Genomic DNA, 142,273 nt, shown 5'->3' with positions numbered 1-142,273 from the left:
TGGACAGAATAAGTATACATAAGTTGAATACATAATGCCCCAAAGCGGCCCATGGCGTGTGGCATTCAATGAGCATTCATTAACCTTTACTGCTGCTGCAGCAGTTACCTGCATCAAGTAAGGCAGTTGGGTACAGAGTTCAGACAGGTTATCAGGTAAATATCATTGGATAGAGAAACTCAGCTCAAACAAACCCCGAAACACAAGCAAATTACATACAATAGAGGCAACAGAATTGTATTCTTAGTCTCTGAAATTCATTGGCAGTGAAATTGGCAGTGAATGCGTCAGTGACACCAGAGAGGGAGCGAGGGGAAAAGGTCAGAGACTGGAGAGGGGTACGTCCCTCTTCCCTCGCCTGAATGGCAAATGTCACACCAGCCAGCAGAGGAGCGCAGAGAGTGCAAGAGAAGGGTGAGCGGGAGGGGCGGGTGAGGTTAGCAGGGAGGGGGGGGGGGGGGGGGGGGAGAAGGTGGATAAGTAAGGAAGGCATGAAATCTCTGCTGAGACGCTACCGGGCAGATGCTAAGTTAGTGTTGATAGTCATCTTGCCAGGCAGAATAGCAGAGCAGCAGAGGCAGCTGAGAGCTTTGCCGCGGGGGAGTTTGGAGGCAAGATACATGTGAGGCAATGACATGCTCGTACAGCAGGCTCAGGGCACTGGTGTCATTAATCCAAACTGAATACAAACAGTTTAGAGTTGTTGTTTTAAAAATGGCCAGTGTCAAAATGATTGATTTTCCATAATTGTCTTCGGTACTGAAGTAAGGCGAAGTGATCATTGTCAGAGGTATGGACTGTGAAGATACAAACGTTGTTCTTGTTTATTTGTTTTTTTTTATCAATAGATTTATGATTGGGAAAGAGTCCGCATAGGTTCTTTAAAAACGACGTTCTTCTTTTCCTTCTTCCACCCTCGCACATATTATATCACAAATATGGAATTGTGAGTGTGCATTATCATTTAGCAGAAGACATTTCAAACACTTTGCTTTTTAAAAGTGGTGCGAAAATAACAGTACTTCCACAAATGTCTGGTTGCAATCTTAGATTCAGATCACTTTAAATATTCTGAAGATAAGCCGGACAAAAGGACGAACCATGGGGTCACGATTACAGGCTCTACATGGCAAACTAAAACACTCAGGCAAACGGGGTGATTGGATGGTTTGACACTGTTTGTTTGTGCCATCAGTGGCCTAAAATCACAGAGTGCACAGAAAGTCCTGTCAGGATGATGAGGGGCTGTCAACACGTGTCTCTTCATGCGACACATGGGGGAAAAGGCCTGGGCTGTGAGGGGATGTGGTGATGCTGTGTTAGTTCTCTCCCTCGTCGCTTCTAATCTGCTGATTATCTAACAGGCTGGCTCCGTTGCGTCGTGACTACCACATACGTTAACAATGGTAATGAGACATTTTCGCTGACGGATATGAAGATTGTATCTTCACCTTCTGACACAGGATGTCAACGGCACAGTGTGTGATGAGCTGGTGTGTGTACAGTGTATAGTTGTGGATGCCGGCGTCCTCATGGCTCATCTATTTGAAGAACATGCCCCGTTCTCATGTGACTGTGTAGCTTTGAATTCCAGCTTGTGCACTGACGTCTTGTATTTTCCTCTTTCGTCCACTTTCGTCTAGCTTCTTTACACTCGAATGATAAAATACTTTTGTGAAAATGTATACGCCTTTTAGTATCTGCCGTGAATTACAGCAATGATTTAAAAAAAACAATAAACTTCATACAGCACACTCATTTCTGATCTTTCTGAATAAAGAGACAAATGTCTTTGTGACTCCAGCGTCTTTAGATGCAAGGCTTCCTGTTTGTTTGCTGGATGGCTATTGTTTCAGTTCGTCACCTCTTGTGAGTCAAGAAGAAACTAGAATGTCTTCTTTTCATCAAATGTCTGAGCTTCCTGTTGGATCCAGAAATAAGTTATTCACAAATTCATTGATTTGCTTGTTTATTTACATACAGCATAGTCTACCTGCACAGTCAACACTGAAGAGATCAGTTTGCAGGTTTCTGTCCTGCATTTGTTGGTAGTGCGTTTCTCCTATATTGCATAAATGATGACGAGTCCATGTCAGATCCACTGTGCAGCCCTTGAACATGATGAATTAAAGCCATTATGTTTCTTTTTAATATGAAGATGGATGATTTCAGGGCGTTAAAGTTTGTTTTTTTGTTTTCTAGTTTTTAAAAATTGCATATTTGCTTCTTGTTAAAAGCAAAAATGTTCCTCAGTTCCTCTGCTAGCAAACAGCACCTGAGAGTGTCCAGCAGCTTCAGGAGAGGAACCAGGCCGAGGCATCGGGGAGGCCGAATGACGTGGCTTCATCTCCTTCTAAAGGAATGACGGAGGAGGGCGCTGGCACCATGTCTGGCATCATGACTTAGTGAGACACATGGGACCTCTGGTGACGGGCCACCATCTGGTGTCCGTCATTGAACCAGCTTGATACCATGATAAGAAACGCGGACGCTTTACAATGTATTTCTGCCTCTCTGTCTCTCCTTTTGCGTCAGTGACTTGGACTCACAAAGACAGGCGACCGCCACCGCCCCGCCCTCCTTCCCTAATTCTCACTCCGCATCGCTCGCCATATATCTCAGTCTGGTCCGAGGATAGGCAAGGATCTGTTGTGGGATTATGTACTGTAAACTGCTAATAATGTTGAAGAGCCCCCTGGGCTCCCAGTCTCGAAGCAACGGTGCAATAAAGCCAGGAGCTGGGAAATGCATGGCGATTTAATGGAAAGCTAAGCTTCTGAGCTGCTGTGCTATATATACAGGTAGCCTCTTTGCCTCAGCTTTTTGCATCCTGTGCTTGTCTTGCCTTGCCCGCCCGTCAGCCACCTTGGAGTAGACCTGGCATCTGCTGTTCCCTGTGGCTCCCCTACAGCCTCCCACGCCACTGCCACACACTCCGCTTGCACAGGCAATGAAGCAAGAGCTAGTGCTGGGGCAGTCATTCTGATTACTGTTAAAAGTGACACTTGGTTGTGCAGCACAAAACAGGTGACAAAGGAAGGAAATGATGGTGTTGGAGAAAAGGGGAAGTATGGAATTCTCTCTTCATCACAGTTGGTTGTTTGTTGTGCTCAGTGCTGCTGCCCACTTTCCAAACTATTCAAATCTTGCCATTTAGTTTGCACCATCTGTCTCACACCGAAGTCAGAATGGATCTGACACAACAGGGCCACTGTTTTGTTGTCTTGTTCTATTTATTCCTCGATAATGAGAAATCAGCAGAGGGACTGGCATGGGGCCTCGCTGCCACCCATGAAACCCTTCCGAGGCCATATGGCTTGTTTACAGGGGGCTACTTGACTCTTCTGACTCTGTGGCACCACAAGCACGGATCTTGATCTCTCCCCTTCAGAGGGTTGTCATGAATCCACACTACCATGCATCCGGGTTGAAACAGAATATTTGTGTTTGCAGTGTCTCTACTGGTTACTCTGTCATCTCCCTGCAAAGTGTGGTTTTTTTTGTTGTTGTTTTACGGTAATTGACAGGCGGCTTGGTTGTCAAAAAGCAGCAGCAGCAGCAACAAAATTGGCGAGGAGACATCTTGGACAAGTGACGGTGGCCCTGGGGACATGCTGTGGGATTTAAGTTGTCATAATTGTCCCTCCTCTTTGTGGGACACTTTGTCCATATGCGTTAATCCTGACTTTGGCCTCGTGTCTCCAAAAGAGAAGACAGCACTGTGTGACTAATTACGCACTCTTGGATTGTTTGAAGGGCCGCATATTGAGGATGGCAGGCATGCAATGTTTAATTCAGCATCCCTCCATGAAGACTTTTAAATCTAGTGTCGGGCCGGCTCTGCAGCAGCAGGCTCTGGCACACACAAGACTTCCTCGTAATCCCCCAGTGTCCCAAACAATAATGCACGCTCTCTCCCACAGAGCGGTACAGTAGTTTGAAAGTGTTGAACATGAAGCAAAGCACACTCCAGCATACTGTAGTAAATACACATTTCATTTAATTAGAAACTCAGCAAACCAATGTCGATAGCACAGTTAGCGGTACAGCAGCGGTGAAATCAGCCCAGCTCAAGTGATGCATCTCTCTGATTGGTCTCGCCCACTTGAGTCTTTTTGTTAAGGGTGAAAACTCGTCCATGACACCCAAGGGTGACAAGGGTTAGTAATTGAGAAAGACATCATTACATAAACCTTTTGTCATGCTTGCTGCAATCATTCCCTGCGTTCTCTCTCTCTCTCTGGCCTCCATCTCTCTGTGTATTGTCTCGAACAGAGCCGCCATTTCAATAAATCAGTCAACTCATTTTACAATTTCTCTGTCTTCATCACAGCCATGAGACATTTAACAATCCCACCGGGAATCAATTATCTAACAGTTGAATTGATTCACACATAACTGTAATATTTGTAAAAAGTTTTGCAAGGCTTATAATGCTTCTGCATTGAAATGCATCAGTGGGTGGATACGTTTTTATTGTGTTCTTCACATGTTTGTATTTCTATAAGTTAAGGATGTTTTTTTTATATCTCTGGAAATATTATTATTGTTATATTTCCTTTCTAAATACAAATATAAATAAACTAATTTTAAGGACAACATATTCACGAACAAAAACATCCACAAGTAGTTCTTCAACAGTCTGCTCCAACGGTAGCTGTCATAATAAAACAACTTTGTTTTTTCCAACCTCGAGCCAATAAAGGACAGCCGAGAGGAACAATGAAGACTATTGACCAAAATGAAAGATGCCAAAACGTTAGTTTGCATAGATTTATTTTCATCCATCCATTTTCTTCCAATAGATTTATTTTCAACATACTTCAAATTATAAGAAAACAAAACAAGAATAACCCATAAAATGAACAGTAAACATACATAAATGAACTAAAAGTATTCTTTCTCTGAGAGCAACGAATGACTGCACCAAAATTCACGGCAAGTAGTTTCTAAATAAAATAAATAAATAGTCTACACGTAGTGTAGGCAGAGGTAAACACTCTTTTTTTATAACTTAAATAACTTGAACAATGAGCTTTATGTTTATCACATATACACTTAAATAATATATAAAACAAAAATAAATAAACGAGTATCATCATCATGTCATCCCTGTACCTCTGAAGACATTTATTAGTATTTTGCTTGATTTAATCCATTACATAAAGAAATGAAGCAAAGTATAAATACACTGCACCAGATCAGTGGAACACATGGGGCAAATAGCCATATTGCCAGGAATTAGACATTAATCTTTTTAAACCACAAAGCTTTCTAAATACCCAGGTGGGCCATTTGAATATGTTTTGTAATCTATATTATGCTTTCTAAATGTATTATCAGGCTTTTTAATGGCACCTAGGAGCTTTGTCCACTGGATTGTGATTTACACTAGAAAATATGGCTTGTATCTCTGATCTAGTCCCATTCCCCTCCTGAACACTGGATTCAAAATATAGTCATGTGCCCAACCCATCCGTTCCATATGCATTAATCCTCACAGCTAGATCGGAATATATATTCAACAGCATCACGCGATGCAGCTACTGTAGACATGCAAAGGAACAAAACAGAGCCGAGACGATCTCATCATTCAGTGCTCAACCGTCAGTGGAATATGAAGAGAAAAGGCGATTTGTTTTTAGCATAATGAACATTCATTTCACTCCCTCACATCTGGAAGAGTCCAAACCCCAGCGGGTAGCCACCTCAGGCCTGCGCAGACCCTCTGAGCCGCATGCCCCAAGCAAGACCAATACCATCACAAACAAAGACTGAAGCCCCCGTGGAGCACGTATGTGGAGAGAAGGTCACGAACCGTGCTGAACACACACACACACACACAGCATCATCCGCCCTGTCTGAGGCCACGTCTCGTAGAGCTGCCCCTGGTTCAGATGCTGGTTGCTCCGTGGCTGTCTGCGTATATTACTGTCATCCTAACACAGTGTGTCCTCACGCTCACGCTAATGAAAATGTATGGAGACATTTAAGTCACATGAAATCTATTAGGCTCCAGGGCTTGCGTCCATATCTCCTCCGTACCCATCAGCAGTGTTTTCCCTACATTTGATATGTTAATCCTGATGTACTTCAGGCAGGCTGCTTGTATTACAACCCTACTCAGACACATCACACGGCTAAATGACTTCGAGGAGGGTCAAACAAACACAGGACTTTAGACCAGGAGTCCGCTGTATGTGTCCACGTGCGTCTCGTTAGTCGTTACGTGAAGTTAACGTCAATCACGCTCTTGATTCCTGACTCTAACTAAGTGCTTTGGTTGCCTAAACCTAACCCCCTGTGAAGATGGAAGTTTAGTGTCATAGTTTAAAGCTAAGGGCCACTGACCAAGTGTCAAGCGTCGGTATTTGACGAGTTGGGAGTGAGAATATGTTGCAGCATCTGGTATTTTCATTTATTGTACTGATCATTCAGCTGAGAGGTTCAAGCCCATCCAAGCCTCGGCGGTTTGTCTCACAGCGTCCATGCAGAAATCAGATAATGAATGGTCCAGAAAACCCCCGAAATAACTCATCCCGCCGTGCAAAGCTATTCCATACATTTTCAGTTCTGTGCCTTATTCGTGTGATATTCATTCCTCATACTGTATGAGAAATTGTCAGCATGCGAGAGCAAACACAGCCTGTGTTTGCAGCACTGTACACATCTAAGCAAGCGCTAAGGAAACATCAAAGACGGTGTGGGCATGCTCAACCCACATGCTCTCCTGAAGTTCTCAACAGCTTGTCTTGCAGGCGAAGCACTTAACCACTTGCCCGTTTTTATCAAAAGAGATTTAACTTTGAGGTCAGTTGTAATCTTTTTTGCTATATGCAAATGTAGGGGGGGGGGGGGGGGGGGGAGCCCATCTCGTTCCAAAGTGCTGGTGTCAGGACCCTGCAGTTTGACAGCAAAGAGATGAAAATCGCACTCAAACATAAACCATGCTGATGTGTGAATGTTATACACCCAATCAACCGTCCCTCCTTTTCTCTCCTGCCTTGTGAGACAGGTGCTGCTATGTGCGGTGTCGTGGGACTGAGTGGCATTTTAAACTGAACTCGCCAGTCTTACCTGCATCTGCATTGTGTCTCTGGAGCAACTGCTTTCCCATTTAGCGGCTGACAATATCCAAGCTTTCTATTCATTTCCCGTCTTTCAGGCGGGAGGAAATGAATCACGGGGAGCTGTCAAGGAGAGGCACAGGAGCAATAACAGGAGCGTGAGAGAAAAGAAACTTTGATATGTGAGGTTTACTCACTCTTTATTTCTTACGGACCCCTTGGGGTATGTGGTGGGACACCACACTGCTAGACTCCGGCTGTTAAAGCTAACAGACCTGCAGGTGTAATTTCATCTGCCCATCTTTTTCTTCCCTGCCTCAGCCTGCCTGCAGCTCTTTCTCTCACTTTCTGTATTTGGCATCCTCCGCCTCTCTTTTTCTTTCACCCAGGCTGCCTGGCTGTCTGTCCTGTGTCACTTTCATTTCAATCACAAATTCCATGCTGCTGACTCTCAGTCGAGGCATTTTAAGAGAATACTCTCAGGCAGAAATTACCTCAATAATAAAAGCGGCATATACCTCTGCAGACCGAAACCACACATCATGTGTACAAATCATAATCATTCCTTCCTCCATATTATTATGTTTTAAAATAATTGCCATAATGGGAGATATGCGATATCCTGTCCTGAAATCAATGTTTAGATTAGTGGCAGGTCAGGGGATCACCAAAATATAATAGAATTCTTCCTCCGTGAACGACTGCACCAACTGTCATGTCAATCCATTAAATAGCCATCAAGATATTTAACCCTGTACCAAAGTGTTTAAAAAAACAGAGCTACATCACTTCTTTGGCTAAAAAAGACAACACATGGACAAAGGGGGTGGAAGGTGGAAGATTTAAAAAAAACAAAAAAAACAGCACCGCACAATTGTGATTAATTAGCTGCCCATCACAGGGGTGGGTGAAGATAGTGGGGACAGACATATTGCCTATTAGACCTGAATAGGAAAGATGGAGTGAGAGCCAAGTAAGGTGTCTGCTGCTGATGGCAGAGGACAATTCACAGCAATGTGTCTCTGATGTCAAACACAGGCTGGAGTCTGCAGCACCGCCCCCTCCTACAATACCACCACACAGCTGAGGAACGAGCAGAGACTCCGTGCTCCTAATGCTTCACATTAAAAGACTCTGTTTGCTGTGCAGGCACATGATGATCTGATACTAATATATTATTTGTGTCTCTCATACAGGTTAGTGCCGTTCACCGTGCTTAACAGATGATTAATTTAGTAACTAAGCCGGGTGATATCGGGCTGATCTATTGTTTATCCAATTTCCACATTATAGTTAAATAGATACGACGTCCGCTATACGTTTGTGTTCCAGCTTCAGAGTTTCTCCTGAAGCCGATCTTTCTGTTACTCCCTTGTTTCTCTCTGAATATAAATATTGCAACAGAACTGCTTTGAATGTTTCTTTTCATGGTATGTTGAACATAATAAAGCATGTACATACAGTAGGTATCTATATGATGTTTCTGTTAATATTTAGTCGGCACAATCACAGATCTCATACAATGTCAGTGCCTATAGGGCACCGCATCGCACATTGTTCTCGCTCTCCTTTGACAATGTGTTGGTGTGAGTTTCATTATGGAGCTTCACTTTCTCGAGCTCTCACCTCGGTGACGATACTGATATTTTAAGGTCTGCCATCTGCACAGGTGCCAAAACAGCCTGGGAGTTCTACTGGATGTCTATGGATCAATCTGAGATTATTCCCCAGGTCCCTGTGGCTGAAAAGATGGTCCGTCCACTCACACACACTTACACACACACACACATACACACACACACACATCCCAAACACACACTTAATGATTTTTTTGAAGTGAACAAAACAATTAAGTAAAGCCTGCAGCATTAAAGTCCTTCAGTTAAAGCTCAGAAGCCTGTAGGGAGGTGTATCGGAGACTGAAGACAATCAAAAAAATCAAACGGAAAGTGAGTAAAAAAGGCACTGGGTATTTATCCTCCATAGCCTCAGGCATTTGTGTAGAGGTTACCTCTGAGGGATCTCTTCCTGTTCTTTGTTGAACACCTTTGTTCTCCAGCACAAGCTGTGAATAGAGGCTAATACCTGTGAAACTTCTCAATCTCAATCATCAGTGAAGATGATGTTGCACACGGTTTATTCATCCCAAAACCACTTACGTTTCTGGATCTTTCGTTTCTTTTCTGAAAGGAGTTCATGGTTCAGTCGTCAGGTTTTTATCCCTTTCAAGGTTTCCTGGAAAAGGACTGTGTAAATATGTACCAGTTTTTGTAGAAGTGGATAATGGGTGCATTTGATAAGAACGTCAGCGCCAAAGGAACTTTGTGTACCGGACTGGTCCAGACTCAAATAGCTTCTCTCCCCATGTCTGCATCAGCTTTATCCTGCAGATCTCGGGGAGAAACGCACACAAACAAAAATGAGATAAGAGTCACCACAGTCACATCATCAAGTTTAAACCACAATATATGTATGAATATTGCACGACCATGATTTTTCTGGCCCAGCCATCCGTCTACTTGTTAAATTTACTCTGAAGTCTACCTGGCAAGCAAAGTCATTTGTTGATGACTGAGTAGGTGATTACACTATCAAGGAGAACCAGCATTCAGGAAAAATCCTTCAGTTTTAGTTATATAATGCTCAAGGTTTTGGTATTAGTACCAAAGTATTAGTTGTTGGTGCAATAACAAGAAAGTCCCTGTTAATATCATGACATGGCAGAAAGGAAAGAGAATCACACCGATAATACATTCTGCGGCAGTGTGAACATACGTTAAATCTTTTTTGTTTTGTTGACAAAACTAATTTGAATTGACAGAAACGGACCTTAATCATTACAATTGACTTCACCACAGGAAATAAAGTTTAGGTGCAGTATATTGATTATACTTCAAATGAATCCCATGGCCAACACTGGCCCACAGCTAGCCTCAGTGCTGCAAATAGACTATTTAGATGTAAATAGTTGAATAATTATAGGTTCTCTATACGGAATTCAGAGTATATCTTTTGTCTTCACTCGGCTCTCAACATGTGCCGGCGGCTCACAGCCAACTGTGCTCACGGCAAGAACAGTGCAAACAACAGCGACAGTGCAGACAGAGCTAACAGTGTTTCCCTGAGGGGGGGGGGGGGGACTGGTTGATGGGAGCTATACGCTTCCGGGACAACATCAGCGGGACAACGTTATCAGCTTAAACCGCTTTATGAGCGCGGTGCAGTGCAGAGGGCGGCCGTGAGCTAGCCTGTGGGGCACGCTCACTGACACGCATTGAAAGACACGGTGAAGCAGGCTCTAAGGCGCATAGACGCTCAATTTACATTACACACAGAGAGGGAGAGAGTTACTTCATTCTCTGCTCGGGTAAATATTTCTCCACTATGTCATTACAGAGCAAATATTTTTTGGAATATAGAATTCAGCTCCCTTAAAATAAACGGTTCTAATCACTATTTGAGGCAAACAGGACTTTTCTCTGTGTCATTTCAGTCAATTAGACTGACAAGCCTGAATTATACGAGTACCTTTAACTGAAATTGTATCGCCGTTAGCAGCGAGGCTAAATGCTAAATGTAGGCTACTGGTAGCATCGGGAAAGTGTGAGCTTGGACCCGGCGCTGGATTCAAGGTCAGACAGGCCACGCGGTGACCGGGAGAGCTGTGTGGGTCCTCTGGTGAAGACACCTGTTGGGCTGCTCAGGTGCTACAAGGTCGGACAACGTGATTGCTGGACTGTTGCTGTGCGTCTTGATGAGGATTTCACCTCCACTGCCGTCTGGTTTCATCTTTCGGACCACAGATTGTTTCGCCAGGACTGACGCCAAACTGTGAGTTGGCCTTTCTGTGTTTTTGCTCTGTTGAGGATGGATTCTGTCGACCCTAAAACTTTTCTTATTTGTGTGTGTGTGTGGTGTGTGTGTGGTGTGTGTGTGTGTGTGTGTGTGGGTGTAGACTCACAGTGGGATTTAGAGTCTAGTGAAAGTTGATATATTGTGAAAATGCACATTATAGATCACATCCCAAGTGTTATGATGCATCTATTTAACAACATATGTTTGCTTTTTTGTTTTATAAAAATACATTTCGTCGTATTTTTGTATCAATATCTAAGAATCGTTTCTTTTTGTAAATCTAAATACGATGTATGCATACATAAGCTAGTACCAACCAATTTCAACCAATTATATCAAATCAAATCTGTAACTATTAACGAAACTCTGTTTTACCCAAATCAGATACACATTTGTTTTAGTAGGAAGACACTCAAAATACCCCATCAGTAATTCTGAAGCATGCTTGGGCATTATATTGGGTGTTGAGGTGCTACACAAAGAAAAACACTGAGACATAACGTAGACAAATGGACTGATTTCCACACACCAAACGCAGGACAGACTTTAAGAAATTGTCACAGAAACAAATGCAACAGACATTAATATATCACACTTGTAATAGCAGAAAAACAATATCATCCAAGACAGCACAATAAACAGCAATAAAGGCAGGTTACAGGTGGCTCAACACCCATAATAATACATTTTCCAATCCAGCTCAGATTTGGGAGAAGATCTGTTTATTAAATTTCTTTTGGCTTCATGCCCTTATTTGAGATAATCTTTTTCTGGACAACTTCCAAGTTTAGCTTAAGTCTAGTCGTTTACAAAACAAACAAAACACATGTTTGATAAACCTCTCACATTAAAGGATAATTTGCTGTTCTAATTATGGCATAATAGTACTCCACATTTGTTCGATGAGTCACGTTTGCATTTTGCCAGCACTTCTTGGACTGATCTAATATATTCAACCATTGCCTCTGTTAAAAGATATTTTTGAAGAAGATTTTTTATGCCCTGTCCATATGGAAATTAATTTCTGTTACCCCCCACAAAGAGGGACAATGTGTTTGGATCTGAAGCTAAATATGCTCGGTGCTTATTATTGCTGACTGGGAACAGCGGTAGATGGTTATGCATTGCAATGCGTCTGATGGATTGCTTACTACGTGTGATTTGTGCATTAATTCAGTTGTCAGAAACTATTCTTGCATGCAACTTTGTCATGTCAAGGGGAGATGTTTTCAATCTCCTTGTCCATTGTGTGTGAGGTCAGGGGTCAAACTGGAAACCACAACTCTCGATGTATGCACAGCATGAACCTTGAGGCGCAGCTAAACCCATTTTAGAGCAGAACGACACCCGCTGATCTCTGTGTATGCAGTGTGTTTGGTGTTTTTGTGACATTTCGAGAAGCGGGGAGCCAAAGTAGCACGAGCACAATGTTGATGTTGAAGGCATACTTGAAGCAAGAGATGTACACTGTGCATGCTTGCTCAGTGTCACTCTTTAAATACCAGTCCAGCTGATTATATTCTAGTCCAGCAGATGTAGAGAGAGGTGTGCAGATGCATGTACCTTGTCTCCTCTCAGCTGTCATTGTGTGTCATTGTAATGATGTTTTTCAAGCAGCACTGTGTAGTGGTTACTGCATTTGCGGTCTGATTGGTTTTGGATTTAAAAAATCCAGAAGTGGAGGGTTTTCATGTGTGTTAGAAGAGTTCAAGGTGTCCGTATTGAAACCGCCTTTTCATTTTACAGTTTGTTTTACGGGTCATTAGTAGGAATGTGCATTGTTCCAGTCAATGCTGTGGGTTTGTCCGTGAATGTGCCGACATCTGAGTATAGATCAGTGTTGCTGGCCTGCACTTTTTCTCCCCTAATAGTTAGGGTGTTGTCAATATTAACAAGGTGTTTGTTTGATGACTCTTAAGTGAGGGGAAAACTATGCATTTGGGAATCTAATAATGCACAAAAATGTTTTTTTGACGATGCACGCAGCACTTTGAAGCGTCCTCTGAAGCCAGGGATGCGATTGATCGATAGCCTGACCACAGAAAGCCATTACTGCACTTGTAGATGGTCCGGGTTATGCCAAGATCAGTTTAGATGGAAGAGGTAGGCTAAATCCTGTATTGGAGTACGGAGGGACTGTAATGACATATGTGACTGTACTAAAAATGTAACCACTAAAAACTATCCTAATTTGCACTTCTCACATGAGCCAGCAAAAAAAAAAAAGTTCCTTCTGACTGGGAAAGTCTGTGCCTCAGTCTCTCAGTGACAGATGACCTTGACCCACAGAAGCAGCGGATAAGTACAGATGCTCACTTAATCAAAGGCACGAAAGAGAAAGAAAATAACCATGGAAACACAGAGAAATCCATTGCTTTGTGCCCTTTTAAACTGTCAACTAATGATTTAGGATGAGGTGGGGTGTGGGGCGCACTCTCCTTTCAGCCAGGCCCCATCACCTGAGGAAGAGGCAGAGTAAGACAGCAGGAAAGGCAGGAGGAATGGTTGTAGGGAGAGTGTGGGAACATAAGGGGGGGGGGGGAAATCCATATCCATGCCTGGATGCGTCTGTCCGGCCCATCACTCTGAATTCATTGTCAGTCAAAAGCAAAATGTCACACCTTTCATCTGTTCACAGAGCATCGGACTTTTAATTGCATGGGCAGAACATAGTCTGATCGAAGCGAGGCTGCGGCAGGGATGAGAGCGAGGTGTACCGGGAACAGGAGGGCCAGGTGAGGGGCGATGGCAGCCAGCAACAAGACAAGAAAGCAATAAAACTGATAAACGATGCCAAGACACACAGATACCAAAACCCCACCACCTCCACCTCCACCACCACCACATTCTCCCCTCTCGCAAACACACCTCTCCAGAAGCAGCTGCTGCTGGAACAACCCCCACCCCACCCTCACACCCACCATCCCTCCATCTCCTCTCTAGAGGGCTGGACAGCTCTTATTGAGCACTCGTCTGTTTACAGATCAAGGCTTCCCATCGGATTTTGGATCAATGGGATTATATTTCTTATAAAGCAGGACGGTGCAGAGGAAGGTGAGGGCGGCAGGAAGGGCGGCACAGGGTTGTGGGTGTGTGAGTGAAAGGCAGAGGATCGAGCCGTCAAGAGAGACTGCACCAGGGCCGTCGGAGGATGTGATGACAGAGTGACAATTTGGGGAGAGAGAGAGAGGGGTTGGGTGAGGGGAGAGTTTGGGGGGGGGGGGGGTTGAAGAGAAGAAAAGCCAATGCCTACGATGGGATAGAGGGTGGGGAGCTTATTGATCTTCTGTCCGTCTTCGCTTCAGAAGATCAGTGGCAAACAGAGGCCCTGGTGTTTATCATTTAGTCAATGCGAGGATGAGGACGTTCCGTCTGGGGATATGGAAATGGCAAACTCTGCGATACAGCATGTTTGCATGATGCAGAAATTGTCCCAAAAACGTCTTTGAAAGAAAAACGTGGCCGGCGCGCAAAGGGCAAAAGTCGAGATGCTTTTCAGAAAACACAGCACGCTGTTAAAGGACAGTGGGGGGGGGGGGGAGCTTAAAATATTCACATTTGTTAATTAGCAGAATTGTGGCAGAATGAGCCCACAATGAGGATAACAGATTTGTTTTCATTTCAGTCTTTTGACATGCTGTTGAGAAAATAAAAACACAGACGGTTTCTCCCGGTGGAATTTCAGCTTGTTTGAAATCAGAATCTCTTTGTGTTGCACATGACGTGTATGTTTCCTGTGCATGTGTGAACTGCTCACCAACAGCAGCACGTGTTTACAGGCATCCGTCAGAGAGTTTATGTACTTAACGTATATGATCTCCCAAAATGATTATGAATCAAGCTAAATAGCCCATCTCCCAATTAAATAGATTACTCATATAAGGGTTGAACGTAAGGGATCGCGTGATAAAAAAAAACATTGAAATGGAATGTGCTTACTTGATCCATACATTATGAATATATTTGCATATATATATATATATATATAGTGATCAAATGCTGGAGCTTCAAACATGCTATTTTAGAAAACTGCATTTAATTCACATTGAGCCGTGAGATTGAGCCGGATACTGAGAGACAAAGAGAGAGGGTCCTTAATTACCGGCGGCTCTCCAGAACAGCCTTCGAGCCAGTTGAGTTCTTGGCCGCGGGTTTTACTCATTCTGATGCGTGTTGTCTAAACCTTCTGAGCTGTGTTTTCACTTCCTGGTCCCCACGAGGTGACACAAATGTATTCCTATTGCACATGGTGCTATTGATTTTTCTTAGGTGGGAGAATTAATCCGCGGTGAGCAAGAATCGTTTTAGAGGCAGGCGTTCATTTCCACTCTCACCTCCAGTGCAACACCCCAGATGCGTTTTTTTATATATCGGCGTGGTAATTTGAGCAGCTGGATGCGCTGGCATGCTCCGTCAACTTAAAGCCCCCGTCTTCAGTCCCTGCCCTCCTGAAAACACACACACGGCCTACATAAACATACACGCGCATGCATGCGCAGACACTTTGCGGACACGCAGATTAATGTCAAGGACTTTCCTATTTAGAATTCTAAAACATTACACATGCAGATTAAAGCCACATTCCTCCATGCACCTTTACTGTGGGATGTTCGGCGGGCTTGTCCCTTTATTTCCTCCCCTCCTCAAAGTGGCACCAAATGTAATCCTCCTTAATGGATGTGTAATATTTACACTTATACCATAATCGCTTAAACATTCATTTACGGAGCCATATTTGGTTGTTCGTGTCCCTGACAGCCTATTTATCAAAAGCTAAATGTGCAGAACCTCGCGCCCCCTGCAGCAATCAATCAATATGCTCCTCTCCCGGCTACCATCGGCGGAGATACGTCTCAGGCCAAAATTAATCACTGTGAAGTGAAGTTTGCATAATCCCCCCCTTCGCTTCACCCCCCCCCCCCCCCCCCCACCCATTACCCCACGTTTGAGAACCTTTACCTTTGAAGACCATTTTGATGACTGAAGGGATTAATCAATCTCACATTCTGAAGGCTGATGAAATTGTAAGACTTTATGTGGCAATAGTATAAGGAAAAAAAAAGAGGTATTTATATTCGGTGATTGGATCTCGCGTAACTGATTTACATACTTTTGAGAAACTGTACATGGATCTACATCATAAAGTCCAGAGCGATGCTGCCTTGACATTTTGTAGAATCTCTCATCAGACAATCTGAAGCGGTCAACTTGTGTATGTAGCAAATCAATCCAATCGAATGAAATAAACTTTTCTTTTTTCTGATTATTGCTACACAAGAACCTGCTGAAATGAAATGTTCACATGAAACATGTGCAGCTGTTAAATGTGCAATAGTTGTACATGTTTATTTGGTTTCTGTTAGATTTCAATATGAAATTGCAGACATCATTGAATTCAGGGGAAGGCAAATAATGGCGTGAGGGCCAAAATCCGACAAACTTTTCTACTTCATTAACACGTTTTCTTTCAAATGTACAATAGATAGCAATATAAATGTGACGCTCAAGTGAATCACAATAAATATGGCCTTGCATCATCTAATAGGTTACTGCCCCCACATGAAGAGAGCAATGCAAGCAGAGGCCTCTACTGCACACCAGGGGGCAAACACGAAGATGAGAAATACTCACCTGTGAATGTTTTGCATTGAAATATTGAATTTTAGTTCACTCTGGTAAACAGCGCAGTTTAAATGTCTCGGGGCTTTTAATATGAAGTATTTGGCAAAGTTGAAAGAAGGAATAAAGTTTGCCGTCTTTGTTCGGACTACGGAGCCTCCTTGTTGTTGGACACTTGTTGTTGCGTACGTTTTGAATATGTCCGCTCTGCACAGCGTGATTGGTTGATGCCTTTATTTGTGGTTTTTGAAAAAGATATTAGTGTTGTGCGACTTAATCACACGGAAAAACACATCCCCAGTGTTAAAAGGCTTTAAACACAGAGCATTGGACTTAAATCAGGTCTAATTAACTTACCAGATGATGAACACCAATAAAACATAATAAGATACATAATAATAATAAAAAAATATATATATAATGGATCAACAGCACTTTTATTGAACCATAAATGAAGTAAATAACCTATAAATGACATTTAGAGTCTTGAAGTGCAACACAGAACAGATGTTCACATATACAAGTAATTTATTTACCAAATGATTAAAATGACTTCAACTCCGATACTTGAAATAGCTGCTCATCCTACTTACTAATGGAAAAGATCTGCATCTGGCCTCAGCTAAATTACTTAAAAGAAATAAAACCATTGAAACATATTGAACGTTCAGACCTCCATTTTCCCCACGCTTGTACAATATTGGCCACATCAATGAACAACTTTAAGTTCCCTATTTAGCAATGGTTTATACTATAATTAAGATGTAAGCAGAAACTCCTCCCATGGGCACCCATCTGTGGAAGCTGGTGTATTAATGGATAATGAATGACAATAATAGTCAAACACAGTTAAACTATTTCTTCATAGATTAAGTTATAATTGTTGAAAAATACTATACATTAATAAACACTTAAAATGTCATTATAGCTGCATAAAACTACTTTATAGGGTGTTATGCCATTTATCAAATGTTTACATGTTCCCTATAAATGCTAAATAAAAGGAATAAGAATACATAAAGTGCATCATCTTCTACCTATTACGTATGTCAGTCAAATTTAATTTCTATCCGTCTTCCTACACAGTTAATGGGGAACTGTTTCTCAATTTCGTACACATTAAGCTGGCAAGCTTATTATAATAATTATCCACAACATCACACAATATTACACATTCAAATAATGACTAAGTATATTATGTCTACCAAAGACCTTTGAAACTAAATTGTATTCAATACGGCATCCTTGGAACAAACACAGCACGTACATCATGTGTCGCTATATTGGGCAAAACTTAAAATGCTATAATAAAAGTAAAGAATGTGGTGAAGGAAATTGACAGCCGATGAGCTGGAGTTTTAAAGAGGGCACATTTTATTTTTAAAGCATTTCATATGATGAATTCAATATATATGAAGCTGGGGATGGGAACTGTTTCATAAAAAGATTGGTCTAAAAGGTGGAAACTATAAGAGGTCTTAATCAAGAAAACAATTATAATCAGGTATGTATGTCATAAGACGTTGGTGTTAAACTAAAGCAGAACCCACTCTTAAATTGCAAACATTGTAATCCATGTCATGCTTTGTCTCCAGACAATCAAAAGAGCAGCAGAAGTGTACTAATGAGCAACGCACGCTGTAGCACAAAGTCGTATCAATCTGAAATCGGTCTGGCAGCACATCTGCCTAAGCTTAGCGCCGGAGGAGCAATTTACCATCATGGTTGTTTTCACGCGTCCTAAGTGGCCAATTCTACATCCCTGAGCTCCATTATGTCAATATCACATTTGGTAGTGAACAAGTGTTCCTGGGAAATGGTAAAAAAAAAAAATAATTTAAAAAAAGCACATGAAGTCATCATTTCACTCAAATGTGAAATTGTTTATGGAATATCAGACTTCTTAATTATTCTGCTCATGTCTATAATAACAAGAAAAGTGAGGATGAGCAAATAATTCTGTGAAACTGAACTAATCTGCTGCTATTAAAAAGTGTGTGCGTTTGAATTATCACCTTCTGTGATACGTTGTTTGACTTCCCTGATACAAAGGAGCGGAGGATGTCTTCTTCTTCTTCTTCTTCTTCTTCTTCTTCTTCTTCTTCTTCTTCTTCTTCTTCTTCTTCTGTGAATCGGTCACGGACATTTCTGACAATTACATCTGACCTGAGGACAAATATCATAAACCGGATTAGAAAGCCCGTGACGGTCTCATATTTCTACACGTATTGTTACAAAGCTATCGTCTGTGAATGATTAACTGACATTGTCACGGCAACAGCTGCTCCAGCCTCCTCCTCCTCCCTGCATCCTCTTCATCTGATTCATTTCGCTGTTTACTAACATCTCCTGCTCCCGCAGACGTGCTATTCCTCACCTGCCCACCAAGTGACACGAGTCTGTCACCTGATGCATCACCTGCCTGCACACCTGCTTCTCGTTAGTCTCATTAGATACCGGTTAGGTCTGAAGGGTCACGCCTAAATAGAGGAAGCGATCTAATCTTTCCATCGTTTTCTTTGAACCTTGTCTGTCTTGAGCCAAAATTGTTGTTTTTTCCACTTGCTTTGCTTCAAAGCCTGACACTCTTCCCGGGGTTTTAGCTCATAAACTTTGTCTTTTCCCACCGCCAGTGTCTCACGAGCACCCGATCGGTGTTACACATGTGCAACTCAAACCAGAGACAGTGTCATCATCAGTTCCGGAGAAAAACGATGTGTTTAATTATTTTTTTACCACCTTCCCAATCGGGAAAGTTAGTTAGATTTACTAACTCGACATAGCTTTTTACTTGTTACAGGGCAAGCGGTCCAGCCTTTCTATTGAGCCCTGCGACTATGAGAAAGGAGTCAATGTCAACTTATTGAATATGATGGTGTGAATGGTGAACAGAATGCCAGCGGGAAGTAAACGGAACAATAGAAAACTTTGTGTTGCTACCTTTTTGAGCTTGTAATCGACACAGTACAGGCTGTTTTCATCCTAGCAGCCCTTTCTACAAAGCACACTAGTGGGTTCAAGCCTTGTCTGTGATTGTTACAGAGGTGCACTGTATTTATCACACATAGAGGCTATAAAGCCAACAGAAACATTGTTATTCCTTCAAGGTGTTGATTGCGTTGCAATCTTCAAATGAACAGTCCATGGCTCAGCTATTTTCACCTCTACTGGTGTCAACATGCTGAGATAACATTTCACTTTACAGTTTAATCAAGGCTGAATACACAAAAGAGTAGACAAGCAATCTAATGGAAAGTGTTCAGTAACATTAAATATTGTATTTGTTCAGCTTTAACTCAGATTCGGGATTAATGGTAGCTGCTATAAAGCCATTTACAGGTGCAGGTTACTTTATGTGTAGGCAGATTACATCTTACAACTAAAACCACTCACATAAAGTAATAAATACAGATAAATATGAATGAATAACTAAGCGTTGCAGCTTTTGTGCAATGTTGCTACCATAGGATTTGTTCATCTGAGGGACGGCAGCTGGAACAAATCAGTGTTCATACCGCTTCGATCTACGCCTTTGGACTACACATCCATCCAGAACGAGGAAGCTATAATTCACCGTGCAAAGTCGGGGACTCATCATTTAACATCGAGCCGGTTTATATAGATTGGTTTCCAAAACATGACGCCAAAGAAAAAGATAAAATGTACACAATAAAAGCACGGTAGAATAAGGTCATCACGGTATTGTCATTGTGGAAGCAGGAGAGTATCTTCAAACAAAGCAAACACTGGGGCCTCTTTTTGCACACTGCCTCACAATTTGCTTCAAAGTTTAGTTTTGAGTCACTAAAAGATATTTGTGAGATTGCACACAATCTGTCTGACTCTTAATGGATATGAATTCATGTCTGTGTGGGCATGTCTACTAAAATCAGGTCTGCAATCTACATGATTCTGACAAAAAGAATGTATCGTGTCAGTTTCAACAAACCATTAACCTGATACGTTTCTTGTATAAAACAGACTGAGCGAGTGATGTGAAAGGAAGTGAAGGTGTTTAAAACGGACTAAAAAAAGCGTCTTGGGTGACATGAGGTTGAGGTGCTGATACCGCAGCCACCATAATTACCAGCTGCGACAGCGACGCTGGTATTGTTTTCGCCTCGTGAGTCTCTGTGTGAGTCATCATGGCAAAATGTGGTTCTGTAGCGGGAACGCGGGAGCCGGAAGCATTGAGGTAGGAAGTGGGGAAGGGGCCACTGAGCAAAAGTGTAAAAAAACAATTCTTGACCAACTATTATGAGTCTGTTTATATCGACTCTTTTCCATTTGCCTTCTATAGCTCTGGATAACTAGTAGTGCAACTACGACTATTTGAACGCAGCGCTGCTCTTTTCACAGGACATAATGAAGGGCATGCTGAATATGTAATGCTTGACAGAGATGTTCTGCTGCGGTCACTGGCTAACCATCAGAAAGCAAACATTAACTGGCACAGTCTGTGTAGTGCAAATGTGTTTTTCTTTTGCAAATGCATGTTTGGTGCCATCTGGTGACTTCAAGCATTGGAGTTGAAGGATTTTAAATCAAGTTCAAGGCGCCTGATGTATGATATAGAACAGCTGCCGCACTATTTTACTTGAATCGGTCGGTGAAATAATGAACACTTCTCAAAACACACCCAAGTTTGCAAAACAAACTTAATTGGAAAGACCCTCAGGCCCTATAATCCTATGAACAAATACAACACTGCAGTGTGCCATGCTGTGTTAAACAATGCATTGTGTTTGGAAGTTGCTCCTACATGGGGAAAAAGGGAGTGCCTCCTCTTCTTCTGCACTCTCCAGTGGGAGCCGAGTCAATGGTAAAAGAATTCGTGGTGTGAGAGTCATACAGTGTGTTGAAATGTGTGGCGTATTTAGGGAGGTTGCCACAGGAATCTGTCGCTTGCCATCACCTGCAACAACAACAGGTGATCTTGAGCAATGCCTGGAGGATTGAAGTTACACACTAAGCGAGTCAGAGCATGAAACGTCCCATAAGGATCTTTAAGAAACGCATGTAGTGAAAAGGGTCCCGTAGGAGCAAAGAAGTGAGTGAGTTCATTGCAAAATGATAAAATGATACCCATTCAACTGAAGAAGAACAGCTGTGACGGAGTAGACAGTCTGATACAACAATGTGCTGCATTAAGTTACACTTCAGGGAAGCTAAATACATTTTTTTGAAAACATGCTAAATCCTTCAACATACAGAGGTGATATCAATACCACCCATGTGTAACCGTGAAGGCGGATATGCTGACACGGATATGTTGTCTAATTAATACATGAGTTAGTTTGATGATTTGCCCAATTAGCATTATTGATGAAGTTTACTATATTGTGCATATATGGGATGTTACTTGGCCCTTCTTTGTGAGGTATCGTTTTCCATGAGGGATGGTGTGTGTGCTCACTGCACGGTGGACACGCCCGTGTTTGTGTTGGAACAAGTAACGTGGAGGTGTAATCACACAAGAGGAGACTCTATCCACCTCTCTGCAGGATCTGAGAAAAAGGAAACCTGACGCTGCTCTCTAGCACAAGTTTAACTCCAAAAGGTGAATATAATTACTTCAAATTATAGCAAGATTATAACTTAACTGTAATCTATGTCTTGGTTATCCTATTCTCTCAGATAAGAACCGTTTCATATGAGCTATATTCACATTTTATGCACACTCCGATAGTCTCAGGAGTTTTTTTTTAATTGAGGGGAAGAAAATCAGCTTGGTTTGGGTATAACAGGTATACCATATCAACAATAAAAGATTTGTATTATTCTTTCGACGGAATATGACTTATGACCTAAATACTCCGCCTTTTCTTTTTGTCTTTTATATAAAAGAAAAGTATCCATTTGCTGCACAGTACAGCACCTGCTGGATGGAGACCTGTTTGCGGATATACACTGTTGTGAGCTTTAAGTTCTGCTCCTTCTTTCAGCCAAGATGCCAGAAACAGCAGAAGCTGCGTCAGCCACTCTCACCACCAACAGAAACTGCACCATAGAAATATCCAACGTCAGCAGTGGCCACTGCCTCATCAACCCCAAGTAAGTCCATAACTGTATTTACCAATTTTAATACATGTAAATGTACATCGGCAGACTGGACGAAGACACAAAAATGAACTTACTGAAACTGAAGTAGAAATGTATGAGTGACCGAAAATAATGTGATGATTGCAATTATAATAAATAATAAAAAAAAGTGCTTTTTTTTGCTGCTTTATGCATCTCAAATATTCAGTGCATCAACATTGTTTTCTGCACGTAGAAAAAGACTTCTGCGTATTACCGTGGCTTGTGTGTGTACTCAACAGGTTGTATGTGTTCCAGTGAGAAGTAGTCATTTTCAAAAGGCTCAGTGCAATGCTTTGAAGTGCAAGTGAAGTTGCAATGCCTGATTACAGCTCTAAATCCGCATCTTGATACTAAGCAGTCCTTTCAGAAAAGTGTCCACAACCTTTGTTCTCTCTAATAGTCATAGATAACGCACAGCTTTCTAGCATAAGTCTGCTATTTCACTGTGATTATACTGTCTAAATGTTAAGTAAAGCACTGAGCTTTTATATTGCTTTTATATTGCAAGCGAAATGTCGACGTACCATCTATTTAACGTAAATTATTTGATTTGGTTGCCGCCTATTCCTTAACATGGAAGTCCGTCAGTTTCTTCCACCTCTGCAAAAAAAGGGGAAATCAATAAAAGAAAACCGTAAAGTAGGTAGAAATGACCCACGTCTTTGGGATTTTCTCCCACACATTTATCTAGCTGTGGCAGGACGGACCATATCTTGGATGGGTGGTTTTCATGTGTGACATCACTTCGCTGAGAACATCCACCTATCCATCATGCGGTGACACACACATGCCTCATTGCACATCGCATGCAGGTACACTCACTGTTGCTTAGAAGTCCACAGCAGTCCTTGCACTGTCACACTCCATCCATCAGCATAAGGTAGTTCAGGTACCCTGGAAAGCCCAGCACTTGAAAAGTACTCTGACAATCTCCACAAAACTCGCAAAAACTCTTGTTGTTTTTCCATCAAAAGTCTGGGAAATGTGACATGAAAGTTATCAACTGACCGGTATTGATGGAAAGGATTTGTCTCTTGCTCTCTTGTATAGGGTCTACATGGAAAGTGGTTTCAGTCACCACCCGCCCCAGCCGACGGTTCGTCCCACCAGGACCGAAGTGTGCTCCTTCACCAAGGACGACAACACTGCCACGGGCTCTGTGGGCCTGCTGACCTACGACCTGTTCCATATGCAGAGCCGGGTTTGCTCCGACCGCATTGCCATCATGTTCTCCGTGCCCTATGACCACAACTTGTACAAGAACCGGCTGGCCGTGGGCGTGGTTGAGCATTCCCGTGCCTGCGACAAACAACTGTACAAGCAGCTGTACGATGGGAAAGACCTCACCGGCTTCACCCGCTCCGAGACTCACGGCTGTGGGCTGATACACCAAACTCCATATCTTGATATAAGGGCCACAATGTCATCTATTGGCAAAGCCATTGTTAAAGTGGAGCTCTATGATAAAATGGGTCGTTAGTTTGTACTTTGTTGCTTTTGTACCCAACAGAATAAATAAAAACTTCATTTGATTTGACTGCTGCTGCATGTTGACATCTAGAGAAACATCCAGAGGAGAGGAAGACTGATGTTGCTGTCATCTGTACTTTGTGTCCACTGAAAGATATCCATATCTGACAGCCAGCTCATTGATTCTCCATTAGCTAATTTCTTGGGCGAATGTGCATTGTACACTCCCTTTTTCTTTGATCATGCTAATAAAACATTCAGACCCGATGTTTGTGTTGTGTGGGATATGTCTTTCATTATTACTGACGAACAGTAACGATTTCTTAATCTCTCAGCTGGACCCATCCAATTCTAATGAGTAGCAACAGATGGAATATCTGCATAGATGATTTTTTTTAATCGGCGTGATGACGGTATTTGTTCTTCACTGGCTGTGTGGCGCTCTCCATCAGTGTGTAGTTATTGTGTCGTATTGGAATGCAAGAGAAAGACAGAATAAGAGTAAAGTATCTCCAGCGAAGTCTGTCTCAACTTGTTCAGGTTGTTTTCGTCTCCTTTTGCAAAATTCCACAGGAATGAGATAACCTACCCACCTCAGTCTATGAAGCCATTATCCTAACGGAGAAAATGAGTGTGCTGGAACTCTGCCACAAATGAGGGTGTGGCGGTTTTATTCCACAGGGAAAAATACAGGAATCTTGGTTCTCAGTCTTCTGTTTTGTGCGGTTGATAAATGTGTGTTGAAAGAGGGTGTGTGTTGTCATGGTGTTGGCTTACAAGTGGGAGGGTTTCCTGGGTGATGGCATACATCCTGGTTTAACAAAGAAAAAAAACTACCGGCACCTCCCTTCCAGGTACCTTTTCCCACTTTAGGACTTTGGAGCATCAACAGAGGTCCTCAGCAGGTAAGTCACCTAGACAATTTGGGGAAAAGACTTAAATTAAAGAGCTTGATGAGAGGCAGTAGAGAGAATGGCTCATTAGCTTTATTGTGGCTCATTTGTAGAAGCATACAGAAAGCCTGATGGGGTATTTGTTTGATTTGTATCTTATATCTGTTGATAAAAAGGGTGATCATTTTCTCTAGTGTTCTCACTCCGGCTTCATTATTGCATGATACTTAGTGCTGTAATTGAAGAAGTGCACTCTAATGAGACAAAGGGAGTCTGCAGTTATTCTCTAATTGTTCACAACTGTTTTGGAATCTCATTAGCCTCTTGAAATGCGTCATTCATACCCAGTTGCCATGTTCATGTGCACCGTTTGAAGGTCAATGTAATGCCAATACAGCATGTTAGCTGAGCAGAGGTCAGGAAGATATTTTTTACATTGGAGTATAGGAGTGATTCTCACGATCCCCAGCGTGTTTAGAGGTGGAGGGAGGCGCTATAGTCACAGCTGTGATGTCGTTTGGTTCAGATGGTTAACACCTAAATTACCTTTTGTTTTACTAGCTGATCTCAACACCCATTCCAACATGACGGAGTCAGCTGAAGCAGTAGCAGCCGACGTGCGCAGCAAGAGAAGTGTTACCATTGAAATCGGGAATGTCACCAACAACTACTGCCTCATCAACCCCAAGTAAGCCCCGACTGTTCTGTCATTTATTGTAAGGCTTGAAACGTATTATACAGAGACAAAAGAATACATGTAACATATGTGTGTGTGTGTGTGTGTGTGTGTGTGTGTGTGTGTGTGTTTGTTTGTGGTTAGGGTGTACCTTGAGAATGGGGAGACGTACAACCCACCTCAACCCACAGTGCGCCCTCTAAAGTCAGAGGTCTGCACTTTCTCCAAGTCCGGCGGCAAAGCAACCGGCAGCATCGGTGTGCTGACCTACGACCTTTTCGAGAGGTCACAGAACGACTACATCGAGACTCTGGCCATCATGTTCTCAGTCCCATGGGACTACAACCTGTACAAGAACTGGTTCGCAGTGGGCCTCTATAAGAAGGGCCGCAACTGCGATAAGGCATTGTACAAAGAAATGTACTACGAGAAGAAACAGCAAGAGCTTGGGTTTGTCAGGGAGGAGGCCGTCGGATCAGGAATCAATTATGTGGGCCAATACTTAGATGTCAAGGCCACCATGAGTCCCCTGGAGAATTCCATCATGAAGGTGGAGGTGTGGGATAAGCTTTTCACACCCTCAGGCCAGCAGTCTCACTAGAGACCCCTCACCAGTATTCCTGTCATTAGTCCCAGCAGCAGAATGTATTCGTCCCCCTGAAGCAGACAACACGCATGATTTAACAGACGTATTCCTGCAGACATGTGTCTGTATACCTGGGTATTACCCCCTCAGTAAATCTGCTTAAGATCAGAGTTTAGTTTGTTTATAAATCCAGGAGGCAATAACCCCATTTTATAGCCAAAGCCTCTGTCTGTTTTTATAGCATCAGATTTTAAAATGGCATCTTTAGAAATGAGAATCAAAGGATGACTCACCGGAGGACGAGGGCAAATAGCTTCATAAAACACACTGAGAGCTTGTCTGTATTTACCTTGACACGAGTCTGAGGAATAAAATAAACCTTTTTGCTGAAGCCGTTTGTCTGTGTGTTTTGTGTGTTGAGCTCCGAAATGCGAAAGTGCTTAAAAAGACAAAATGGATGAAATGTTTGAATACAACTTTTTCAAGGGGAAATTGAGATTTGAAAAGAGATAAATGGCTTCCATAGGAGCTATAAGAGAGCAGCATGGGGACACACCCTGTCTCATGTTGCCCAACATCAGAGCATATCCATCATTGTTCATACTGCGTTTATAGTCCGCCATGTGAACATGTGAGACTAACCACGTTTTAAAGAGGTCGGTTTAACATGCATCATATTCAAATAGTTTTTTGTAATGAAATAAGTTACATTGTTGGCATTTTTTTCAAAATAACCACCTGTATTTTATTTTAGAGCATATGATTGTGAAATATTTTTGCTTTGGATTTCTCTTTTTCTCTTTAAGTAACTCAATTGTAACACAGCAGTAAGGACACCAGAGACTGTCTGTTCTCTACTATTCATTTTTTATAATAATATATCCTAACAAAAACAAATATGAAAATTCTTGGCCAAATAAAACTTGCCGTTAAAATCTGTTTTCGAGACACTCAGTGGAACAGTATTTGTAGGTTTTTGAGATAAAGAGGGCTTTAATTGTCTGCTTGGTCGTCCTGGCAGAACCAGAGGGAACACTATAACGTCTTGTGGTTATGTGGTTATTGTTCAAAACACATTCACTCGTTTTTTTTATGAAACAGTATACTCGAGGAGAACAGGTATATGTTTGCTTTTTTTTGTTTGTTGCAATTATGATCCTGGCAGGGGCTTTGATGTGGTGGGGGAAAGAGACATGAGTGGACTTATAGGTGAAGACCCCATTATTTTTGACTGCTCAGCAACTCATTCCGCTTACTAACAGCTTTATAATTCTTTAATTGGTGAGAAATGACAATCGCGACACGTTATCTCATCGTCTAACAACTTGTTTTTGCAGCAATGGCACAGCCAATTTAGTGTAGAAACAGTCATTAACCTCAGGAGAACGTGGGGTTCTAAGGCAGGAGGCAGCATCGGCTCTTCATTTACATCACAGGCAACGTTATCAGGTTCCCCTGATTCTATTCAGAATGTCAAAACGCTGCCTCCCCCCCCGTTAGATTCATGATGCTTTTGCTGCATTAACTGTTCCAGCCACAAAGCAGCCCAGATCAAAGGTTTCTGCTCACTGTCACCGTTGGATTTGCATAAAAGGCCGTACATAATATAGAGGCATAAACGAGGCCTGTTTAGGCTCAATGCCTGAAGCATTGTTGAGTATCAGAGGAATGAAAGACGACCCCTGTAAACAGATGAGGGGACACTAAGCAGAAACTTTTGTTCGTCACAGCTTTAAAATGAGTAGTTCCCACACATTCCTTTCATATTTTCCTTTTCAATCTCTCCTCTATGTTTACTATACCTGCGCATGAGTCTTCTTTCATGTTTTGTATCAAATTGTTCCCTGTGTGTATTTGGGAAGGAGTGTTTTTGTGTTTGTGTCTGCGTTTGTACGTACAGTAAATGTGTTTGAGCGCTTTTTGTGATGAGCATCGCTGAGTGTGAGGAATCGTGCCCCCTGTGCATGCAGAGATGGATTTTATTTTTTATTTTTTTAAATCAAATGCATTCTTTTGTGCATTATGCGATTTCCTTTTAGCGAGTCTGAAAAAAATCTTTCAAGAACAGAGTGGGATTAAGATTACTTCAGCAATGGTGGATTGAAACTGATGCTTTTTTACAGCAGTGAATCTACCTGTTTGTCATGATGAAAGCGTCTGTCAAAATCCCTCCCAGATCCTAAGAGGAACGGGAGGTGGATGGGTGGAGGTGCCACAACACAGTCTCTCTTTTCATAAGACAACAATCAGCTGATCACACTAAAACAACAGTCAGGCCCCAGCTGAAGCCGCTGCAAGGAGAGGAGAGAGAGAAACAGAAAAACCTGGAAAACAGGTTTGAACTTGTGAAGCCTTTTACAGCCTTTTCAAATTTTGCGAGCATTTTTGTTTCGTATTTCTGTGTTTTTATAACACACTGTTCAACTGATGCTGCAGTTATCATGCTATACGAGCACAAAAAAAAGGCTGAAGAGTGAACAACAAAATGCATCGCCTCTCTCTTTGTACTTGAAGTCTTTATTTATCATCACCACCAAAACGACACAGTGGCTGTGTCTCTTCAGAGCAGAAAAAAAATGACGAGCACATTTTCATTTTTCTGATTCTCAACAAAGCCGGGCTGATCAACACAAAGCATTAACTCGGTGAGTCCGATCGTAATCTGTCTGCATTGAAGATTCAGCTTCCAAGCTAGTTTGGATTTCCGTCCCTCTATTTGCTTTGAAACGAAGCCTACGGGGCATGAGAACTGTATTGTATATTGACTCAAACTGGGAGTGTCCAAACAGAAGCTTAAAACGCTTTCATTTCAATAGTATGAGATTTGTTTGGGCGTGACCTGCAGCCCTTTAACAGTCTAAACCGCTGCATGACCATGGGTACAATCAGCAATATAATACAGATCATGGAAGTGAATAGAAGTATACTCAAAAAGTGCCATTTGTTAGTGCCTTCAACTACTAAATATGCTTTCAAAGGCTGCCATCTAGAGGCCCTGTCTGATATCCAGTGTCCTCACACAGTTTACAGCTTAAACTCAGGCCTCAGTCTCAGTCCGGTCAACTGCAGTGATCATCACATGTATGTCACGGGAATAGTGCTGTCCTTGTTGTTTTTCACCCCCCAATGTTACTACTTCGAGCTTCTGTCATCAGAATTATTTCTATGTTCGTTATGAATCACAACATGATTGTAGTGATGAACCCACACACACCTGACTCCGCTGTTACCCCTCAGGCTACAGAGCTCGATAACAAGGTTCAGCTCATCGTTTCCACAACCCAACCCCGCAACTTCACTGTTCTTTTCTTTCCCTCTCATGCTCGCATAGCGGCTCTTTCATCTGTTCTCATCGAAAAAGAAGCACTTAAATGCTGCTGTGTGCGACGTGCCCTTTCCTAAACAGTGGACAGACTTAGTGAGGGACTAGCTGGTGAATATAGCAAAGAGTCAGGCATTTCCCTCAAGAGTCAGTGGAGACATAAAAGAGAGTGAATAATGGATTTGCATTCATCAGGTGGTCAGAAACAAAATTCCCAATGGATGCTTATGTTATCTATAGTCGACTATGTGCTAACATGTTTGCCATATCATCGTAAAAAGTGACACTATGTCAGCGTTGTGTTCACAGCTCATTTCAGCTGCCTCCAACTTTAAATGATACACAATTAAATTACTTTTTAGAGACGTGCCTTAATGCTGAGTGTCTACAAAAAGACAGGCTCAAGTCTTCAGGTGATGTGATCTTCTATTCAAGATATGGTGAATAAAAGCTGAGGTCAGCAACAACAACAACGACAACCCCCAAGAGTAAACTAGATTTTTAAAGTAATCAACCGAAAGCCCAGCTCAGTGTTGCCAACTGTTTTCCAATGACAGTAATGCAGCACTAGCTTCAGTAATAGCAGCACTAGCTTCATTAGTCCCTCCCTTCAGGCCCCCCCTCCAAAGCCAATCCCCCAAAATGATCATAATCAACGTAATACTTATTTTGCTGTTGGTATATTGTTCTTTGCTGTTACCAGCGGCAGCTTTAAGGTAATCTCCCAGAGTTGGCAATATGCATTGTTTTAATTTCCTGATTCAGATTCACCCAGCTCCCTCTGGTTGTTTTTCAAGTAGCTCTGCCTTCAAGTCGTCCAGCTGCAGCTCCTGGTCTTGTTTTTTTTTTTCGGGGATGTTGACCTTCACGGGTTGTTTCCATCATCGTAAAAGAACAGAAGTGTATTTCTGCCTCTTGTCACTCACATTATCACAGCTGGCAGTGGAACACGGTTGTTCATGGCCTGTATTTCTTTGAGTTTATTCGAGCAGCTGATGTCAAACCTACTTGGTGTCATCCAGCTGTTGGGTCAGCTCTGACACGGCAGTGCCAGCTGTCTGGATCTCGCACAACAAAGTAATTACTCGTGTCACACTGAATGACTCGCATCGGTGGCTGCAATCTTTTCATTTTCATCACGTCTGGCAAAACTCCAGTCTGGAAGTGCTCCAATAAACTCGTCGTTTATTTTTATTTTTTATGAATAAATACATCTGTAAAAAAAAAACCGATATCATTAACTCGTCAATATTTGGCACAGACTCCAGGACGCTGACTTTCTCTGGCCACCTGTGGAGGTTGACCAGCTGTGATCATTGATGCTACTGATGAATGCGCCTTCATAAGAAGCAGTGAGGCTGACTCTGTCAGACACTTCTTATTCCCACAGCCAAAGTCCCCGGCAACACCACCGTGTCTGCCAAAGGAGCCAGCGGTTGATGTACGGATGCCCTTACCTGCTGTCCTTCCAACCACTCTGGCAGATCTCTGGGCCATAACAGTCATCGGCTCCCTCGATGAGGAGACCCAGAGGCCCCGGCAAAGGCTCCAGAGCCAAAAGCTGCCACTGGAGACGCAGTGTGGGTGTGATCACCACTGCAGAGAGAGAAAGGTCTCTGATATCGTCTGTCTCGATTCTAGAAATATACAGTATATACCTCTATACATGGGTGTGCCATATATATTGTCTAACATCTAAGCTGCCTATAGCTAACTTAACATTGCCACTGTGGCGTTGGAGGTTCGTTCGTGTTTTTTTTTAGGCAGCACGACCACAAAGTAAAACTGAAACACTGTTTAGCTTCACTTCTTCTTTTACTTTTTATTTTCCTTATCATCATTGTTAAATTATCAAGCTATAATGAAATAGGTGTATGACTGGTGCGTTTTCAATGTGCAATAACTTTTTACAATCGAACAAAATTTCTTTTGATTTCGATTTTTTATATTGTCTATGTCGTTGTGTCAATTGTTCTTTTTAGCTTATTCAAAATAGAACAACACTTACCTTCATTAATTACACATGCAGCATTTGATATTTCATTTGGTGTCAGTAAAAGTTCAACAATCTTCCTTATTTGTAAATCAAAACTATCTACTAACTAACTACTGTCAGTTTTTACATAACACAATATATATGTGTGGAGAACTCCAGACATGTTCCCTTGTCCAACAGCTCCAACCCCACAGCATCAAGTCATCTCACTTCAGCGTCAGCACAGATCGTTGAAACTGAGGCCCACGGGAATGTGTTCAGATCAGCTGATTTATATGCAAGTTGAGGCATCCCGACATGTTGTGTGATTGTGCTGCGGCATTGCTGAGGGACAGGAGAATAACCTATTGGCCTCATGTACTCCCTTAAAGGAGTCCTATAGCATACTTCACAGTACTGTTGCTGCCCGGATCTACCCATTAAGTTTGTATTGTAAGCTTTTACAATAACTGACATTATCTTTTAGCTATTAGTCGTTCTATGTATATTGTTTTACACTCCTTAAAACTCCAGAACTTTTAGGTTTTGTTCAGAATCAAGGTCCAATGATAGTCGTCTTTACACACATCCTTGGGTACATTACAAACAGGAACTGCTGTTAGCTAATTCAGTATACTATTAATGCTGCCAGTTTTCCAAAATGTAAACAAATATCGGGTAAAACAAACGTTGAAGCCTAATCCTTTTCTGCAGACTAAACATTTACACATATCGGTTTACAGATGAGCTATTTCTCTGTACACAAAGATAAACAGCTGCGGGTCAGCCGAGGTGATACCACTGTTGCTTTAAGAAAGAAAAAGAAAAAAACTTTGAATTAACTTTGAATTAACATGCAACTTTTTTTTTTCTTAGAGATAACAGTCTTGTTGGTTAAGTGCTGCTACTGAGTCACAAAGCAGTCTGTCACCATATCACACTAAACCACGAGAGGGCAGGGTTTCCTAACCGAACACAGACTCATGTACTGTATATTGACAGAGGGTATTCGACTGGCTTACTGAACACCCAAACACACTGTTTGCTGAAACATTTGATGTAGCGTGTCTAATAGAATATGATGGATATTGTTTTCACAATCATATCTTGCATAAAGGCATCAGAAATGGTTTCTGGCCCGCTGTAACAGTAAGGAGCAACACAGCATTGGAGGAGATCAGGGGGGGGGGGGGGGGGGAGGGGACGAGGATGACCCGACATCTAGAGAGGAAGAAGGTCACCGAACACACTTTCCCACCCAGCCCTGCCAGACGCACACACACACACACACACACAGATCCACCCTGCAGTGTTGTGTGTGCCAGATGAGGGCGTGATACATGACTGCTGTCACTGCTTCCTTCACTACACCAGCACTTGTGCAGCATAACAACTGCACCACAGTGTACTGCTTGCTGAAGATACAGTGTAACACTACCTGAGGCACAAAGCAATGCCATCTGGACTGCACTCCAGGGAAAGTGGTGTTTAATCAAATACTGACAAAGGTTAAAGGGCACTTTAGCCAGAACGAAGCTGCAACACTGTCAATATGTTGCAGTGACGAACATGAGCTGAACTGAATACAATGGTGCTTCTTTCATGGTATGATTGGCTAAAACCGAATGAGAACCAGCTTTGATGGCTTTCATTCCTCCGACGGTCTGGATGAGTAAAATCAAGCAACAGCCGACGATACAACTATAGATTTAATTGTATAAAATGTAAAAAAGTATATCAAAATACATACAGTAAATGGTGTGAGAGCAGGCGGAATGTGTTCTCTCAGATGGTACAGTAAGTCCACTAAGTTCTCACAATGGCATAATTACAACACGTTATATAAATACACATTTTGATCCACATCTCAAAGCACTTAACGGCGGCTTTATCGTCATTCAAGACTGAACAGAACATAACCACATTTTCATGATTCAGGCGAAAGATAACACTTATATCTTCGTGTCGTTGCTCAGTGTTTGTCGCTTTATAGGCTGCACAGACGATTGTCCGTCCGTCTGTCCAAACTGGATAGCCGATGTTAAAGAAAATTTGCCTTTTGCATACGTGCTGTACATTGTCGAGTTAGTGGCTCAAAGCAGGGTTAAGTTTGAGCGGCTGCAAAAAACCAGTTGCATCAGGAGAGTTCAGGGGTTCAGTAATAAAAAACGACCTTCTCTTTGATCAACACGACTACTGTCCAACACAATGAGGAGAGTCAACACAGACACATTTTGACTTTACTTTTGCAAGCTCCACAGCTTTTGTCAATATAACCCTGAAGACTGGGTTCTCCAGTAAAAATCAAGCTCTGTTTTCTGAATAGGGTGTGCAAAATGTGATGTGATCAATAGATACATGTTCAGATCTCACAGTCAATCAACGTAGATTTTGTCACAGTATGTCTCCGTTAGCGTCGGGGAGGTTGTTACTGACACAATCATTGTGATGCCACTGATTATGACATTCACTCTTAAACAGTGTCATCTCCTCTAAGGGGTTCCTCCGGGGCTCATATCTCAGATATCTCAGTACTCTGCAAGGTCACTGGCGGGATGAAAGCGCAGCTGCGGTGTATGCGTGAACGAGCTGTATAGCCCTCAGGTTGGGGAAAGGGAAAACGTGATATTCTTGATGATTCTGGGAAGAGCCGAGTTTCAGGATTGTCAGGAGCTGCCGTCCCCATTCTTGGTCTTGAGCACCACGAGGCTAACCATGACGGGGATCAAGCAGATGGGAGTTATCACCAGGGCAAAGACGATGACCGGCGGTGGGTCGCTTAGCTCCTCTGAGGGACAATCCTTGAAAAAGCTGGAGTGAATGTCCACAAAGGTCTGTTCCACCAGCGGGTTGGGCCATGGGATCCCTAGACAGTCCGATATCTCCTCTGTGCAAAGGCTTAGGTTACTATACAAACTGCAGTGTGGGGACAGAGAGTGTGCAGAGGAGGATTCAGACATCAGCAAATATTTAGCAATATTTTTCGTGTTAAAACGAATTAACTGCAAATATAAACACACACACACACACACACACTACTTACCCGCTCACATTGCCCCAAGTGCACCAGTTAGTGCTGTTCAGCGATGCCATTGCGTTTTTAAACTTGGGGAGACATACATAGTCAAGCAGCATGGAAAGGCAATCCATTGTTGGCGCACGATAAATTCCATCACATAATCTGCAGTAGTGCGGACAATGCTGAGAATTATTCCCACAAGCTGTACGAGTTGAAGAGTTGAACAGAGAACGAGAGATTGAGATTAGAAAATGACAATAAATACGTGCTGGACATTATCAAAAGATACCCATTAAATTCTGGGTTTACAGTATGACATAAGATTATATGACTATGTATTATGTTTTAAAGTTATGTCACCTACCAAATGACAAGGTAGGTTCTCCTTGAGTGGCATCTTAAACAGAGAAGAATAACATGTTTAGATTGAAAACTTGACATCAAGTAGTAAAGGCAGTTGACATAAACTCTCTTTAAATCTGTCATGCAAGGTCTTTCTAATTCAGTTCATTAAATAAGTTCATCAAAGACATACATGGTAGCAAATTCCAATGCAAAGAGTATTTCAGTCTGTTGCAGCTCATGAGTTGCTTCACGTGTCTAGTACTGAGGCAGGCATTTGCAGCTGTAGAAGGGAGACCACACACTCACCGCAGAGAAAGGAGAGGAATACCCCAATGAAACCAAGTGCTCCCTTCATGTCAGAAAAAAAATGAATAAAGGTGCGATTTCCCCAACCGGTGACCATGTATAATAAACCTAAACTTCTTAGACTGTGTACAGCGAGGCATAACAGGAAACCCGGCAGGATGGAAGAGACGCAGTGTAACCTTCGGTTACCAGATGTCCAAACAGTGTTACCCGCGGTTACCAGATGTTCTCCGAAGATCTGTCTGACGGCCCCGCGCCTTGGCAGCCGCTCTTCCCCTCTCCAACATACGTTTCCCTAGGATTTTCTTCCCTTTTTTAACGGGGTGGAGGCAACAAAGATTGTCCTCTCCATTCTCCCAAATAAAAGGGAGCACACCCAAGCTGGGCTGGACTCACATCTGAAAACCCTTTACTCTTTAACTCTTGTTCTGCTTTTTAGTCTCAGTTTCTCACAGTCGAAAGGCCTGGCCAGCTCACAGCATGTGATTTATTTGCCTTTTGGGCTGCCTCTGCCAAATAGGAAACATAAGTAAACATTTAGGGCTTAGCTTTTTGGGGTGGATGTAATCATGACTCTGCAGGGTGTGCTGAGCAGACAGCGCATGATTTCATGTTTAGGTTAATTAATAAAGAAAGAAGTAGTTAATAGTTAGAGCTGACCAGCTGTTTAAAAAGGCCGGCTAACTGATATTTCCAAACACATGTGTTGGAAACTTTAGTTTTGTTTTTTTTATGTCTGATGATTTTGTGACATCTGTAAAGTAGTTTCTCACTGTAACCGCTCACCACTTTAAAAAGTGCTGAGTAAGAGGTGGTTTCATCGATTGAATGAAAAATGGAATGTATGGTTGTTTTCTCACGACCAACTTGTTCATTTATGTCACTGAATCCACATGTTGGGCCTCTCACAACATCTGTTTGCCGAGCAGCATTTTGATTTAGTAATGACATCAGGAAATGTGTCTTTTCAGCAGAGGAGGAGCTCCGAGTTGGGGGGGGGGGGGGGAGTTGGCAGGGGAAGGAGGGGGGGGACAGTTAGGGGAAAGAAAAAAAAAAAAAAAAGGAAGGCACAAGAGGAGGAACAGTGAAAGGGGCGCTGCTCCAAAGTTCCAGTTGTTTCACAACCCGGAGTTCATGCGTTGATCACAGACGTTGCATGGGGTGAATGACGAACAAATTCAGGAAGTTGAGCCAGGTGGGGTCTTTTCATAATGAGGTTTAAGTTAACCTTTTCACCCAAACCCACTGTGGGCCTCGTGTCTACTGCTGTTGACCCCTCACTGGTGGAGACCTCCTCGGGAGTTTGTCTTGGATTCTCATGATAGTACACACACGGGGAGTTCTTGGCAAAGAAACGGGATCGCTGTGCTCTGCTCTCTGTGTTGGTCAGTTCCAGGCCAAGCAAATGAGTTTAAGGAACTGATCCAAAACAATCCCCCAGTGCACACAAATATATAATCACTATTGCAACTGTAAAATATAGAGCATGTAAATAACTTTCATATATTTCTGCTAAATTATAAAAGCAAGATTACTAGACAGACATTTAGTTTACAGTCAATAATTAAGTGTAAAAGAAAAGAGATGTAATCTTACTGGCAAACGTCATCTCTGTTGAGTGATACCCTGTAGAAAAAGGAGGTGATGTTAGTCAAAGTATGCATGATCATGAAGCCTATATATTTTATTATTTTTAAATAAATACACATACGGTACCTATCGTTGTGGCCGGTTGCGCTGCTGACTTTTCATCAACCAGACAAACCACTGTTGTGCATCCTGCTATAAGAGAAACAAAATATATTATTGGATTAAAGAAGTAAAGTAAAAAATACTTGTACACCTATTAAATTGAATTATGATGATAATCATGTGTATACAAATTCCAGTACTTGTGAAATTAGAGGAGGCAAAGGAAATAACAAGGAGTACGCTGTAAGGAGTGAAGAGGTCAATGCATCCTCCCTTTGTCTGCCACTCTTTTGAGGAAATCTTAATATATTCAACTCAAGGACATATACACTTACAATACATTGACCTCCCACAAGAATAAAATATCTTATTTAATGAATAGGAGCTAATAATAACGACAGCATGAATCATAAAATCAACTGTAATGATCTGGTGAAGATCCACTGTAACACAAATTCTTCTTTAAGAACAAATGTGTTGAGACAGCTTGGTCAAAAATCACTCTATGGCCCTTAAACCAAACTGTTCAAGTATAAAACTCAATCATGAGACTCGCTAAGCTCCTTTCTAAAAGCCACTCAATCATAGAAAGCCCCAAAAGCATTCCTCTTGAGAGGCGAGATAGAGGGCAAGTAAATAAGTTGTATCATATAAGAGTAAAGACATGGACAGTATAAATCGTCGACTTACCCCAGATGAGAAGAGTCAAAAAACACCCAGAATTCATGAGTGGGAAACTAGCGGCTGTCATTTTGCCTGATAACGCTCTGTTCGTCTTCCCTGGTGGGTAAGGATTACATATCTCAACCTTTTTGCAGGAAGGCTCTATAAAACAACAGGAAGCCCTCATTTCCTAGGATGGGCGGATTCACACAATGGGACAGAGAGCCTCTGATAAGGTTAGAACTATGGTCCACTGGTGCACCACCATCACTCTCTCTCTCTCTCTTTATCTGTTTCTTTCTCTCATCCCACCCTCTGCTTCAAAACAGAAAGAGAGAAGTTAGGGAGAGCCCCGCCCTCTCTTTTTCTCTCTCTCCCTCTCTCTGTATCTCTACCTTTGCCTTTGATTCATGCTTTTATCAACACAAGCAATATTTTGTTTTCAAGAATGGGTTCACACACATGTGGACTAAATAGCATGTGAGCAGTCTTGGAGCAAAAGGATTCATGCTGCAACTACTTATCGTCCCTGCTGTAGATGTTTCAACAGAAATGCATTGCTTGGGAATTGCTATTGTCCAATTTTACCTCCTGTCAGCTGATGTCATCCACTTACACCGCAACAGTAAATAAACTGAGGTACAGTCTTTACATTTACAACCCCCAGGGTTCTTGTAGCTTTCTTGTAACCGATGCTGATGAAGCCAACAGAACTACATCGTCTGATCTGTTGGCTTCATCAGACCGTGAACTTCAGCACACACTATGGGGCGGTTTGAGATGAGAGTCAGTAGCTCCAAGTCTGAGGCCATGGTTCTCTGCCGGAAAATGGTGGATTGCTCCCTCTGGGTTGTGAGTGAGAATAAAGTGGAGCGGGAGATGGACAAGCTGTTTGGTGTGGTGTCAACAGTGCTGCGGCCGTTGTACCGGACCATTGCGGTGAAGAGGGACCTGAACCGGAATGCATCCTTGGGGTAGTGACTGAAAGAACGAGGTCTCGGATACAAGCGGCCAAAATGTGATCTTCCTTCGTAGGATGGCTTGGCTCAGCCTTAGAGATAGGGTGAGGAGCTCAGACATCCGGAGGGAGCTCAGAGTGAAGCAGCTGCTCCTTTGCGTCGAAAGGGGCCAACTGAGGTCTTTGGATCAGGATGCCTCGTGGATGCCTCTTTTTAGAGGTTTTCTGGGCATGTCCAACGGGTAAGAGGCCCCAGGTTAGACCCAGAACACACAGGAGGGTTTATATATCTCGTCTGGCCTGGGAACCCCTCAGGGTGGAGAGACGGACAATGTGTGGACGGAAGGATGAATGGATGGATGTGCGTTTACAACTGCGTTTTGGTCTTTTTGCCAAAAATAGCAGTTAATGAAAGTAAAAAACAAATGGTGTATGACAATTTAAAAGAGTACTAAATCCAAACTGATGCAGCAGAACCAGAGATATCGTTTTTTTTTTGTTCCACACATTTTCTTCCTTGTCAAACTCTGGCACCTGAATTACCCACAATGCAACTCGACTGAAGAGAGTTCAGTAAGAGAGTCTTGTGTGTTATGCTAGTAGCGGCTAATGTAGCTTTGAGTCACTAGCGTCAAGCAGAGATGAAGAGTGGGATACAGGAAAGCTCATTTCCTTCTAACGCCACACGGACAGATTGTTAAACTTCAGCCCCAGCAATCGCTGACTCAAGTGACATCACTTGAGGCAACTGATTTTGCATGGCTCCGTCTGGAGCCACAAAAAGCTTGATGTAACTTAATTCACATATGCAGTAATACTCCCTACGACCTATAAACATGCTTTTATGGGTTTGTGTTTCTGTTGCTGTAGAGCATGACTTTTACTGTCACTGCTGGTGAGTGAGGAATATGTGTTTTTTGTGTCTGTGCTGTGTTACAACATCTAATGATGAAGCAACCCCATCCCAGCACCTCTGGATCTGACGTCACGCTGAGCCTCTGTGGTAAAGAGAAGCGGCAGGGATCTCCAAAATGAAACTGTTGCACTCATGCACGTCACTGAAGGATGAGTGCTCTTTCTCAGCTGCTGGACTTGGGAGAGAGCCAGCTAGCGCTGGGCCAAAATTGCTTCCACATTACATTTCAGAAAAAGGAGGCCACTCTTTTTTTCGTATGTGACTGGAATTAAAAAAATCCCCCAAACAGACAATTAGATTAATCTGCATCAAACTTTCTATGTAAAGTTGAAGTGTGAATTGCTGTGCCTACAAGGAGGAGCTTGACATGTTTCAAACATTCTGTCGGAGGAAAGCAGAATAAGTGAATGTTTAGTTGGCATGTCACTCTTCTATGAATAAATGCCTCGTATATACATGAATAGAATGTTTTAAATGACGGGGGTATTTCAAGCTGCTTTGTAATTCTTTTCATCTCCAAGCCTCTGTCAAAGATCATAAAAGCTGCACCATGTTGAGTCCCACAATGACAGGCGCCAAGACCAACACACGCTGTTTACATGATACAGAATTAAAAACTTCCTGCTGATAGCAGCCATGCTCCCCAAACTTATCTTCCTGTGTGTGTTTGCTTTCGTTTGACAGGTCGGTATCAACATGGCGCGAGCTACTTCAAATACAACTGTAGACACGGCAAACATGCCTTATCATATGAGAGACTTTTGCTCACTCAATGCATCATTACTAATCAGGAATGCATGGCATTAACGGTAGAACCAGAGAGCACAGAGAAACACACTGAGGCCGTCGTGTTGGTATAACATGATACGACACCATGTCGGACCAGGTTTCTTTATCCAAATTAGACGTGCGTATGAGCACATGTTGTGTCATGGGATGAAAAGTAGGTGAACAGTGCCATCTTGGGTGCCACAGGAGTAGCATTATTTGTGGTTTCTTTTTATTCATTTAGGGCTTATTTTGAAAAATATAAAATAAACCAAGCTGCTGTGAATATAAAGATAATAATGTGCATATATTTACAGCCTGTACGATATGATGCAGGATAACATTTTACAAGATAGCCTACATGTATCCTTAAATTGATACTTGACTTGTTGCCCTCATGCATCAACATCGAAACAACCAACAATAAATAAGTTAAATAAATAGAGTCATGGTTCTTCGCTAAATAATTGAAGGCATGTGGCCATGTCCACAAGGGCATCCCCTCTTCTTTTCAGGGAAATGGTCATATCTCAAACATCCTTGAAACATATGCATTTTTTTCTGATTGAGGTATTTAAAAGAGATGTCTTCCTAATAACCTAAGTTTGAAAGTCTGTGAAAGAGAAAAGATTGTGTGACAATATATATTATGCAAATAGCTTTTGTGGAATGTATGTTGCTTAGTATTTCCTGTTTTGTTTTTCACACTGTCACAAATAGATGTAAGTTTGAATAGATGTATATCGTTTAAGGAATGCTTCATAAATTAAGGCTTTAAACGATGCAGCTCCTTCTACCAATCAGGTCGATCATAAATACTCAACACAAACCTAAAACGTGCTTGTTGTCACTTTAAGTAAATCAGGGTTTTACGTGGAGTACGTGAAGGCATCAGTGCCCCGAGGACCGTCATCCAGCCATCTCCGAAAACGGACGATGAAATGCGTCGGGCTCTCCCTGGAGGAGGAGTACGGAACAACAGCTGAACTGTTTTTCGTTTGGTAGAAGTCCACTGTAGGAGTTTACAACTATTGATCATTTTTCGCTCTTAATATTTTTGGACAGTTATTTTACCTTCACAATCTGCACAGTCGGGGTAATTATAACATCATGTGAATATATTTCCGGTGTTGTGAGCAATGTATTTGTTGTGCTATTTAAAGGGGGAAAAAAACACAAAAAAAATTCCTGTGAGATTAATTAATTAATTGTAACCATTGCATTAAAATGCCGATCAAAATCTATAATCGAAACCCATAGAGCGTCATGCCCTCGCGCATTTTGATGGCGATCTAGCACTCTGGACAGTTGCATCAGTTCCTGTGTGCGCGTGTAAATGGCTATGCCGTGGCTGCTGCTCCACGCTACTTTTTATTCCCAGGACGCAGAATAGTCATAAATCGTCCTCTGCTAGGAAAGGCTGTGATCATAATAAAGACGTCACCCTCCTTGCTCGGGTTGGCTCGATAGTGCGCAGCTATTTGTAAGCTACAACAACAACAACCTCCAGCACCATGCCTATGGATAACGCAGGGCATTCTCTGAGATCCCCTCGCCGTGTGGACACGAGATCTGCGTCAGATCCATAAGAAATACCGCTTTTAATTGCTCCGGATATCTCGACTCGACTGTAAAAAGAAAAAAAGAACCAAAAAAAAAAAAAAAACCCAGACAGGGACTTGATCGCGTTGCGATCTTTTCGCAACAAATAGGACGCAAGCCCGTGGATTTGAAGGTATTTAATAACTGCGACACTGGATGTAGAGGCAGACGTGCACACGCGTCCGCTGGAGAGAAAAAACGTGCTGTCATTGCGGTGCCTGGTGCGTACGTCTTTAAAGTGTTGCACATTTAAATGGATTCTTCTGAGGCTCTGTCTCAACGGGGCTGCAGCTACAGGACGTAGCGCACTTCATAGCTGAGGCTGAAACGTGTGCACATCTCGCAGTCCAGAAAAACATTTATGCGCTAGAGCAGCTCCCCGAGCGCAGTTTTATCGTTGTACTTATATTGTATTCTGTTTTAGCTCAGACAGGGACGTTGATGTGCACTAAGGTGCTTGTGAAACACAGAAAAAACTGTACTACGCACTTTTTTTCTGCTCCGCTTCATATTGCTTTTTTTTTTTTTTTTGAAGAGGCACGCCCACCCCTGAGCAATGTGGATCATGCCCCGTGCTGTTGAATAATTCGACTTTACTTATTTGTTCTCACGCGATGGGTCTGTTTTGGTCATTGTTTGGTCAGTTGAAGTCTTGCCCTAAGCGATTTAAAGCACCAGTGTCAAACCCTTTTGTTTTGTTTTTTCCATAAAATTTCAGTTTTGTTTTGCAAACAGAGGGGGGCACTCTTTCAAATAGACTTCACGTTCCAGTAAGGGTGAATGGGGAAGTTTTATTTTCTGTGAGAGGCAGGGGGAGAGAGTATGTTGTACTCACCTTATAATGGAGTAAAGACTTAGTCATTTAATAACATAAATTATAGAATGGGACTGTTACACCAAACTATCAATTATGAGCATACCAACATCCATTAGTTGTATTATTGAGAATTATTGTGATAGAATAGGTAGTTTGCAATTGAGTCCCACAGACACTTTGCAAAGCCTTGTAGGAATATTATTGAAAATTCCTAAAATAAATGTCCATTTGATAGTGTACCGTGCACTTTTTAAACACCTTTGTGGGCCAAATAGTATCTCTGTCTTTTTAAAGAGAGTCATGGAGGAAACAGCTGCTGCAGCTCCGGCGCCTGACACGGATGCTGCCCCACCAGCCCCAAAACCTCAGCCTTCCTCCTTTGTACCGTCCCGCAGCCTGCTGGAGTGGAGGCGGAGGGTCAAGTCTGAGTACATGCGCCTTCGCCAATTAAAACGCCTTAAAAAAGTAGAGGAGGTCAAGGTGGGTCAACACAATTATTAACATTGCTGCAAAACAGGTGTTTGTTCAATTCATGCATGTGTACTGTATGCATGGCATCAGGGGCTTGCAGTATAAGTGTTTTTTATATGCAGCACTCACTGTGTGTGTTTATGTGTCTTTCAGGAGTTGTGACATGCTCTTTGTTCTGTTTGATTCCAGACCCTGTTCATGTCCAACAGGCAAAAGATTGAGCAGCAGACAAATCTCCTGAATGAAGAGTGGTCCAGGCTCAGGATTCAGTCCATCCCTCTGTCAACGTCTGGTGGAGCTCTGGCCAACAAGAAGGTGTGTGTGAGTGTGTGCTAAAGAGATTAAAATAATACCCTTTGCACCACATAACTTCATATAACCTGGGTTATTATAGCAATCTGAAACCAAAACGAAAACAAGCTGTGAACTATGCCGCAGTCGCTTCACATTGGACACTAAAGTAGTGCGAAGATTACTGTAAACAATAAACATTACGGCCATTCCTTTAGATTAGGCTTATGCTATAAAAATTAATTGAAACTATTATAACTTTGCACATAGCATCCTGCATGCACTGTCCGGCTATGTGTTCCTGCCCAGGCTGCTCTGGCTTTCAAGTAATCCAATTATTATTGTGTGAATGTCTTGTGAGAAACAACTCCTCATCTCCGTCGCGTTGCATCCTCCTTAGCAGCACCAGCGTTCTGCTCTGATTCCCACCTGGTTGTCAAGTGTTCCTAAAATATCTCAGAACAAAGCTGTGTGCCAGAAATGGATCATAGTATGCAGCCTAAGAGTGGTTTCTATCCCTGTGGGAGCTCATAATACAAACAACAACCTGAGGGCATGACAGCATTTTTCTCTCCCCCCGTGCTGTCAGATTCCCCTTTATTGTGTTTACTGGGTTTATTTTTTTTCCCTGTTGGGGTGTCGAGCAGCATGTGTATTTGATTATATATATATTTGAAAATCGTCCAATAATGCTGAGGACTGCTCTATTGTCTTGTCATCCCCAACGCACCTCTGCTTCTCTTACAGATGTGCACGGTGGAGTTTGGCTTCCCAGAATTCAAAGCTCAAGCCATTGCCATGAGACCACTGTCTACAGTGGCAGGAATCCCCTTCATGTACTCTTGGTCGCCTCTGCAGCACAACTTCATGGTACGGCATCAAATCACAACGCTACTTTGACATTTTTACCGGCCGTAGCGGCCTCAGAAGCGTCACGGGTGGCGGCGTGACAAGCGCCAATCAGCTGGTCGCGTACCTGTCTTGATGGGAGTTTTTGTGTCTTAGGTGGAGGATGAGACATTCCTTCACAACATCCCGTACATGGGCGACGAGGTGCTGGAACAGGACGAGGCCTTCCTGGAGGAACTCATCGACAACTACGATGGTGTCCATGGTGACAGAGGTGTGTGTTGAATGAATAATGTAGCGCCTGTCATACCTTATATCACTGCAGCGTTACCTTGGGACGTTTTGTTTGTTATGTGCTGATGATGCAGCCTGGAAGCGTGTGGAAAACATGGATTAATATTTAAGGCATTGGCACTTTAGCTTCTGACATGTTATCTGTGTCCCAGAGGGGGGGTTCATCAGCGACGAGGTCTTCAAAGAGCTGGTGGAGGCCTTGAGCCAGTACTCTGACCACGAGGAGGAGGAAGAGGAAGAAGCAGCGGTGACGGCGGCAGAGGCCGTGGCGGAGGTGACGGTAAAGAAGGAGGACGAGAGAGCGATGAGGAGGAGCTCGGCGGAGGGTTCGGAAGATGCCAAACCTGGCGCTGTGGCATTCGTCAGGAGGAAGAGGAGGAGCACCACTGAGGGTGAGCAAGTCTTCGGCTGCGTTTGTCCTGAGAGGGAACAAGAGGGCTGTGCAGCATGAACAAGGCTGGCACTGTTCCTTTTCATTACACTGTACAGCTGCCGCAAGGTCGCCCTGCCGCAGCAGCAGCGTTTGCACGGGCATTGTTTACTTTGAAGCTGCCCCTCTGTCCCTGCATGGGTACGCTGTGCGAGGGAAACCTGTTCGTCCATTACACTGATGTGACCCGGCTCTTATTACAGAACTCATTGAACTCTCGCACCAAGCTTCATGTGAAACTTAGTGATTGTGAAATGGAAGCACACCTGGATAAACAGTCACTGAGGCACTGGTGCACGAACACATCCATGAATGAGGGGCAATGAATAAAACATATTGGGGGGAAAAAGAAATGTTTGTGTAACACCACGGTTTTCTCTGAGAACTGTTTTCAGAAAAGCAGCCTTGAGAATTGGGAAATCTTTTGTACCATTGCAAAATGTTTAAAAGAACACATTGCGTAAGGTTTATTTGTGAATCTGTATCAAAAGCATGACATGCGGTTAAAACTGTGTTATGTGTATAACCGTCTCTCTTTCTTTCTGTCTCCCAAAGTGAGGGACTCGTCCAGCACCAAGAAGGTCCCCAACGATAAGATATTTTCCGCCATCGCCTCAATGTTTCCTTACAAAGGCACCACGGAGGAGCTGAAGGAAAAGTAAGAAAAGTGCAGTTGAAACTGTGAATCCATGCGCACAATGCCCGAAACAGGCCGTTGCCTAGTGTTCACCATGGAGACGCAAGCTGTCAGGGAGGAAAGTAATAATGGTGGCTCTCCCTCTCAGGCGCTCTGACTCAAAGGAGCAGTTGGATCAGCATCTGAAAGAGCTTTAGAAAGAAACACCTACGACTTCACACGGCACTCACACCGACTTCAATTCATAAGCAGTGCTGTGGTGAAGGAATTTTCTACACGTGTGATATATTTCTACTAAAACCCTCCACAGGTACAAGGACCTCTTGGAGCCCCCCCGCCCGGTGAAGCTGCCCCCACTCTGCACCCCCAACCTGGACGGACCCTTTGCTAAGTCTGTACAGCGGGAGCAGTCGTTACACTCCTTCCACACGCTCTTCTGCAGACGTTGCTTCAAATACGACTGTTTCCTCCACCGTAAAGGCTTGATTTATGTTGATTATTATTTCTCCTGCTGTGTGATGTGTCCCAGTGAGATTGTGATTAATACTCATTGATGCACCATAACTGATGCACAAACAGAGAGTCAAAATACGTTTTCTTTCTTTCCATGAAGCTTTCCATGCTACACCCAATGTTTACAAGAGGAAGAATAAGGAGATCCGCATAGAGACTGAACCATGTGGTGTAGACTGCTTCCTGTTAGAGGTATGCCAGCCTCACAATCATTGTAACCTAATCGTGCATTCTGTTCGCTTTCGTGCATGCTATATATCATGCTGTTTACTCTTTTCCGCTGTCCTCCTCTGAAGAAAGGGGCTAAAGAGTTCGTGGATCAGAATATGCTACGGTCGCAAAGGTCTCGGAGGCGCCGAAAGCAACAGCGTCCCACCAGCTCCAGCTGTCCTGGACCGTCTGTGTCTGTTGAGGAAGGACAAGAGGGCTGCAGTGACCATGAAACCACCACCTCCTCCTCAGGTAAGGCTCTGATCCAACAGCAACTGGGTTTGGATCTGCTTTTGAAACCACCAGGTGCTTTCTCTATTCCAGGCATGAGGTTCAGTTGATCTATAAGTTTTTTTTATTGTTTTATTTCTACTTTGCTTATTACTATATAATGCCTATTGTTTTGAGATTAACATTTTCTCAGGTACTCCAAAGTAAATCTCTTGAGGCCTCACACAGTAAACACAGTTATTTGTGTTTGTGAGTCACCGTATGACTGAGTGGAGGCGTCATTTACCATAACCTCCCCCAAATCCCTCCCTTTCTGGAAGGTTGTCTGCCCCGACTGCCCGTCAGAAAAGTGAAATTTGGCCAAAGATGATAGCTTGCAAGTCACATCCTGCTCTCTCCTCTGTCTCCCTCCCTCCCTCCCTCCCTCAATCTACTCTCAATATCAGCTCTCCCTTGCCAAGCAAAATAAACCAGCCATTAGCTTTGCATGCTATGACCCCAAGATAAACACATTGTTCCCTCTCCCCCTCCTCCTTCTGTGGTGGTGTTTTGTTTTACCATTTCTGTTGATATCTTCATGCGGAGAATGGTGGGAGGGAAATAAGAGCAATCTCCTCTGTCTCTCTCTTGTCCCCTCCTCCTCTGGACCTCTTTGGTTGTTGTTCGTCGCCAACAGGGCCTCACTGGAAGTCTCTGCTAGCTCAGGAAACCACTCGTGCTCAGCCAGTGACTCAGCAGACTCCCTCGCACGTGTTGAGATAATGTGGGGGGGGGGGGAAAAACAGATTGTTGAGCAGATTAATAAAAATACTCAGTGCTGGAGCATGTGGCCACGGCAATGCTGCATTCAGCCTGTTGCCAAGCAACATTCGGCTCTCTGCCTCGAGCTGTACAAGCGTTTTGAATATCCAAAAAGCTAAATCAAAGGAATGGTCCCCTGTGTGTGTGTGTGTGTGTGTGTGTGTGTGTGTGTGTGTGTGTGTGTGTGTGTGTGTGTGTGTGTGTGTGTGTGTGTGTGTGACTGTGTGTGTGGCTGTGTGTGACTGTGTGTGTGTGTGTGTGGCTGTATGTGTGTGTGGATGTGTGTGCACACGTGCAGATACACAAAGATGGCACCCAGAAATAGCTGTATGTGTGTCAGTGGAGGGTTGTATTAGCCTGACTGTGTGTGTGTGTGTGGGCAGGCAAAAAAACAAAAAGCTGTCAAAAACCTTTAACCAAGACAAAATAATAGAAAAGAGTTTTATGAAGTGAACTTGTTGCGAAGAGTAGTGATACTACAGCTTTTTTCCTGTGTGCGTAACAGAGGAGAATTCGCGATGCCAGACTCCCACCAAGCCACGTCCAGGGGATGGTGACGGGGAGCAGCAGGCGGGCTGTGCGGTCCAGTGGAGCGGGGCGGAGGAGTCACTGTTCAGAGTGCTACACGGCACATACTTCAACAACTTCTGCTCCATCGCTCGCCTCATCGGCACGAAAAACTGCAAGGAGGTAAAATTGTTCACACACTTAAAGGGATACTTTACCACAAAATGGCCATCTGCATATCAATTACTCACCCTGTGGTACCTTGAAGACTTGAAGAAGACTTAGTTGTCCTACATTAAACGGAGAAAAAGTCTTGATGAATTGAGGTAAATGGGGTGTTTAACAACAGCAAGAAGCGTTTTAAATATTAAGGTTATAGCGAAGACGCAGGTGTTTCTAACTATGATTTATTCATTCACCGTTAAAAAAAACTGACTAATGATAGCACATGACAAATTATGGCTTTAGATTTAAACAAATTATGGTAAATGTAGGATGAAAATCTGAATTTTCTTAAAGGAATACCAGCATTAGCATTGCACTCCTACTGTACGACATAGTCAGACAGATACCTACATTACCCACATAGCAACTAATGTAGCAATGAGCGGCTAGCCCTAAGTAGAGATGAGGTGCAGTGTGGTAAGCTAACTTCTTACCAAATTCAATAACCCCCTGAGTTATTTTGATGTCTAAAATCGGATTGAGTTCGGATTGAGTTCCCCTTTAAAATGCCAGATGCTGGAGTGAGATAAAGGCTGCAAATAGATGTAACAACTCTCAACACTTTAAGTAGAGAAAAGACACCCACATAAAACAAACCCATGGAAAGGGAATGGTGACAACTAGGAAATAGCAGCAAGAGGATTTCTGTACAGCAATTGTGAGTTGTTAGCCGGCTCATCTGTTTCCTAGCTATATAAGTCATGAATTGTCGTTTAAATGTTAAATAATGAACAAACAAATACTTTCTGTAACTATTGCATAACTGAAGTATAGACAGCATACTTGCGTCGCTGATTTCTGTTGTGTTTGGGCCAGTGCGAGTATAATAGCTAATGTATCCTGTGCCTGTGGTTTTGTGGTGCGGATAATTGGGCTGACTACGGAGAGAATGGCATGTGGCACCATAAACACGGATGCTTACCAGATGTGACGTCTCCCAAATTCTCTCACGATGCAGTCGGTCAGCCTTAGACATTCCCAGACTTGAGTCAAAATGAGTGTCATGTGGGTATGTGCGTAACGAGGAGAAACATATTACAACATCTAAGTTTCAAAACTTTTTACTTTTGAGCACAACACACGCAGTAAAGAATGGGTAAAAGCAAGACATGTTGAAGCAGCCTTGTCTGTTTACGTCCACCCTTCTTTAGCGCCTCTTGTCACATGACCAGTCCAGTACTGAACTGTCTGTCACGGCCCCTGCCGGTATCCAGAGGACCCCGCCCACTGCTTAGCTGAGTGGAAAGGCTGAAACCAGCTGCATCATTATGTATGTCTGTGTCCTAGGGAAGAAGCCAAATCTGGGTTTTGGCCGCCAGAAGTGTGTGTGTGTGTGTGTGTGTGTGTGTGTGTGTGTGTGTGTGTGTGTGTGTGTGTGTGTGTGTGTGTGTGTGTGTGTGTGTGTGTGTGTGTGTGTGTGTGTGTGTGTGTGTGTGTGTGTGTGTGTGTGTGCGCGCTGCAGTGGAGTTTTGATAACGTAGGATGGAGGGGGACGGATGTTCTTTTCCGCTTGATGGGGCAGAACATGACACGATGTAATTACGACGAAGAAAAAACAGAATTTCTTCACAGTAGTGTACATGTGTAATTAATTAGCAGGGTATGTTGTTGTTGTTTATGTCATTGTGACTTTCCACAGGTGTATGAGTTTGCGTTGAAGGAAGTCCTCATCCATCGTGTTCCTTTAGTCCACGGAGGCGTCGCGCCCCAAAAGAAGAAGCGGAAACACAGGCAAGATATCTCCTGTTGCTCTCCCTCGCTTGCCCACCCTTTGCTAAATGATGGAAAGATTAAGATAACGTGATCTCTCGCAAAAGGGAGCTGGGCCCTCAGTGAAAGCTCTCTGAATAGATAATAAATGATTAAAATCATGCAGAATTACATGTATTCTGCACTGTTGCATCAGTATTTACACTGCATTTAGTTTTCAAATTCCCATTCTTGTTGCTGAAAAGTGAACTGAAGAGGTGTGGAACAAGTTGGAGGAGTTTTGACTCTTTGTGTTTGTTTGATGTGGCAGGTTATGGGCAAAGATTCAGCTCAAGAAAGGTATGTTCACCTGGAAAAGAAAAAACCACCACAGCACAACTATTACTACACTATGCATTCTGAAATATGACGCAGTTCACTGTGCCAGTCTGAGGGCTTTGTCCTCTGTTGCTCCAGATAACTCGTCCAATCAGGTGTACAAATACCAGCCATGTGATCACCCCGACCATCCGTGCGACAGCTCCTGCCCGTGTGTGATGACCCAGAATTTCTGTGAGAAGTTCTGCCAGTGCGAGCACGAGTGTGAGTGTCACCTTTTTCTTATTCACCAGTTGCGACCATTCTCCCGTGTACTCGATGCTTCTTCTTTCTTCCACAAAGCAACAAGGCAGAAGTATAGCTCTCTCTCTCTCTCTGCCTTGTAATGTTGAAGGGAAATTGTTTGTCATAACCACATTTTCCACTGAAAGCTTTTTTTTTTTCCCAGGCCACAATAGAGCACGGCAGCAGAATGTAAAACGACTCAGTATTACATACTGCAGTATTCTGGCAGTGGTCAGAGGAGAAACTGTCCTCTGGCCGGGGATAGGTGGGTGTCTGTTTAATGCAGAGCTGTGTTCACAATGAGGCATTCGCTGCAGCAGCAATGACCTAGAACAGTGTTTTTCCGAAATGGCCACATGGTGGAGGAATGCATTTTTCTATTTTGCCCTCTGGAGAGTTTTACAACAGAGGACGGGGGTAAGACGTACGACGGAAATATCTCGCAACGGTTTGGAAAAAGATGGCTTCGCCTCATTTGCTCATCCGTTGTGGCTCGGTCACCTCCCCTCCCCTCCCCTCCCCTCCCTCCTCTCCCTCCTCCTCCCTGCCCGACTGTTACCTCGCCTTTTCCCGTAGCAGAGGAGAGCCCAGGCCAAACAGGAAGCAGCCCCCGGTTGCACATGTGTGTGCTCTGGAGACTTGGAGAGAAATCAAAGGGATGTGACAGGCTCAGTGCCTGATATACAGCATCATCTCCAACATCGGTATGAGTCAGGCAGCTCCAGCTCAACAACGCTTGATGATGCAGTCACATAAAACCCGCACTGGCCGGGGATTCGCAGGTTGAAACGGCAAATGCGTACCGACAGTTTTCCCCAAGCGGAGACTGCTGCAAAGACATGTCGGTTATTCTTGCCTGATCCTTCCACTCATCTGCCCGGAGGGTGTTGTGTTTCCTCTGCAGAACTGTATTTCAGCATATCTGCCAGCAGAGGTCTCTGAGCGATGGGCTTCTCAGCTTCACTCGGCCGTTGAGTGTCTGTGCTGCAACTGCATTATGGCGTGGAATTATTCATCATAATCATATTGTGTGTTCTGCCAAGTCATATCATGTATATTCTTTCAGAGCAGCTGCATGTCCTAATGTTTTTCCAGGCCAGAACCGCTTCCCAGGCTGCCGGTGTAAGACGCAGTGCAACACTAAACAGTGTCCGTGCTACCTGGCCGTGAGGGAGTGCGACCCAGACCTGTGCATGACCTGCGGCACTGCAGATCACTGGGACAGCAAAGCCATCTCCTGCAAGAACTGCAGCATCCAGAGAGGCCTGAAAAAGGTACACAAGGACGCTTGAGGGTCTAAATGGTTACATGTTTCAAACCTGATGCTTTGTTATTCTGCAGAGACGTTAGTGTAGATTTATATGACTTGTGGAGTCCTAACCTACTTGTGACTTCTCTCAGCACCTGCTTTTGGCTCCATCAGATGTCGCCGGATGGGGCACCTTCATCAAAGAGCCGGTTCAAAAGAACGAGTTCATCTCCGAATACTGCGGAGAGGCAAGTCCATGCAGTTTCGTCAGATTAGAAAATATATATATATATTTTAGGCTTGATTGAAGTTTTGTACTTGCAGTGTTTATTATTCCTGTGTGTGTGTGTGTGTGTGTGTGTGTGTGTGTGTGTGTGTGTGTGTGTGTGTGTGTGCGCACGAGCAGCTGATCTCCCAGGATGAGGCGGACCGACGCGGAAGGATCTATGACAAATACATGTCCAGCTTCCTGTTCAACTTGAACAATGGCAAGTATTCCCTATTCCTCCACTGCTCATAGCCACACCATGCTATATGTTATTTGACATATTCCCCAATGTGCTCCATGTCTCGGTAGACTTTGTCGTGGATGCCACGCGTAAGGGAAACAAAATTCGCTTTGCAAATCATTCAGTTAACCCAAACTGCTACGCAAAAGGTAAGACCGAATCAGTTTGTTTTGCTACAGAGTCAAACGTGAGTTTAGATTACGTTTGTGGGATGAAAGCATGTCTTTCGTTGGCTAATGCTGTGTTTGTTACCATTGCAGTGGTAATGGTAAATGGAGACCACCGCATTGGTATCTTTGCCAAACGAGCTATCCTGCAAGGAGAGGAGCTCTTCTTTGACTACAGGTAGAGTCACAGGCCTTTTAGTGACTCCAGCAGGTTCGAAGTAAAATAAAGACCAGGCCGTGCGGTACCTTGTGGTAAACTAATCTATCAGTATCCGTAGTTCCTGTATACTAACTCTGACCTTTCATCTTCCACAGATACAGCCAAGCGGATGCCCTCAAATACGTGGGAATAGAAAGGGAGGCCGACATGGCGTAGCTACACCTGCTGCCTACCTCCGTAACCGTTCCCTCAACCCTTCAGCCGCCCACTGATGCTTCTGTCCCTCTCCGTAGCGCCACATCTAGTTGACGAGTTTCAATGAACAGTCGCTGTCTCTGCCCTCTCTGCTGCACTTCTAAAAATAGAGAGTCCCCCCCCCCCCCCCCCCCCCCCCCCCACCATGCCACCTCCTTCAGTGACAGCAGTCAGCTCTCCCCTCTCATCTGCCCCAAACCCCGCCCCTCCTACCTGCAAGAGTGTATACGCCAAGCTTATGAAACTAAACTATTTAAAGTGGAAATACTATTAATCTGTATCGCTTACCGCAGCAAGAGGATCACATGTTTTTTTTGTGTTTTTCTTTGTTTCATCTTGTTAAAAGCAAAGAGGTTGTGATTACCCATCATACAGCGTGTTACTCTCTAAGCAGTTTTGTTACTGTACTTATAGACCGGCTTTTTCTTTGACCTCTCAATACGTAACGCAAGCTTTTACATCGTACCTAATGATGATCAAGTGAAATGCATGTGCTGTCTCTTGGATAAGCAGAAACCAATATACGATGTTAGCCCACAGCATTAGCTTCAGTCAGATTCTGCTCCGTGCGGTCTCTTAGTATTGTAGTGTGATGTTACCCGCCGCCTGTTCCTCAGGAGAACTCCACCAAGTTCAACAGCTTTGTATGTTCTTCTGGGAGCTTTTTCTAGCGGCAAAGTATCACCGCCACATCTTGATGGTGAGATATAAGTTATTGTGCATTTATATCATTGTTCTGCAAAAAATAGGCAACCAGACAAGAAACCGACTGACTGAATGTAACCTGTGGTGATGATGGCGAAGAGATCTCATCCCTCTTTTCATTTTTTTTACGCATTAACTCGTTCTATTGGTACTCTGACAGATGTGCACGCACATCAAACATTTATCATCACAGTTACATTGATCTTGAGGACTTCACGTTTTGTGAAGGAAATCATTAAAACATTAACAAGTCGCACGGTAAATGTCGTCGTTTCAAAAGTCATACAAGTGCCAAATGAGTCCACAAAAGGCTGAAATAGTGAGGACGTGTTGCATAATTAACAGTGTGTTAAAGGTAACCTTTGCAAGGTTGTGACCCTGGGAAAAGCAAAATTATCAGTGTTTGACCAAATATTAAAGTCCCCCCACATGTGAATGTAAAATATATTTTTATCATCTTCCTTATTTGTTTTATATGTCCACCCTGTTTTTCATTTGTAAAACATTAAAGCCCACTCTTAAATGAGATCTTTCTCAAAAGGGATGAACAAAATGAGGAGTTTACTGCTATGTACAGTGTCTGCATATAAAAATGAAAGTTTAACTTTATACATTAAAACATGCTGTTCTAGTCCATGAGTTTGTCTGTGCAAAAAAAAAACGACAATTTCCTTCAAGCTTCTTTTATTGGGTTTGGCTTTGCCTTTGATTTACACAGTAATGGTCATTTACAGTGAAAGTATTACAAAAGAAATCAAGCAGACATAAGAACAGAAATAAAATTTCAGTGTGATCACAAGCACAACTGTAATGATCATTTCTGGTACCTGTTGCAGAAGGATTTGGTTTGACGGTGCAGAGAAGCGGCCTGACCTGCTTACTAATCACTCTGGTGCTTTATCGTGGGATTATATATGATATCACAGGCTATCTGCAGATTCATATGAGTCTGTAGTAAGTATTAAGACCTTAAGTATTGTATTCTCTATACTTTAAATAAAGTTAAGACTCAAATCATGACTTTCTCATAGCCCCAATTTAACTTTATACCCCTTTAAATGTGTTTTTAAACTTTGATTAAACTCCAGGAAGCATTAAGCAGCCCCGAAAAAAGGTATAGATTTGGTGAAATCAGCAGATTGTCTGAGCTAACAACATCCTTCTGGCCTACTCCCTCTACTGGCCATTTTTACCTTAATCCCTTTTATTCCCGCCCTATATGATCCCGATCAGCACAGACTCAACGTGCTTGAAATTGAACAACTGAAGCCTGAACACGGAGAAGCCACTCTTGAGCTATACACGCAGGCCTCGTTTCTGTCTCATTGCTCTACGGTCGGTGCACGACTATAAGTGAATTGGACAGTTGGCATCAGTGCACGCGATAGTTTTTTCGAAAGAGAGTCGTCGGTTGGCAAACTATGAATACACAAACATATAAACATCTAGTCAGTCACACATACACACACGCTCCAGGGACCACGTGTGATTTACTAGTGAGTGGCAATGAAGTGACGATGCTAGGCTGAATGTTCACAGCCTGTTGAATACATTGAGGTGTATACATTTACATCAGACATAAGTTTACTCTTTCCTAATAGACAGCAAAGCATATTTGGCCCAAGTTTGTTGACCTTTGAGTGTTGATTGTCTATTTAACAAAAAACACAAACTATTCTTGGTGTCGATCACAAACCAACAGTTTCACTCCGTTTGCTCACTTTTCATTATCATTCATCACATTGAATCTTTCTTAAAAATATAGCCTGTATACACGCCAGTTTTGGCCGAATCTATACAATTTCATACATTGTTAGGAAGTAGTGCCTTTTACGGTAATTTGCAGTCTTTTACATCCTTTCACTGTACAATTTTGCACAGTTCTGCCCATATGTAATGGAAGAAACAAAACAATGTGGAGTTTTGGAGGTGTATTAGTGCTACAGAGAACATGTTCTGTACTTTCTTTATCCTGAGCATTCCAAAAAGCTACCGTGAATAAGTTTACTTTCAGTGCTAAGCAGCCTACAGTGAAAACACCTGAGCAGGTCTTCACTGTAGCGTCCGCTCATACATTACACAGTCAGAGGATTTACATTCAAAGCACTCCATTTAACTGCTTTCAACTTGTTTTGTATAAACCACAGGAATAAAAAAAAAAAAAAAAAATCACATTATTCGTATATTCACGTATACACTCATTACATCCTACTTGCTTTTGTGCATCTGCAAATTAAACATCAACATCATTGGTGGCTGGAAAAAAAGCTCATATTATTGCATGTTAAGTGCGGTCATGCTCTACTAATGCATAGCTAATATGTTACAAATGTTTGACTATTTTTCCCACATAGGCCTACGCAATAGTGCTCCAGTATCAAGGAGAGCTGTGGTGAGTGATGATATAGCCTGAAGCTTTGGTTGCACCACACATCAAACGAAATTTCATCTTACCAGAGAAGAAGATGTCTACCGTATACAGGTAGAATTTTTGACTTTCCACCGAAAGCAGCTAAACAAGCAGCAGCAGCAGCGGCGGTGACGCCGTGCTCGGCTAACTGTCCTACAGCAATATGCAAACATTTTAGAGCAGTATGAGTTGGAAGTAAAATATTAGCATTTACACTCTTGTGGTCCTCTGTTCATATGTTACTGTGTGTGTGTGTGCGTGTGTGTTTATGTGTGCTTCTCCACATGGCCACAGGGAGCAGCTGTTTCCTGAAAGATGCTCATAATCAAGAATCGAAAGGATTGTGAGAAGGCTGATTCTTTTTGTTGTCTGTTGTTAGACAGGTGTGGTGAGTCAAACTCTCTTTAGCACCGAGCTATTGGCAGCTTGACCATAATATAAGCGAGTAGAAGTAAGACGGAAGGAATGAGAACTTGGGTATGTAGGTCACCCTGTCCCTGCTGAGCTTCATCACCTCATTGTTTGTTTGTTAGCTCTCAACACCAGGAGGAGTATCTACATATCATCGCACTCTCATTTACGAAGCCCCGTAGCTGAGAATGTGTTTAGGAGTCTGAGCGTACTGTGAACGGCAAAGTTGCTATCTACTGACACTATGGCAATTCTGAACCACTTACATGTGCCATCCTGTACAGGTAATGCACTGTTATAGGCTGCGATACAACAAATATAAGCGTGTATACCTTTTACGATCTCTATACATGTATCATATTAAAAAGCTCCATGCTCGTCAGTGCGTTCTGTCTTCGGTTGGATGTTTTTATTCAGGAACACCAGTTTTGTTTCTGTGATCTGAGTTGTTGTTGTTTTTTTTTGCACTGATGTGCTTTTCTGCTCAAATGCCAAGACGGATCATAAGCTATGATGTCAAAAATGGCTCCATGAGAGATTGTCATCAAAAGGTATATCTTAGATGGCAATAGATCTATACAGTAAGATATGTTTAGCTTTAACTGATCTTGAAAGTGGTTCAGGAAAAAGAAAGAATCAATCAATAAAAGGGTTAGATTATAATCAATTGATGTTCCAAATATAACTAAACACCCCTTAAATCCTGATCCCACAGTGTCTTATCTAAACCCTGTCTGAATAAGCTATAATGTTACTTCAGGTCAAGCTCGCTCAGATGAGGCACTTCAGTATCTCACCCTGCAACACAGTGTGAGACTTGTTGGCTACTCACGCAACATGGGGCTTGACGTGAACTTTTAAGCCTTGACCAAAATACATACTATGTAGAGCACCAGGCATCTGATCCCACTCAACCCTGGGAAACGAACACAAACCAAGATGTAAAAAAAGAGAACGAAAGAATTAGAAAACTTAATACCGGTATCTGTGTTTGTTTTAAGTGCTATTTCCCTCTCCCCATCCCCCAGTCAAACCCCACCCACTGTCCCAAAGGTCCTGTGATGCTAGTCGCTCCTGAACTCCTCCTCAATTTGCGGGAGGTTCTTCTTTTCTCTCCTCAGGGTCTCCGTCAGGGGCCTGGAGCTGCTGGGGGAGTCCAGGTTCTTGGGTTCGTTGGTGCGGTAGCTGCCCTTCTGCTGATACGCATAGACATAGATGCTGTACATGCCTCCAAAGAGCAGCAGCAGCGCCAGGATGACTATGACTAAAGGATAAAAAAATAACACAGTCAGAGTTAATCTATAATACAATGAGGAAAGATGTGCTTCTGGAAATACTGAAAAGGAGCAGGCACTGTTTTTAATGCTATGTTATTGCATTATATCAGTATACATCATACAGAGCAGTGTATGCTGTGACTGAATCCAGCATTTTTTATTTCTACAAACATCTTTGGTGCCATGAGCTTTGTATTTACTTTGTTTATGCATGATTTCACACATTTAAAAATCCACCTGCCATTGAGGCAGACTGGCCAGTAGGCTACTAGAACTCTTAGTTTTTTTGTTTGTTTGTTTAAAGTATCACTGATCACAAGTTCATTGCACCTCTTGATACAAATGCAGTTCAAAGTGCTTTATATAAAGCAAGGTTATATCAATGGAACAAAAAGAAAACAAAGAGATGAGCAGTAATTATTTAAACAGCAGGAGAAGAAAAACAAGAGCTATGTAACAACAATATAGACAGAAAAACATTCACAGAATACTTCACCCTCAAAACGACCATTTGTTTACTCACCGAAAGAAATGTCTTCAGGAATTCAAGGCAACAGGGTGAGTAATTGATACAAACGGTCATGTTAAGGGTTAACATATGCAGTGTGTGTAGAGGTCTGTATGGTTAAACTGTATCAGCCTGGAGTTTTCAGGCGATGTAATCAAGGTAAACACAATGAGAGGCCGTGCGTAAAGGCACTGCGCTCTGACGCAGCACTACACCGCTAGACTGCGGATTTATCAACATATCAGTCCTCCAAAAAGTCCGTCTAGCATTTTATCGCGTGGTCAGTTAAAAGTTGAATAATGTATGTAAACTTGCCACGGAACATTCATTACCTAACCTTCGAAAACGAGTCACAACCTAACCGTGCGCGCGTCATAGGTACTTAAAACGAATAGCACTGCACCCCTGGTAGTCAGCTGTTTGGTCGACAGCCGGCTAACTGGAATACGAATAAAAATGTCCAAAGCTTGATTGTAAGTGAACTCAATGTGAGTTATAAATACCTTACTGAATGCAATCGCACTAGGTTTAGAGCAAGCTCTTGGGACATGAGGGAGATTGGTGGCTTTGTGCTGGGTTTGTAAATTCAGAGCATAGTCATGAGGTTTGTGAAACCTGAGGTGCTCTGATCTTTTTGTACTGGCAAGCATCGCACTGAGACTGATCTTAAAAATAGTTCTCCGGTGCTACTAATTTGATTGATTGTTTAAAGGTCATGTCAGCTTCCAAAATGAATCCTGGATTTGTAATGTGGTCACTTGTGGTCCCTGAGTATTCACAGAGCAGCTGCCTGTGAGACAGACTTGTTGTTCAGTAGGTCAAGCTGAAAACAGACCTCAGCCCTTGTCCTCTCTGTGTAGTTTGAATGTCCTCCCCCTGTGTTTGCTCGGGTTTCCTTTCACAGTCATGCAGGTCAGCGGATCTGGAGACACTAAATTGCCTGCAGTTGTGTTTCTTTGTTTGTCAGTCAGTGTGTTCACTGTGTAATGGACTGGCGAAATGTCCACAGTGTATCCCAGCCTTTTTGCCTTAGGTTCATACCCTCAATTAATGGATATAGAGAATGGATCGATGCTGCTGAAAAGACATACAGCACCCAGCACAGAGCTTAGAACACACAAATCGTATTTAAAGTGATATTGTCACAGGACAGATAAAGGAATCTTCAATATCGTCGTGACAGAATTTGTTCACTTGCAGTTTTGTTTTATCGACTATATTTTTCAGTCGTAACCTTTTTATCCTGTGCAGAATATCAGACAGGGATGATGTCTGATAACCTGAGGGGGAACATTGTTGGGATGATTTGAAAGGCTCTCCAATTATTCATGCCACACTGATGTCCCGCATTAGCATAATACCTCTGAATCTGGAATGATCTATTAAACTGAAGCATCTATCAATGATGAACAGTAAGCTGGGCCCATGCAGACTAAATATAGCTGATCCGGTGAAGGTCTCAGACAGCAGACAGTCTCTGTGCTGCAGTTTAATCCTGAGACTCTACCCTCTCCTGCTCATCAGAGAGACCTGCTCTAATTTTTTCCATCATCTGTAATACTGTGCTGCAAACCGCTCATCTGGTCCCAACACTCCTCTTGTAATACGGTGCAGAGTTATCATGGGGATTAAATAGTGGAATAAGTATATTAAATTTAGATTCCCCCCCCCCCCCCCAGAAATCCATAGATATAGGCCCAGGGTTAGCTTTTTCTCTTGCAAGGACATATAGGTCTATTTTACTTGAATTCATTTCCTTCATATAGATTAAAAAGATAATCTGACCTCAACTAAATGCAATCAAAAAGATTATTCGGTGTGATAATAATGCATTAGAAATGTCCGACCGTTCATTTATTCATTTTTGTGACTGCTATATCTCAAATGTAATACATTCAAATGTAATACATTTGAATGTATTACATTTGCTATCTCAATAGCAGTCAGACACTTAAATAAACATTCAAAAGCCCACATTGGAATTTGACAAACCTGCTCTAATTTAGGATGATAGGATTTTAGGGAAAAAGGAAAGAGAAATTCAAACAGCTGATTTGTGTTTTCTGGGAGAGGAGGGAAATAGTGAGCAAAACAACCAATTCTTTAAAGAAGCAGATCTTACCTGTTATCCAAAACAGGCCAAGGTCATCGTGGATATAAAAATACTCTGAAAGGGAGAGGTGCACAAATAAGTGGATGAACACAGAATAATATTCTCTTTTTGTACAGGTGCATTATGGGACATATAAACCCACCTATGGTGGTAAACCAGGGGTCTACCTCCCATGGTACATAACCCAGGATAGGAGGGAAGGCGCCACAGTTGGACTCGGATACGTAGCCTTGTGTCGTTACCGGAGGGTCGGTTTCATTTGGACGGAAGAAGGCCTTTAACGGGGCGTAGACGTTGTATCTCACACCAGATATGCAGCCTATGAAGCCTGGAGCATTATGCCTCTGGATCTCATAGTCAATGTCACCAACCTCTGAAAGAGTGGAAACAATCAAACATCAACAGAGTTCCAACTTAAAATAATGATAATAATAATACTGGCAGCAAGATGAAAACATTAGCCCACGTGTTCTCATCAATAATTGGTCAACTGGATATTTACCCATCACTCTGCCCAAGAACATGGACTTTGGAGAGTCAAACCTGGCGTCCTCCACTAAGGTTATCTTTTCCACTATGGGCTCCATGTAGTCCACCTGTGGGCAGGGCAAAATAAGACAGAGTTTATTACCTTCATGAGCAAGGCTAGCTGTTTACAGTCTTTATGCTAAGCTAAGCTAAGGTGAGTGGACAACAGTCTATTACTTCACTGAAAAGAACAAACCACAGATCAGCATAAACCTGTGTTTTGATGGTTCTGTTGTGTCTGGTTATGTTGACGTAGTGGGGGTATCCGTCTGCCAGGTTTCGGTGAGTCAGCTGGTACTTGTGTGTTATGAGCCCCAGCTTATACCTCAGATCTACACTACCTATAGAGAGAGAGGAAACAAAAGACATCAATACTGTTTTTTTCACAAGTAACTGCTTTACATCGACCTCTGCAGTAGTTTTGAGAGGTTATTACTCCCTAATCTGTGAATAAAATGAACCTGCCGCCCTACCGTCAGTTTTGAGGATGATGGCAATGTAGTCTTGGACGAAGGAGCTGATGTAGAGCAACACGGCTGGTGTAGAAACGGTGCTGAAACTGAACTCGATGTCATCTGCTGTGTCATTGTAGCCGAGGCTAAAGTTGTCATAATGCGGGTCGATCCAGTTGGCCCATGCTGCCTCGTCTGATATGGGCTTCTTTCGTATGTTGTATCTCAGCCACGAGCCGATCTCAAAGAAGGCTCCGATGTCTTGACAAAAGATCATTGTGAAATTAGATATCAGTTGCAAAGTATTGCTGCCGATGATGTCAGTTACTATGTGAAGGTATGTGTCAGAAACATGCATGAACTCACCTTTATGACAGTAGAAGCCATCAAAAGCTGTGTTGTTACAGTCGCAAGTGTAGCAAGCGTAGCCTTCTATACACTGGCCGCTGTTTCGGCATGGTATGGTAGCATTCAGACACTGTCCCGTACAGTTCCTCCTTATACCCTGTTCTTCATTTACTTTCCCCTCAAGATCAAGAGGAACACCGTTCATCCGCAATCCTCGGAGACACCCCAAGAATGGTCTCAGGGTGCGGTTGGCTGCACCTATTACAAAGAATACTTTTATCAGTGGTTATTCATCTTTATTAAAAGTTTAGAGAGGATACAATAAGTCCACTGTACGTACGTCATGACAAATATCCAAGTTCACCTCAGCCAACCTACCTACTAGGACAGGATGCGTAAACCGCATGGTGACGAAAGTCTGACCTGGAAAACGTGTGACGGCCCACGGCTGATAATCAACCTTGATGCGGGCTAGCTTCACATTAATCTCGGCTTGAACAAAGTGCCACTCGTTGTCATTGAGTGCCACGGGGGAGTGTAGTGTCACATTAACGATGCCGTCACCAACCATGAATACCATCATAAGGTTATGGGTGGCTGGAAGAGAAAAGAAGACATGGAAAGGTTGTTGTTAAATACATCAGATGTATGAGGAGAATAGCTCTCTGGTAGCAGATGAGTCAACTCACAGTTCAGCTCTACCCGAATGAAGTTTCGCAGTTGGTCATCAGAATTCTCCAAGAACACGCCGTGGTCACGATAGGTTTTGAAGTGGAAGGAGATGTCGGCGCTGGAGCCGGGCCTGAAGGTCGGGAAGGTTATGTAGGTGGGCTTGGTGAAGGCGATTGTGTTCCAGACGTTTCCTTTGGAAAACATTGAAATACGTGTACCATACATGTATAAATAAAAAAAACTGTTTCAACAAAGCAGAACATCACCGTGTGAACACAACCCTTAATATTTAAGCTCACTGTCGCCATGGCAGCGGAGGGGTCCGACGGTGAATTGTGCTTCTGAGCCGGTCCTGTTGGTGTCCCCGACTACCACCTTCCTAACGGGCAGATGGTCTCTGAAGTCCAAGTAGCCCTTATCTGAGTACCTGAAAAAGCCACAGTGGGGAGGTTAAGACTTCATCGTCAGTGTCACAGATACAAGCTAAACCTGCACAATGCGTCCCCTCTCTTACCACTGTCTGTAGTCAGCATCGCAGTTGCATTGAAACTTGGGGTCGGTGCAGGTTTGGTTGATAGAGCAGCCACACTTTTGGACCTCTCTGAATGTTCCACCCCAGTAATAGTGACTCTCATTGTTACGACCGATCCAGTAACCAAAAGGTCTTCCGTCTATTTTGAAAAAGAAATGGTGTGTTAGTTTACTATATTTCTTGTTTTCCATAAGCACACTACCAAATGAATAAGCTGACTTACTCGGGGTGTTGAGGAGACGGGACTTGTAGCAGGAGTAGTCGATCCACTGCTCGCAGTACACAGAGGTGTTGGCTAGAGCAGTGACTTCATCCCAGGTGGCGTTCCAGTAGTTGACGTCTCCTATATACGGCCGGTCTATTGAGCTCCCAGACACCTTGGTACCATCCACACGGTCATTCAGAATCACTGTCCAAGCTTTATATGCTGTGAAGAGGCACAACAAATATACTGCATCGTGATTCAATGTTGAAACAGAAAGATGGAGGCAATATTAATGTTTTAAAGGAAAAGAATAAAACACAAACAGAAAGGTAAGAAATAGGAAATGCAGACATACACAGCACTGCGCTATCTTGTTTTATAACGTCTTTTAATTTCCTCATGGAATTTCAGCAAAGACTTCTCATTACAGGAACATGATAACCTGACTCTCAAGCTTTTCATTAACAAATCCGTTGAGGACCCAGCAAACACTGAGCACACAGTGCTGATGAAAGCTGTATTTTATTAGTGACAGTGATTACTTACACTTCATTTTGCAGTACACTTCAAATGGTTTCAGCGGCCCGCTAAGATCAGGATCGATGGTGTAATTTCCAGACCAATACTTGCCGCTGAGTCTGTAGGCCTCGCATGACTCTTTGTAAACCGCTATTTGAGAAGCGAGATGATCGATTTGTTATTATTAAGAAGAAATACGGTATGGGCCAAGTTGTAATCAACTGCAATGAAATAGTTATTAAAGTGAAAATATTGCCAGCCAGCACTTACACATGTGACACACCTCTCCTTTATAGCCTGTGTTCTCACACAGGCATATAAAGTCATCCCAGGACTGGATGCATCTGCCTTCATGTTCACATGGATTTGGACTACATCTGTAAACAAATGACATGCCAATACTGAGCATTTGGATGTTACAAAAAGGGGAGACTTGCATTAAGTGTGTAATTTGCTCTCTTTCATCTATTTTCTCTGTTAGCTGCTTTTTGTTTAGAGCCTTCTAGATAAGGTTTGATGAGGGGATGAATGCCATTAGCTCTAAAGAAGTGATTTCTCACTCTTGAGACTCACAATTCAATGCCAAACGCTTCACAAACATCTTGAAGGAGATCACATTACATTGACAACACCATAAAAGAGCCAAGGCGATGTAGAAATAATGACATGTTATAGGAATGTGTGTCATTTTAAAAGACTATGGTATGACAGGGGTATATAATTGGTAGCTATAACTTAAATGACACGAGAAGACATTATTGCAGCGCCATATTTATCTGTTTCCTTGTGCAATTATCCTGCTATTAATGAAACTATCAGTCATATTAGTGCTGTATGTTTTATGTTTCTTACCTGTCAGTGATGCCACAAGTGCCCAACAACAACTCAGCATAGCGCCCCCACTGTCGTTGCAGAATAATGTCAATATCAAGCTGTTCATTGTCTATGAAGATGTGCTGCATGCAACCATGGAAGCGGTTCAGCTTGGTCTCACACTTCCGTATTGTGTTATTGGTTTTCGGACAACCTAAGTGCAGGAAAGCAAACGTATGTTTTGGACCGTGCAGATTTCAAAGTTGATTTCAGGAGTTGTGAACAATTAGTCATCCCCTCACCTCCGAAAAAGTAGCGGTCTCCTGTCCGAATTGTGAATGGATTGGTAATCTTAAGTGGAGAGCCCTCCTCCTCATCAATTGTGAGGGTCATCAGGTTGTCTCTGGCTGCTAAATCCACCGTGTGCCAGTAACCATCATTTAGCCGGTAGCCTAGAAATTGGAGAAATGTCTGTCATGCTTTGTTTCTACAATCAGATTCAATACAGAGATCTAATGCAGTATTTATCATTGCCTGCACCTTGCAGCGCTATATACATTCATAAGTGTTAGTTAAACCACGCCCCCAGACAGGGATTGTCCAATCACAGCTTAACAACCGTAAACTAGGCATAGCAGGTTACACTTTTGGGTATCTAATGAGTTTGTAGGTAGGTGTCTTTTTTTAACTTATGCAAAACCAAAGACACAAGCAAGATTGTAGTGTGTTTTTAATCTTCCATAACATAAGCTGCAGACGTTAGCCTGGCCGAAACATTTAACTTCTGTCTTTTAGCACAATATCAAGTAGGCTATGTATGTTCTAGAACATGTTTACGACCCTTTTTTATAGGGTCTTTAAATCAGCTGGGAACCTTAAAAAGTCAACTGGAAACTGTTTTAGAGTTTTAGAGTTAGCATTAGCTTAGCTAGCTAACCACAGCTGATAGAATCTGTCAGCGACAGTTGTCATTTCAGCAGACAAAATCCACAGCTGTTGGCTACCTCGGAGAAGTGAGCTTTTATCTACCTGACAGAGTAACAGTAACTTAGGGGCGGGGCTTAGAAACCTGTCAAAAGAACGAGGCATTAAAAATCGTATGCTCCAAAATCCTTAACTGTTATCTTTACTGTCATACCGGTCAAGGCCAAAAACTGCATTATTAACCCACCGGCAGCAAACTGGAGTTTCTTCTTCCCAGGCTGGAATATAGTGACGTTGATCTGTCCCTCGCTCAGTCCCAGCTCAAGGGCACCCAGGTCATCAGCAAATCGCGTGAACATAAGCAGCCCCGTGTAGTCCCACGAGCGGAACTTAAACTTGACAAACATGCGAGGCCTCCTGAAGAAGCCCGGCACCTGCAGGTAGTTGTTGGGTCCGGCAAAAGTCATCGGTTTGAGCAGAATGTCCCTGCAGGCGTAATGCATCTTTTTCTGAGGGTAAAAAAAATAGAAATAGGAGTTACAATGAAAATATTTTCTCTGATATTGTTATTGTTTTGTTCGCATGGAACAGATGAAGTAATGCCGTTTGGCTATAATTCATGGAGATCCTCGGAACCAGCGACATTACTGGGATGCTGTGTGATGGTTTGTATAAAGCCCTACCTTTCGTGGGATGCGGATTTCAGGTTCTTCTCGCTTAGCCTTGTTGATGATGTTGACATCATTGATGAAGACATTCTCCAGGCAGCCCCGGAAATTTTGTGTAGTGGGCAGGTGAGGCAAATTTTGCTCTATGACACCTCCTACATATAACTAGGATAAAGGCATTAGGGCACTCATCAACATCATCATTAACAAGTGTAAATGTATGCACAGTATAATTAAATGCAAAAATGTACATTTGAATAAAACTATTTGCTTTCAACTTGTAGGAAAAATGCTTTTGGAAGTTTCCTCCAAAGAGACATTGAGTAAATGTATTCAGCATACGGCTCATTCATCATTTCCTTCACTTATCATGGCCTTTACATTTTACACTGTAACTACATGTGATCCGTATATGTGATCCGTATATGAGGTACCTGCGTGTCCAGATCCAGGTGTGTAAACTCTCCTTTGCAGATGGCCGTGACTGTGTGACTGTCCACTGTGAAGTTCACCTGTCGACCGGAGCGCTTGATGGTGACATAGTGCCAGTGCAGATTATCAAGAAGGCTGCCAGCAGTCAGTGTAGTACGACCATCAAGTTTGTGTATTACACTACTTCCTAAAAAAAGAAAAAGAAGGCGAGGACAGTGGGAAAATTACAACAATAATTACTCTAAATCAGCTCAAATGAAATGTCAAACTGAGAGAAAATGCTGAAATGTAGAGCTCCGGTCAACAATCTAACAGTCTATATATTGAGTTTTCTCCCGCAGACAGCGTGGCTCCATTTCAGGATTGAGATGATGATTGAGAGCTCGAGATGGATGTCATTGTCTCACATGCCACTATTTTCTTCACCCATAACTCCATCAATCAACGCAGGCTCTATACCTAGGCTGATGTGCAGGTAAAGACGGCCTCTCTTCAGCTCCAAGGTGAAGAGGTCTCCTTGAATCCCCTCGCTGTGTAACAGCAGACCATCCTGCTCCAGAGTCTTGAAGTTTATGGCGATGTGGTCGTGCAGTGTACGGGACCTCTTTTCTGGGTACATGTAGACCACTGAGTCGTCCCCGTTGTACTGTAGAACATAGGAATCTGCAGACAAAATTTCCAAATGGATTCAATAGTTCAAAATTCACAACAGAGGATGTGACATACATATTGGGTTAAAGTCTTATGTAGCATTTTAGGTTTTAAGTATTATTGGAGTAAATGCTTCACGGCACATTTCCTGGAGCTCATCAGATCTGTTTGCATCTAGCTCGTGTATGATGTTCCTGAGTATGAATCAGGTGATACTGAGCTTAGTCATTTATTAACTCGGAACATACTGTAGCATATTTGGCGCTCAGATTTAGTGGCATATTATCAAATACGATTAAACAGTGGGATTGTAGAAAGTCCCTGGAATTGAATCAGATGACTGTAAATCCCTGGGTAGCGCCCATCGGTCATTTTTTACCATAAGAGCAGCCGTACAGCTCCAGCCTCACGCCGATCTTCCCTCCATTCTCCGTGTTCCACGCCAGAGGCAGCAGACGGATGTGTTTAGCGGTAAAGGCGTAATGGAAGACATTCCTCTTCAACTGATAATAATTCCAGTTCGCAGGCAGCGTCTGCAAACAGATGAGAGCGGCAGTTATTGAGCCACTGCAACGGTGTTGGCGCCTTATCAAGGGACTGGTGATGAACTGATGATGAGATTAGCTTCGTCAGTGTTGAGAGAGATAATATGCTGCGCTGTCTTTGTTTCAGTGCCAGTGACAATGAATTGAATAGAACGCCCACTGAATCATCGGCTGTAAAGATTACATTTGACTAGTTAATCCTCGCCTCATCCCCGTTATGGCCCTCATCCCGCCCCCAGCCATGCTGGCTCAGTGACACCTACAGAGTTGCCTCCATCCATGATGTACGGCGTCCAGGAGTCCGGTCGGTCTCCATAGAGCAGGGTGTACTTGGTGATCCAGTCATAGGAGTTGAAGGTCCCCTGGGTGGCGATGGCCACCAGTCGATACTTCCTGCCCAGGTCGACCTGCAGCCACGGCTGTCTGTCCCTTGGCGATGGGGACCAGCCACTGCTGCCTGAGGGGGGAGAAAAAGGAGAGTTTGACTGGAGATGGGGGGGGAAAGATACATGATGACCGAAGCAATTGTGACTTCAACTGAATTTGTAACTCGTGGCAGCCGTTTTAAGGTCCTGTTTAATGTGTGTGTGGGGGGGACTCTAATGAGTAAAGCCCATCTACTGTTTTGTCTGGGATTGGACAAGCCTTTAGTATTTGGCAGATTACCCAATATAACTCTCAACTATACTCTAGGCCTCTATCTGAAAGCCAGCTAACAAGCAAATATCCCAAATAAATTCACTGTAAGTGTTCCTTCAGTTGATAGATTATGTCATCTGAGGTCTTTTTTTCTGTGCTAAAGTGAAAGTATATAGAGAGAGAGAGAGAGTGACAGATCCCCAATGAGTTCTAGGAGTCCCAAACACATATTGCACTAGATCTGTCACCGTGAAGATTCTCACGATGAGCATTTTGACTTGTAAAACACAAGTGTAACTTATAACATTACTGTACTAACAGGACCGGAGTTATTCATATTATTAGTTACTGTACACCTGTGCATGTCCTGCAGTGATAAGTTAAACCATCTGCCATTAGAAAGGTCTGTATAAGGTGAATGGTGTGAAATCATGGATGAACTCAAAGACACTACAACTAGGAACTTACCATACAATTTGGCAAAATTGGCAGAGTAAAGAAAGTTATATCTGGAGGAGGCCAGGAAGGAAGAGGCGTAGAGGCTGGAGACCAGCGGATCAACACATTCTCCTGCAGTAACAATAAGGAGGACACCAAGATCAGGAGTAATTTAAAAAAGGACCTCTCATCATGCAGGATTCACATCACTTTCAAAATGATATAGTTCTGGACAACACAGACTTGCACAGCTGCACAGCTTGAGAAGAACCAACCGTTTGCAGTTCAATTAGAAGCTAGTCCATGCTCCATTAGACGTAAAAAAACTCATTTGGACGGATCAATCCAATTAAATTCAGGGCGTGGCGCAAAAGCATTTAGTCTTTCTGCTGGTAGAGGTAGCCAGATAGTGAGGTGACAGATTCATATTCCACAGTAAACCACAGTCCTTAATGGCTTCCCTTATAAGACTTAACATCCTGGCATCTACACTTGAGCGTGCATCATCTTTCACTTCTTCACAGGACGGGTGGGACGAGTGGTGAAATACGACACTGACAGCTATTGATTATGCACGCTATCTCTGAGATAAACTATTGTGATAGTCATGCGGTTACACCCCCTTCCTATTTCAAAAGAGGTCTGGTCCTAGAAGGCAGAATAGAAATGTTGCTGCGTCACATGAATGTCTTTGTGTGTGTGTGCGTGTGTGTGTGTGTGTACGTGCCTGTCGGTGCCTGTGTGTCTGTAAATATATGTTTTTGTCTCTTTTTTTTTTGGAAGTGCATGCAGTTTCATGAGCAAGAAAGTCAAAGGCAAACAATACGTCGCTTTGTCATGTTGAGATGCTGTCCTGCGTGTGGTTATGAGACCGATAGGACCAACACCTATCTGCTCAGGCTCGCTCCCCAGCCAGCGGCTATTTAAACTGACCATAATTCTTCCTAATCTTGCTTGTGTCCCTGCTGCGGATAAATGCGCGATGCACTCACCTCGAGCTATAAGAGAAACACTGTCTCATTTTAACTGCCAAAAAAATATGCTCTTCAGACACTCCCAAAATATTTAATATAGATAGGCTACGGGTTTTACTTGAATATGAAGGTATAGGCAGATACAAAGAATCCGCTCCAATCTGACCTTCCTCTTCCTTCTCCCTAATTAGAAACATCCCCTCCGAACTTTAGGAGTTGTTAACTAGTAAACAGGAGTTCAGTCATTGTAATTCCTGATCTTACAATCACAGAGGTCATGGACTGGAAACGGGAGACGTTAGCAGAATTAGTATGCAGGCTGCAGATGGAGTAGGGTGAGAAAGGTGCTGCATAGATTCAAATTTGAAATAACTTTGTGAGGGAGCAGACGACTGAGTGATCACAGCAAATCCCGCAGAAACAAGGAAGTGGAGTGCTTCCGTCCTCTGCCTTTACACTGCCTTAAATAATGCATTAAACATCCGTGAGCCATTATACAGCGCAAACACACCGTTTTCTTTTCTTTCTTATAGTCACATGAGCATGAGTTCTGTCACCTCACCTCTCATGCAAGGACACGCTGCTCATTCAGGTGGAGGAAATGTGCTGAGCAAGTGAAACGTGACCTTGACTTTCTGCCTCCCGTGTCTGTGCCTCGCTGAGAGGATTCATCTCCGTCTTTATCGCACAGAATTCCCCCTGCTATGCTGCAGATGATCGGTAACAGACCTCTGCTGCGTCACTCCATCGCTACACGGTGTAGAGCCATTTGAAATGAGTCACTGTTCAAATGGCTATTTAAACCAAAACTATTCCGTCACCACTGCTGCAGTTGCGCAGGCTAAGCGTATTTGTAGCGAATGGCTTGAGGTGTGTTTGTTTCAATCCTTCGATTATTAGTAGAGGAGAGGATCTTGACTTTAAATGTGAAGCGTGGCTCCATCCCAGACTACAGCAGGTTAATCCAGGCTCCTCAGCTCCTCCTCATGGCAAAGACTGTCACGCACTAGACACCCCCACCTATTCAATGCATTACTTTCTTATTCCTCACTCTGAGTCCTCTCTCTCTCTTTATTTTTTCTCTCCTTTAAATCATCCAATCTTTCTTGTTCTCGCTGCGTCCCATTACCTCATACCCTCGCTCGTCATCTTGCTATTTTTTACTTCTCTCTGCCTCTCTCGACCCAAGTGGGCGTTGTCATGATGCAGTTGCGAAAGCATACCTGAAAGCCTGTGCAGAGCATCCAGTCCCCAGGTTTTCACCTCTCTTCTTGTGATCCTGCACCCCCCCCCCCCCCCCCTCCCTTCCCTCCCTTCTCTGCGCCACACAGAGTAGTCTCTTTCTCCATTGATCATTAAGGGGTTGTGGGGAACAGTGCGGCCGTGCAGATCTCTAGCACCACTCTTGCTGAGTCATCAGTCTGCTGTAAGTGAAGGGTTGTGTGTCTGGGCTGACACATCATTACTGCTGGTTACATACAATATGCAGAGAGGCACCTCCTTTGCCCGCCACCACCAGCCTGTGACGCGTGACAGCTGAGGATTCAGACGGCAGCCCGGATGTGTGCAGATGTCAACTGAATGCAGATGTCCACCAACAATATATCAAACTACTGCTGCAAATACTGCAGCAAAAAAAAGCACATAGGGGTAGTAAAAATATATCCTGCTCTGTTAAAGGGGTTTTAATAAATCATTCATACCCAGGCAGGTATCACAGTGGGTGGTGTCTGCCATGCAGCACATCAGAATCACATTCAGACTTAAGTTCAGGCCTCGACCAGCTTCATTTCCATGTCTAACAGAACAAAACGGCCAACTTTCCACGCAAAGCAACATGCTCTTCCTTCTAGATACCAATTCCCGTCACATGGACCAAAACGTCTCCTGCTGCTTGTGCTGCTAACCATGACAGAAACTTAAGATGTATGCATCACACCCTCCTGATTCAAACACACACACACACACACACACACTACTTACTGAGTGAGCCTCAGCCCCACCTCCAGGCTGGGTCACTGTGCTCTGGGACCTGAGACTCCATTTCAACCTGGCAGAGATCCATGGAGCAGATATACAATCAGCCTGTCCAATAAAATATAACAAGATCTACAACAAGCCAAACCCCACAGGCCCACACTTACTGGAAAGCATTCTGTGAGCCGAGGATGTTTACAAACTTCCACTCTATTGCTGCCTTTTTCTGTACCTTCACTTATTAATAACTATAAGATAGAACCATTCACTTCTCAGCATGCCATAGCTTCTGATCAACAGCATGGCATCATGTGAAAACTGTTTATATTTCCCTGGAACAACTTGAAAGAAAGAGCTCAGCACCCTGAACTAATACTGTAAACCTGGTCCAGCTTGAAAATACAGTTATCTATAAGACGTCACATGACAAAGCTTCCCTCTTCCCTGATCTCTCCCACTGATATCAAAAACGAATGAGTCACACAAAGGGAAGTATGGGGTTAATTAACAGTGGTCATCCTGACTCTGACATCACGCATAACGCTTATTAGTATGCACAAACGCTCTGTGATAGAAGGGTACATGGCACCTTTTCCCTAGCCCAATTTTAGCCCCAAACACAGCCCCACCTCTGTCTAAACTAAACCCGCCACATGCCTCCTTCACTGATCTAACAGCGAGTAATGATTTCCCTGCCAGGTGAATCCACGCACTTTGCGTGCAAGCAGGATGCAGGAATTCATGGAGAGGTGGTGGGCTTCCCAAAAAAAAGTACTGCAGTGGGCTGGTCCCGGTCAGGACGCTGTGCCCTGCCATCTCCGCCGCCACTTTCATAACGTGTTCAGCGGATTTTCCCCCTCACAACAGCAACACACACGGTTCATAGCGATTCGAAGATTATTATGTCAGAAACGAAATAGATTCTCGATCAGCAACGTGCTTTTTTTTTTTTTTTTTTTTGCGAAGAAGTCGAGAGTTGCAGCCTCTGGCGGCGCAGAAACTTGCGTGCTGGCTGAGCGAAAGCACTGCAATGCAGACAGTCCAGTGCAATGGGGATAAGCATGCGCACCTTCCGCAGGACCGACGCGGCTTGCCTCTGCACTTTTTTTTTGTGTGATCCCGCAAAACAATGCCTTTCTGAAATCACAGCTGCCAAGGCCAGCAGCGAAATGTAAAAAATCTGCGCTTTAAGAGGCTGTCTGTTTTTATCGCAACGTGTTATTGCCCTTCAACGATCTCAACACCTGCAAGCTACGTTTTGCCCCCCAGTGGTATTTTCCACTTATAACCGCATGTTATCGTGCAACTTTTTCTCACGCATATGATCAGACAATAAACAATATGCAGATAAGGCATGTACATGCACTTTGACATATTTTAATAATATTCTAGCAGCCGACAATAAAGGAACAATTGCTGTTTTACAAGACTTACGTGATGAGCAATGTTGAAAACCCAGAAATAAGAGGCATATGCTCAGTATTTTGCAAGTCATCCTTCACTTAGTGCACGTCTCTCCGCATAGGCTATGTTAATAAGGTCGTAGATTGTTCTGCAGCATCCTCTCAGCCCCCTTTAGCACAACTTTAACTCGCGCAGCTCCAACTCCTCTTCCCGGGATCTCGGGCAGCCTCTACCGGGGCGGGGACGCGCATCAGATGCTGGTGCTGATGCTTCGCTTCGCCGAGAGCGCGCACTTCTTCGTTTATTCGATTTTTTTTTATTGTTTAATTCACATGACCGTCATGTAACGGTGTGGCTCCTGCATGATATAAGTTGTTAACTAGCAGAGTGCTTGTAGGCCAGGTGGAAGTGGGATTCTGTCGTGCCCCTCCTGCAGAAGTCTGGATGCACGAGGAGACTGGAAGGGGGGGATGGGGGGAAATAACTTTTTCAGTCACGCGCAGAGTGATAGTATTTTTCCAAAAACAATTAAGAAGAATGTTGTCTTCAATCTCCAAATAAGTCTGGTGGAACTTCACCAAAAGCAACAATTTCCCTCCTGGGTTGGATCATATCACCAATGCACTACAGAGTCCTCTTCTCTTCTTCTCTAGGCATCTCAAGTCGTCCTTTGGCACACTTTCCGTGGCTGCTAACTGTAGTGCACTGCGCAAGGAGGTGGTTAAGAAGTCTTTCTCTCCAGGAAAACAGATCTGAACTTGAACCCCAAAATAGGATGGCAGTTTAATATCCTGTATCAGCAGCAGAACCATGTAGAATGACAATCACGGCAGACCAGCAGGCGGCACAGCTCTGCGGGTCGTCTGTCTGATCTTGCCCCCAGGTACTCTAATCATGCCAGTGCATTCACAAACATGCCCAGAGAAGAACAGGTTACAGGATGATGATGCCAGCTGTGCCTGAACTCAGACTCATCCCCATAAGGGGTGGGGGCGGGGAGAGACTGAGGCAGAGGGGGATTTGTGGCAATGGGTGGCACATTGACCACAAAATAAAAAAGGGCTTTGGGATTAAGAAGTGGGCTTATGGGACGGCAGTGTGCCAGTGATGATACGAGATTGAATGCCCGGGCCAGCGTGGGATTTACCGAGTTTTCAATCAAATCAGATTGGTAGTTTGTAAGCTCCCTGCCACTGGCCTCCCCCCTGAAATAACATAAGAGTATAGAATTATATCTGCAGAGAGAGAGAACAATGGCTAACAGAAGAAAATGACAGTGGAGTGTAAAGTCGGACATCAAATCTCTATCTATTTACCTATTTACAAAAAGGATTTATCTCAATTGCAGTGGAAATCAATAGATTCCTGAAGTGTTCTGGATATACACGAGTACAGTGATCCATATTATTTAACAGAAATACTAAAACAAGGTGCAATGCTATATTTAAGTGTGTAATAATTTCACACAACTGCATTGTAATTTGTTATATATTATATATTTCCCCTATTTCAAAGACAAAACAACATGCAAGTAGCATTATTTAATTTCTTTAGTGAGTTGTCTCTGTTAGACTATTAGACAACAAGGGTTAGGGTTAGCCAAATGTTGTTGTCTGATAGTTGCTGCTCTGCTTTCTTCAGATAACATGTGCAGTACACACAAACACACGCTCTCTCCCACACATCTGCACCTAGCTTATACGTAGATGTGAGTGTTGTGGTTAGGCTGGATTGCCATCTGTCTCCCCATTGACCTTTTTTATTTGACCTTATAGTAACCATAGAGACCGGTTGAGAGGAGTCCTATTAAGGTCTGGTTGCGGTTAAACCACATCTGGGGGGAAAACAACACAAAGGCTCAAGTGATAAACTGATTAACAAGAGCAACCAGGGGCAGAATTCCTGGCAAATGTAATTGAGGCTTTCCAACGCCCAACCTCTCCCACAAAGTCATGTTTTTTTTGGCATCGTGTTTGCTGTTAAACATACCCAAAATATCCCAAATCAGTCCTACGATCCTCTTATTTTCATCACAGGAATAGTTCTGCCGATGGGGTGAAATAATTCCACCGATTCACAAAATGAAGGCTGACTTGTTTCAAGGTAAGAAGAAAAAAAAGTCCTTTAAAATATCTTAAAACAAGCCAGAACACTGAATACATTCACCTCATATTTAGGATTTATGAATTACTTTTCAACATTTCACATACCAGTTGATACATAATGAAATAGCTTGTTTAGACCAATAAGTTAAGTTTAATGGAAACATAGATTCAGTCAATAAGTACTAAGTAAAATAAAAAGTGATTCATTAGTAGATTTTCTTTTTTATTATTTGAACTACATTTTTTGCAGTTTGCTGCAGTAGTTTCAGAGTTAGACCACAACTGACCACTAGATGTCAGGTTAAGCTAAGACATGGATCTCTGTTCTTCCACACATGACGTCTGCTGAAGTCCAACTCTCTCCCACAATCTTTACTCTGCAGGTCTTAAATGATGTTTCCTGCTGCCAAAATGCATTGAACCTGCACATTAAATGAGCTTCATTTAAAAGCCAGAGCACTAATATAGCAGCAAACCACTATTTGCTATGTAATATATAGTGGAGTAATGTGTACCTGAGAAGAGAATGACGTCACTGTCTCTCTGTGTGTACATGGCCGGGCTGGCTGCGGGTGCTTCCCCCCCCCCCCCCCCAGGTAAACACTATTACCTCTGTCAGCACTTTCACCGTAGTTTGCACTTTTAGCGCCGCTAGCACCATCACCCAATCTCGGCCCCTGCACCTTTAACTACAAATGAATAACGTTGTTTAGGTTAAGAAATAAGTCAGGAAACAGGAAAATAGGGCAGATCATTTACCAGCCAAATGAGCCATTTGCGAGTTACCGAAACAAAGCTGAAAATATGCATATGCACCAAGAGCTACGATCTACTGCTGTTTTTATTCCACTTTAAACTAATTGGCACACAGACACACACACACAGGTCACACTCTATCTTCCTCTGACTTCTTTTAGAAACCCACACATGCACAAACAAACTCGAAGGTGGAGGCCCGTGAGGGCCTTGTTTCTCACAGGTATTTGTTTTTGTGGGATCAGATTGTACTTTGGTTTGCCCCCATGAGCATTGTGTGTGTTTTTCCATGGGGGTGCCACTGTAGGCTACACTGCATAGGGACATGTGCTGAGGGTACGAGCACGAAAACACACATTAACACTTAGCAGTCTCACACATTGGCATAAACAGCCAAGTACACCGGTACACACTCACAAACAGGGGTCAAGTTATGACTCACGTCCAGATGTTTCCAAGAGGTAGTGTTGCTGATGTGTTGTCATGGCTGAATGCTACTTGTCATGAAGATGGATGAAGGAATCTGTCAAGTTTTGTGTGGTGAGCACTGGCTGTATTTATGTGTTTCCTGATGTGTCAAACACAAAACAGTAGTGAGTAACGCTGACGGTCGTTGGTTTGAAAATGGGTGTTAGAAAATGGGGAATTCAGCAGGATTGTATTGCAGTTGGACTCTAAGACAGGTGTTTATTTTGGCTACCACCTATGGGAACCTGACTTCCCTGCATACTGGCAGGTGATCTGCTGTAAGCAGGGGTATTAAAGCAGCTGCCCCCCCAGGTGTCAATACAATGGTATGACCTCCTGCTGGTGAGGGCCAATCTGAAAATAAGCCTAGACTGGGATCCCACCTCTGAAAATCTACCCCCAGTGTCAGCTCAACTGGTGTGTCCAAGACAGCTGCTGCAACCTGTTCCAGCACTCACTCTTCAGAGTGGACAAACAAACAAACTTAGTTTAGGACACAGACCGGGGGTGATGGGAATGTTACAAAACCAAGAGACAGTTGCTTTTTAACTTTATTTCTTCTAACCTTTATTTATGCAGGATGAGATTTAAAATCTATTTTCCAAGAATGTCCCGGCCAAGACGGCACAAAAGTTTCACACACTAAGGCACAAATAACAGACTTAAAAACAAAGCAGCAAAAAATTGAAAACAACAAAAAAATTGTAAAGAAAAAGTAAGAGATTTAAAACGAACTTCTGCTAAGTATCTGCTTTAAGGAATAGTTTGACATTTTGGGAAATATGTTTATTTGCTTTCTTGATTAGAGGTATATGAAAACAATGAATACCACTCTCAAAACATTTCATTTTTGCTGTTTTAATCTGGGTTTACCCATCTTGTAATCTATATATTTTGCATTATTGTCTAAATCACTTCCACATAAAGCGTTGTTTATTCTATATGATAATATCGGAAATGTAGCAGGAAGAGATCTGTGTCCTCCATCCAGTTTGAAAGGTTGTTCCTTTGTGTGTGGCTGGCCAACACGGCAGCAGAGTCTGTAAGCCATCTAAGCTCTCATCAGATTTCACTTTACTGTGTTTTAAAACAACCAAAGTGATGTGTGTTGAAGTACAAGTTATGACACCCTTTGCTGTGACTGAAGTCGATTCATCCACAGAGAAGATATATGCACAGTGACAGCTCCACAAAGACTACGGCACTGACACCTGCATTAAGTATAAATACCAAAAACAGCTGCGACGTAGTGGAGATGCATGGAGCTGAGACACTTTTGTTTCTCGTGTTTGCTGCCAACACGAGCACACACACAGAAGAGCCACAGCCAGTGACACACACACACACACACACCACTGGTTTGTGTTTCCCTCACACAGCCGACAAGCCGCAGTTATTTAGTCTGCCTCCCAGTTTGTTTGCCCACTGTCTTCTCTCTTTTGTTGCTCTGCCTTGGGCTTTGTTTGATGTGAACTGCTGACTGTAGCAAATGACAGTTGCAGCTGGGAGGACGATGAGTGAGGATGAAAAAGGTCACGCCAAGTGACGGAGCATGAAGGTGTCCATGTTGGATAAACAGCAATGTTTCTGCGTTTGTGCTGGTTCTCTCATTCAGTTATCAGAGGACACTGAGAAGTTGTACAAATTAACTTGGAGTTTTTTTCAAGTTTGCAAGCATGCCTAGAAGTTCTGCTGGCTCATTTCTGCAGTGTACTGTGTTATGCACACACAAACACACACACTGAAATATTTGGCCAGACCTGCAAACTGTGTCTTTCCCCTCCCCAGCTCAGTTCCTGGGAGTAAAGTACCTTTGGCAGCGAGGCAAGAGAACGGCTTGTCCTCTCCAGGTTGGACCCCACTCCACTAACGGGGGAGGTGTTAAGGCATCAGGAGGGCAGTGATCCATGCAGCTAATGGAGGGGAGACCTACTTCTTCCAACAGTTGTAGTGTAGGAACTAAGTGTTTAAGACCAGTTTGCAATGATGTCATACATAATCCTTTCTTCAAAAGGACTGAAATATCCGACCTCGTAAAATCATAAACTCCTCTGCTTCCTCTGGTCAAAAAGAGAACAAGAGCTCATTAGTTTGTGGTTGGAGTGGACATTGGGCCTTATGATGAACCACTGGTGAACAGGCCAAGCCCATGGGGAGTTTGTGGTGTACAGTGTGTGAGTCAGGATGTGTGTTTGAGGTGGGGGGGAGGGTGCAGGAATAAAATGCAGCCCCGCTCCTTGCAGGGTTCACCCTCTGCATCCATGAATGTTCTTGGAGGTCACGGCACCTAGCAACAGCCTGGATCAAGTCCTAAAGGAAACATGTGACAACACACAGGCAAACACACACATATACACAGTTCATGTGTATGTGTGTTTTTTTTTCGAAACACATCCAGATTAAACACACTTTGTTGACATGCTATATAATGTTGACCTGGAGTGCAGCAGAGTAAAGTGTGGGATAACAGTTTCACTTTTTATTTTTGCAAGGGTCTGCATGACTGGTTATCTGAGATGAAAACGCTGCTCATCTAGAAGGTGCAACACTATTTCTTTTTTTGTCTATTCACAGCCCTAGTTGTTACCTTTTAGCCAATAAGCATAGTTGTGACATGTGTGGGCTAATGTGAGAAAATAGCAGTTCAATAAAGGAATGTTTACAACACCTTAATGCATTCATACAAAGGCTGTGAGTTGGTATATCTAGCAATGCAAGAGTGTTGTAGGTGCATGAGATTCACTTATATCTCGATTAGATTTTAAAATCTTTTGTCCATCCTGGCTCTCGATCTACTTTGAATGAAACTAAAAATGCCTGGAAGGCTCCATCTCCTTTATAGTCTCTCAAGCAAACCTATTAACTATGAATGGCAGAGTTCCATTGTGTGCAGTGTCCCATTGTGTTTGACGATTTCCTGCCACTATACATGACAGAACTTTTTTTGAACTTTTGCACCAAACTAATTGAAGTGTAAAAAAAAAATCAAATAAGACAGGTCATTGTGCAGAAGATTAGCTTCTCGATCATTGTCACTGGCGCCTTGGTTTTCTTCATTCTTGCCTTGAGAGTTCCTGTATACAATAATGTTTTAAATGTGGAAGATCACAGGATTGCGCAATTATGTTTTAGGGTGGGTTTCCCTGTAAAGACACCCAGATACACACCCCTGCAAATTGGACCAAAGGAATAGCCGTTTACTCAGTTGCTCTGTGAAGGGCTGCTGCCCAGACTGAGGTAAAGCAGTGGGCACTTTTTCCATATTCAGTAATTACACTGCTTGTACTGCTAAGAGCTACTCTCAAGGCTGATATCTAAACACAGGAAACAAGAGCGAGACCGAGCACAGGCGCACAGGGCTAGACTCCCTCACAAACAGCAGACCGTTTCCAATCATTCCACAAATCCTTTTGACATGTCCATCTTTCAGTAGTTCTCCGTGGTGAAAATCCAACACACATTCTTCGCCATGAATTGGATACATGCGGCCAGTTTTGCATTCTTAGCTCCGGATGTATGCATGTGCTTCCGTGCAAAAGAACCCTTGTGCACATTTATAAATGCAAGTGCACACAGACACCTCTAATCCCTCACAGATTCAGATTTTGGCAATGTTTCATCGATATGTATTCGGCATACTTTCACACAGTCAGCATCCTAAAAATAGCTGAAGGACTTTGGCTCTCTGCCCAGCCTCCCTAACTGTCAATAAGTTATCTCCCTCGCACTCACGCTCAACGTTAAAACCTACAGTACCACAACCATTAACCATCTCAAACACCACAAGTTAATTGTAAACTGCCTAAAGTATGTGATGATACTCCAAGTTTCCTCAAAATCAAGGAAAATTAACAGGAATAAGAACGGGCCAACTTGATTGTTCACTTCCTTTAAAGAAATCCTTCACTAGAAATAAGAGGACTTATTGTGCACTGGTGTTTGGGGGAAGCCTATCTGTCTTTGTTGTATTTCCTCTTTGATGTGAAAATACCAGACAACATGAGGGCATATTTCTGCCGTTTGTTTGAGTTGTAAGTTGTTGTGTCTCTGCTTTAGTCTCAGCTCTCCTGGTTTATTATCTGCTCTGGTTGACTATCCATTGCCATCAATCCCCCATGTTTCTCTCTGCCTCTCTGATTCCAGTACAACTCCTCCTTACTTGGCTTTTGATGACGGTTACAGATAACGAGGCTCCTCTTATTTTCATTTTCCCCCATGCTGAGGAATGTCTGCTTTTCAAATGAATTGTGGTGCAGAGCTATGAATAATCTGAATTATGTAACAACATGAATTTAATGGATGGTATTGCCAGGCTTAAATATTTTTAAAGAGTGATGATATGACGTGTTTCTTTGACATTTTCAAGTTTCTGCCCACCAACAGCTGCTCTAAACAAACATCACTTGCAAAGACTATGTCACTGCTTGTGTTTTTTTCCACAGTGTGGTAGAAAAATAGCTTGGTGCTGTAACATGCGGCCAATAATGGATCCATAGTCTAATGGTAGCCAAGACAAATGCCTATAGAATATCACTCAGTCTCTTAATCTTAATGCCTCCTTCCAACACAATTATTCATCCATTACACAAGTTCTGCAGGCAGTTTATGCGTTGACAGACTGAGTCAGTGTGCAAGAGTCTGGAGCATTAAGGGTTACTGTAATGAACCCGGGCGAGGAGGGGAAGGGGGAATGCGAGGGGTTAAATGGGGCAAGAGGGTCAAAAGTTGAAGCTGGGAATGTTTTCTCCAGCCTGGCCTTTCCTTGACACCAGCCTGTGTGCCACACAGTCTCCAGGAACAGATGTGCCCACAGGGTTAGAAACAACTCCCTGTGTTGTCCCTGATACTGGTAAACACTGCTCCTGAGGAACAGTAAGACAGGAAGACCAAAGTTCCTTGACAAGGTAGCGATGGGAACTCAGCTGCGTGCCGAACAATCTTTTTTATTAATCTTGTAACAAGAGTCTGACTCGTGTGTGTGCAGGTGAAAGCAGATCTTTCCAATTTATTTATAATTAATTTAATTAGATGAAGCCTGTCCGTCACAAACGATCCACATCCACAGCTGGATGTTTCACAGTGGGAACTTCAGGTCAAGTGGTGCAGTAGTTAAAGGGCTCCACAGCAGCCCTATCCCATTACGCGGGCCAACAGCTGTCAAACAGCAGTGCTCTGTTCACTAACCCAAAGCCTAAATCTCTGCTGGACCTAAACACACTGGGCTGGTGGTAAAGGGGGGGGGGGGTGGCACGGCAGGAATCCGAGAATCAGAACCGTTTATTTGAACCGTATGTTGCACATACAAGGAATTTGACAAGGTGGGTGGTGCATAACATTAAACAATCAATACAATGCAAAAAATAGAAACATATTGAAATTTACAATATAATATAGTGCACAAACAAACAGATAACAGTTCTTCAAACGCAAGTATAATGTAAGTGTAATGTAAAAGTGTCAAGTGTATTTAAATATAGAATGTGGTGGGGAGTGTACCGGTAGGAGTGGGTGGGTCAGTGGGGCTTTGTTGATAAACCCAACTGCAGATGGGGAAAAAACTGTTCATGTGGCGTGAGGTCTTGGTCCTGATGGACCGCAGCCTCCTGCCAGATAGAAGGGGCTCGAACTGTTTATGTCCAGGGTGAGAGGGGTCGGCCACAATCCTTCTTGTAGGATGAGGGTTAAGTCCAACACTGGACACAGCGGGGAGGAAATCCTGTCTGGGTCTTGGGTGAGGGGTCGCCGGAGGTTAGTTCCTATCCTAAATCCTTAGTTTGGGGTTGTCAGATAAACTCTGACCTTGGACCGGTCTTCTGAAGAGTAACTTGTGGAGATCACCAAAGACAGAGCAGCTGTCTTTGAACAGACACAGAGCTTGTTATTGATTTCTATAATACAGTACTATTCAAACATATCACAAGATGTGATCAATCATCACCCAGAGAACACAAGAAAGAAAAACATAACACACAGCCACCCAAATGTGAACCATGGAGGGAGCTCCTCGGCTGACTACATTTCATATCCCTCTCTGTTGACAATCAATCTGGTTCACCAACATAAGAGTGTGGCTGCGATGTGGGCTGCAGTGAAACAGGATCCTGCAGGAAGAAACTCAAAAGGGGAAAGAGGGAGAGACACAGAGAGAGAGAGAGAGAGAGAGAGAGAGAGAAAGGAGGGAACAGTGCACTGCTCTGCTCTGTCTCCGATCAAGTTGACATGTGCAACTTGTGTCTACTCTACGTCTCCGTTGAAAACCCCACACGCCATTTTCAACAAGCAGTGTTGTGAGGAGTGGCAGGCAGGATGTGGGTAGGACCAGCCAGAGATTAAAAAAAAAAAAAAAAAAGAGAAAAGATAAAGGGCAAAGTTGCATTAACACCGCAGTTAATATCAAAAGCAAAAGAGTAATGTCAACAGGAAATATAACCTTATTCCTATTGTTTCACTCGTTGTAAATATTTGCCCGGATTTCACAGCTCCACCACATCCAGCATCCACATCCCCATCATGTTATAGGCCTTCAAATAACTATTCTTGTATTCCAGATTCACACTTTCCTCTCATGTGGCTTGAGTCTATCCAGGTTTGTGTTCTGGGAGCCCAACCAAATCATTTGCCCTTCTCCTGATCTGGTGCCTCAACCTGACACACTGTATCAGGTTATCTTGCGTGTATCCAAATGTGTGTGTGTGTGTGTGTGTGTGTGTGTGTGTGTGTGTGTGTGTGTGTGTGTGTGTGTGTGTGTGTGTGTGCGCATGTGTTAATGGAGAGTCATGTGTCATCTCCTGGAAAGAGGGGAGGAGAAGGACAGAGGTGGGGGAAGAGGAAGACAGTGAACACGACTGAAAGACTAGGGGAGAGTTTATAAGTTGACTAAACTAGGAGAATATCGTTTGTTGTTTCTTTTCTCGATAAATGATAAAAAGGCAATCGCAGACGGTGATGGTTTTTACTGCTTTTTTAGGATTGTACTGCTGATATGCTATTTGTATTTGACTACAGCTCTTTCACAAACCGTGTGGAGGGAGGGCTTTTCTCTTTTTTTTTTTACTTTACTAGTGGGCTGAGGGAGTGAGTTCTAAAAATAAAACACATGTTCCTCCAGGTCTGTGGAAGCAGGGGCCCTCAACGTATTGTTTTGGGATATGGGGGAGGACAGGGAGGATCTGGCCTCGAGAGAGATACTGCAGAGTGGATGCAGGCAGAGGGGGCAGGGCGGCTGTACTTTCAAGGAAAGAGTTGAGAAAATATTATCTCTTGCATATTATATCTCTTGCTTATGAATATGCGCAAGCGCATATTCATAAGAAAAGGAAACTAAAATAAAGTAGATTATATTCAGTGGTGCAGATAGCCTTCTGTCCTCTCATGTAACCATTAGACTGGTTGAAATGTGGGGCAGTGTGTTTGTTACTTGAAAGTGTCTGAGTGTGGCTCAGATGGGGTGAGGGGCAGTCAGGATTACTGTCCATAATGCTGAGTACACCCCAGCTGAAAAGGTGCAGCCATGAGGCTTCTTATTGATTTACAAAGCCCTCAGGGAACCAGTAGGGATAAGGGTTAAAAGTATCTGAAGGGGCACTGTGCTTATGCATGCACACGGCTAAAACATATAGTGTTTGTGTGTGTGTGTGTGTGTGTGTGTGTGTGTGTGTGTGTGTGTGTGTGTGTGTGTGTGTGTGTGTGTTTTGTGGGGATAAGTGAATCAGAGGAGCGTATATCCATCAAGCTAAAGTGGGAGGACCAGCAGCTAAGAGCTATTTTCGGTGAGGAACGAGTTAAAGCCAGCTGACTGAGATGTGTGTGGGGGAGTTAGAACAGAGCAGAAAAGGGCAAATGAAGGGATATTAAGGGAGAAATAAGCATGCGCGCCGAGGGGGCTGCATATACAAGGGTTTGGATATATCACGTGTCTGGATTTAGCACCAGTCCTCCTACCTCCTACTGCCGTATCTTTGTAGACTGTTCAGCAAAGTGAAAGAGGAATGAATGGGGGAGGAGTGTGTGCATGCATGTGTGTGTGTGTATTTGAAAGAAAAAGTAAAGTACGAGAGAGAGAGTAAGATATGCAGAAAAAATAAAGAGGGTGCATGAAAGAGCTGTAACCAAAATACTGGAGTTAATTGGTGATATTGTGACACGCTCATATCTGATCTCCCCTTCAAATAAAGTTTGTTTTAAAGTCAGTCAGTCATGCTGTACGGTTCACTCACTACTGGTGTAGATTGATTTAAAGTAAGTATAAGCAAAGTATAGTAGTTGTAACACTTTGCAAATCTACCATGTAAAATATCTGACAGTAAAAGGGAATATTTGATGTAGTGGTGGAAAGTAACTAAATACATTACTCAAGTACTGTAATACACAATTAAAAAATACACATGTGATCAACAAGTAAAGTAACCTACTGCGTTGAAGCACTGATCCAATAGCACAATAATGAAATAACACTGACGGGTAACATTCTGCATAAAAATACTACTTCATATTTACAAGCTTGTGAGTGAAACATCATTTTGAATGCAGGTTTTACTTGTAATCAAGTGTAGTATTGCTACTTTTACTTGAATAAATGATATAAATACTTCTCCATAATGTTAATACTTAATTAATAATACTTCACTATGAAGTGCAATAAAGTGATTTTTTTTGGTCTCCATTTTTATTGTATAAATTAATTGAAATAACTCCCTGTGTGAATACTACAGCAGTGGTTAAAAAAATATCCTTAATAATGAGCAGACAGTCGTGTCTGTGAATATCAGGTGTTCCGGATGATATGATTACTAGCGTCTACTGTAATACAGGACATGTGACGCTTTGTCAGTGTGGAGGGGCGTGTGTCAGGGGCGTGTCATTCCGAGGAGTGTCTGTGCTTAGCCAATCACAGTTTAAACGTGAGGCCGGGGGGGGGGGGGGGGGCGTGGTCTCTCCTCCCACACTGTCCTGTCCCAGCTGCAGCACGCTTTTGTTCAAGCTCAGAAGTCAGACAAGTCAGTCCTTTGCAGAGGTGCGAGTTTTATACGTTTCTCACCATATCCATTCATAAAACGCTTACATCAGCATCGTCGCGTTTGTCAGGCGCCTCCAACTTGATGCATTTTCAACCCATAGTGGCAGTTTTGGAAACTACATTTGTTTTCGGTGTACTTTGGCCGTGTGAAGTTGTTCAAACAGGGACAGCAAAGGTGTCCTGAGTGAGCGAGGGAGTCCTGGGGTGGATTTTCCTTGAACCGGTTCTCTGTTGGTTTTTGCTGGAGTAAGACTGCTGTCATGTACAGTTCCTAGACTATCTCTGACAGACAGGAGAGAGTCAGCTTATGCTACCCTTCATCCTCCTCGCTGGATATCTATGGAGAGGCTGTCCTGTATGCTCTCACGCGGCTCTTGGAGTTACTTGCGGCCGAGACAGCACGGTGAATGTTGAATTCACCGACCTGGATAGCAGAAGACGACACACTTAACCTCATTTGAATGCCGTTGCAGGGCTTTTGCTGGTTTCTGTGCTGCAGGCAGGGCTTCAGTTTGCTCGGACGAGACTATGGGGAGAAAGAGGAGGAAGAGTCTTTTGAATTGCGCAACAAGGAGGACGTGACTCCCAATGGACGGGTAAAGAAAAAAAAAAATCTCCACCTGCACTAGACTACAACTCCTGTGCATGAATACTTTAGCGACACAGTTAATAGCATAGTTGTATTGAATGATAAATACTGGCTGTACAACTTGCACTTTTTCTAAAGCGGGCTCAGCTTCAGGAGCATAATTTCAGTTTTGTGCAAACGGATATGGTTTCAGTTCTTAATATGAATGATAACTTTTGAAAAGTAAATATGTATTGGAACTTATTAAAGGTATTACAAGAAATGTAAACTTTTTTTTCTGCCAATATTTTGAAGTTGCAAGCTACAGTGCTCGCATGTTAGCTGTTAAGTGTGTTTGTGGGAGTTATACACGTGTTAAATACTGGCCTTTATTACTGATGCACGATAGAGAAATGTGCTGCTGCTGCTGGCCAGCTTGACGTTTAGGTTTGCACAGTCTTGGAGGCTTGGGCAACATTGAGCAATCACACACACACGCACACACACTGATGCAAGCTGTAAAAAAAAAAAAAACAGTGTGTTGAAGTGATCCTGTCTGTTTGGCCTCAGTCTGCTCAATCGCAAATAAGACTGCGGCCTTGTCTTCTCTGTAAGGTTAGTCATCTGATCAGGCACAGAGAGTTCAGCATTGTCCACCCACTTGTGAGGGGGCATTGTTGCCTTCAATTGAGGTAGGCTCTATCTGTATGACCCAATGTACAGAACGTTATGTACAGTCTCTTTGACAAAATCCACCCTTTAAATATGTATTGGAGCTGTGTGCTTTTGCCTCACATAAGACTCGCTCTTTATAAGCAGAATGTTGGCGTTTTAATTTGCATTATGTGTTACATGCTGTCATGGGTCTATAGGTAGTCTACACTGAAAGCAAGGCCTTGTAGATGAAAATAATAGCAGCTGGGGCCATAACTTGCACAGCCTGCTTATCTATTCACTGGCCCCCTTTGTCTGCTTGCAACCAACCAAAGTGTGACACCCCAGAGATTTGCATGAAAACTTTGGGAACAGATCCATTTTACACATTTATTGCCTCAACAGAAATCTAACCGTATACCAGCAGCCGCCAGATAAGAGAAACATCTGTTGCTCAGGGGTATCCAGAGAGGTGATGGTGTGTAGCACTCTTCTTCTTGGCAAACATCCCCGTCTTGGTCGTAATTGTACCATCTGCCTGGCAACTGTTCGGTCAAAGGAACCAAACTGCGCTCCGTATTCCCGATCAATATGAGATCGTAGTAACATGTGGAGACGCCTGATGGCCTTTTTTAAAGTGAGACACAGAGATCTCCCTTTCCTGTAACTTTCCTGGATACCTGATCCCGGATTAAAAATTCCACTTTTGCTCCATCTGCAAGCATCATGCTCCTCTAGGTGGCTTGGGTTTAACATTGGTTTATTGAACTAAGAGATTCTGAGGTTGATTGAGGGATGGCGTTCTGGCCCGCCTTTAGCATCTCTAGAAGATGAGTCCCATACGATGCTGCTGCATTTTAACGGTTATTCCTGAGGCCAGGTCAAAATGTCTGGACTGCTTTAATTTCTTTCTCTATCGTTGTTGGCGTTGCTTATGTATGACGGTGTAAAACTGACTCGTGTGAAGCTCATAAGGCTTCTCTGTCTTTAGAGCGGCTCTGGCCCACAGTGGTGTTGCATCACTGATTAGTGTTGGTTCTATTGATTTCTTGCTCGTAAATATTCATAAATATGAAATTTTTTTATAAAATAATAGTCTGCCTGTGTTAATGTGATTGATGTATTTCCCTTTGAGGAACAGTCTGTTAGTAATCTATCACGAGGTTAGGCCCGTTCAGTTTATCAGATTACTTCTCAATGATCCACTTTATTGATTTATTGTTTGCCTAGTAACCAAAGTAAACTGCACTTTTGGATCACCAAGTCTTTTGTGTGTGTTTTAAGTCCACCCAGGTGTTAATAAGTTATTGATTATTCATCCCCTGATGCGTACAGGTAATCAATCCACTTCCTCGAATCCTGTTTCCTTGTGATCTGTGTCACTGTGTCATGCTGGGTGTTGTAATTATATGTCAAAAGTTCACGCTGAGCCAATAATTAAAACCACAGCTGAACCATTCTGAGCAAAGCCAATATCAGCTCTTAACACAAATCAATTTGTTACACACCTCACAGCCCCGCCCCTCAAAATATATACGTATCCAACTGATACTGTTTGGCTGAGGTGGGGCGTAGGGTTGAAGTTGGTCTACAATGAGTCCCAGGGAATGCCCCTCAAGGCTACGTCCCATCGTTTAACCAGAGAGCTTCATTTCTGAAGCCAAACTTTCAGAGAGCAGGTCAGACCGCCCTGGGTGTATGTGTGTGTGTGTGTGTGCGCGTGTGTGTGTGTCTCTTTTGGGCTTCGTAACATTGAAATACCCCATTTAGTAGGCCTCTTTCCAGCTCCTGCCAGGGTTGACCACAGTAACCCACAGGTCTGGTGGAGTCTCCCTCACTCAAGACATCCAAAACCTTTTACCACCATCTCCTGCGTTGTTTTCCAACAAGCTGCCAGAGAATGCCAGAGAATGCCACGATGCGTAGCATCCACAGCACCCAAGCCATAGACGACACCTTGTTCTTTGCCAGGACTCTTTCTCACTGAGGTTGGAACCATGAGTCAGTGCTGACGTTTGTGGAGGCTTGGCCCTCAAGAGCGCAGGGCCGTGTCAGAACCATTTCACTGCGTGTTTACAGTCCTCATTCAAAGAAACTGCTCTCTAACAGCTGCCCAAACAGTCAAACTGATCTGAATGCCTCCAGTGTTGGGACAGCAAGGAACTCATTTTAGGACAGGACATCCGTCATTCTCTCTTCTTTCCATGTTTCCACTGAAACTTTATTCAGTTCTTATCCAACGTTAAGCCACGTTAACCAATCAACGACCACCGCCTGAGTGTTGAGGCCTGCACAGCTGTAAGTGTGGGCATGAGTGCTGCACTGCATCCTGTTTCTTGGAACAAATGGGCACAGTCCGGCCTTTTTGGAGCGGGTCCTGTTAAACGTTTCTACTGCCCTCTGTCTTCAGAGGTGTCACGGTACGCTGGGTTATATTTGGTTTCCGTTTGCGTCTCTGCCTCACCACCTCCAGGCCACACATCTGGTCTTCAGGCCGACACTGGCTGAGCCCATGCATTTCCTCCCGGTTACTCAGCCTCTCAGGAGAGCTGAAGGGGGAGAGAAAGAGGGAGAGAGAGAGTAGATGGGGGTGGGGGCGAGCGAGAGCGGAAGTCTGCCTCGGAACGAACACATCACGGCATCTTTCCCTCTTTCCCTCCATGCTCTGCTCTAGTCTGGAGTGATTCATCCCCTTCCCGTCCAAAGGGAAAGCTTTTGCCAGGGCTCTGCATCGCACGCTATCCTCGTTCCTCATTCCACAGCCCATTAACTCCATTGGAAAGCTATTTTTCTTTAAATCGGCACGTTTTGTGGAGACTGATTCGAAATATTCTAACTTGATCTCTCTGACCCATTAGTTTATTGATCCTCTGATTAGTTTATACCATGTTGCAGTCGTCGATGTGATTATTATTGATTTGTAGTTTTCAGTCATGGCTGCCTGTCTGACTGTTCTTCTCTGGGGCTGTAGGCTCGGTTAAATCGTTTATGGTTAAGGGAGCGTTACCATGAACACTCTCTTCCATTCACAAGGCGCTTTCTGACACTCTTCAGTTATTCTTGCCTGTCTGGTTTGACATTTACAGTAGGCTACCTCACCGTAAGTTAAACATTAGCCAAATCTCATTCCATCTGCCTTATAAATACAACACAGACTCCATACTAGCCTTTACATTTGCAGTTCATGTTTTCTTTGATATTTGTGAGCAATCCGACAAGAAGCAGTGGACTTTGTCTGCAGGGCAAGGGCTATACTTAGGTTGGTTTGCCCAGTAGTAAAGTGTGGTGTGTGTGAACTGTAAGGGGCCCAGAGCTGACCTGGATAGAGTTTCAGGTATAGGCCAACACCCCTGTGCTGGGCCGGGGCAGACACAGGAGCTGGCTCAAGGCTGTGGCTCACAGAGACAACAAGTCAGGACACACAGTGCTGCCCTGCACACCAGGGATTCTGTCCAAATTGCACACAGCAAGCGCTGATGTTTGATGGGGTTTTCCAAGGTCAGGTTTGGGAATCCAGGGCCCTGAGCGCCGCGAAACACCTTTTCCTGTCCTCTGCCTAACAGGGGAGCCTTTGAATGAAAAGTCAATTGTTCCACGGCATGAAATTAGATTTTTACATGTCTGCCAGTGACAGCCCCCATTTGTAGTCTGCAGAAGCGCTAAACCCAGTTTCCTTACAAATCTGACGCCCAAGAAAGAGGGAATGCGATTTGATACGAGCAGCTGGCTTACAGTCGAGATCAAGTCTCGTAATATGTTTCAGACGTGTGGCTGTGTTCATCAGATAATCAACATTAATACACCATCATTTTTACCCCGCAAAGTGCTGTTTTTATACAATCCAGGGGCTGTTTTTCTTTCCTGCTTGTTTACGTGGATAGAAAAGATGAAGGCAACAGTTCCTGTTAGGAGTGCAATCTCAAAGACTAGGGTTATTTTTAGGTTCACAACCTTCTCAGAGGAATGACTTGACTGAATAAAAAGCCTTTTGGGATTTGCTGGTCGAGGTTATTACACAAATGATTCCTCTGTTCCCCACTCCTCTATTAAACGAGCCTGTTTTTGAATGCCATAATTCTCCCCACCAGCTCACCCCTTGCAAGTGAAAGCCAAGCATTGCAGGAACAGAGCAGCTATGCGCTGAGACTGCCAGGAACGGCTGCACGCTCTACTGTAGCATGGCCCCTGAAGGCAAACTATTGAGGGATCACTCCAACCTGTTGACTAGCTCTAAGGACAGACATGCTGTCCGTGTTGCATTATCGTCTATTTACCCTATTCTCTCTCTCTTCTGTTGACAGAGTCCAGCTGAAGTGACTGTTTCTCAACCAACTCTCACAGCCAATGGAACAAACGGGTAAGGAGAAAAAGAAACTGATTTTTTTTTTAACCTGAATTTTAGGAAGTAATAGTTCCTCATTTTGCTCGTATACTTCCTCTGAGTGCCGGGGAGTTCTGTATCACCTGGCAGGCACATGTGTAAGTACAGGCTAATCACTTGATTGTTCACTTCATCTGCACTGTGTGTTTCCTCTCACGGGGCTCTCCTCATGTGTCTAGTCATGCCACATGTGCCTCACCACAAATCCACCGCCAAGCTCGCGTGTGTGCACACAATACAAGCGTTTGCAGACTCGCATGTATATTGACATTATATATTGTCATCTTGAGCTTGCTCGGATGACGTTTCCCCAGCCGCAGTGGTGCTTTGATTGCTTATGGATTATGCCGCTGTCGGTTTTCACTCGTTAACCTCTTGACTGTTTGATTTGCCATTCAAAGGTTGGCTCGGCTGCTTGCGGGCCACATTGGCCAATCGTATGTCGATCTTCAACCTAGAACGTTGTGATCAATTATAGGTTAACTCTGTCCGGCTTCCAGATAGACAAATTCAATCACTTTGTTAGTTGGAAGTCTGTATACTCGAACTGCTCGTTACAAGGAACCACCATCCGTCTCGTCAATAATGAAATTCAAATGGTCATGTGGTTGACAAGTGGATGCTGGTGCCAATGAAGGGAGTGATTCACGGAGGGCTAGATCCAGACTATTAGTGCAGGGTCGTGATCTCAGACAGTGATGTAGCCAGGCTCTGCTCCACTCTGTCGCTGGCATCATGCCCTTATTCCCCCCCCCCCCCCCCCACAGACACTTCCCTCATCTGCAATCTCTCCTGTACATCTGCCGACTCACAGGCAATGAGTCACAAAGCTCGACTTGTGGGACTGTCTCACACACACACCACATATGAATAGACAAGGGTCTGCAACAATACTCAGCAAGAGAAGAGCTGCATCAGGACGTGGGCAAGGGAGCAGAAGATGTGACATTTTGTCGCTGTTTTACAGAACAGGAGTAGCTGTCTCTCGAGGCTTGAGGGAAAGAAGGAAGGGAAGAAGGGAGGCAGGCTTACGAACAGGGTGACTCAGTCCTACCTCAGCACCACTCCTAGAAGAGGTGTGGCTCGGATGTGTGTCACCTCTACATTATAGTGGAGGTGGCCCCGGGCCACATGGCCTAATTAACTACTGGTTTTGAAGGGAGTGTGTTAAACGCCTGGCTGTAATTATCACACTGAGTGCAGAGATTAAAGAGTGTAATGCGTGGTCATTACCTGGCCGATGACTGGACACGCCCAGAAGTTCAGCTGCACGGAGGGAAAGCCAAGCTCTTACAAGTCGGGCATTGTGACGTAGCAAATGGTTCCATTATCCTTTCATCTATAGTCTAGGAGATGGGCCGGCTTCTGAGTGGTCGGTTACAGACGCATGCGAGTGTGAGGCATTTCAGGGCTCACCCAGAATACCTAGTTATAATTGAGTATCAACAATGTATTTTGTATACATGTATGCTCACATTGTGTCACGTTCAATTTTGAACCTTACCATAATTTGTCTGTGTTATGCATTTTTAGGCTTCTAACAGGATTTGTATCACACAAACATAGCTACAGGGCACATGCAACTCTATTCATTATTTGTCCTCATAAAATAAGAGTTATTACACATAGACGCATGCGATCAAAACATATTGCTGTCATTAAAAAAGAAAAGTGACACAGAGCATGCTAGTGTACATTTTCAGTAACAAGGTGGAACGTTTTGTCCATTTTTTCTTTTTTAAATATGTGCATTGATTGAGGGATTTCTTTTACAAGATATACTTTTATTATTGTGATAACTGACGATGGACTCCATTAGCGTCGAGAGATTGGACTTGGCTTTAATAAGTAACCTGACATGGTTCTGCAGGTATGCATTCTGTCATTTGTGAATCCAGAAACTGCAACGTGAAGTTTGAAATGAGCCAAATTAAATGATTGGACGGGATCAGATATGTATTTGTTTTTTGTCATGGCATTTGAATTTTTGATCGTTGTCGGGTTGTAAAAGAGAATTTCAAGAAATATAAGAAAAATGTTTTTGAAAAAGATTACCAAGCCTTACTGCAGACACAGATCTGGAAAACCCGGTTTTCAAATGATAATATTAGTTTGGCCTATGTCAGGAGTCCTGTAATAGATATGTTGTGTGTTTGCTCTGACCAGTCGCAGGCAGCTTACTGAGGGTGTGTGGGTGATGGACATATCTCTGCAGGCGGGGGGCACATGGTCTCAGTCTGTCTCTCAGTCAGCACAAAGTCCCAAGCAGCATGCTCCCTCCTGCTGTGCTCACACTCAAATCTGTCTTACATCATCACTTTTTTTTTCAATCCCTGACAAGCTTTCCTGACTCTTAAATTCCTTCTCATGCCGTAGCTGCCGGGGCAAAGAACAGAGCACTAACTGTACCAGAAGGAACGCCGACACTTGAGAACTTCTCCATCTCCCTGTCTCACCATTTGCTCAGTCCTCTTTCACATTAGCATGTCTGCTTTGACATTTTTATACGGCCTTTTTTTTTTTTTTTTTTTTTGGTGTTGCTACCAGGCTGCAATGTTTGAAAGAGACCAATGTTTCAGAATACATTTCACGTGTGTGAATTTATGTGTGTGTGCGAGAGAGAGAGAGTGTGAGCATGCACGAACCATGTGGATGTTTGCGCGAAAAGCTTAGTAGTGGGCCCCTGGTACTGGCCTGTCTGAGTGTCTATCGGCCTGTCTGTCAACCATCCAGTCATCACAAACTGGCCGTGTTTACAACACTATAGCAAATATAGAAAGTTTGAATTCACCAAGTCACACCATCAGAGTGACTTCAAGCTAAGAAGTCACTCTCAATCATAAAATGTCTTGCTGATCAACACTCTCTCCTTCAGTCACAAACTCAGACTTCCTGTCACAGACACGCCCCCCCCCCCCCCCCCCCCCTTCTCCTTATTTCAAAACATTACTTTTCTTCCCTCTCCCCTCTGCCTAGTCCAGAGTTTCTTGGCAGTGGTCTTGAGTAAACAGCGTATTTTTAGCTGGGAGGTCATATAGGCCCAGTCTTAATCACCCACATTCCCATTTTCCCACCAGCCCAGCTTCAGCCAGAGGCCCATTGCATGTGGGGGGGGGGATCAAGACTCAAGAGAAATAGATTTCAAAGAGGAACTGGTTATTTAGTGCTACAGTATGACCCACTGTATTTTTATGAAGGTCGTCTCATATAGTGTTATTTATCCTCAGTGCTTTTTTTCGGACGTCTAATAAACTGCGTTGATATATGTCATTTGTGCACAGTTATTATGAGCCTGGACATCAACAGGGTTTGCTGTCCAGGCTCATCAATCCCTGTTGAGGTTTGACGTCATTTGTTTCGAATGCCTTTTGGACCAAAACATTTCATCCATCACATAAATCTCAAAGTATTTCAGTGACACGTCCACACACAAGGGTCACTTTTGCAACTGTGCGTGTTCTTGTGGTCACAAGGACCCGCTTTGTGTGCCGGAACATGTCTCCACTGTTTTCCACTGCGGTCATCCAAGCCCGAGAGCAAGGACACAACTTCTCTGACTTTAATTAGCGTCTCGGCATTTTGATTAGACCCCAGACTGAAATCAATTACTCATCGCTCCAGCAGCCACCATCGGACAGGCACTCGCTCGCAAACTAATCAACTCGTTGTGCTGCTCACACTTGGGGTGGATTTAAGTGTGTCACCACCATTGTCACCATGAAAGGGATGCAGACAATATGCTCATCAGCTGCGATGACCTGATTACAATATGTACAGTAGGAACAGTCCAGATGCTGTTAATTTTGAGTCTGTAGCTTAAATAATGCTGCATTCAATGTCATAAGAATGGGAAGAACAGGAAAACATGCCATTATTTAGAATTGTGTGTTTACATATGGTTACCCCATTGTTAGCGTTAGCTGCTTTTGTGCATTTGCTTCTTCCACTTTCTTAAATGTGAAGATTCTAACTGAATATCTTTGGGCGTTGGACTGTTGGTCACACAAAACAAAGCTAAGGGAAACCCAAGCTGGCATTTTTCACTATTTTCTGACATTTGAAAGAGTTGCAAGGGAGTTGCCGCCCTAGTTGAATCAGTTGTATTAGTGTTATTGTAACTGTCTGCTATGAAGGCTTAGCAGACATTTTGCCAACGGTTTGTTTACAGTACTATAGTTCTTATCAACAAGGGGGAGATATTGTTCATGTCGGATATCTCCGATTTGGAATTACGTACTTAGGCTGGTGTGAACAGTTTTGCAATTGTATTTCAACAAACATAGCATAAGCGAGCAGAGCACTAAGATATTTTTGATAATTGAAAATTCTGCTTTCAACAATTAAACAACGCTTACTGCCTAACTTGACAGCCGCACTGGTGCTTATACCTGTTGTAGCTCTTGTTAGCACTGTGTGGGCGTGTACAGACTGTATTTGACTGACTTCTCTACTATTCTACTGTTGATTTTGTCGCACCTGTTAGGGCGGGACAACATACACCTTTATCACTCTTTTAAGTACTTGGGATTTGGTGACCTCATGTATTTTATTAGTCACTTTGGCAGATCAATATTACTTAATAGTTTTATTGGGATAGCATGACAATGTTGTACCTACTATCAACATGCAGCATGCTTGACAATGAGAGATTAAGGTTTGCAAAAGAGAAAAGAGGAACTTATTCCAGCAATACCTGAAGCTACTGTATACAACAGTGGGCCATTGATGATGGCTCTTCCGCCGCATATCACACAATAAAAAAGGGCCTCATTTGCTTTGCACCATACAGTCTCTCACTTCTGTAAAGCGGCTGTAGGACATTTACGCTCGCACAACTGCACAGGATGTAAATGTACGAGTCACTTTTATTTGGTTTTACTTTTGGGAGATATTCCTTTCTTCTTTTCTGGCTCTACTTTTCATGACTTATCCCTCTCTCTCTGTCTCTTCCTCTCTGTGAGAGAGCTCTATTCTCCGTGCTGTCTAATCCCCATGTCAAATTGTTTCCTGCACTCCACAGGAAGTTGCCCACTAAAGGCCCCACCGTCACGGCCTTTGCTGGGGCTTCTGGGAATGTGGGGGCGGTAGCATGGGAGGCTGGTGTGGAGGGGGGCTGCTGAGTGGAGGTGGATGTTTTAGGGCTGCTGGACAGCTGTGGAGATGCAAAGGCCCCCACATCAACATTAGGCTGGTTCTGAGCACAATGATCAAACTGGCTCTGCTCAGGCAGCATTGTATTGAAGGTCAGGCTAGTTCATGCTGCTAAAGGTCAAAATCTGTATTTCATTCCCTCCTCCTTCTGTACGTGGCCTAAAAGAAGCACTGAAGCTGGGGGCAGGTTAGTTAAGGTCTGTTCAGCGGAATGGCAAAAGCCTATAATTCTTAGAAATCTGCACACATGAGAGCCAAGTTTCATTTCTCAAAGAATATTCCCCCAGGATGCATAGCCATGTGTACCACATGACCTTCAATAAACTGTAAATTTGGAAGTCACCTCTTTATTTTCTGTAAGACTGCTGGTTTAAGCGTTTCTAAATCAAAAAAAGCCGTGTGCTATTAGTATGCTTCATTGCTAAAAGGATTGTTTTTTTTATTACTCTTGACATTTTGGATGCAAGCCCATCCCAGACAATAGCAATAATCCAAGGAACATAAACACCTGCACAGCAGGCTATATTCTCCACTTGAGGCATAGTTTTTCTATAGATCAAGTTCCTCTCTCATTTGGGCTACGTTTAGATTTTCTCTGCGTGTACATCTCCGTTATGTAGCAGGTTTTTTTTTTTTTTATAACAACCTCAAATAAGAGACGTCGTCACATATCTGCGTTTATTTGAATGCCTATTAGTGGGGTGTGTTGATGCAGGGTCGGAGGTCCCCATAGGCTGCTGCTGCTGCAGGCGAGCCGGCTTAGTTATACCACCTTACTGAGTATAATGTGACACCCTGAACCAGTTCACATTCACATACAGAAAACCTGGCCCACAATATCGAGTTTCACCGTGTCTGAACATTGGCCTAAATTTGGAACCGATGCCAATCGGTTAGGATCTTCAACAGCAAATACACTTAATACATTGCATGCATTCAAGCATAAGCGCTGTGTAATGTCACAGAGGTCAACATGATAAACCATAGTATAGATGGGATCAGGTCAGCGCACACAGTGAAAGGAAATGGCTTCTGCATGTCATGTAAGCAGAGCCAAAAAAAGATAAGGCTATATTTGGACTCATTGATTATTGCTGGCTTCCGTGAGGAGGAACCTTCCGGAATTATCGGATCAATAAGGACGTAAATCAGCTGGCGAAGGAGTAGGTAACAGGAGGCCAAATGTCCCTGGGAGGGAGGGCTTGATTCATTTCCTAAGCAATGATCCCAGCAGGACAGGAAGGAAGGAAGGAAGGAGGGGTTTGTCACTTGTACCTCACATGCTAATTAGACGCAGGAAATGGAGAAAATTAACGAGCAGTCAGATAAATAAAGGAAGAGAGATAAAACCTACAAACACTCTAATAGACTTTACATGGGCCTTGTCCTGAGATAACAGAGTCTGAATCAGTCCACAGCCTTGCCTGACCAGATGTTGAAGCATCATTGTATATGGAGGTAGCTGCAGATGTTAGTGAGGCACTAAACGGAGAAAGAAAGGACAGCGGTTCAACAGATTTACAGATCTTTTTGATGTTTCTGGTTTTTAACTATCCAAGGCTGTGACCTCTTGAACCTTCCTCTGACCGGTGAGAGCTGGCTGGCTGGGAGTCAGGCCGGCGTCGCTCTGTCACGTTTATTTTCAGTCGCTCGCTCTGCGCGGCGGCCAAAGTGATAAAAGAGAGACGAGCTGTCCACAGCGGCGTGGTATGCATCAGTGTGTGTTTGTGTGCTTGCGTGCTGCTCGAGAGGGAAACTGGGAGAACGCTGGAGGACAGATATTCATGGAACTTCTTCCAGTCCCCCCTGTGTGACCCCCCCCCCCCCACCTAAGAGTATCAGAGAGGCTTGTAGTTGGCACAGTGTCACATGGGGGGGTGTGGGGTTCACAGCCAACTGTGTGTCTCCGAGCCAATTAGCTATCCAATGGGAGGGAGTAGCCAGGGGAAGACTTCAGTTGGGAGGGAAGCAGAGTTATTTACATTCTCTTTCTACTCCTCTCCACAGGCACACTGTCTCAGGGGTGTCTGCAGAGATGAAGAGTCTGATCATCGAGAGGAATAAGATGGGCCTGGAGGAAGAGCCTGAACTGCTTGTCAAAGGTGAGTCACATTGACACCACCATCACTCTGGTCTTCCATCGCCTGAACGCATCTGCCTGCCATGTTCAGTTGTGGGGAGACATACAGCTGAAACAATAAGTGGATTAATCAGTCAATCGACAGAAAATCTTGATTAGCAATTAACTATTCTTGCAAAAATGCTAAACATTCAGTGGTGCCAGCTTCTTAAATGCAATATATATATATATATATATATATATATATATATATATATATATATATATATATATATATATTAATGCAAATCAAATATCCTTGCGACTGTTGGTTTGACAAAACATACAATTTGAAGACATCAGCTTTGGCTCTTGGAAGCATTTATTTTCTTTTTACACTTCACAGACTAAACATTTAAGACTATTACTTTATCCCTCAGTTAATAAATGAGGTCCTTGCAGGGCCTGGTTGTGTACATTAATTATAGTATATATTTCATTACCCTAATAATCTCCTAATAAGTACTGTTATTGCTACGTGCCGGGCTGTCGCCCTGAAGCCGGCTCCTCTCCGACCACATGTGGCACAGCTGCTCCCACTCTCCCCTCGTCCCTCTGTGTCTTCATGAAGGGAATGCTACTGGCATCAGGAGCGCCATCTTGGGTGTCTGTCTGGTGCTTTTGAGGAATGATCTCATAGGATATTTCTGTGTGAATTTATTCTTTTTTTTTTTTTTTTTTCTTGGCCTGCTTCTGAAAGGCAGCAGTAAAATGCCAGCAGTTGGATAAGTTACGTCCTGTTTGGGATGGCGTTAGTCAGATTGCCTAATTCTGACAGCAGTTACTATGCGCTCATGGCTAGTGCCCCTCCCTCACTGCTGTCCCCTCTCTGTCCCTGTCTCACTCTTTGAGGAGAATAGTTTCCCTCCAAAAAGAAGTGGACAGCTATTTTCCATGGGCCATTGACTACAGTGTCACTTGGGATTCAGCCTTCAACTGACCACAATATTACAGCCACCACAACATCTCAGGGCGTTAGATAATCCCTCTCTTTTCTGTGCACAAGGATATGTTTTCAACAGTTCCTCCATTAAAGTTTTCTTTTTTTTCAGCAGGACATCCTGAGGCTACATAGGGGTTAATAGGACCCAGTATCTAAAATAGGCCACAAACATTGCAGATATGGATCAATGATGGTAGGATGAGTTGTAAAAGCCACGGAGTGCTTCCAGGAAAAGATGCTTAAGAAGACAACGGTTTATCGACATACCCTTGATGATCAACAGTTAAAATAAGCTGCTTGTTTTACGAGGCAGAGATTCTCATGCTCCGTTTGATCCAAAAGGGGAAGCAAAGTTTAGTCAACAGTTTCTTGTACAAAACAAATGAAAGTTCAGGTCCAATTTATAATTCATAATATGTTAAAGGCAAATGTTAAATTCCAGTATATCATTTTATAAAGATCCAGCTGACAACATTAGCAGACCTAATAATGTTTGGTTGTCACCACTATTAATGTAAAAACTTTGACAGGGCAAGGTAAAGGTACATACTGTACATACAAGGTAAAGGTACATACTGTACATACAAGGTAAAGGTACATACTGTACATACAAGGTAAAGGTACATACTGTCTGAAATTCTGTCTGATTTTTAAACTGTATTTACAAAACCTTAAAACAAGCTAAAGTTAAGGGTTTTAGTTCAGGGGCCGACCTGAAAGTTTAGAGTTTAAAGAGGAACATGTTTGCCTGAAGTGAAATAGTTACTTTGATGTTGCTAAATAAGTTATCAGTGAAACGCCTGCATACATATATATGCATGTGGCTTTGCACATTGATCACATTTTAGAATTGAACTTTGAAGTGAGGTGACTTTTTATTTGCGATGTTTATATTTCATTAGAATGTCATATAAAAAATGAATGGAACAAGCATTCAGTACTCGGAGTGTGACAGGAGGTTTGCAGTAAAGAGATTGTTTGCACAATCTGTGTTTGAGGGGGCAGGGCATTTGGGGTCAGGGGTCACAAATGAAACAAATTAAATGTGAGCCGTGGCCCCCAGGGGAGACATTAGCCGGCCACAGAGATGGGATCCAGATGGGAGACCATGGGAGAGAGGTGTACAGGGGACTGTGCTCCTCTCTCCCTCTCTTTCTTTTTTTTTTTTTTTTTGCCTTTCCTTATCGCACTGTTTAAAGTTCCCAAAAAAGAGCAGCATCTGTTGGACGTCCCATGTCTGTGACAGAGGCGTCAAGGTAGCAGGCATGCCCGTCTCTCCATGTCTCTCCCCCAGTCAGCTTGTCTGCCTCCCCCGTCACACATCCAGTCTGTCAACAAGCTCAGCCCAACTTACCTCATGGTTTTTATTTATCCGTTTCACGGTGGGTTTTGATGCTTTGCCCCTCTGATGTGGTGTTAAATACCTTCAGGGGTTTTGCTTTAGGCTATATTGGGTGGGTTCAAACTTTCCACTTATATCATATAGAAGCATTCTTAAACAGGAAACGTAGCCTGAGAGGCTGAGCCTTTGCCCCCCCCCCCCCCTCTCTCTTTATTTTTTATTTTGGAGTAGCAGTGAGGCAATGGAGGATTTGCACTGCCCGGGAAAACCTATTTGAGGCAAGGACGAAAACAGGGAGAGAAGAGAAATGGGGGAGATGAAAGTACATAAGAAGTAAGTGAGAGCAGAGGAAAGAAAGAAGCAGACGAAGTGAGCGCCGTCTGACAGGTGGCGCACAGCTTGCTAACCACACAGAGGAAGCTGTGACGCTGGCAGTGGCGTCATTGTCGTTTTCACAGGGTAGGAAGCTGAATGTACATTGCCTAATTGTTTCTCAAATATGCATCCACGAACTATATTAACACACATGCAGCCACCCAACAAATGGCGTACTGTCAGTGTATAGCAGTGCCCTGCCCCTGCAGATAGTCCCTCTCTGCCTGCTTATGCCCTCTGCCAGCCTCTCCCCTCGCCCTCTGGATGAACTGTGACCCCGTACCAGTTCAATCCTCCTCTCTCTTGTTTCTCTCCGGACGGCATCTGGACAGACCTCTTCCAAACTAGTTTATTTATCTGCTCAGAGATTACATATTTATTAGGAACGATTTGCACACATAGCTGAGGGGGGGGGGGGGTAAGAAGTTCACTGCTGTCGAGCAGTGAATCTGGGCTGTTGCAGTCTTTCCAAACCCTCAGGACTTTGGGAACACAACAGTCTTGCATATTGGAGCCGGGCCTGGCAAGACCAATGGGCATGCCTGTGAGCTGGCTGAAGGCATGTCTGCTTTACTCTCTTTGTCTCCCTCTCTGTCACACTGTTCCAGTACATCTCTCTCTCTCTCTCTCTCTCTCCCTCTCTCTCTCTCTCTCTCTCTCCTTTTCTCACTCTGTCAACCTCTAAAGTGGTAATTATGTTGGCTGCATGCAGGCTTTAATGCCTATGCCATTAGCTGGCTGTATTTTTATCCCCTAGTATTTACCCCAACAAGGCACTCTCATACAGACTGCTGAAAACATTATGGCCAATTACATGCCTTGGGGATTATTCTTAGTGAAGACATGGTGTGGCAGTACTGGTTTAGCAGCTCCATGACTAGCCCACCTACCACCCAGACCTTTCAAGGGAAATGCTTGTCCTGGTGTGCAGTTAATGTGTACATAAGGCTTTGTCTGAAGGCATAGTAGAGGGCGTGCCAGAAGTATGGGTTAAAGGTGCTATATTTGAAATTCAGAGCATTACTATGGAAGCAAACGACTATTTGCTATGTGAAGATATAGTGGAGTAATGTTTACCTGAGCAGAGATTGAAGTTGCTCTCTCTGTGTGAGTCATTTTGCGGTCACTGCTGGGAAAATGGGAAAAGACACTCAAAGCAGGTGGAAATAAATGCAATAAGTTAGTTAAATTAAGAATGTGAAGTATATTTCTCACAGTAACGTTTGGTAAAAAGTATTTTAAGTGATGTACATGCAGCCATATAGAGCTGCAAGTTAGTTGATTAATCTGCCAGTTATTTTCTCGATTAGTTGTTTTCTCTACAAAAGATCATAAAACAGTGAAAAACGGCGATCACGATGTCCAATGTCTAGAGCCCAAGGTTCAAATATCTAAATAAGGTCTTGTATCTAACAGTCCAGAACACAAAAATATTTCATTATAATCTATGGCAAGAATTTGAAACCATCAAACGTTTGACATTTTGGTTTTGACATTTACTCAAACTATGAATCTAATGATCAAAAAACATGCCGATTAATTTTCTGTTATTCGACGAATCAATGAAATAATCACGCAAGAGCCACTGTGTTATTTCATTGTGGAAGTTGACTTGTCAATATGATACATGTGTGTATCTTATTTATAGGGTGGCTGTTGCGAGAGGTGCGAGGAAACTGGATCAAGCAGCGTCGGCACTGGTTTGCGCTGAGCCAGGACTCCCTCGACTACTACAGCGGACCAGAGAAAGGAGCCCGCAGACTGGGCACGCTGGTCCTCACCAGCCTCTGCTCTGTCATCTGGCCAGACAAGCAGACGTACAAGCAAACAGGTGAGGAGCACTCAGGTCGGGCTGATGCATAGCTGACTCACGCTCATGTATGGTTGTAGAGTCCAGTAGGACCTGTGTTAATGCGTTGTAGTGATCATAGACATTTCTTTAAATTGTCCAGGTTTTTTTTTTTTTAATTTTATATGTAAGCGACTTCATGTGGTTCCCTTTCCCTTAACCATGAGTGCTGTATTCGTGAGTAAGTTTGGGAAGCCCCAGCTGTGTTTGGTCCAAGATGTGGCTCAAGGTTGGTCTAGAAACCTCACATCTGAGTAATCCCCGGGGGCTTCCCCCTTCCCTTTCTGGGATGAAAGAGACATAGAGAATATAGAGGAAACGATTTTCTGTGCGGGAAGAGACACAGGGATGACTTGACTTTTCTTCAAAGCTGTATTACTCAAACACGTCGTCCTCTCTCTACGTTTGTCTGCCTGCCCATCAATGGAGGGGATTATGTCCTGCCGATTTCCCCAAACCGCTTAAACTGTCCAAACCATTGTATGAACCGAAACCCAAACACAGTTTTTACTAACTGAATATGCCAGGGGACTTTTCTGGACAGAAGTGCCCTTTCAATAGTGGTTTTGTCACAAGCACGATTAGGAATAACTTTATGTTCCTCCTAAATCACTGAGAAAGTTGCACAAGGCATTTACTTCCTCTGTGTATTTTCAGGTTCTTACCATAAAATAGTAGTTCCCCTTAAGGCAGGGGTGTCAAACTCATTTTCACTCCGGGCCACATCAGCATCATGGTTTCCCTCAAAGGGCCGGTTGTAACTGTAAGACTGTATAACTGTAACTACTCCTAACATATTGTTAAATAACTGTCTCTGCTTTTGATTATTGTTTATTCAAGTGTAAAAATATTGTACATGCAGTTATATAAATGTAAAATGATATTTATGCACATTTCTGTTATTATAACATAAATCATTTTAATTTAGGTTTAAGAAACCCACATTACTCTATCAAAGATCAAACTTTTAAAGAAAATAACAAATACAAATATCATCAAACACAAGTTATTACATTGACTTTGTTCAAAGCTATTTTTGTCACCTCTCTGCATCACTAATGTCCCTCCCTGCCGTCGTCCCGTGCATGGCAGCTACATCCAAGAGCTCCTCACTGACAGTCAGGTCTGCCTTGAGCCTCTTACAAACATTGATAGATGATGTATCTCGTCTCTTAGCTAGCTGTGTTGTTAGATTGCTGCTAGTTCCTGAACTCGGTCTGCGATGGTGTTTCTTCACAAACTGACATTTGTAAAAGTCTGTATCTGGTCGGAGCTCACCTGCTCACATACCTTTAGCAGCACTGGGCTGTAGCTTCTGTAAATATATTCTGCTGTGATTGCACTCTGCCTTTTAATTCTTGGAAAATTTTATGTTTTTCTTGGAGGCTAAATTTAGCTCCGTGTTTGGTGTCAAAATACCGACGTGAATTGTATCTTTCATCACCGACACGCATCATAACACTGAAGACAGACCCGTTTTTCTCCTTCAAGCACAAACATGTATTCGCTTTCCCATCTTAAATTACATTTTCTTCCTTCTGCATCAATTTTTCTCTTCGTGGACATTTTGGGATTATTTGTCGATCTTTTTCAACTCAGTCACTTGTTGGAAAACCTCTTTACGGGCTGTTCCCTCTCCTGTCCACCTGTTGTGATAGTTTTAATGTCGGTACACAGACAACATGCTATCTCATAATTTCAACTTTCTATCTCATAATTTCGACCATGGGGATACTTTTATTTTCAAGTCCAATTTATAAATTGGGCCTTGAGTTTGACACGTGTGCCTTAAGGGTTCTATCTCTGGCATCATTGAAAGTGTACCGAGTTAGTTTAAGTGCACCAAACAGGTTCATAGTTGGCAATGGCAATATCACCATGTTATAATCTCAGTTGTCAAACCTCTTAATTTGAGGTTTGTACCTCAAATTAAGAACTTAAACAAAGACGCGTGTGGTGCCAAGTCACGTAGCAGGAAAGGCTGATAACAGCTGTGGGCTGCCAGGGTTGCATCTAATACTTCCTCTGCACAAGGAGGAAGTGCGTATTTTTTCACTTTTTGTCCAAGAAGAGCATCACTGAGGGGTGTGACACTTGTGTTCTCGCTCATCGATGGAATATCTGATTTTGTTTGGTGATGGCATGGTCTGAGGTTCCTCTCAGGCTGACCTTTGGTCCTCAATGAAACCGAGAGAGGAAGTGAGGGAAGAGGGATTCACACGAGATATGCGGGGTGTCCCATGCAGAGACACTGTTCTCTTCCCCATTTACTTAACATTTTCGGATGAAGTGCAAGGTTGAATTTCAAGTGGCAATCATATAAAATGTCTCCGTTTTTGTGTGTGTGTGTCCGCGTTTCTTCCAGGCCACTGGAGCATCACAGTTTATGGGCGGAAGCACTGCTACAGGCTGTACACCAAGCACTTCAACGAGGCTGTGCACTGGGCATGTGCCATCCAGAAGATCATTGATACCAAAGCACCAGTGGAAACACCAACACAGCTCCTGATTCGAGACGTCGAGGTGGGCCACGCAACACACACACACAAAAAAACATACACATACAGTTGCTGTTGCTTCCCCCTCTGTTCTGTCACCATGGAAGCCACACGGCCTCATTAGCCCTGAAGTCCAAAGTTTCCCCTGCTTGCCTTTTCTCTTTTGAATGATCTCATCTTAATTCCACCACACCGGGACAGGACGTAAGAACAGACCTGAACCAGAGAGGTCATTTCAAGATAAAGTTAGTTCCGCTTGCTTGGATGCTCAGAACAGTTTGATTAGTGGGATTTGAGAAGGATGCGTTTTTTGCTTTACCTTCTCACATGGAAGGAGAGTGAAGTGCATTTAGACCAGCGGTTGCTAGAGAACACAGCATGCTGGAATCTTATTGAGCACACGGATGACTGGACTTGCAGCCCCTGAGGAGAAGAGAGGGGCAGTTTTGACATGAGGAGGTTGGAGGAGGGCTTGGCGTGAAGCAGAAGGGACAGATAAGCGGTCCTTTGCCTGGCCTCCTGTCTCAGTAATCTCCCAACGAGAGTCTCTAATCTCAAAGAAAGTGGTTAATCTGCTTGCCTCCGTCTGCCCGTGTGCTTTGCCAGGAAGGGGCCAAGTTGGTAATTTGGTGGGCCTGCTTTTAAAGTGCACCTCATTCATTGTTTTGCTTTTCCCCACCTGAAGTCTCGTCATCGGTCTCTCAGTCTGTTGCGTTCTTACTCCCCCACCTTGACACAAAGGCACACTTTCTCTAATAGGCGAGGTATATTTCCCCTCTTTGAGTGTGAGATTAGAACTGCTGCTGCAAAAAAATCAAAGAGAGAATGAACAGGAGAGGCTTTGTGTGAACAGGACTGCTCTCTTATCTTTTTAAAATATAGATTCATGTTCCAACCACAGACACAAGGGAGAGCAGGGATTGCAGTGTTAGCCTTAAACCTTCAGCCTGAGGCCATGTGTGAAAGAGAGAGAAATGGAGAAGAACTGCCCTGTCGTGAATCTCACACCATATTTAAGAGGCAAAGGACAAACAAAGTGTGAAATTATAAGCCTACCTGAAATGTCTGTTGTAAATATCCCTCACTGTCAAACTACTGCATGTGTCAGGAGAAGACTAAAGGGTCTATGGGCCTAACCATGTACGTACAGTGTAAGTATTTCATCTGTGATGTTGTGCTGTATCCAGCTACACAAGATCTACAGGGCAGCATCTCATTCTCACATTTCAAACAGACAAGCCTGTCACTATTGTGCACCAAACACTTCAGAAGAATGTGTCAACTTTACCCCACTAAGAAGGGGGAGGTAAGCGGGCTTGTCTTGTAGCCAGAGAGAAAGGGCGGCTGGTTTGAGGGTGTGCAGAGACAGAAGAGATCCAGAGCAGTGGCAACGTTACTAATGAGCAACAGGTGCTAGAGGGCAGTAAGCATGGAGGCCATCTGTACCGCTGGAAGGCATCTATCCACATAGGCAACGAAAGACACAAACACGCACACTGAACTCATTGACACCAGCAGATAAAATATAACGTGTCAGTCGTGCTGGTGCGGTTTGCTGGGTCATCACTTGACATTCATGCAGCTTTGAAAGTTGCCAGAGCTGAATTGTGACCCTGGTCAAATCGACCCCAGTCACCCCGGACAGACAGACACACACACATGCTCAATCACCCGCTCACTGACTTGCTTCCAGGTTGGCTGCAGGCATATTGAGTGCAGATGAAAGTTCGTTTTTTTTTTATTTTTACTGTGTCTATTGATGTTATCGTCACATTTTATTATTTTTTTTACTTGTGTGCTTTAGGAGAATAAGTTCAACCCCGAGGTAGTGGAGCACATCTACCAGCACAATCCCATCTTGAAGTACACCCAGTGCCCCCTGTACGCTCCTCTGCTGCCCTTCCCTTACGGCAGCCTGGAGCACACATGTAAGTAGCTAACATGTACCCATCAGGTATTATCATGGCTAGCATGTCTGAAGTTGCACTAGTGTTGTCAAAAATGATTGAAGTATTGATACATATCAGTACTTCATTTTTTTTTATTTTATTATTTTTACTTTTACAGGCAACTAAGTGCAATTGAAGTGGGTTTAGATCTCAGAGGGGATGGTTGAGTCTTCCTTGACGCTGTTGTAAGACTAAATGAACAGTTATTTATGCTATCTAGCTGAAACGGGCCACTCAAGCCTGTGTGTATATCCAGTTAGCAACCCTTTTCTGTAACCGTTCAAGGCTTTTATTGCCATTTGAAAATATGTGTAATAACTGTTCTGTTTGAATTGCCCAGAGGCAGCTTTTAGCACAATGCAATGCAGGACCTCTCTGCTTTCTGCTTGGCTGTTTCAGTAAAACAAGTGCAAACAGGGGCACACCACAAAACACAAAGATAAAAAAAAACACATTTACTACTATGTAATACAATCTTATATTATGTAATATATTATAGCTTAAACGTCTGCTGCAACTTAATGTTTACACAACAAAATATTTTAAAAAAGGAAAAATGAAGGAAAGAAAAATCCAATCAGAGTATAAGACAATGTTGCACTGCTTCTCTTCTCTCCAGACCACAGTGGGAAAGGCTACGGCTCGGTGCGTGAGGAGGCCGTGAAGCTCTTCAACTGCCTGCAGCAGCTGGAGTCGGCACGGGAGCCGGTTCCCATCATCCAGGGCGTGCTGCAGACCTGCCTGGACCTGCGGCCTCTCCGCGACGAGGTCTACTGCCAGCTAGTGAAGCAGACCAGCTACACTCCTGCCCCGCACACTGCCGCACACCTCCGCTACTGGCAGCTTCTCACCTGCATGAGCTGCACCTTCCTGCCTGGGCTCACTGTGCTCAAGTACCTGCGATTCCACCTCAAGAGGTGAGCTACTAAAAGGCATCCTCGAATTTTGAGTAGGTAATACAGTTGACGTTAATGTTTGTAAGTATTGCAATCAATAACTGGCTACAGCTTATGTCTTCAGTTTTTTTCAGAGAAAGTTTTAGGTTGGATTTTGCATAGATGAATCCTGGGGAAAGCTGGTTACATCATCTCCTACTTGTAATTAAAAATGGAAAATGTTCTTGTTTTTGCTGGCTCTGATTTACCCCAATGGGAAACATGACTTGTTGAAGGCGACAGGTGGAAAAACACTACAGTGAATCCTTCAGTTCAAAGAAATAGAAACGTCAGTTGGAATATTGCGGTGTTGTTTTTTTTTTGTTTTGTTTTTTATATTAATGAAAATGATTTTGCATGATCGTGATCCAAGTCAAGTTGTAGCAACACGATGCAATCCCAGTCCCATGAGAATACTCCATCAGCCCAGGAATCAGCTGTTAGTTATGAGGAGGAACAGGTTGAATGCTGGGTAAACCAGTAAGCGTGTAGTAGCAGGGAAAGCACGGGGTCTAGACGGTGGACAAAAAGCAGGCGCCAGCACCACAGATCACCAGTTTAGATATAGTAGCGTGATATGCCTTCACATTGTTAGTGTGTTCCAGACAGATCCAGTGTGTTAGGGCTGGATTTACAGGTCTGAATTAGCCCCTCTGTCATGCATGCTAATCTAAGTTATTAACGGTGCTAATCTCACGCTTACGTCTTACGCCATACCATCAAACCACTAAAATGTTCTATCTATATGTCTGTAATGGGTATCGCCCTCTAGCTAATATAACGGTTGCATGCGATGGCGATTCATAATGACACCGTGGAACTCGCTGCCTTGTGTGTTTTGATGCGTATTGCCATCGTTCTCACGCACTCTCTCGCTCTGTGGATCTGTGCTGAGGCTGCAGCTGGGCAGAACTAAGACTGGAGCTGGGAAGTGAGCCCAGAAAACCCCTCCTCCACTCCCCCAGACCCTTGAGAAAACCCCCCCAGGGAATGTCTGCTGTCAGAGAGAACTGGCCAGAAGAAAGAAAGCGGAGGAGGGGGCAAGAAAGGAGGAAAGAGCAGAGAGGGGTGAAGACAGGAGGGTATAGGAAGGATCACGCAGGCCCAGTGGAACATTCCTAATTGTGTTTCAGCAGGGTAAATCCCACCCTGTGGGCATATAGTTATGAGAGAGCGGGACATTGGAGGGAATGATGTCTGGCAGAATGTTTGAGGCCCTCTTGCTCCCCTCTCTCTGTCCTCTGTTTTGTGTTTTTTGAGACGGTCGTAGTATGATTGTTTCCTTCCTATTTTCCCTTTGTTTACACAGGGCTGAGCTCATAACTCCGTCAGGTTGTATTTAACACCTTTCACACTGCGCAGAAGTGTGTGACACTTCAGGCTCCAGGTTGGAGTGTGTTGTGTCCGCTGCCTTCGAGTCCCCTCTTTTTAAAACAACAGCACACACACACACACACACACTCACCTACCACTCCTGGACACTCCACTGGGAGGAAGTGGCGGGTCGCTCCGATTCACAGGAGCGGAAACACCTTTTCCTGTTTCGTGCGCTGCCCAAAGTCAAACATGTTTTCTTTGCCGTTTTCCTTTTCTTTGAAGGATTGAGGGACGTTGAGCCTTTTTTTAAGTCCTAAGAGCTGAAGTGAGAACATTTGTCATTCCTCGCCTCATTGACTCTCGAGCATTGCCAGCTCAAAGAAAATAAAGAACTCGGTTGAATTAATAGGATGACGCAAAGTCCATAATCGCAGCGTAACACTTTACAGACTTTGAATCGCTGTTAACATCGCGAGCACTAACAAGTTCTCTCTTAAGTATTGAATATCATTTTTGCTGGCAAATATCTAGGAAGTATAAATGCGCTCACACACACACACACACACGACGCGCATCCACCCGTCTCACTCCCGCTCTTTCTTCCAGGATCCAGAGCCAGAGACCCGAGTCTGAGATGGATAACTACGCGTCTTTCATCAGCGAGGCTCTGGAGAAGACCAAGTGTCGGGAGTGTGTGCCATCCTGGGAGGAGATCCAGATGCTGATGAGCCGACAGGAGATGCTGTGCACTGTGCACTATCCTGGCCCGTTATCCTGCCAGCTCTTCATCAGCTCGCACACTACGGCCAATGAGGTTTGGGCACATTTAACTGTATTCCACTGCAAAGCACAACTTTGTCAATCTTTCAGCTAAAATTCAACCGTGTTTGTGTGTCCGCCCGTCTTTTCAACGCACTTCCTGTCGCCCCCCCCCCTCCCCCCCCCCCCCCCCTCACCAGGTGGTTCGAATGATGCAGCAGAAGCTCGGCCTGCAGGAGAGCAAGAACACGTTTGCTCTGTACGAGCAGAATGCATTGTGGGAGCAGCCGGTCGCTGGCAGCGCTCTCATCGCAGACATCCTGACCAGGTTTGAAAAGCGATTGTCCGTGTTCACCCTGTAAAACAGAACAGACAGACACCCGGGGGGGGGGGTCAGACACAATAAAACCAAGCAGACAGACACGCTATCAAAACACTTTGTCTCTGTCTGGCAGGAATCTCTTATCTATGTGTCACCACCTTAGATGAATGCCAACAGAGCGGTGGATTGTACATTTATCTTCGCTGGTCCAACTCCCATGCTGAGCGTTATCCAGTAGCCTTGATAACTGGTGACCTTGTCTGGTCTTGTTGGTCAAACATGACACCTTACTGGGAAACTGGACTTGTGTCACTATTTCTGTCAGCAAAGCCAGCCAGTCGCTGGAACAGCCAAGGTGAAGCTGATGTCATTTGGTTGCACAAGGCAAAGCTTCAAATGAAACGATAATGCATCCAGCTGGAATAAAAGCGACCTTTTTGCCGCAACGTTACTAAACAACATTATTACACATTGAGGAGGCAATATCTTGTAACATATTACCATCTAGGGTTTTAATTCTTGGTATATTTGTTCCCTTTCTGTCTTTTCTGTACAGCCTCTCCATCAAAGAGTCTGAGTCTAAATCCCAATGGAAGCTGTGTTTCAAGCTCTACTGCCTGTTGGATGCTGACAGCATATCAGTGGACAGCATTGAGTATCTCTTCCTCTTTGAGCAGGTAATGTAGCAGAACGCAAGTCCTCAAAGGGCAGAGTCCTCCTCGGAGAAGTGTCTTTGGTATGCGAGGCCATTTCAGTGCTGATAATGAGATATAATTCATTGCTCTGCAGTGACTCATTCCTCGCGTTTCATTGGATTATTACGTTTTTTTACTTGACAATCATTAACGTCTTATAGGCTGTGATTGCAATAAAGCACAGTGCATGACTAAGAGCACTGGCTGTAGTGCAGAGGGGGTAAAAGGCAGCCAGCACTGGCTTCATTAGAACATTTTTCCTGAGGACTCCCATAAAAGAGTTATGGGACAAAATAAAACAAGGTGGGGTAGAAGGGATTGATGGCAGGACTGAGGCTATAACTGACAAATTTGTTCGGTCTCGGTTTGTCCTCACTTTGGCCTTTGCTCTGCAGTGCCATGAGATGGTGGTGCGTGGCCAGCTGCCAACCTGTGATGAGGACCTGCAGGCCTTAGCTTCCCTGAGGCTTCAGTGTCTGATGGGTGACTTCAGCACACACGCCCCCTGCCCTCCTCTGGACGAGCTTTACCCAGGTCCCATGCTCGAGGCTCGAGTCGTCGTGTCCCTTTCTGCGCCCCAAGCCATGCCTCCTTGCCAGGTGGCGGCTCAGGACTGCCACACGGCACAGCGCTTCCCCACGGGCCTCCTGGCAGGGACGCTGTGGAGCCACACGGCTTTAGCAGCGCACAAGCAGAAGGTGGAGCAGGACATGCGCCTGCGGAGCCGGCTGAAGGAGGAGGCGGCAGCTGTCATGGGATCCATCTTGGAGCGCTGGAAAGACCTGGCCGGCTACAGCCGCAGGGACAGTATGGCTGCCTACCTCACAATTGCACGCCAGTGGTCGGGCTTTGGATGCACTCTTTATGAAGTGGACTTTTACATTGTGAGTATTGTGGGGTCCGCTTTGGTTTTATTGTTGGACTAAAAGGATTTTGCTCCCTCAGTGCTGAAGAGTCACTTGGACTCTTGAGATGAGTCAAAGCATAGCTGTGAGCTGTTCTGACATCTGCTTACCTTCTCCTCTCCCCCCCCCCCCCCCCCCCCCCCCAGAGTTCGACAGGGAGTTTTTCCCAGAAGCTGTGGTTGGGTGTAGCTGCTACATCCGTGTCTCTGTATCGGCAGGGAGAGGCAGAGGCCCTGGAGTCCTTCCCTTATGGCCAGATCTGTTCTTACGGCGTATCTGATAGCAACACCTTCAAGATCACAGCTGGGGATCGGGATCTGCTGTTTGAAACCACCAAGGTATAGTGGCTATCAGGTTATCATATACAGTCAGTGGAGCTGTTTCTCCACTGAGCTTAGACACACGCTATCTCCACTGTAGTCAGGATTCAGTTTGTGGACAGCGCAGGGCCAAGTGGCCTTATCACCATGCAATGTTCTGCAGAGTAAGTGAAAGAAGCATGCTGTCTGCTCAAGGTCCCCCCCCCCCCCCCTCCAGCTCTCTGACCCACTTTAAAAACACTCATTAATTTGGTCTAAATAGAGAACGCACAACCTGCCCCCTGCTCTCCAACCGATGCTAACCACCACAAGTCTAATATCCTGGCATTAAATGGCAACTGGGGGGGTGAGTTTTATTGCAGTGGTTGGATTAAAATATTAGGCAACATTTCTCAGAAGCATGGATGTTCTTCCAAACAGACATTTTTTTTTTTTTTTAAGCAGAGAACAAATCTTGCCTTTCACGGGGCAGATTAGCTTGCATCTTCCCACGCGGAAACAAAAAATCCCTCTGTGATCTCTCATGGGGCACAAAAGTGGCTTTTATTTATTTATTGGACGCACAGGCGAATTGAAACGGAGCCCAGTAAGGCTCCTACTTTTTATGACCTTACGGTCTCATATTGCTCTGACATGACTGTGCGGGCGTTTTCAGCTACTGGGCAGGGGAAAAAAAGAGAGAGAGAGAGAGAGAACGAAATGGCAGGGGGTGATTGTGGTTGGGCCTGGAGTTGAGGGTAAGGGCGAGATTTGCTGCTCATTCATAGGGTGACAGTTAAAGTTGAAGAGTAGGTTTTGGTTTAAACTTGGAGACTGTTTTACTCTATGTTCTCACACACCGTGTTTAGGCAAGCATTAGCAGGACTAAAGTAAGGGTAATGGTCACGGTGGCTTATGGTGGTTTGGTGGTCATGTCCACCAAGGTCAGGGTAGCAGAGAGACAGATGAACTCCTCAGCAGTGCCAGTACTTTTTTTTTCTGGTGCTGAATAAAATATGTCAAAGTGATGAAATATCCAAGTACGTGTAATGCTTATTTTTTTCTGATCAAGGGGTGTGTGTGTGTGTGTGTGTGTGTGTGTGTGTGTGTGTGTGTGTGTGTGTGTGTGTGTGTGTGTGTGTGTGTGTGTGTGTGTGTGTGTGTGTGTGTGTGTGTGTGTGTGTGTGTGTGTGTGTGTGTGTGTGTGTGTGTGTGTGTGTGTGTGTGTGTGTGTGTGTGTGTGTGTGTGTGTGTCCTCTAAAATCTGCTAAACAACATCATCCTTGGCTTCTGGAGGATCCAGCTGGATGACATCATCCGTCTCCACCCTCGTGTGACAGTGCCAGACAGACACTGAGACTGCCACCAATCTGACCTCTCTCTCTCTCTCTCTCTCTCTCTCTCTCTCTCTCTCTCTCTCTCTCTCTCTCACAGCTGACTGAGATCATGCAGCTGATGAATGCGTATTTCAGTGCCATCCGTCGCCAGCGAGGGAAAGGGGAAGATGCGGACATCACCATAACAGAAAGCACAGGGGTGGGATTCCATCACCTAGCCTCGACACACAAACACACCCTCCTGGAGCTGCCCTCGCACCCAGTTTGAAGGAGACCCATAGCCGGACACCCCCCCCCCCAACCCCCCCATCGTCCTCCTCCACGTGGCCCCTATGAGGCCCAGCCCCAGTCCTCAGGGCACCACGCCTCCTCCACTGGGAACGGCACGGCAGCCAAAACAAAGAGAGGGCTGTTTTCGCTCCCCATCCGTGAAAATAAACCCTTGCTGAGCTTTCCAGCTGAAGGAGATGGCCCGATGGAGGAGGGAGGGAGGGGGGGGGTGGGGGGGGTGGGGACGGGACGGGACGGGAAGGGGGTTCTGTTTTGCAAGTGAGGTCAGAAACCCACAGAAACCAATGCGGTTGCTGATGAGCTGTCACACACCCTCCACCCCATCCTGTCGCGCAACCACCTCTGTTACCCAACATGGCAACACCCCACCCCCCCCCCCCCCCCTCGACAATGTGAGACGTTGGCGTGAGCCTTGCTGCATCAGGGAGAGATGGCATCACAGCTAGGACTTATGGCAACAATAAGCTGTGGTACTCCCATCATGAAGGTATGGCTTAGAGTGAAAACACTACTCTCTCTTTCTTCTCTCGCTCTCTCTCTTCTCTCTCATAGTGTGCCATATTTGTATTGCCTTTCCTAGAAGGCCTTCGTCCCTCATGCACTGCTGGATTAGTGTTGGGAACATTCAGTGACACGCGCACACACACACCTCTGTCTTTGGCTCTCTCTCTTTTTCTTACACACACACACTCACTCAGTCACTCTCTCACGTGCCCTTATGCTGACATGTTCATCAGAGACGGTCCGTTTTCATAAGGTCTCAGCCCGGTTTGCATTACCTGGAACTGTTGATGCAGTCAGCCATGTGAACTTGGAACTGGAAACAGATGTTGAACTCTGTAGCGAAGTCACTTTGGCTGCCATTGCCATCTAGACTCTTACCGATGGGATTATCAGTGTGTGTGTGTGTGTGTGTGTGTGTGTCTATTTGATCAAGAAAAAAACGTTTCCTGGATTACACATTCAGGATCTGATTTAATGTTGTCTCACAGAAAACCAAAAACCAGAAAACCAAAAGGATATATATATATATATATAAATAAAAATAATGGAAGAAATGAAACTGAGTATACATAAAACCCCTAGTCAGACATCTGGATCATTTAAGAAGTGACGCCGTATTTACCGTGCAGTTCCACATCAGTCCCCTGCTATTTAAACAGAAACCTTTTGAATCAGGCCATGGGTGCTTTTGTAGTATTATTTATGCAAACGTTGCTATTTTTTTACTGTTCTTTATGTCTTAAATGCAGACCCAGATGTGTTTTGATATAAGGTTAAACCAAGAGCCATAAAAAGCTTTTGGTTCTGCTCCTTTAAAAGCAGTCCAGATGTGTAAATCATGTGTAGCTCCATCTTTGTGTTCACTCTGAGTATTCTTGTGAAGCCAAAGTTTCGCCGAGTCATGGGTTTAAAGCATGGACCAAAGATGTTTATTTTTTTTTTTTTATAACAATAAATTATCCCCAAAAAGCTGTAAAATCCCCCCAATCTATATTTGACTGTTTTCACATTTACGAATTTCTCTTTAAACTTGAATGTCAGACAGATATGAAGACATCCTGTTGTATACGTTGTACTCCTTCTTTTAATGTCGATGATTACCTTTTAAGAGTTTGATACCATAGATGGGCTTTGTAAATATCATTTTAGAGTAGAGTCTGCTACACGACCCCCATGCGACAACCAGCCTCACCATGAAAGGCCTTGACGAGTCATTGCACAGCCGGCCCCGTCTCCTGCTCAGGAGCAGGTCTTTGCTTTTTCTACTGCAGCTGCAGGCAGCTCCGAGCTCCCAAGTTTGAAAAGCAGATAAATCAAACTGCCCGTGTCGTTGCTTTGTATTAAGCTTGTTCGTACGCTGCATGGTACCTTTTTAATGTAATGTGTGTGTGTGTGTGTGTGTATAGTTAATTGCACTATTGTTTGTTTTTAACTAACTTGAAAGTGCAATAAAAACTATAAATACTGTATGTAATTAATAAAAAAACAGCACCATTTTACCATATATTGAGTGTCGAGTAGTGTTTTGTAGCCTCAGCCGTCATTTCCTTTGTTTCATTTTTAGGAAATGTGCTTCGACTGGACTATTGTTTTCAACCAGACGTTTTATAAAAGGTTAAAAACAATGGCCGGTTGAGCAAACGTTGCCAAGTGCCTTCACGTTCCCCCGCGGTAATGAGCCTTAACTGAGTTAGATGAACGGCCACCAGAACACTGCAGATCCAGGTGAGGGGAAAAGTGGTGTTTCATCATTTTGCAGATAGGGTGGGACTAATGGAAAATTGTAGAAAACTTGTTTATTCATCATTTCAAACCGGTCCAATGAGCCAAGCAACATGAAACAGTACATTTAATACAGAGCATGCCAGTGAACCAGCATTTCGTTAAGAGTATATTTACAGGCGTAGAGATGAAGTGTTAACATGAAATCCATTCTTGTTCATCCGTGCAAACTGTTACTTTTTCTATTGTACCTGACAAACGCCGTTGAAATGTCAACATCATTTTTTTGGCTCACGCCCCAACTCCCCACTTGACATTGTTGTTGGTCACGTACAGCGGGAACGAATGAGCAACGTGTGTCAGCAGCAGACAGACATGTCCGGGGGGGGGGGGGGGGGCACTCGAGGCAGTCATGTCGTAGGCTGTGGACGCTTTCCTGTAAATCTACTGCACAAATAAACGTAGTACTGTACTCAGTACAAAAATAGAGCAAAACAAGGCAACGGGTTGGCTGACATTGCTGAAAATAGGCTACAGGGCAGGAAAGCTGAATATAGGAAGAAGAAGAAGAAACACACTTAACAGACGTTTATAGATTGTTTTGTACAAGATGTATTGATGCTCTCTGCACAGAAAAACTCTTACTTTCACTTCACTGTTTTATTTAAACTGGGTTTGAGAATCTCACGGCTGTGACACAGCTTCCATCGGTCTCTTTTCAAATTTGAGTCACAATCATGTTATACTATTTAACACTATAACAAGCCAATAAGTCTTTCTTTCCCAGAGAAGCAGCTACAGCCAATTACCCGTCTCTGTGGGACACCCATGTGTGGGCGAAAATAATTAGAAAAGTGAAGAAATCGAGTTAGAATAAACTAGCTACGCATGTATGCTGCCGACTCCATTGTAGTTGAGACACAAAGACACACTAGTCTGTTCACTGTTCTTGCGTTCCCCAGGAGATGTAGTCGGGCCGCGTGGCCGCGCTGTACTCGTCGATCAGCTGCTGGACCACTTCGCGAGAGTTGTCCAGCTCGTCGAAGTTGTCCTTGAATATGTCCTCCTTGCGGAACTGCTCCAGGAAGGCTTCCCGCTTCCGCAGTTTGTCGTACTGCTTGCACGTCCGCTCGAACAGCTGCGGGACAGCAGAGACCAAGCGTAAGCGATTACGTTTCAGCTTCTCACTCGGGACTTATTTAAAAGTTGGAAGACTGTTTTTTTTTAACTTCTGTGTTACCAGAAACGAAAACGAAATTTATGACTTCACTTCAAATTTGGGCATTATAAAGAGAGGAAGTCATTTAATGACATCACAAGGCTGCATTTTCCCTCAACTTCACAGCTCACGTTTCAAACCACTAAAAGGCGGAAAAAGAGGAATTCGACAGGATGACAATCTCCAAAAAAAAACCTAATTTTTGTGGAATTCCCCTCCAACTGCTGCCGTTTTACGATAATGCATATCCTTCAAGTATTGTCTCAGAACAGACACAGGTCTCAACTGTTTGAATACACACTGGCGGAGAATGTAACTGAACAGATTGCGGTGACGCAACACCTAAGATGAGCACTTACAGAGGAGATGCTTGTGTGGTTGGCCATCATCAGGCCGCTGACTCGGTGGGCCGAAGGCAGGTACGGCGACTTCCTGGACAAAGCCACCTGGATGCTGGCGGGACCCCAGGGAATGAAGCTGGCAAGTTTACGCTCCCGGATCCTTTGGAGGCTTTTGTGCACCTATTGTACAGTAGAGTACAAACAAGTGATTTAAGCCGTCTGGAATACATAGAAATGGAGATTGAAACCGTACACGCGTGCGCTCGTACCTGCGTGGGGTCCACCTCTCCCTGGATGATGTTCAGGATGGCGATGTAGCAGTGGTTGGACTGCCTCTCTCGTCCCGTGGACACCATCACGTTCTTGGGCTGCAGGAGCCTCCTCATCACATCCAGCACCGTGGTTTTCCTCACGCTAGCAACCTGAAACACAGATTACAACATCGCAGGGACTTTCAAATATCAACCCGCGAACTGCAAGCTTGCATTCCATTACAGCCCCACCGATGCTCTTCTGTCACTCACCGACTGGTCGGTAGTCAGTGGTGTGTAGCCAGTCATGAGGAAGTGGAGGCGGGGTGTGGGGATGAGGGACGCGATCAGGCCGATGAGGTCGTTGTTCATGTAGCCCGGGTAGCGAAGCGTGGTTGTGCTGGCAGACATGATGGTGGAAACCTGTGTGTGTGTGAAGGTACAGCTCAGTTAAATATATACTACAGTCTGCTAAGCTTACACAGAAGTTATTAAGAGTTAGATTAATTAATTAATTTCAAAATCTCCACGTGTGGTTCCTGTCGAGCCAGCTTGCTTGACAGCGCCTCATTTTTAAGGTAAGCTGCAATCCGGTCCGACGTGCAACCGACTCGCCAAACTAGTTTCTGAAGCTCGTCGATTTGGAAGTCTAGTGGAGCCGGTCTTGACGTTGGCCTTTGTTTGAACACAGCCCGGTAGTCGGGTATACCTAAACCCCTGCTGACTGACGAGCTGTGAAAACAACTGGGAGGAGGTGGAGGCTGCAACAACTCACCAGCTGGTTGATCTGAGAGAACGAGGGGTTCTGGATGTGCAGCCTGTCGGTGGCGATGCGATTTAGAGCCGTGTTATCCAACACCACCTGATGTGCAACACACACACACGCACACAGGAGGGTTATTATTAGACACATGAAGAGATAACAGAAGAGATTCCCTCCAGCAAAAAAAGAAAAACACTTAGTAGGTCAATCGACTGCTGCCGATGTTAAAGAAAGAGCAAGAAGGTGTCCGTGTGAGGACTCTTAAAGGGCAACACAGTTGCAACAGGGGGGCCGAGACTATATTAGCTCTCTGGCTAACTTAATCGACATGAGGGCCTTATGCATGACCCTGGAGGAAGTAGGTATTAGAGAGAAAACACCATTAGACCGCTGGAGCAACTCAGACTAACACAATCACCAACGTGAGACTGACTTTTATTCAGTTTGATTGCTGGCGCTGCAGTTTGCTTCTTTATTAGTCTGTTGCACAATCAGTGAGGAGGAGAAGTGGGATCGTCTGCTGACGGGAGAAGGAGTTCCTTATTAGGGGGGTGGTGTCGACGATATTTAGATATTGTATGGGCCCATTATCGTTGTGATGCTGACGTTTATTATTCTTATTCATATTTGTGACACATTTGTATGGACGTTGACACAGATGTAATGTCATAAAGAGCTACTTATGGATTCATCTGTGTAGCTTTCTCTCTTTTTATTGTATGCTGTCTGTTTGTGAACCCACTCAAAGGGTGAAGTAACGATCCTTTTTGTTTCCTGTTTCAGCTCATTGACAGAGGAGCAGTTCAGCTCCAATGTAGTATTTTGACAAGCTAACCGCGGGCTTGTGTGAAAGTGTGTTTTAAGCCGTCTCGTGGAGGTTGTTTTAGAGCCACGGCTGCGTTGCGAAGCAACGGGATTAATCAGCTGCTCACCACGCAGTCTGCGTTCTGGGTGAGCCTCTTCAGCGTGAGCAGCGAGTTGTACGGCTGAACGACCACGTCGCTCATCTCATCCTGGTTTGGGAAAACGGAGTACGTCTGCACCAGCTTCTTTGGGTACCTGCAGATCAGAATATATAGTATTCACACACGCACACGCACACGCACACGCACACACACACTTCTGTTTGTTGACCTGTCATTGAGTTTCTCCAGCAGATAGGATCCAAGCCCCGAGCCCGTCCCCCCAGCGATGGAATGACAGAGGACGAATCCCTACAAAGACAAAACAGTTACTCACGCTTACAGCTCCAGCAATGTGCCACGTGTGTATGAAGCTCACTGTAAACTCCAGAAAAAGCCAAATGTTTGTGGGTGAGCAAATGCCTCTCTCGCCCTTGGCAGTTATATAAATGGGAGTGCAGCCCCACCTCACAAATAGGCTCCCTCCCCCCCCCAAACGCAGCCCGGTAATACCTGCCTTCCACACTCGCCCGGCTATTATCACCACGCCACACCCTGCCAACACACACACGCTCACGGCAGCTCAGCCCCACCTTCTTATCCGATGCACACACTCAATAAGAATGTGGGGTCATAATGTGAATGAGTTACAGAAATTGCAGAGCTTGAGAGGAAATGTGAGTGTTTTTTTTGTTTTCTTTAATGGGAGGCTGGCAGCTGGATGAAGTTCACCAAAAAAAAAAAAAAGAGGCTAAGAATAATAGTGAGGCGTGTGTGTGGGGCTCTGCTAGTTTTAGGATGTCAGGCACCGGCACCATTTTAACATAGTTTAGATCAAGTCATTGGTTTCTATTTTACCGCAATAAAAGATGCAAGTCATGTTTTGATGAATTACTGAACGGGCCTACCGGGCAGAGGCCCCGGGGCCAAAGAGCTACACCTGCAAAATGTCACCGAAAGACGCGAAACAACCACAAACAAGTCGTTTCCTGTTTGTCTGAGCCAGTCTGGGTACCGTGCTGCCATGTAGGAGTGGTGGCTTTATTACATGCTTGTGTCCATTATTCGGGACAAAGTTCCTGCCGTTTCCACATGTTCCATCTGACATGAACTACAAACGATGAATGCTTTTGATGTTTTCTTGCATGTTTGGGGTACGAGTGTAAGTTGACTATGCTTTGTAATATTTCTGTCTACACGCAACAATATCACGGTACTTTTAAATCAGTTTTTTTTTTTTTTATTCCAGACTTGCCTCCAGACTGTCACTGCCATCTGCCTCCCGGTCAATGATGTCAAAGATGTCTTCTTGGATTTTTTTGCCCTAAAAAGGGGAAAGGATAAAAACCAGAGCAGAATTGTAGATGTATTACATGTTTGTTGTTGTTGTTGTTGTATTTCAGGGTTCCAAAAAGGAACACTTCATTCCCGGTGATCACCTGTGAATATCCGCTGGCCCAGTTGTTCCCAGCGCCTCCTCCGTGCTCAGACAGGTAGATGTTCTCCGGGTTGTAAAGGTTTGCGTACGGAGAGTTGAGGATGGAGTGGATCACCCTCGGCTCCAGATCCAGCAGAACCGCGCGTGGGATGTAGTGCTCATCGTCAGCCTGTGAGTGTTAGGAATAACCAGGAGTTATCTGGTGACACTGCACAGTCTCTGAGGGTGTGTGTGCATGCAGAGTCTAAGTTACTTCAGTTTACACTGCAACTACTCCATCTAGTGGCACATAATGTTGCTGCACAAAGACTGAACGTACAATCTTCATGGTGAGCAGAAAAGATACTCCTTTTTGTAGCGATAATGTTACCTGATAGAAGAACACATCCTTTCTGTCGGTCCCCTCAGTAGCAAACTCCTCCACGATCCCCTCTGGACTGATGCCATGCTCTGCACACAGCTGCTTCCAAAACTCAAAACCAACTGCAAAAAAACAGAGAGGGAGGAGCAGGTTAGCAACACGTTAGGTCACGTTAATTAGCCGTTTGTGATCTTAAATAGACAAACATTATACACATCAACGTTATCATAAGCTGCGTTGTTGTCTGAATGGCACACGCAGGTAACGTCAGTTAACGGTAACGTGTCTTGTACTTGTAACGTTAGAGGTCCCGTTACCCACTCGTAGGCTAACCTAGGTCACGCTGTCGCTGTTTATGTTCGCTATATTTTGATTTTAGCTAGATTTAGCTAGCTAACGCCTTCGTGTGACAGATCATCCTAGCTAGCTAACTTAAATGTCGGACATTGGCTAACGTAGAAGAGGGATATAGAGCAATATTAACAATCATCTCGTCGGTCACGTACTTTGATTTCCACACTGTCCGAGCTGGAGCGTTATGATTTCCCGAGGCATCTTCGGTATTCCGGTGCTCCTTATTTAGCTAGCCTGCTAGCCTGCTTGCTAGCTAAACAAAACAAGAAAAGTCGACTACTGCTCACACTGCTCCACCACCAGCGCGCTGCTTCCCGCTTGGTGCTGATGTGACGCTCCAAGCAGTCTTCTTCTGCTGTGTATAGGTGGGTTGATTAGCCATAATAAAGCTGACTACCGCCGCCTACTGTGTCGGAGTTTGTCGAGTCATAAAGCAGACTTTTCAACACATTTCAATGTTCCATGCAGAGAATCCAGGCAAAATGTAGGGAATCCTCGCTTTTACAAGTCAACTTCACATGAAAGCCATGAAGGTTGCATCTATTCTCTGGTTTAAATTTGTTTCCTGCGGTGGTTTGAAAGTTTTATTTTGAAAGTCTTTGCCGGAAGTATAAATATTTCTAGCTTGACGTTCCCGGAGTTGATGGACTGTTCATTCATTGCCCTCCAGTGGCCATTTTGTGTAACTACATATCTGTGTATTTTAAAAGAGAGAGGGGTACGACATGTTAAAGAAAACAGCAGACACAATTTACAATGTAAAATAATATAAATATTGTGTGTGTGTGTGTGTGTGTGTGTGTGTGTGTGTGTGTGTGTGTGTGTGTGTGTGTGTGTGTGTGTGTGTGTGTGTGTGTGTGTGTGTGGCTATTTTAAATGGACCAGATTTGGAGGGAGCTGAGTAGTTGTATGACTGTGACAAATGCTGTTGCTTCTACAATAAAGAGATAAATGTTTGATCCAAAATTAATTTAGTTTGTTTTTTTGTTGTTTTGAGAGCGTTTAATGTTTAATCTGATCATAACAATCAGCACCAGCTGTATTGTAAATTCTGCCTGTAAGAAAAACTGAGAAAAACTCATGACTATACAGTAAATAGTGCATCTATAGTCATGAGTTTTTCTGCCCCCTTGTGGTCACAAAGTGTAACTGTAGCTGAAAACTGCTAATCAAGTTAGACACAATAGCATAGTATTATTTCCGGTTAAGTAATTCGAAATAAAGCCATTACAGCAGGATGTAGTTATACACTGTGACCACTGGGTGGCACTGTAGACAACTTATAAATACAGTTAATGCTTTTAATAAGCCATCAACTCCAGTGCCATATTCTTCTTATAACAGTTTATGGTGCCAAGCCTAAAGGCAGACACAGTAGCGTACACAATTTTCCAATTTTCCATCTAAAATATGTACAATCAATATTTTAAATAACACAATAACGAACTTTTACATTGAAGATACTTGTGTAACCAGACCTCTGTTGCATTTATGGGTCACAGCTCGAGGGACGTTTTTCTGACATTTCAGTGATTCAGAATATATATAATGGAATCACCCTCTCATTGCACACAAACTGCAACATATTTAATCGAACAACGGAGCCTCTAAGCAAAATATATATTTGATTTGCTCAACTTTATTTGGTTCGTACACAGCCATGCAAAATTATAAAGGACAAAAAAATGGATACATGACAATTTTAACTTAAAAGAGGTTTTCATGATGGCTTGCTGACATGTTTGTCAATGTAAAACAAATGATTCCCATTGCACATGGACGCAGCATGACGCAGGGCCTGAAGGGACTCTGATTGGCTGTTGAGGACTCAGAAAAACAGAAAACAGGTTACGCCATATTGTCAGCTTGTGAAGAGAGCTCGTCATTTCTTCAAAAATGCCGAAATAGTACGTGTCATCACTGTCTTTGATAACATGCTCGCTTGTATTATAATGTAGTGTTTAGTGTTAGACGCTATCACGATGATACAGCTAGCTTAGCTTAGCCTAGCCGTTAGCTTAGCAATTCATTAGCCGAGACCTGTTAGCCGATGTTGTGAGTGGAGCTGCTCCGTGGCGCTCCGCATGTAACGTTACCTGCTTCCACTAATGTCTTTATTTGACAGGCGGACTGTATCGACTATAGACGCTAAGATGGCGCACACTGGTGTAACGGGAGACGCAGCCGCGGACGATTGCTCTGTCCAGCAAGGGTCTAGTGTCTGCCTGCGGAGTCGACCGTGCTCCAGCGAGAGAGACGGTCATGTCCGGGCGGTCAAAGCGGCTCTTCAGTCCCGGCTGGGGCCCTACGAGCCCGTCCTGACCTACCTACAGTCCGTCCTGGTGTGGGAGAGACCTCTACAGTGTGTGCTTCTCTACACCGCGGTCAACGTTGTGTTCTGGTGAGTTACAACTCTTACTTTAGCACATTTGAATGGCTAACTCGTTGTGTTTTCCAAAGCTCGTGTTTACCAGTGTCATAGCAACCTGCTTTTAGACAATACAGAGGTCGTCAGCAGGTGTGGCCGCGTGACAGCTAGTGCTTTCACACAAACGCTTCACCTGTCAGTTGAAGACGAGACAGATGGCTGACTAGTGGCTCTATTTATAGACTCTACGGACACTCCTACCGTTTCCTTAAGCTCGATGACAGCGTGGTGCCGCGGGGTCATCCGCTTTACCAATCCTCTGCAATCTACAAGTCAATGTGTTGTCCCCACAGAAGTTAGAGGAATGTCATTTTAGTGAGGTATTGAGCACGTGTCAGTGAATAGCAGTCTATTCCTGTATGTCTCCAGGTGTGATCAGGCCTGAGACCAGAACTGTAGTCCACGAGGCCAAGATTTGGTTAAATTAGGTGACTGTGTTATTATTATGTTATTATTGTTGTTATTATTATAGGGGGGCGACCGTGGCTCACTGGCTTAAGAGGGTTGTCTGGTAACCGCAGGGTCAACGGGGACTGGGACGTGTCACGTGTCGTAGTGAGCATCCAAGAAAACGGGGTCAAATTCCTCGTGTGTGCGGACGCATTCGGTCAATAAGGATGACGAGGCATTGCTCACTGAGGTGGTCTTGTTTTCCCTTTTTAAAGCACCAAGTGGGAAACGGACACAGCTCACAAAATAATTAAATCTTAAACCACCACACAATGACATGCGTCTCCAAAAAGTGCTGTTTAAGGATTTATCAACAGGTCCATTTTATTGTTTTGCATCAATTTGTAGTACAAGTACATATTGTTGTGTTTGCATAGGGCTAGATTTACTAAGACAATTACATTTTATGTTTTTTTTTAACTTACTGTACTAATTGCACTGCTGCCCCAAATACCAACACGCACCTCTCGTCTCTGCCAACAAACTCTTTGTTTTGTTAATCTCTGCCGATTGGCTGAATCCTGTAACATTGTCGTAGTCAACACATTACGAGGTCTTGTGATGTGAAAGTGGAGCAACACATCGGGACTTTAAGTGTTGAGGACAACACTCCTTCAAAGATGGAACCGCATTAAACAACACCTGCGATATCTAGAAGCAGCCTCTAGCTCTTCCATTGAAAGTGAATAGGACATTTAATTGTCAACACTGTCTTTATTGGTCATAAACATGTTACATTCTTTCCTAAGTAAGTGGCTAACTAATAACTAGTGAGTGTAACACAGACCAGAGGGAGGGATAACTTCCCCTTTTCTTCATTCTGAATAAAGGAAACAGGTGTTGTGGTTTCATTCTAATGAGCTTTGTATATCGTTACTGCTCTGTCTGTGTTGTAACGTCCGTTCATCTGTGTTTTTATTCCCCTCCAGGTTCTTCGCCCTGACCTCACTGCGCCTGCTGTTCCTGCTGGCTTCTGGTCTGGCTGTGGTCGTCTGTGTTGATACCTGGAGAAATAAGATCTGGCCTGTGATTGGAGGTGATAGAAGTTGCTTTTTTTTACGATAGATTATTCCTCAAGTTGCTGTCATTTGCAACAGATGCGATTAGTCAGAGTAGATATGTAATCAGTCTGCGGGGAAAGGGATTTCTATTGCATCTAAAAACAGTTAATAACCTGATTTTGAACTTGTGTCTCTCACACGCACACACACCAAGAGATCAAAGTGGTGAAACGTTTAAGAAGAAAATGTAACACAATTTGTACTTTTTCTATGTTGCACACTCCGTATGTTTCTTAAAGTGATGAATGTTCTCTCTCTACACAGTCAGCAACCTGGACGATTCAGAAACTGAGAGGTTTGTTACTGTAACCAACCACCTTAAAAGATAATACCAACAATAATACTGGTATAAAGGTATTAATCATTTCCCCCTCTTTGTGTCTTCTAGCTGGGGTCTGGTGCAGCCGGGCATCCTCAGTGTGCCTGAGCTGTGCCACCACATCGCTGAGGCCTGGGTCAGTGGAGCACTTCTCTTATCCAGTGTGGTGCAGTACAAACAGCATCAGCCTGGCAAGGTGAGGACCACACACAATAGGGAAAAAAAAAACCTATATACTGTTTATAGCTCATCATCTGTTTTTGGTATGGTGACACATTTAATCATGCAAAATCTCAAGTATATTTAAAGTCATTCAGGTTGAAATCTTAGTAATTATTCTCAAACTAGGCACAACAATTCATCCCATGTTATAATTGGAGTGATTATGATAATTGTGACTGAATGAGTGAATGTCAACATGTTGTCCAGCCCTATTGTGGTTGTAAGCATCAGATGTGACATCATGTACCATAGTTATATGTATATGGTACATGTGTATATGTTTAGTATTCTAGGTGCTGACTTGACTCCCTGTGTGTTGTTGCTCTGTGTCAGTTCTGCATGCTGACCTGTGGAGTGTTCAGCTGCTTGGCTGTGGTTGGCAGCTCCATTCCTGGACTGGTGCTCTCCTACTCTGCTGGTGAGTCCCGGCGGTTTAATCGGTTCTAACTACAGATCCCTCAGAAACTCGGCTTGACTTAGTCCTCTTTAAAAATACATGTGTGCTGAAACCAGATCTGTGGGGCTCCAGTACCAGAGCCTGGCCTGTGAGGTGATTAAAAAGCCCGGGATGAGGCACACAAGGAAGGAAGGAAGGAGGGAGGGAGGGAGTGGAGCCAGGCAGAAAGCAAAGGAGGTCAGAGTGAGACCGGGCTAATCTCCTACCCTCTAACCAGTGTGGACTGGCGAGCCGGGGGGGCACGAGCTGCCACGGCCTTCTCCTCTGACGTCCTGAAACAACCCACTGCTGCTCCCTCTACCCCACTTTGTCTGTCTCTCTACTGAGGCTCTCACAGGCTTGTGTCTTAAGTGATGAGAGTAATCTAGGAACTGAATCTGTACCGAACGTAAACAAACACAGCTGTTTTTGTACTAAACGACCCCAACAGAAGTCCCTCCTGTTTTCCTAATGACACGTTTTCTTTTCCTCTCTAGTGTGGGCTACTGTCCTGGCTCCTCTGGGAGCCTATCACAGGGTTTTTCAGCATGTGTGTTTGAAGCTGGATCCCGTCCTGCAGAGACTGGACTTCAGTGTTTGTGGCTTCATGATGTCAAAGCCCATTGATAATCAGTGTGAGTATTGCATCACTAATCTAAGAACAATTCAACATGGTTCGGATTTTACTGCGTTACCTATACGTGATGTCTTCAGGCTGCTCATTTGGACTTTGGTTCCACTTGTTAAACTGATGACGCGGTACTGTTCATGAGTGTAAATGTAAACATGCTGTCTGTATGTACGTCATTCCTCTCTGCAGTCCTGCGGAGGCCTCTCCGCGGCTTAGCCTCGGGTGAAGACAACGATAGCGAGGAGGAAGAGTTGGCTGCTTTCTGCCCATCAGTAAGTCTGTTTAACTCCCAAAGTCTCTTGATATTTTAATTAATCCGCTACTTATTCTGTTCATATTGATGTTAGGGAACATCTTATTGTGCCTCATAATAAGATGTTATTGCCTCAGGCATTATATAAACACACACACACACACAACTTGTAAAATATGTAACATTTTTCCCTCTTCTGTCTCTCCTAGTTCGATGATGCTACTGTTGCTAAAGAACTTGCTCTGACCGACTCTGAGCACTCTGATGCTGAGGTGTCCTACACCGATAATGGGACATTTAACCTATCGCGTGGCCAGACCCCGCTCACAGAGGGCTCTGAGGGTAAGTGTGCAGGTGTTCCAGATGTTCTCTTCCTTTTATTTTCCTGTTGGTTCTTGTCCCTCACTGCGTGCCCGTCTGTATTTTTTGGTCAGATCTCGACAGACACAGTGACGCCGAGGAATCATTTGCTCGAGACCTCCTAGGCTTCCCCTCCATCAACCCCGATGCCACTCTGATGGACGACGACGACGACGACACGAGCATAGGTCTGCTGAGTCTGTCCGCGCTAGCTAGTTACCGGGCCTCAGTGCTGGATATAGATGCTCATCTGGACTCGGACCAGGAGGACCTGGATTCAGAACTCTCTCTCAGCGGGCTGCCACCTGCCTCCGATTTCGCCGGAGACTTGGCCGGAGTCATCGCCAGCAACATGATCCAGGCAGCGCTGGCCGGGGCGTTGCAACCTCGGCCTCCTCGCAGAGAAGGCCCTCAAAGGGCCAGAGCCCACCGAAGCTACCGCAAGCAGTCCAGCTCCGAGCTGGACACGGACTTGGACGGAGAGGACTTTGAAATGCTGGATCAGTCTGAACTGAACCAGATGGATCCCCTTGGAGGAGGAGGGAGTAGTAGACGGGGAGAGAGCCAGGGGTCTAACTTCTTGTCTAGCCTGCTAGGTAAACCACAGTAATGTGTGTGTGTGTGTGTGTGTGTGTGTGTGTGTGTGTGTGCGCGTGAGTGCAACTTCATGAGCTGTGATTGTGTGAGATGATTTTAGGTTCCAGCAGCCCTGCTTCTAATTGGCATCAGATTATCACTGTGAAGATTTTAATTTTATTTTTCCTACACTCTTTCCTCCCTTACTTTTAATCCCTGACCATCCAGACTCTTACTTTGTAGGCTGAGCAATGGGAAATGCAACAACATACATTAAACACATTATTATTAATATTAACCAGCATTATTGAGCCGTGTCGCAGTCTTGTAATTAATTTACACGAGCACTTGTTAATTACTTAAGAATAAAGAACAGTGCCCATAAGATCTTTTTTACTATACAGGGCTATTTAACATGGGACCAAATATGACATTCCTGTTGGTTGAGCTGATTACTTTGATAATGACACTATGGAACATCATTACATGTTATAGTTTCTTTAGTCACTGGAATAGTCGATATAGCTAAATAAACCCCTCATTTGTGTCCCTTTTCAAAGAACCAGCAGCTCATGTTGCTGTCGATATTCTTGCTCTTCTGTAGTCTGATAGTTGATTTATTTTGTTCCAGGTTTACAGATTTTAAATTAACGTTATTTAGACTCTTGTCAGCAGTAGTGAATTTGGACAGTGATTCTCTTCCATAATGAATATGAAGAATATTTGCATAAAAGTTTCAGTTCACTTTACTTGTTTGCGTCTCTGCTGTCTTAACATACGGGGACATCTTCATGCGTTTTTGGAGCTTCTTTTGTCCCATTCTTCTGATATCTGACCTGATGTTTGCTGTTCATTGTGTTCATGAACTTGTGCCCCAGGAGGAGGAGGTCTGTTTCTTATTTCTATGCGAGTATGTTTTCATTTCCCTGCCTTTTAATACAGCTCAATAGCATAATATGTCTGTGTTTAATACCTTGAATCAGCTTTGTGTTTCAAAAGTCATATTTAAACACATTTCTTTAACTTTTACCATCTTTGTATTTCATGTAGTTGATGGTCATGCTGAACTTTTTAAGAGAAAAATCTGATATTCTTCAATACAGAGATATTTTACTATTTTAATGGGGGAACATGTTTACATCAAAATTGGGTATAGAAAGTTATCCTTCTATCCTTTTTAAAAAAGTGTTGGTAAAGGTTTGATGTGGCTTTTATGTGCTGGTCAGCCTGATTTCCGTTTGATGGACAAACCACGTCAGTAAGACACAACTTAACTGTGGAAATGGCACTTCAAACTTAAATGAGCCACAGTTGAGATTTATTTAAATGAGAAAATGCTTTTTAACAGACCCATTGTTCTCTTTAATTATATTTTGAGAGGAAAATTATAGCAGCAACTATTATTTAACACAATAGAAAAAAACCAGCTGGATTCACATTCAGACGGTGAAGTAGATACAGATGTGCACTGTTGAGGAGTTTGCTGGTTCGTCTAGGCTGAAATAGATCAGGTCCGAGTGGTCTGACCTCAGTTAACCAGAATGTTGCTGATTCGGTTCCTCAGTGTGAGTGATCTGTAGTCAGTGTGATGATGTTTATGTGCATAGTAGTGTATATTCTTCTCTGTAAACTGGTTTTGATATGTTTTGATGTGCAAATCTTATTGAATAAAATGTTTGCAATTAAATCTGTCTTGGGTGTTATTTCAAGTGACAGGAGTTGAAAGGTGAATCGTAATTTCAGATAAAGCTCTTGAGACGGTTCCTAAAGTTACCGTGAGGAACTTTTAACTGGTTATGAAACGGTCTCAAATGTATACTAGTGTCCCTCTATGACCGACATAAGTTAGTGAGAAGATTGTCTAATCTATACAGTTATTCTTAATGCTTGTCATCGGTGCCCTTAGGTCGGAGTGCGTGTGAAATCGGATGAAACTCTCTCAGCTGAGACTCCAGCAGAGACCAGTTCACAGTGGATAGACCCGGATCAGGCTTCACTGCAGCCTTCGACCTCTTCTTCACAGCGAGAGAAGAAGAGCTCAGCACCCGGCAGCACCGTCTCCTCATCCAGCCAGGAGCTGAGCTCCGCATTTCGTCCACAGGGGCCGGCAAGATTGACACAAATTAATGTTCCTTGTAGTAACTTTAAGTCTCTGATCAACAAAAACATATGGAATTATAGGCTGTGAAACTTTGGGACAACTTCCTGAAGGAAATCATTCACTATATCGAACAGTTTATGTGATAGGTAGACCGTATTACACTCTATCAACAGGTACGTGTTTTTATATTGCTAAACTAGTATGTCTAAACAGTCAATAAAACAACCATAGTATAGGATGTAAAAAAAACTCAAACTAAAGAAAGTCAAAGAAAAGTATGTAGAAAAACGTCCGAAAAAAAATCATTTTATAATACGTCAAAAATAAGAATATGTTCAACATGTCAAAAAGAGTGAAACGGTGTCAAAGTACACTGTGTCAAAAACATACATAAAATGTCATTGTACAGTATGTTAAAAAAAGTAACTAAAATAAATAGTATAGTGTGTCAAAATCATAGTCCAGAAAAAACAATGAATAAAACAGCAAATATAGAACAAAAGAATAAAAAAGATATAGTCAGTGTGTAAAAAAATCATAATATAATGTCAAAAATGTAACAAAAAAGCCATAGTATATTGTTTAGAAAAAAGTGAAAAAAGACAGTATAGTTTGTCAAAAAAATAATAAAAAGCAATATAATAGCATGTCGAAAAAAGTCATAGTATAGTATGTTGAAATGTGAAAACAAATCATGGTATAGTATATTAAAAAAAGTTGTAGTATAGCATGTCGAAAAAAGGAAAACAAAAAAAGTCATAGTATTCTATGTTGAAAAAAATAAAAAAAAGGCATTGTATAGTATGTCATAATGTAAAAAGCTATAGTAGAACATGTCAAAAAAGTGATCGTATAGTATTTTTTTTAAAGTGAAAAGAAATGATGCCATAGTATGTCGAAAACAGAAAAAAATAAGTCATAGTATAGTACAGGGGTCGCCAACTGGCGGACCGCGGTCCGGATCCGGACCCAGACGCCGTTGTATCCGGACCCAGGACCTAAAATCGATTTTATTTTGACAGATCGCTTCTATTTTAACCGGCGCAGCATTTTCAGCCTTTACGGTACTTGTTCAGCGGTGCAGGAAACGCACCAACCAATGCGTTGTAAATCACATCACGTGATGCAGCTCAGCCAATCACATATGAGTATTCTGAGATGTACACACACCGGGGGAGAGACGAGGGAAGAGAAGGAAGAGCAGGAGAATAATACGTGAGTCAGAGAAGTTATTTCACATGACATTCTCCAAAGAGAGAAAAGTGGTCAAAGAGACCAGAGTCTTTTACCAAGAATGGACAGACTCTTATAGGTTAATTCTTCACACGGACAGTTTATAACCAGTGTGTCTCATATGTTTAGAGACCGTGACGATTATTTAAAGCGGTAAATGAAGCGTCACTACAAGACAAAGCACAACTCCTTTGAACAAACATACCCACTCACAATGAGACACAGAAAATAAACCTGAGAGCCCAAAATGATCAGAATCATAACACATGAATTCACTGTTTAATGATGTTAACAGAGAGAATAGAGCTGAAACAAGTGGTTTAATAACCACAGATAAAGATCATGCACACATTTATCTTGTTAGAAGATTAAAAATATATAATATTGTATCTTTTTTATTGACATCACTTCACACCTGAATGAACTGAATTTAAAGCTGCAGGACAATTCAGTGAAATTCATTTTTCTAAAATTAAGTACTTTATTTTAAGATGCACATTTTCTATAAGCTTTTTGTTATATAAGTTATTCTTTAATGCAGCTCTTATTGTACTTGAAATGAGAAGAACATTTATTTATGTATTTCTATGTATTATTTATAATCCATCCAGTTAAATTTGAAAACTGAGAATAATAATTGTTTAAATATAATTGATGTGTACTTTCTTTATTTGATTTGACAGTTGTTGACTACACAGAGACGTTGTTACTACTACTAGTCTTCTTGAATATATATATATATATGGCACTAAATAGCGCAAGTTAGATATTATTGTAATGTTCCGGACCTTTGCCCTGGACCTTTTGGAATTTTAATTGAAGACCCCTGGTATAGTATGTCAAAAAAGTCAAAGTATAGCAGCTATACTATGACTTTTTCATCACTTTTCTCAACCTGCTATACTATGACTTTTTTCGACATGCTATACTATGACTTTTGTGACTTTTTTCGACATGCTATACTATGACTTTTTCATGACTTTTCTCGATATGCTATACTATGACTTTTTTGGACATGCTATACTATGACTTTTTTGGACATGCTATACTATGACTTTTTTGGACATGCTATACTATGACTTTTTTCGACATGCTATACAATGAATTTTTTTGACTTTTTTCGACATGCTATACTATGACTTTTTCATCACTTTTGTCGACATGCTATACGATGACTTTTTCATCACTTTTGTCGACATGCTATACTATGACTTTTTTGACTTTTTTTCGACATGCTATACTATGACTTTTTTTGACATGCTATACAATGAATTTTTTAGACTTTTTTCGACATGCTATACTATGACTTTTTTCGACATGCTATACTATGACTTTTTTTGACTTTTTTCGACATGCTATACTATGACTTTTTCATCACTTTTCTCGACATGCTATACTATGACTTTTTCATCACTTTTCTCGACATGCTATACTATGACTTTTTCATAACTTTTTTCGACATGCTATACAATGAATTTTTTTGACTTTTTACGACATGCTATACTATGACTTTTTTCGACATGCTATACTATGACTTTTTTGACTTTTTTTCGACATGCTATACTATGACTTTTTTGACTTTTTTTCGACATGCTATACTATGACTTTTTTTGACATGCTATACAATGAATTTTTTTGACTTTTTTCGACATGCTATACTATGACTTTTTTCGACATGCTATACTATGACTTTTTTTGACTTTTTTCGACATGCTATACTATGACTTTTTCATCACTTTTCTCGACATGCTATACTATGACTTTTTCATCACTTTTCTCGACATGCTATACTATGACTTTTTCATCACTTTTCTCGACATGCTATACTATGACTTTTTTGACTTTTTTCGACATGCTATACTATGACTTTTTTGACTTTTTTGGACATGCTATACTATGACTTTTGTGACTTTTTTCGACATGCTATACTATGACTTTTTCATGACTTTTCTCGATATGCTATACTATGACTTTTTTGGACATGCTATACTATGACTTTTTTGGACATGCTATACTATGACTTTTTTGGACATGCTATACTATGACTTTTTTCGACATGCTATACTATGACTTTTTTTGACTTTTTTCGACATGCTATACTATGACTTTTTCATCACTTTTGTCGACATGCTATACGATGACTTTTTCATCACTTTTGTCGACATGCTATACTATGACTTTTTTGACTTTTTTCGACATGCTATACTATGACTTTTTTTGACTTTTTACGACATGCTATACTATGACTTTTTTCGACATGCTATACTATGACTTTTTTGACTTTTTTTCGACATGCTATACTATGACTTTTTTGACTTTTTTTCGACATGCTATACTATGACTTTTTTTGACATGCTATACAATGAATTTTTTTGACTTTTTTGGACATGCTATACTATGACTTTTTTCGACATGCTATACTATGACTTTTTTTGACTTTTTTCGACATGCTATACTATGACTTTTTCATCACTTTTCTCGACATGCTATACTATGACTTTTTCATCACTTTTCTCGACATGCTATACTATGACTTTTTCATCACTTTTCTCGACATGCTATACTATGACTTTTTTGACTTTTTTCGACATGCTATACTATGACTTTTTTCGACATGCTATACTATGACTTTTTTGACTTTTTTCGACATGCTATACTATGACTTTTTTTGACATGCTATACAATGAATTTTTTTGACTTTTTTCGACATGCTATACTATGACTTTTTTCGACATGCTATACAATGAATTTTTTTGACTTTTTTCGACATGCTATACTATGACTTTTTCATCACTTTTTTCGACATGCTATACTATGACTTTTTTGACTTTTTTCGACATGCTATACAATGAATTTTTTTGACTTTTTTCGACATGCTATACTATGACTTTTTCATCACTTTTCTCGACATGCTATACTATGACTTTTTTGACTTTTTTCGACATGCTATACAATGAATTTTTTTGACTTTTTACGACATGCTATACTATGACTTTTTCATCACTTTTCTCGACATGCTATACTATGACTTTTTCATCACTTTTCTCGACATGCTATACTATGACTTTTTCATCACTTTTCTCGACATGCTATACTATGACTTTTTTGACTTTTTTCGACATGCTATACAATGAATTTTTTTGACTTTTTACGACATGCTATACTATGACTTTTTTCGACATGCTATACAATGAATTTTTTTGACTTTTTTCGACATGCTATACTATGACTTTTTCATCACTTTTCTCGACATGCTATACTATGACTTTTTCATCACGTTTTTCGACATGCTATACTATGACTTTTTTCGACATGCTATACATGACTTTTTTGGCTTTTTTCGACATGCTATACTTTTTCATCACTTTTTTCATGCTATACTATGACTTTTTCATCACTTTTCTCGACATGCTATACTATGACTTTTTCATCACGTTTTTCGACATGCTATACGATGACTTTTTTGACATGTCTAATGTGGCTGAATTACAACAATTCTGCAAAGATGAGTGGGCCAAAATTCCTCTACAGCGCTGTAAAAGACTCATTGCCAGTTATCGCAAACGCTTGATTGCAGTCGTTGCTGCTAAGGGTGGCCCAACCAGTTATTAGGTTTAGGGGGCAATCACTTTTTCACACAGGGCCATGTAGGTTTGGATTTTTTTCCCCCCCTTAATAATAAAAACCTTCATTCAAAAACTGCATTTTGTGTTTACTTGTGTTATCTTTGTCTAATATTTAAATTTGTTTGATGATCTGAAACATTTAAGTGTGACAAACATGCAAAAAAATAAGAAATCAGGAAGGGGGCAAACACTTTTTCACACAACTGTGTATATATATATATTACTAAAACAATGGTGTGGTTTCACTACATCTTGAAAATTGATATTAGAAATTTAGTTTCTCCTTATATCTTGCTGTTTTTTTTACAATAAGTGTATGATTCAAACAACAATGTCAAAATAAATTCCCATGAGATGTAGATCTCCCTCACACAAGGAGAACTCTGAGACAAGAGCAGATGCTGCACACTCCTGCAAGGACAAACATGAATCTCCTCCTCTCACACATGAAAGGACTACAAGGCATCAAGAGCACTTTGTGCTTTTTTACATTCAAAAATGTGCACAACGAAAAAAACATTCAATGCATAGAATAAATAAACTCTGAAAAGAAGGAACAGGAACAAAGAAATATATATATATATAAATGTGCCAAAACAGAGATGAAGACATCAACAGTGGGAGTGGGAGAGGGACGTTGTGGTTTTACAGAAACCATTTGTGTGTTCACTCCTCCCTGTTCCAAAAGAAATGCTCCTGTACAGACCCCCCCCCCCCCCCACGTCTGTGAGCCACCTTGACCTTCACGCGCTCTACCTGCTGTAAAGCCTCTGGAATTGCAGCCCATTTGGTGCCGGATATAGAAAAGTGGAGCGAGTTTGGAGCGTCGGAGAACAGGCACTGACACATCCATGAATTCTAATGAAAAACAAATGGACACAAAGCAAAAGACCGGAATCCAGCTGTAGTGGTGAACTTCAGCAATTAAGTCCCGCCCACACCAAAGGGGACAGGAAGTGAAGTGGGTCCTCCATTGGTTTTTTTTCTCAATAAAATGAAAAGGTATCTTGTAGTATCTGATGATGGTGCAGATAAAATAAAACTGAGACCATAGTATTTACCAAAGCTCAGTTCACAAGATACACTTGGCCTATTTAAAGAGCACATTAATATTAATGTGATATAATAAACCGTAGTTTCTCTTAACATGCATTAATCCTCAGCAGTCTGAGAGTTGTTGTTTTCCCTCTTGTCCATTGTTGGTATAAATTACTTTTCATCAGTCAAATCTTAAATATCACCTTGTGTTCTGCAGCAGAAATGTGTGCAGAGAACCAAATGTCTGCTTCATGAAATGTGTAATTTTGTTTTATTCATCAGCTTGAAGTCACCGTGCATACAATTTAATTAGCCTACAATTTAGCAAACAAGCTGATTGTAAAGACTTTGCATTTTACAGAAACTGTCGAGTAAAGAAATATTGAAATTTCTAAATAACCTGAGCTCATACCGGATGTATACCTGAATGAGTCTGCCCACCTACACAACACTCCAGATGTGACGATGTGATCGAGAGCGACACCGCAGTCGGTGTTCCTAAGTTCCTCTCACGGCGGATGAAGCAAACAGAGAAGCTCAATGAGCAAAACAACGACAGTTGAAACAACGGTTTCCCCTCAGAGGAGCGAGAACAACAACTGAAAGACCAAACACTGAGATTCTTACATCAGGAAACCGGGAGAAATGGTATTTAATCTCCATCTCGTGAGGCCGACACTTTACTAGAGCTCTGAGAGGATGTGTGTGTGTGTGTGTCTGCACAAGTGACCCGGACCGGGAGAGGAGAGTGTCTGTAAATACAGGGCCCTAAAGCAGAAGTGCCACAGCCCATATCCAGGACTTGGAGCAAACCGTCTGGGTGGGGCTTGGTCTGCAATAGGGGCATAATGAAGTCCCGGACAGCATCGAAGCCAAAGAACCACTCAAAGTGTTTGAAGGTGTTTGTGCTGCTGCTGCTCTCAGTGTAGAAGCGGTCCCAGGTTGATTTCTTATCCATGTTTTCAATCAGTTCAGCTAGGCAGAAACACAGATGGGTACAGCTCGCTAGCTAGCCCGCTAGCACAACAGTCTGTAAACAGCTGGGAGAGGCTCCGTCGCTACAGTAACGTTACATTAACGAACAGAACAGAGCGATGCAGGCTGAACAAAGACAGACCGGAGATGCACCAATAGAGTCTGTGCCAGGGTAGGAAATTTACTTTTTTTTTTTGGGGGGCAATTTTTGCCCCCACTGACTGAAATCCAGTGGCATTTTCAAAAAATTGGGGGCACTTTTTGAAACTTGTGAAATAACATTTAACCTTTGTTCAAAATAATAAATATACTTATTTAGGCTTACAGTATATGAGCAATTGTCATCAAATGGCAATAATAAGACTATTAGGCAGTAGTCTACAGATTCAGTGTTTTCTTAGATTTTTTAAACAAAAAACAAACAATCATATTCAATTTTATAACTTTTTCTTTGTGGTTATTTATTGTTGTTATTACATTTTTTAAACAACTATTAATAATTATTAAGTCAACGATGCCTTGATTACATATACATCAGTCATTGTATGGAATTATTGAGAAAGATATTTTTTGTAGCACCTCAAATATTGTGATATTACCCATTTTTGTCCTGAACTTATGTATTGTGTGGAATTTTTGAGAAAAACATTTTTATAGCACCTTAAAAATTAAAGAAAAATGTGCATTTGAAGGTACAAATTCAGTTCAGAGTTTATACTTAGTAAAATATCTTAATTGACTGTCAGTCAGGTATTATTCATTTCCAGCAACCCTCAAATTAAAGAATAAAGACACTTTACACACAATTTAGGTGTATTTTCCCTTTAACTCACGAGATGCAGGTAGCATGTTTTATACTTAATGTGAATATAATTCATTTAATCTAATTTCCATTATGCAATATGTATACTTTGTTGGCATCTTATTCTGAAAACCGAAAGTTCGTCTGAAGAAACCGGATGTTGTCTCACGTTAATCTTAGTATTTGATGAGAGCTGTGAGAGTGAACCAAAATAGTAACGCTGCAGGCCTGAAAACCAAAACAATGACCTGAAAGACTCTAAACTGCTCTGTAGAGTTTAGGGGACATCAGGTAATAATTCTGTGGGTTTGTCTAAATTACACATTGTAGTTTAGTCCATCGTTAATACAACAATATTGATCAGAGCAGCTTTAATTTAAATATTTGATTGTAAATGTGAAAGCCGAAACAAATCATCCATTTAATGTTTAAAGTGATCACATGCTCGTATCTATATTCCATACTGCAAAACGTTGTTTTTAACTTGACAGTTTCAAACACTTAAAGTGAAATAAATAAATAAAGTACTACAGATATCAATTCAACAATACCGAACAACAGGGAGCTATAAAGCTTTTACAGCCCACATTAACTATAACAACACCCTCAACACTTCCACCACCTCTGGAGCTACTCTTAAGAGCCACTTGGAGTACACACCCCACTGCTCTGCATCCAATCTTGGAGGCACACGGGAATATGCAGCCTCCTGCAAGATACACACTGAGGTCATGAATATAGAAATCGAGGCCATCCTCAAGTTTTAATATGTGGACTCAGACCAAAACTTATAGATAATTTGACACTTTCTGGAATGCATCCACACCTGCGACATCTGATTTTCCCAGATGTTGTTCCCCAATGTTAAACTGAAACCTGCTTGCCCATAAATGCTGCGAACAACATAAAGAATTCATTTTAAAAGTAAATGAATGTTTTCATTAAGTCTTTCATGTCTTTAATTTCCACTCTTGTATTTTTGTATCACATTGTGACGGACTATAAAGTTTCCTGAATGTGAATCCACACAGCTTTGTCACACGCAGAGGTTGGTTGAATATGAACCGATCATCAAAAGAAACGGCGCTATCGGAGCACATGGAGGGAGCCGAGGAATTATTTTAATGTGGCGAATTTAACGTTGGGTGCTCCCATTGTACATGGATAGGGCTCGGATCAGTGAGTCGTGCTGCCATGTTTCCTCTAAGCCGGTGGTGTCCGGTCCTGTGCCCTGGAAGATATGCAGGTTTAAATTCCAGCCAAATTCAACACCAGCTGCTTTGTTCTTCTCTGTCTGGTTGAAAGCATGCTGATTGGTAGAATTAGTGGGTGAGGTTTGATTGAAAATCTGCACACTCCACTACTGGCAGGGCTGTGTGAATGACAGCAGACACCCTCCCATCAGCCAGACACGGTGTTCAGGAATGTTGTAACATTATAATCACGTCCATCTCTAAAGACCTGCAGCACAGAATATGTATATTCATCAGAAATTAACCAAAGAAAAGTGTTTTTTTTTATATTCACTCATATCACTCATATTGCCAAATTTGACTTGGCTCCTGTAAACATCATATTCGGTTTGGATATTCTGAATTAGGCTCATATTTCTGGTCGTTTTTTCAGAAGATGGTTGAAAGAATGAAAGATGGAGGCTGTGTATGTGCACGGTCAAACAAGTCTGTCACCGGTGGAAAACTTTGAAAGGAAAAAGAACATATTTTGACGCAAAGAAGCGAAATGGCACAAGTGGCTCCTGCCATTCCACTTTTCCATATTTTGACGTGATAAACAACATGTTAGGGCATCGACCATTGTCAAACACAGCCAAGGATGGGCGTCGATTTGGGATTCACTGGCCCCGGTCATGAGGATGTGGCGAGCTCCTCAAATGGACCAGAAGACGCTGAAGAATAGACGTATACACCATGGGGGCGTGTTACGTTAATCGGAATATGTACAGCTGCACGTAAACAAGATTATTATCTTCAGAATAAAGGCAAAAACTGTAATATTTGGTGCATGTTAACGTAATCACTGTTATAGTTTTACTCCAGTTGTCCCAAATAAAAGCAATGGTAAGACTGTACAGAACTCACTCCATGAGAATTGCAGGCTGAATAATTTAGTGTTATTTGGACCGAAGACCATCTTCACTCAGAAATTGTCTGACTGTGTAAAGTAATAGCGTTTAAGGACTGACAGAATGCGATGAATGCGATCTTTAATTGAGACTTCCAGTGTCCTCTTTGGCTCCACAAAATGACCCAGAAATAAAAAAAACTGCTTTCGTTTCAGTCGGCCTGCTTGAATCCCAGAAAACCTCTTAGAATAAGTATTTAGTTGAGTTCACTTCCTCCAAAACCTTTAAAGAAAACAAAAAAAAGTTCAGTTTCTGGAGCCTGTGCTTTGTGAAAGTAAATATTGATATTGAGACAATAATTATGGCTTCTGGGTCTTTGTGGGAATCAAGGGTTTGAAAAAAAGAATACCATGTAACATGTTGAGCGTAAATCTTAAAGATGTATATTTCTTTGTGTCTACAACTTTAAATTGGACCCTCTGAAAAGCACTGGCGTTTTTACACCTCCCGATCCGCCTATTAGGGTCAGTGTAACATTCAGTGTAATGCTGCAGTGACCAACAATGTGTAAATCTGGCATGCAATAAAAGTGTAACACATATGTCACCTGGGCACTAAATAATGTTCTCAGTCAAAGTAAGAATACGGCTCTTCCAGTTATGAATCCCACAGATGGGATTATTTACAGGAGGTTAATGACACATGATGTGAAATCATGTTGGTGCTCCAGTAAGAACACTTGTGGCCTGGAGCATGTTGAGCATGCCGATGTACCTGCCTGGTCTCCTAAAAATAACGTTTCCAGACAGCAAAACTGCATTGTCAGTGTTTCCCTCGAAACACTGACAATGCAGTTTTGTTCCTGGATTACATTTGTTTTTGATGTATCACAAATAGGTTTATTTTCATAGTTTCTAGAACTCCTTAGGAGGAGGTCGGGGTGGATAGATGGGTCAAACAAACGGGACTTGTTGTTCATGTGAAACCAAAAGCCAACATTGTATTTAGGTCCGTACCTTAAATAATGTAACAAACATACATATTTTAAGACATACCATGATGTAAAAGTACTTTTGTTGTCTAAACATAATGCAGTCATTTTGTTGAGTTGTTGCTTTGTTTTGTGTAAATCCAGGAGAAAATACCTTTGCCTCAAACCGTAGGTGAGAATACTGTTTAGTTGTATGGAATGTAATTTTGTGGGAGACGGGGTTGGATATGCCTCTCTGCTCATCTATGGTGAATATTATCCTCCTGCTTCATTGAAGGATTACAATGGGTCATTCTGGCACTCTGTTGAGCAAGAGAATAAAAGAGGCTGAACAGGAAAAACAAATCTGTCTGTAAAAATAAAACCGCCTGCCTGATTCCATGTGAACACGGAGAAAAATGTAAAATTATAAAATTATATTCATTCAAACCACAGATACCTGATCCAGGAATTAACCAAAAGTATGCATTGTGAAAAAAGTGTTATATATATATATATATATATATATATATGTATATTAGCACCTGATTAGCAATTTTGTGAAATAATTAAATAAATTCGCACATTTTTTGAGTGGTGCTTCTAGATTATTGACAGATTTGCGGACAGGCAGCGACCTCCGGTTCTACAGAGTGAAGCCAACACGGAAGTGTCATAAAACCTCTCTACTGACCAACAGGGGGCGACTCCTCCGGTTGCAGACTCTACTTCTCTCTTGTATTACCTCAGTAAACATTGTAAACATGAGTTTATGGTCTCAATCTCTAGTTTCAAGTCTTCTTCAATACAGCATGATTTTCATTTAATATATTATGATCCCATTTAAGGTAAAATAGACCATAAAGCGGAGTATGCTTTAGGGCGGGCTTACTGTGATTGACTGCTCGCTGCCGTTACCAGAACTGTACG

General features: G+C 43.1%; 8 protein-coding genes across 14 annotated transcripts; 5 read left to right on the top strand and 3 right to left on the bottom strand.

Annotated features, from left to right (window-relative positions):
* The first annotated feature begins 22,491 nt into the window (after positions 1-22,491).
* Positions 22,492-24,105, top strand: LOC142936694 (uncharacterized). Its single transcript, XM_076080085.1, has 2 exons — positions 22,492-22,595; positions 23,676-24,105. The coding sequence occupies exons 1-2, from the start codon at positions 22,492-22,494 to the stop codon at positions 24,103-24,105; spliced, it is 534 nt and encodes a 177-aa protein (XP_075936200.1).
* Positions 24,106-25,572: 1,467 nt separating this feature from the next.
* On the top strand, positions 25,573-26,265 carry apnl (actinoporin-like protein). The gene is made up of 2 exons (XM_076081677.1): positions 25,573-25,676; positions 25,809-26,265. Exons 1-2 carry the CDS (start codon positions 25,573-25,575, stop codon positions 26,263-26,265), a joined length of 561 nt encoding a protein of 186 aa, XP_075937792.1.
* Positions 26,266-33,238: 6,973 nt separating this feature from the next.
* Positions 33,239-47,303, bottom strand: ramp2 (receptor (G protein-coupled) activity modifying protein 2). The gene is made up of 6 exons (XM_076085408.1): positions 47,118-47,303; positions 36,934-36,999; positions 36,814-36,843; positions 34,931-34,963; positions 34,591-34,768; positions 33,239-34,463 (listed from the first exon to the last, which is right to left on the bottom strand). Exons 3-6 carry the CDS (start codon positions 36,824-36,826, stop codon positions 34,214-34,216), a joined length of 474 nt encoding a protein of 157 aa, XP_075941523.1. The 5' UTR covers positions 36,827-36,843; positions 36,934-36,999; positions 47,118-47,303; the 3' UTR covers positions 33,239-34,213.
* ezh1 (enhancer of zeste 1 polycomb repressive complex 2 subunit) lies at positions 41,154-54,084 on the top strand. 6 transcript variants are annotated; one of them, XM_076085385.1, is made up of 20 exons: positions 41,393-41,949; positions 42,928-43,113; positions 43,294-43,419; positions 44,143-44,265; positions 44,401-44,518; positions 44,691-44,930; positions 45,524-45,626; positions 45,916-46,079; positions 46,219-46,310; positions 46,415-46,580; positions 47,866-48,050; positions 49,732-49,823; positions 50,113-50,141; positions 50,259-50,384; positions 51,501-51,679; positions 51,807-51,902; positions 52,061-52,142; positions 52,232-52,312; positions 52,424-52,508; positions 52,646-54,084. In XM_076085385.1, exons 2-20 carry the CDS (start codon positions 42,934-42,936, stop codon positions 52,704-52,706), a joined length of 2,328 nt encoding a protein of 775 aa, XP_075941500.1. In that variant the 5' UTR covers positions 41,393-41,949; positions 42,928-42,933; the 3' UTR covers positions 52,707-54,084. The 6 variants fall into 6 exon arrangements, with proteins under 6 accessions (XP_075941486.1, XP_075941477.1, XP_075941467.1 ...); XM_076085396.1 differs by having other exon boundaries at positions 41,394-41,949; positions 52,424-52,548; XM_076085371.1 differs by lacking the exon at positions 41,393-41,949 and adding an exon at positions 41,154-41,310 and having other exon boundaries at positions 52,232-52,508.
* A 3,042-nt stretch (positions 54,085-57,126) lies between these two features.
* On the bottom strand, positions 57,127-72,981 carry cntnap1 (contactin associated protein 1). Its single transcript, XM_076085340.1, has 24 exons — positions 72,921-72,981; positions 68,566-68,667; positions 67,722-67,915; positions 67,293-67,446; positions 66,722-66,925; positions 66,265-66,449; positions 65,846-65,995; positions 65,410-65,671; positions 64,541-64,690; positions 64,278-64,452; positions 63,696-63,802; positions 63,453-63,575; positions 62,925-63,128; positions 62,684-62,840; positions 62,469-62,596; positions 62,187-62,360; positions 61,876-62,094; positions 61,516-61,755; positions 61,171-61,410; positions 60,911-61,038; positions 60,672-60,765; positions 60,312-60,542; positions 60,179-60,223; positions 57,127-57,535 (listed from the first exon to the last, which is right to left on the bottom strand). The coding sequence occupies exons 1-24, from the start codon at positions 72,979-72,981 to the stop codon at positions 57,336-57,338; spliced, it is 3,927 nt and encodes a 1,308-aa protein (XP_075941455.1). The 3' UTR covers positions 57,127-57,335.
* A 12,225-nt stretch (positions 72,982-85,206) lies between these two features.
* Positions 85,207-115,932, top strand: plekhh3 (pleckstrin homology, MyTH4 and FERM domain containing H3). Its single transcript, XM_076085333.1, has 13 exons — positions 85,207-85,831; positions 90,759-90,814; positions 97,997-98,091; positions 102,417-102,599; positions 104,983-105,140; positions 106,920-107,043; positions 107,684-107,981; positions 109,923-110,130; positions 110,276-110,403; positions 110,954-111,074; positions 111,488-111,976; positions 112,144-112,335; positions 113,731-115,932. Exons 1-13 carry the CDS (start codon positions 85,697-85,699, stop codon positions 113,899-113,901), a joined length of 2,358 nt encoding a protein of 785 aa, XP_075941448.1. The 5' UTR covers positions 85,207-85,696; the 3' UTR covers positions 113,902-115,932.
* Positions 115,933-116,207: 275 nt separating this feature from the next.
* Positions 116,208-122,117, bottom strand: tubg1 (tubulin, gamma 1). The gene is made up of 11 exons (XM_076085324.1): positions 121,932-122,117; positions 121,435-121,547; positions 121,066-121,233; positions 120,882-120,950; positions 119,859-119,938; positions 119,657-119,783; positions 118,737-118,823; positions 118,235-118,384; positions 117,980-118,132; positions 117,729-117,890; positions 116,208-117,288 (listed from the first exon to the last, which is right to left on the bottom strand). The coding sequence occupies exons 1-11, from the start codon at positions 121,978-121,980 to the stop codon at positions 117,091-117,093; spliced, it is 1,356 nt and encodes a 451-aa protein (XP_075941439.1). The 5' UTR covers positions 121,981-122,117; the 3' UTR covers positions 116,208-117,090.
* A 1,415-nt stretch (positions 122,118-123,532) lies between these two features.
* retreg3 (reticulophagy regulator family member 3) lies at positions 123,533-130,202 on the top strand. 2 transcript variants are annotated; one of them, XM_076085312.1, is made up of 10 exons: positions 123,533-123,686; positions 123,905-124,180; positions 125,587-125,693; positions 125,983-126,013; positions 126,107-126,233; positions 126,593-126,677; positions 127,193-127,330; positions 127,516-127,598; positions 127,789-127,921; positions 128,014-130,202. In XM_076085312.1, exons 2-10 carry the CDS (start codon positions 123,933-123,935, stop codon positions 128,547-128,549), a joined length of 1,488 nt encoding a protein of 495 aa, XP_075941427.1. In that variant the 5' UTR covers positions 123,533-123,686; positions 123,905-123,932; the 3' UTR covers positions 128,550-130,202. The 2 variants fall into 2 exon arrangements, with proteins under 2 accessions (XP_075941427.1, XP_075941420.1); XM_076085305.1 differs by lacking the exon at positions 123,533-123,686 and having other exon boundaries at positions 123,699-124,180.
* The last annotated feature ends 12,071 nt before the right edge of the window (positions 130,203-142,273 follow it).

This window comes from Anarhichas minor, unplaced genomic scaffold (genome assembly GCF_050575085.1).
Source record: "Anarhichas minor isolate MPS153535 unplaced genomic scaffold, ASM5057508v1 ptg000007l, whole genome shotgun sequence".
NCBI lineage: Eukaryota > Metazoa > Chordata > Actinopteri > Perciformes > Anarhichadidae > Anarhichas > Anarhichas minor.
This window is presented reverse-complemented; position numbering and strand designations above follow the sequence as displayed.

Bases quoted from the DNA above. Each gene is read 5' to 3' on its own strand.
- LOC142936694 (XM_076080085.1), top strand. From the start codon at position 22,492: ATGCCAGAAACAGCAGAAGCTGCGTCAGCCACTCTCACCACCAACAGA. The intron at 22,596-23,675 runs GTAAGTCCATAA...TCTCTTGTATAG, and splicing joins CACTGCCTCATCAACCCCAA to GGTCTACATGGAAAGTGGTT.
- apnl (XM_076081677.1), top strand. From the start codon at position 25,573: ATGACGGAGTCAGCTGAAGCAGTAGCAGCCGACGTGCGCAGCAAGAGA. The intron at 25,677-25,808 runs GTAAGCCCCGAC...GTTTGTGGTTAG, and splicing joins TACTGCCTCATCAACCCCAA to GGTGTACCTTGAGAATGGGG.
- ramp2 (XM_076085408.1), bottom strand. The intron at 34,769-34,930 runs GTAGGTGACATA...CAACTCGTACAG, and splicing joins AGAACCTACCTTGTCATTTG to CTTGTGGGAATAATTCTCAG. The intron at 34,464-34,590 runs GTAAGTAGTGTG...CCCACACTGCAG, and splicing joins ACTTGGGGCAATGTGAGCGG to TTTGTATAGTAACCTAAGCC.
- ezh1 (XM_076085371.1), top strand. From the start codon at position 42,934: ATGGAGGAAACAGCTGCTGCAGCTCCGGCGCCTGACACGGATGCTGCC. The intron at 48,051-49,731 runs GTAAAATTGTTC...GACTTTCCACAG, and splicing joins GCACGAAAAACTGCAAGGAG to GTGTATGAGTTTGCGTTGAA. The intron at 52,143-52,231 runs GCAAGTATTCCC...ATGTCTCGGTAG, and splicing joins CCTGTTCAACTTGAACAATG to ACTTTGTCGTGGATGCCACG.
- cntnap1 (XM_076085340.1), bottom strand. From the start codon at position 72,981: ATGACTTGCAAAATACTGAGCATATGCCTCTTATTTCTGGGTTTTCAA. The intron at 62,841-62,924 runs GTAAGTCAGCTT...TTTTCAAAATAG, and splicing joins CCGTCTCCTCAACACCCCGA to ACGGAAGACCTTTTGGTTAC. The intron at 57,536-60,178 runs GTAAGATCTGCT...TTTATCCTTTAG, and splicing joins TGGCCTGTTTTGGATAACAG to TCATAGTCATCCTGGCGCTG.
- plekhh3 (XM_076085333.1), top strand. From the start codon at position 85,697: ATGCCGTTGCAGGGCTTTTGCTGGTTTCTGTGCTGCAGGCAGGGCTTC. The intron at 85,832-90,758 runs GTAAAGAAAAAA...TTCTGTTGACAG, and splicing joins ACGTGACTCCCAATGGACGG to AGTCCAGCTGAAGTGACTGT. The intron at 102,600-104,982 runs GTGAGGAGCACT...CGTTTCTTCCAG, and splicing joins GCAGACGTACAAGCAAACAG to GCCACTGGAGCATCACAGTT.
- tubg1 (XM_076085324.1), bottom strand. From the start codon at position 121,980: ATGCCTCGGGAAATCATAACGCTCCAGCTCGGACAGTGTGGAAATCAA. The intron at 119,939-120,881 runs GCAAGTCTGGAA...TTGTCTTTGTAG, and splicing joins ATGGCAGTGACAGTCTGGAG to GGATTCGTCCTCTGTCATTC. The intron at 119,784-119,858 runs GTCAACAAACAG...TCTGATCTGCAG, and splicing joins CTGGAGAAACTCAATGACAG to GTACCCAAAGAAGCTGGTGC.
- retreg3 (XM_076085305.1), top strand. From the start codon at position 123,888: ATGTCTTTATTTGACAGGCGGACTGTATCGACTATAGACGCTAAGATG. The intron at 124,181-125,586 runs GTGAGTTACAAC...ATTCCCCTCCAG, and splicing joins GCGGTCAACGTTGTGTTCTG to GTTCTTCGCCCTGACCTCAC. The intron at 126,678-127,192 runs GTGAGTCCCGGC...TTTCCTCTCTAG, and splicing joins GGTGCTCTCCTACTCTGCTG to TGTGGGCTACTGTCCTGGCT.